We start from the raw sequence: 141033 nt of genomic DNA on the forward strand, positions 1-141033 counted from the left end.
ACTAGGCAAGCACTCTCTACAAGCTACATCCCTAGCCGTTTATTTACTTATTTAAAGTTTGAAATATGGTCATACTAAATTTCCCAGGGTGTATTGCCCTTGTAAGGCCTTGAATTTGTGATCCTTCTGCATCGGCTTCCTGGGGAATCACAGGCATTTATTTCCCACCAAATGGCACAAAGGCTCTTTAATAACCATGTCTGTGCCTTAAAAAGATCTCAGCAAAGCTTTATGTAGCTTGTGATGCATGATGCCACAGGGAGGCTATTGAAGTAGAATAAGGTTTTTTTTTAGACCAATTTTTTTTTTTTGTTTGTTTGTTTTGAGACAAGGTTTCTCTGTGTAGCCCTGCCTGTCCTAAAACTTCCTCTGTAGACCAGGCTAGCCTCAAACTCAGATCCACCTACCTTTGTCTCTGGAGTTCTGGGATTAAAGGTGTGTGCCACCATGCCCCAAAAGATCAATTATTAGATACTACTTCATTGATTTATTTGGTGATTTACGTAAAGCACTGCTGGTTCTGCTTACTTGCCAAGTTTGACTTCACTTGCTTCCTGGAACAGAATGACCTGGAGACATGGCTGAAACAGTGGGTCAGTGCCCTGAACAACCCGCTGATTGCCTTGTAGGCTTCTGTAAAATCTTGCTTTTCTGTCTGCCCCACTTGAACCACTTTGTGGTTTTAGAGCAGTGGTTCTCAACATGTGGGCCACAGCCCCTTTAGGGTCACATATCAGATACCCTGCATATCAGATATTTGCATTACACTTCATAACAACAGCAAAATTACAGTAATGAAGTAGCAATTAAATAATTTTAAGGTTGGGGGTCACCACAACATGAGGAACAGTATTAAAGGGTTGCAGCATTGACCCACGTTACCCACATGTTGAGAACCAATGCTCTAAAACCACAAAGTGGGGCAGAAAAGCAAGATTTTAAAAAAGCCTACATGGTGATCGACAGGTTGTTAAGGGCACTGACCCATTGTTTCAGCCATTTCTCCAGAGTTTTGGGTTGAATTATAAAATGGCCCTAAAGAAGCTGGGCATAGTGACTCATACCTGTGATCCCATCATTTGAGAGGTAGAGGCAGGGGGCTGGGGCAAAAGTTCAAGGCCAGGCTGGAAAACACCAAGTTTGAGATGGGACTGCACTGTATAAGGTGTTTCTGACTAGAGAGGAGGAACCCCAAAAGCTCCAGGCAAAAAGATCATTAAGGTTGTCTCAGTGTCCAGTGACTTACAGGCCTGCTAGGAAACCTACGTTTGTTCTGCTGCTTACAACTGATTAGGGTATTTCCAGCTCTGAGGGAGAAAGATAAGGAAAGCTGACAGTGTGGCAAACGATATTTCAGAGTAAAGATAACCTAAAAAATTATCAGGTGTTGCCGTGTTGAAAATCAATTAGGTTTGTGTGTAATGAATGTATCGAATTTACTGTGTCTTTGAAATAAGAATCTTTCCTAATTAAAGAATGAACTTCCTCATGCTCAGCATCTGTTGGTCCCTCATTGATTCCTTAGCAATAAACCTTTGGCACAGTTTGGCTTCATATTTGCATGAGACAGCCATGCCTTGTAATTTTTGACAACCTAAAAACTATTTTCAACACTTAATTTAGCTGAAAAACCCCATCAGAATTTTTTTTTGCTTGTTTTACTTATTAGCTGTTATGTTTCTTTGTTTTAATCAAACAAGATCTCTCTGTGCAGCTCAGCCTAGCCTGGAACTCACTGTATAGCCTGGGCTGGTGTTGAACACACAGCAATCATTATAGTTGAGAGCTACCACACCCAGCTTCTAGTGTGCTGTTGAACAGCCATGTAGATACCAATTTCCCTTCTCTGTCCTGGAGCTGAACAGGACTGTATGAAGTTAAGAAAGAGGCTGGTTTAAAACTAAGAAATAGCCAGGCGGTGGTGGCGCATGCCTTTAACCCCAGCACTCGGGAGGCAGAGGCAGACGGAACTCTGTGAGTTCGAGGCCAGCCTGGTCTAGATAGTGAGTTCCAGGAAAGGCGCAAAGCTACACAGAAAAACCCTGTCTTGAAAACCAAAAAAACAAAACAAAAACTAAGAAATATACCTTTCATCATATGAATTCACAGGCTTACTGGTGCACACCTGCAATTGCAGGAGTCAGGAGGGAGCACCAGGACACTCACTGGGAGTCTGAGGCCAGCCTGGGCTTACACAGGGAGCAGGACTATATAGGGAGATGCTGTCAAAAAACAAAAGACAGTAACAACAACTACAAGGACATTCTACAGAAATCCAACAGTGACAGCATGTCTCAACAAACCACAACAACCCTCCCCCCAAAAAAAATCCCACCACCAAAATAACCATGTAACCATCAGGTGTTGTTTTCATGTGTTTTTCATATTTTTTTTAAATAAGTTTTGATTTCTCAGGTTTTTTTTTTTCAGATTCTATGGAGCTAGTCATTATTTTTCTTCTTACGTGTATTAAGACGGTATATTAATGGATTTCCAAATATCCAATCACTCATTCCAGGATTAAAGTGTGTGTGTGTGTGTGTGTGTCTGTGTGTGTGTGTGTGTGTATTGTATGTGCACATGAATCCAGGTGCCCTCAGAGACCAGAGTTACTACATTCCCCTGGAGCTGGAGTTATAGGCAGTTGTAAGCTACCTGATGTGAATTCTGGGAACTCAAGAGCAATGGGTTCTTTTAAAAAAAAAATTATTTATTTTTAAAAAAATAAATTGATTTTATGTGCATTGGTGTGAAGGTGTCAGATCCCCTGGAACTGGAGTTACAGTTATGAGCTGCCATGTGGATGCTGAGAATTGAACCTGGGTCCTCTGGAAGAGTAGCCAGTGCTATTACTGCCGAGCCATCTCTCCATTCCCACCCACCCCCCCTTTTTAAAAAGACCAAGTTTTGCTGTGTAGCTTTGGCTGTCCTAGAATTCACTATGTAGATCAGGATGGCCTCGAACTCACAGAGATCTACCTACCTCTGTTTCCAGAGTCCTGGGATTAAAGGCATGTGCCACCATGCCCATTGAGCAGTAGCTTTTTAACTGCTGAGCTATCTAGCTCTGTATAATTTTTCTTTTTATATGAATCTAACTCCAGGCTCTTAAAAAAATATTGTATCTAAATATTGTAAACCTGTAGAATTAGGTTCACTGTCTTATTTTATTTATTATTTTCTTGGTACTGTTTTGAGACACAGTCTCACTGTGTAGACTTAGCTGGCCTGGAACTCACTTTGTAGACCAGGCTGGCCTTGAATTTACAGAGCTCCGTCTGAGTGCTAGGAGTGCTGGGATCAAAGACCTATGACATTATGCCTGGCTTTTTTTGTTGTTGTTTTTATGTTTGAAAGAGAGGTTCCACCTCTGTAGCCCAGGCTGGACTGAAATCCATAACATTTCTGCCTCAGCCTCCCAAGTTCTAGAATTACAGGTGTGAGCCACTGTGACAACTCATTTTATATGTGTATTTTTAGACAAGGTCTTGCTATTTAAACCCCCCCACCGCCCCCCCCCCCACCCCGTTGGTCTCAAACTCATGTGCTCAAGCCGTCCTTCCATCTCTGCCTCTCAAGCAGTTGGGATGACAGGTTATGTTGTGTTTTAAGTAAGTCAGCTGGCACTGCCATAATGATGTACCACAGATTTAGTGTCTTAATACACAAGGCTGTTATCTCAGGATTCTTGAGGAGAGAAGTCTGGCATTCAGCATCACAGGGTAGACTTTCGTGTCTCCTCACAGCTTTACATGGCTTGCTGGCAAACTGTTCCCCCTTGGCTTGCAGCTGCATGACTGTCTCTGCCGTTACTGTCACAGGGTGAGGACCTGGCAGGTTGACCACTAATGAGCATCACTCCCCCATACTCGGGCTATGGAGGGAGGGAGAGATCATTTCTCATTTGTCTCCTCTTCGGTGAACTGCATCTGCCATCCCTAGTCTCCAGACAAGGTTCTAGACTGGGAGTTAGCATTTCAACCTGGTCATTTGAAGGGACCAAATTTCAACCCTTTTTTGGACTCTTCTGAGATGCTGCAGCGAACTTTGCTGGCCTGTCTTCCTGAGACACTGTTGAGAGATAAGGCTCTAGCTGCAGCATTCTCAGAAAGCAGAGTATGGAGTCACCAGAAGCTTCAAGGCAATTTCTAAAACACTTCTACTAGACTGGGTTCTATGACTTTGTGGCTGCTTACTACATAATTCGTCTCCAGGCATCAACCTTCCCACCGCTCAAGCTCCAAATACAAGCTACAGGTCTGGTCAGAGCTCTCCCATCAGTTCCTGGACTGCAAGCCAGGACATTGTTTACTTCTACTCCCACTGTACCCTATGTATTTGCTCTATTGTCCTCTGAATATACTAGCCCCAGCAGGTAGGACTGCTCTCAAGTTTCCTCTAGAGATCACTTTAGAATTTGACACCCATGAACCACTAAGCCTATTAAGATTTTGTTCACCTAAGGCCAGAACTCCTCCTGGCCAGTCACACCTCCACCCAAGGGCTCTTTCTGTCTTGTGGCAGGACTTGAACTTCCATTTGATCTCAGCATTGCTAAGCCTTTCTCTGTGTTGCTTGGGGATTCTGTACTATTTTGTCTGTCTGTTTGCTTTTTTCAAGTCAGGGTCTCACTGTATGGCTCTGCCTGGCCTGGAACATGATGTATAAACTAGGCTGTTCTTGGACCCATAGAAACCCACTGGCCTCTGCTTCCTGAGTGCTGGGGGATTTTGTACCGGTGACTCACCCACTTCTAAGTAGCCTGCTTCTTTCCTTGCCAGCATACTTTAGAGCATTCCTTGTGCTTTTATTGAAGCCAAGGAGATTGTCCTAATTTCTTGGGTAATCCATGTCTTTCTTTTCTTTCTTTTTTTTTTTTTAAGATTTATTATGTATACAGTGTTCTGTCTGCACGTATCCCTGCAGGCCAGAAGAGGGCACCAGATCTCATTACAGATGGTTGTGAGCCACCATGTGGTTGCTGGGAATTGAACTCAGGACTTTTGGAACAGCAGCCAGTGCCCTTAACCTCTGAGCCATCTCTCCAGCCCCTAATCCATGTCTTTCATTCCTTCCTCCCATCCACAAGGTCTCACTGTGTATGTTCAAGTGTAATATTTTTTGGGAGGATAATTATTTTCAGGGAAAATATTTATTTCCCTGATTTTTAATTTTTCATTCATTTAATTATTTTTATTACATCTTTTATTTGTGTGTGTGTGTGTGTGTGTGTGTGTGTGTGTGTGTGTGTGTGTGTGTGTGTGTAGTTGTGTGGGCATGAGTATGCCTTAGCACACCTACATAGGTCAGAGAACTAGCTGTCGGAGTCAGTCTTTTTCCACCATGTATGTTCTGAGAATCCAACCCAGGCTCAGCAGCATGCACCTTTATTTACTGAGCCATTTCACTGGCCCTCATTTCTTTTTTGCTTGTTTGTTTGTTTGAGACAGGGTCTTACTATGAGTCTAGGTGACCTGGCATTCTCTATGTAGTCAGATTGGCTTTTTGTTTGTTTGTTTTGTTTTGTTTTGTTTTTTCTCGAGACAGGGTTTGTCTGTGTAGTTTTGGTGCCTGTCCTGGATCTCACTCTGTAGACCAGGCTGGCCTCAAACTCACAGAGATCCACCTGGCTCTGCCTCCCAAGTGTTGGGATTAAAGGTATGCACCACTGCCGCCCAGCACCAGATTGGCTTTGAACTCATGGTGATCTTCCTGTTTCAACCTCCTGGGTGGCATTACCTGTAATCCCCGAACCTGGAAGACAGAAGTAGGAAGATTACTTGAATTTCACGGTCATCTTTATATGCTGAATTCTAAGGCAGCTAGGGCCACATCAAAACTGTATTGACACCCCCCCCCCCAAAAAAAAAACCCTACAAACAGAAAACCTGTGGCGTTTAGCTCTGTCTAATCAGCTTTTATTTTTTCTGTTGACTCAGCTCCAGACAGTACTGACTGAGAGGATCAGGCTAGGAAAGAGGATACAGCTCCTCAGTTCTGGCCCTCACAGCAGCAAGTATGTTCTGGAGAGGGAAAGAGAAGTAAGAAGTAAGAGGAAGCTTAGATTTGGCTTAAAATGGTTAATCTCAGGCTGGAGAAATGGCTCTGTGGTTACGAGCACTGCTGCTCTTCTAGAGGACCAGGGTTCAATTCCCAGCATGTATATCATCACCATCTGTAACCCCAGTTCCCAGAGATCCCACACCCTTTCCAGGTGAATGTGGTACACAGACATACATGCAAGCAAAACACTCATACACGTAAAATAATAACAGTTTTTAAAAAGTGGTTACTTTTGCCAGCCTGTACAATACTCACTCCTTGATGCTGTTCAGCTAGGGTCCAAAAAGAAAGAGGAGGTACTCTCTGGGGCCTGGAAAGGGATTTGAGTCCTCATGAGTCAGTGGAGTGCAATTCACACTGTGACACCTTGGAGTTTAGAATTTCTGCACTGATGGGGAGGCCACTTAAGAAAACTCAAGTCTCACTGGGCTTCAGGGCTGGATTTTAAAGAAGGACATGCCTGCTTCCCACTCCCCCAACTTGTAAAAGGCAGAGTTAACCTCACTCACATTGTTGCTCATCCCTCTCCACCTCATAACTTCCAAGTGTAGGTGGGGCCCTTGTCTGAGAGTGAAAACATAAAAGATGCTAAAATTCTGGATTCTCAGGAATCCAGACAAATATGGAAATTGTTTATATCAATATTTTGTTGGGTTTTTTGTTTGTTGTGAGACAGAGTTTTTGTATGTAGCCCTGGCTATCCTGGAACTCACTATGTAGACCAAACTGGCCTGGAACTCAAAGGGATCCACCTGCCTCTGCCTCCTGGGTGCTGGGATTAAAGGCATGCCCAATATGTCTAGGCGAAACATGGAAATTTTCTAAGAGAGGGGGGAAAAGAAAGAAAGAAAGAAGGAAAGAAAGAAAGAAAGAAAGAAAGAAAGAAAGAAAGAAAGAAAGAAAGAAAGAAAGAAAGAAAGAAAGAAAAGAAAAGAAAAGAAAAAAAAAAGAAAAGCGAAGCAAACTCCAGCCAGCCGCCACCTGCTTGGTTTTGGGTTTTTTTTCTGTATCTGTCTGAACTCAGGTGGCCTGGTGATGTGAAGGGAAGGCTCTATCAACTGAGCTGTATCATCCCCCGACTCCCTAGCTTAATAAGTGACGTTTCCAGGGTTGGGATTGGGGTAAAAAGAGGAAGAATCCTGCAAATTCAGAGACGTTTGAAAGTCTGATGTTGTGTTCCTTAAGGTCCCCCTCCGCCGCCCTCATTCGTGTTGGTTTTTAGGACTATTGAACTAAAGTACTTATTTTGAGGTTGTTTTGTGAACCCATCTTTAAAATTTTTATTATCTTTTTTTTTCTATGAGACAAGGTCTCAATATGTCCCTCAGGCTGTCCTGCAACTCACTGTATAGACCAGAGTGTCCTCGAACTCAGAGATCCGCCTGCCTATGCCTCCCAAGTGCTGGGAATAAAGGCGTGTGCCACTACGTCCGGCTGAACTCATACATTTTTAACCAGGGGCGAGTGCCTCTCTCTTGCATTTCGTTCTGGTCCAGCACACTCTCCCCCTTCCTCACCCCGATCCTCCATACGGTTCCACCCCCACCCCCACCGCTCTCCTTAAGACTACTGCAGGCAAGACCACTTTTGCTCTCCGGGCCTCTACGCGGTGCAGCTCCCTCTGCGGCACCTCCTACATTGCTCAGTCCTCCAAGGTGTGGAGACTTCACTGTCCGCCAACCGCACCACAGCGGCCCAAGAACTGAGCGACTAGGTACCATCCTGCACCCAATGGTCTCAGCCTTGGTCTGTAGTCAGCGACCTGAGCACGGCGCGTGCGCACTCCGCCCGTCGCCGGCGAGAGAAAGGGCTCGGACGCTCCCGGGTTCGCAAACGAAGGGCTCTAGAGCGCGAAAAATCTTCCGCGTGCAGCTCGCGGGCGCAGGCGCTTGCTACTGCAGCTTAGACAAGGCATTGCTCTGGGGCCACCGGCTGGTCGCCGCCCAGGGGTGGTCCCTGCGCGGCGGAAGGCGCGGCCCGGGCGCCCGCCCGATGGGGCGGGAGGGGCGGGTCGCTGCTGCGTCCCCGCCCTGCGCTCGGGCCGGGCCAGGAGGGTCCCGGGGCGTGCGGCCGGACCGGCGGGTGAGGTTCTCCAGGCAGACGCAGCGCCATGCGCAGGCCCCCTGCCAGGGCGCTGCTGCTGATTACGCGCCGGGGCCCTGCCGTGCGTGCTTGGGCCCCGGCCGTCTCCTCTAGGACATGGCTGGCTTCTGAGTGGAACCCGCTGGTGCGCGCATGGACGTCCCTAATCCATGAGCCGACCCCGGGCCTCCGCTTTCCCGCGCCCCTCTCCCGACTGCCCGGTGGCGTGGGGCGGTGGGCCACGTCCTCAGGGGCCCGCAGGTGCTGGATACTGGCAGGACCCCGCGGCTCACATCCCCTGTTCGCCAGGTTCCAGGGAGTCCCGGCAGCCGCCGCCAATGTGCGAGACCTTGGGAACGACTCGCGGCAGCGGCCCGCGGCGACCCGGGGCTCAGAAGTGTGGAAGCTCCTGGGGCTGGTGCGCCCTGAGCGCGGGAGGCTGTCAGGTAGGAACCCTGGGGGACCAGTGGGCTGCGGTGGGCCCCGGCCTGACCTCAGCCTCGACAAGGGCGTTCAGATCTGCAGACACCTGTTGGAAGGCTATGGGTGCCTTTTCTTAACTGGCGGGCGCTCACCGTGTGAGGTCAGTAGAGCCTGTTACCAGAATTATTTAGATCGGTCCCCACCAGCTTGTTGGCAGTGTCTGCTTTGGGGCATTGTCTAAATAAACTGGAGTTTACTCCTTTAAGAAAAAAGTTTTTGCCAAAACCATGTCTACTTTGTATTATACATTTATAATGTTTTTTAAAAACATCACTAGGGCTACACAGTATCAAGCAACCAGCAATATTTCACATGAAGCTGAGCACTGTGAACCTCATGCTAGCTGTCACCTCCCTAATTGGTCAGTACCAGGCATTGGCCACAGCATAAAGAAACTAGACAGTAACTCAACTGTCTAGAAAGAATTGATGGATGACTTTTAAAAAGAAATCAGAATTGGCTGAGTCTAAATGAAAATATTCTGTAACTCCCCATTTTTAGCAGTCACTGGAGGAGTGTTTGAAGCAAAGACCTACTGAGATCTAGAGAGTCCTGAGGGTTTTCTAGATCTACATTCCTTCTGTGACTATGAATTATGCCCTCCTTCTGTGGGATTGCCTTGGGAACAGACACATGGAGTCCTGCTCCTGCTGGGATTCCCTGCTTAGTGGGCAGGAAAGTATTTGAATTAGAGATGAAATGGAGATAGGCAAGGGGGTTTTGCAAGAGCAAGGACCTTGTCCTACAACTCTTTAAACAGGCAGGACCCCAAGTTGCTTACTGAGTCCCTTGCTGTACAAATTGTTCTCTTTGGGAGAGACGGCTTGGAGAAGGGTGCTTATGGAGCAAGGGCACATGGATCTGCCATCTACAGAAGTTAGGAGGGTGTGGTGTCCTTAGGTATAAGAAGACACATTTTACTATGGTTGTTGTGGGTTTTAATGGAAAAAGTCCCTTTCTTCTTGGCTATTTTGTAAGCCTTTTTACCCCTGTGTTTTATTTATTTTTAATAAATAAATAATGTTTTATTTATTATTTTTATTTTATGTGCATTGGTGTTTTGCCTGCATGTATGTCTCTGTGAGAATGTTGGATCCCCTGGAACTGGAGTTGCAGACAGTTGTGAGCTGCCATGTGGGTGCTAGGAATTCAACCCAGGTCCTCTCAAAGAGCAGTTGGTACTTTTAATCATTGAACCATCTCTCCAGCCCCCTCCTCTGTGTTTTATTGAGACAGGTTTAATGTAGTCCAGGCTGACCTCAAACTCACTATGTAGCTGAGGATGACCTTGAACTCCTGATCTTCTTGTCCATCTTCTGAGTGTGGAATTACAGGTGTGAGCCACCAAACCCAGGTTTAAAATATATTCTTGAGTGGGGGGGGGGGGGTACAGAGCAGAGTGTGCATGGAGGAGCTTGGAGACCTGGGCAGCTGGATGTGCCCAGACTACTAGGGACTGAGGTAAGAACCTAGGTTTCTGCTTCTGAAACTTCAGATTTCAAAGTTTAGGGGAGTCAGGTTCTGCTAGTGCCACCTAGCCCTTCCCTATCTGCCCTTGTCTGTCATCTCTGTGACTTGTGACCTGACAGCATGCTGTGAAGTCCTTCTTAAATAAGTCGGAAACTGTACCAACTTCCATCATCAGAGCAGTCAGTCTGCCTTACTGAAACATCAAATGTATGATTTGGGAATTAACCTTACTGCAGTTGGCATGGTAGTGGGCTTGTTTTTGAGTCAGGGGCTTGCTCTGTAGTCCAGGCAGGCCTCTAACTTGAGATCTCTTGCCTCAACTTCCCAAGTGCTAGGAATTCTTAAGGCTTCTAAGTAGACAGTAAACCTATTCTGTCTTCAGGACTTCGGAAGAAGAAATCTTTATGTAGCCTGTGTTCTCTTCAGAAGTCATTATAGGTCAAGCCAGTCTGGTTGTTGGTGCTGGTGAAAGTAAAAGGAAGTCATGGTCACCGTTAATTTGTAATAGATCATGCTAAGCAAGAGTTGGCACATCTCTGAAATGCTGGGGGAACAGAGCTGTTGTGTAGGTTTGTGTCTTTCTGTCTGTCTGTCTATCTGTCTGGTCTTTGAGACAGATATCACTTTGTAGCCAAAACTGACCACAAATACACAGCAATCTTCCTGCCTCAACCTCCCCAATGCTAAAATTGTAAGTATGAGCTATCATGCCTGTCATTATTTCATTAAAGAGCCCCAAAAGTATGGGGGGAGGGGACTTAATGGTTAAGAGCACTGACTGATCTTCCAGAGGACCCAGGTTCAACTCCCAGCATCCTCATGGCCGCTAACAACTATTGTCTGTAGTTCCAGGATCTGACACCCTCATACATACATGCAGGCAAAACACCAATGCAAATAAAATGAAAATAAATAAATTAATTTTAAAAAGCCCTAAAAAGCAGGTAATAAGAGAAGAAATTCTGATGTTAGATTCTACCCACCCCCCCCACCCCACCCCCACCCCCACCCCCACCCCTTTCTCTCTCTTTCTCTTCCCCCTGTTTTTTGAGATGTTTTGCTCTGTAGCCCTGGCTGTCTTGGAACTTGCTCTGTAGACCAGGCTGGCCTTGAACTCAGAGATCTGCCTGCCTCCGCCTCCCGAGTGCTGGAATTAAATGTGTGCACTACCACTGCCTGGCTTCTGATGTTAGTTTTCTCATTTTAGAGAAAATTAACATCCCCTAAACTGTAGGGTGTGTTTCAGTAATAACCCTTCCTTCCCTACTCTTCAGCAGTTTGTTCCCCAGAAGATTCTGATGTTGGAAAACAGGACCTCCTGTTTGAAATGTCTGCAGATGCTTGCCCAGAGCAGAAGTAGCATGATGACTCTTCCTCCAGGCAGCCCACTCCTACAGGATTTTGGCTGTCTTGGTATCACTATGTTTGCAGTGCTACCCAGAGCCATTTTGCGTTGATAAGTCTTTTTCTTATCACTTTGGCCACAAGGACCCTCAGAAGGTGCTGAGCCCTGAATCATCTGGCTGTGCACAAAGTAGACAAGAGGTACTTGTTCAGGCTTCCTGTGTGCTTAGCAGATAGGAGGCCAGGGCTCAGATGTCCTAGTGAGCAGTGGACCCCAAGATGAGAAGATGCTTAGAGTGCCGGATCTTCTGGCTCACAGAGCGAGCTCCTAGCTAGACTATAGTTAGACTGTTGGATGGTACATTCTACTCTTTTCCCTTCGTGTTTCAGATAGTGCAGGTATGCAGGGTTAAGGCCTGCTCCTCTCTTGAATTACTGGTAAGGGCTGGGTTTCCCTGTATAACAACCCTGCCCTGGCTGTCTTGAAACTCACTTGGTAGCCCAGGCTGGCCTTGAACTCACAGAGATCCACCTGCCTCTGCCTCTCAAGTGCTGGGATGAAAGGTGTGTGTGACCACTGCGCGGCTTGATAATGACTGTTGTTGAAAGCTGGTGCCTGCCTGGAACTATGGCTGAGTTTGTGGCTGACTTCTGTAGATATGCCTGTGGAGTGACCATCGTGAAATACAGAGAAGAAAGGATGGAGACTGCCTACAGCTGCTGTTTCCTGAAGCCTAGACAGAGCAGTGGTCCAGCAGGACAGGGCTAAGGGACAAGAGGAACAGCCTGAGATGTGGGGGCTACTCCAGGGATCCGAGTATCTCCTGAACCCCTGTTTTTTGCTCAGCTTCATTCTAGGTTTTCAGCCCTCATATCTTCACTTCCATCCCTCAGCTTAGAGGAAGAAACTGCCCTCCACCCTGTTCCCTGTCACACCCACATCATGCCTGAAAATGTCTCCCTGACCCCTGCCAGATCCCAGCATGTCTGCAAACAGCTATCACTCTCCTGAGGAAGCTGCCTTTTTGCCTTTTTCCTTCCAGTCCCTGGTCTTTGAGACAGAACAGCTGAATTATCTCTGGTCCGAACCACAGCAGAGGTCATTTCTGAACTGACAGCAGGATTGATGAAGGATGTAGCTGTATGCTTGTTGACTAGCTGCTGGGCCCCATGCCAGATGCTTTCTGTGTGTGTAATCTCAAGGCAGCCCAGTGAGAGGGTGTCGTTGTTTTGCTGTTTATAGTAGGAAAAATTGAGGCAAAGGGGATTTGAATGACTTGGGTTGGGTTACACATGTTGGTGGCAGAGCCAGGTTTTTGGTGCTGTTAGGCTCCTCTTTAGAACCAGCTTTCCTGACCCTCCTGAGCCTCTGACCTCCCACACCTATGTTGCAGACCTGAGACCATCTGCATTTACTGTCTCTGAGCCCTCTGAACACCAGGACTCAGTAGAATGAGGATAAGGTCACATGTTTGAGAGTGTCAGTCAGGAAACAGCAGTAGAAGCCACTGGGGCCCATCAGGCCAGATGAGAGCAATAGAAGTCGCACCATGGTGGAGAGGGAAGGTGGAGAATTCCAAGTCACAGAGTGAGGACCGGGATTTAGGGTGGAACATGATATTCCACAGCCCCATATCCCTAGAATCAAGATGACCAAAATCCATTTTATTTACATTCAGATTCTTAGTTAGGATTTTATTGCTGTGAAGAGACTCCATGACCACAGCAACTCTTTTTTTTTTTTCTCGAGACAGGGTTTCTCTGTGTAGCTTTGTGCCTTTCCTAGAACTCACTTGGTAGCCCAGGCTGGCCTCGAACTCACAGAGATCCGCCTGCCTCTGCCTCCCGAGTGCTGGGATTAAAGGCGTGCGCCACCACCGCCTGGCTACCACAGCAACTCTTATAAAGGAAAACATTTAATTGGGGCTGGCTTACAGTGCAGAGGTTTAGTCCAGTATCATGGCGGGAAGCATGGCAGCATGCAGACATGGTGCTGGAGAGGCAGCTGAGAATTCTACATCTGATCTGCAGACATCAGGAAGAGAATGTGAGCCGCTGGCCTGGCTTGAGCATCTGAGACCTCAAAGTCTGTTCCCAGAGACACATTTCCTCCAACAAAGCCACATGTACTCTCACAAGGTCACACCTCTTAATAGTGCCACTCCCTGTGAGCCTATGGGGGCCATTTTCTTTCAAACCACTACAGATTGTAATACAAAGGGGTACACAATAGTGAAATAAACCTGGGGTTGAGATATAATATCGCAGTTGGCAGAGTGCTTGGCCAAGCACACACAAAGCCCTGGGTTTGATCCCAGCACTGCATAAAACCTGGCATGTTGGCACACACCTCTAATCCCAGCATTCTAGAGCAGGAGGCAAAAGAACTATCATCCTTGGCTGCATAGTTAGTTTGAAGATATCCTGGTCTACATGAGGCCTGTATTAAAAATAAATAAGTAAATTTGGGACTGGAGAGAAGACTGAATGGTTGAGAGTGTGTGTCACCCTTCCAGATGACCAAGGTTTATTTCCCAGCACCCATATAGGGCAGCTCACAACCACTTAAAACTCCAGCTCCTGGGGATCTGACAGCTCTGACCTCTGTAGGCACCCATACACACATGTATACACAGAATTAAAAATAAATAAATTGGGCCTAGAGAGATGGCTCAGCACTGGTTGCTCTTACAGAGAACTAGGGTTTGATTCCTAGCATTCATATGTGGCTCTCAACCATACATAACCCCAGTTCCAAGGGATCTAACATACATGCATACAGGTAAAACCTTCATACATATAAAGTAAAATAAATAAATCTTAAAAATGTTTTTAAATAATAGAATAAATTGGAGCTGGAGGGATGGCTCAGTGGTTAAGAACATTGGCAGCTCTTCCAGAGGTCCTGAGTTTAATTTCCAGCAACCACATGGTGGCTCACAGCTATCTATAATGGGATCTGATGCCCTCTTCTGGCGTGCAGGTGTACAAGCAGATAGATCCCCATGTACATAAAATTAAATTTAAAATTATTTAAAAAAATAATCGAATAAATTAATAAGTAGATGGAATATACTGGGATGATTTTGGATTTAGCCAAATAGCCCCACCCCCCCCCTTTTTTTTCAGACTCTATATCACTGTGTAACCCTGGCTGGCCTGGAACTGGCTAGGGAGACCATGCTAGCCTTGAACTTGCAGACGTGCTTCAGCAAATCAGGTTTCCTCCTCATCCTTGTATGGATGCCTCTACTGTGTAGGAACTCAGTTGGAACCAAAGATATCTAATCCACAAAGTGCAGATTCTTCGTGTCATTTAGAAAGCTAGAGAAGCCTGGCATTCAGGAGTCAGAGGCAGGAAGATCACTGCAAGTTTGAGGCCAGCCTACTCTGTATAATGTGTTCAAGAATCCCTGTAATCCTAGGACTCAGGAGGCAGAGGCAGTAGGATCACTGCAAGTTCAAGCCTAAACTGGCTTATATGTAGTTCCAGGCTAGCAAGACCTTGTCTCAAAATGACAAAGAAAAAAAAATGTAATTAAAAAAAAAAAGGAAGGAAGGGGGAAAGGAAAGAAAAGAAAAACTAGAGGAGGAGAGTCTTTGTTTGGGAAGGGTTTTGCCCTGATCTTCAGTCATCAGGATGGCATCTCCCAGTTTATTAATTAGGGTTGAGCTGTGTGGAACAGAGTCAGCCACTCTCCCTGCCCTGTCCATCCCTGGGAGCATGCTGCTTTACATCAAAAGGGAATTGCTTCTGTCCTGGTTCACATTATCCAGTTGGATTGAGATTATGAGTTGTATTGGTTTGTTTTTTATTCTTAATATTTATAGCCTGAGATAGCCTCAAACTCTATAGGTAGCTGAGGATGACCTTATACTCCTGCCTCTCCTGGGTATGGGAAGGGACTGCAGGTTTGCCAACACACTCAGCTTGTGATTGTGGGTTTTGTTGTTTTTCTATTTTCTTTGAGATTTTTGGTTTTTGCTCTTGTTTTTCGAGACAGGATTTCTCTGTGAAACAGCTCTGGCTGTCCTAGAACTTGCTCTGTAGACCAGGCTGGCCTCAACTCACAGAGATCCACCTTGTTATTTATTAAGCAGCGCAATGTTATTCATTAAACTGCGCTGTTTACCGTGCGAAAAAAGCCACGAGGTATAACAAAGCCTGCTATAAGAGTTTATTAAGGGAAAGGAACAGAAGAGGTGTGCATAGGCCTATGGAATGACCATGCAGGAAGAGAGGGGAGGGGTAAGTGGATCCTGCTTTTATAGATCACACACACACACACACACACACACACACACACACACACACACACACACGAGCATATGGGTTTATGTAGCTACGCCATGCATGCGCATAGATTACATGATCACTCAGCGCACGGATTATGTAGGACGTAAGGCCCTAGGATGACTAAGCATCTTGCCTGGCTATTGGACAGGGCATGTGTGGTCGTGTAGCTGGGAGAGTGGCTAGGAATTCTAACACGCCTCTGCCTCCCAGGTGCTGGGATTAAAGGCATGTGAAACCACTGCCCAACTTAAAAAATATTTTTTAAAAATTATTTATCTGTATTTTATGCATGTGCACATGTATGTATGTGTACCACATGCATGCCTGGTTTCTGCAGAGGTCAGAAGAGGGCGTTAGATCTTCTGGAACTGGAGTTATGGGTGGGTGTGAATCACCATGTGGGTGCTAGGAAGTGGACAAGGGTGCTCTGCAAGAGCACCAAGTGCTCCTGACTGCTGAGTCATCTCTCCAGCCCCTGATGTTTTCACTCTCGAGTAGGAGTTTTGAAAGCTGGTGTATGAACTCCCTGAGTGGCCAGGCCTGACCTTCCCTGTTGAGCTGGCAAAGGACTTTGCTCTGGTAAGATACTTTCCTGCTTCCCTTGCCAAAGGCACCCTGCCTCTTCATTCATTCAGTAGGTATTGACTGAGTTCCTGCTGTGTGCTGTAAGGTGAGGCTGGTGGGCTTACTTACAGCATCAAGCAAGGCAGACATAAACAGTGAGCCCATGATAACATTTAGAATTCCGGGAGGGAAAGTGGGAGACAAACGAAGGGCAGGAAGGCAGGAAGCAGTGTCAGATGTCTTCATTTTAAGTGAGGCTCCAGAGCTGGTGCTTTGAAAAGGCGGTGTTAGGATGAAGATAACAAGGCCTTTTGCCTGCTGAAAAGCCCACTGCCCCCACGCATACGCTGAGAGCTCTGCTTGCTCCCTGGTTGTCTCAGTTAGGGTTTTTGTTGCTGCAAAAAGAGACCATGGCCAAGGCAACTCTTATAAAGGAAAACATTTAACTGGGGCTGGCTTACAGTTTCAGAGGTTTAGTCCATTGTTGTCATGGTGGGAAGCATGGTGGCACACAGGCAGACGAGGTGCTAGAGAAGGAGCTGAGAGTTCTACATCTGGATCTGCAGGCAGCAGGAAGAAAATGCCACACTGGGCATGGCTTGAACTTCTGAGACCTCAAAGCCCACCCACTAGTGACATACCACCCCCAACAAAACCACATCTACTCCAACAAGGACCTCCTAATAGTGCCACTCTCTATGGCCAAGCATTCAAATACATGAATCTGTGGGAGCTATTCCTATTCAAACCACCACATTCCACTCCCTATGGCTTGTAGCCATAAAATAATGCAGAAATGCAATCAGTCCTATTTCAAAAGTCCAAAGTTCAAAGTCTCTTCTGAGACTCATGCAATCTCTTAACTGTGATCCCCTGTAAAATCAAAATGAAAAGCAAATCACATACTTCCAACATATAATGGCACAGGATATACATTACCTTTCAAAAAGGGAGGAAAAGGAACATAATAAAGAAATACTGGACCAAAGCAAGACTGAAAACGATTTAGGCAAACTCCAAAGTCTGTGTCTCCACGTCTGATGTCAAAATGCTCTTCAGATCTCCAACTCCTTTCAGCTTTGTTGACCGCAACCATTCTCTTGGGCTGGTCCCACTCCCTGTTAGCAACTTTCCTCAGCAGGCGTTCTGTGACCGGCACTGCTCTTAGAAGGAGCCTGGGCTGCTCTTTCTTTTTGTCTTGTCTTTTCTTTTTAAAGATGTATTTATTTATTATGTTTACCGTGTTCTGTTTGCATGTATTCCTACAAGCCAGAAGAGGGCGCCAGATCTCATTACAGATGGTTGTGAGCCACCATGTGGTTGCTGGAAATTGAACTCAGGACCTCTGGAAGAACAGTCAGTGCTCTTAACCTCTGAGCCATCTCTCCAGCCCATGGGCTACTGTTTCTTAATATTCTTCCAAAAATGTTCTGTACAGCCAGGTGGTGGTGGCGCATGCTTTCAATCCCAGCACTTGGGAGGCAGAGGCAGGTGGATCACTGAGTTTGAGGACAGCCTGGTTTACGGAGTGAGTTCCAGGACAGCCAAGGCTACACAGAGAACCCCTGTCTCAAACAAAAAGTTCTGTACTCATATAAACTCTGAGGAAAGAGAAAACAGGAAAACACCCAAAAGATGTTAGTATTATTATCTAGGACTTGTTTTTTAACCAATTACTTGTCTTTGTCTATGTGTCTGTCTGTCTTTCTCTGTGTTAACAGTACTGGGAATTGAACCTAGGGTTTCACACATGCTAGGCAAGTGCTCTAGCACTTAGCTACATCCAAAGTTCTCTTTATTTTGAGATAGTGTCTCACTAAGTTACCTAGACTGCTCTTGAACGCACTCTGTAGCTGAGGTTAGACTTGAACCTGTGATCCTCCTGGATATCAGCTCTGTGTCACCAGGCCCAGTTCCCATGGCACATCTTGCTGAACTGTAGGTACCCAAAGAGTTTCCTCGTTCCTTATACTAATGGATTAATATTTATAAATTCTTCATAGTAGGTTCAACTTACCCTATTTAGGTGGGTGTTTAAGATACTGATTCTTTTGCTGATATAATTAATGCTATAATTGCACATCCATGGATTTATTTCTCTACACTTGATGTGGAAGTTTGTAAGTAAAATTCTCAGAAGTCCATTACAATTCAAAGGGATTATTCACCTAGGATCTCACTTGTGGCTGGTGTAAACTTGCCCCTCTATCAGTCAGTGTATGTTCCCACCAATGAGAGCCTCCTTCCCACATCTTCACCAACATTGTGAGCATGTAATCTTTGCCAGTCTCATGAGTAAAAATTTGTCTGTCCTCTAGTTTTATATTCCTTATATATGAGTGTGGTTGTCTGTGATGTGTGTTCTTTCCAACTGGATTTTCTTACATGTTTGTTTGTTTGTTTGTTTTAGCCAACTATGTAGACCAGGCTGGCCTGAAACTCACTGTGTAGACCAGGCTGGCCTTGAACTCAGAGATCTGCCTCTGCCTCCCAAGTGCTGGGATTACAGGCATTCATCACCACACCTGGCTAGAACTTCTTAATAAGCCTCTGTCCCTCTTATCTGTTGTTTAGTTATATGGACAATTAATTTCCTGATTACTGTCATTTCATGTATTCCCCAGAGAAATAATACTAAGAAGGGACATACTACATTCAGAGTGGATCCCAGGAACTGTTCTCCAAAGCTTATGTAGAGAACTTTGAAATACAAAGCACAGTCAAGAACATTAAGCCAGGCACAATGGTGTATACCTATAATCTCATCACTCAAGAAGCTAAGATATGTCACAAAAAGTTCAAAGCTAACCTGGGCTACATTGTGAGTTTGAAGTTAGCCTGAACTACAGAGTTAGACCTTGTCTCAAAAAAGCATCCCCTCCCTCATACATACAGAAGATAAAGTTTCCCTGGATAGTTTGACCATCCAGCTAAGGTGTAGTTAGATGCCAAGGAGTAACAGCATGTAGCAGAAATGCACGAGAAGCAGGATCTGAAATGAGTACCAAGACCAGCAGACAGGAGGGAGACCAGTCAGATGTCCATGGTTAGCCTCAGGTTCTCCTAGCAAGGAAGGAATGCACAAGCCATAACATCCTCTTGTCTAGCTGGGCACACACACACACACACACACACACACACACACACACACACACATCCCCTCACAACCATGCTTCTTGTTCTTAACCTGAAGCCATCTGGTCCTTCCTTGAGTCAGGCCCATTGATGAAGGAGGAGAAAGCCCAGCCACTGAGGCTACTGTAGGTCTGAGACCCTTTGTGCTGGGCACCTGCCCTGTGCTGTGGTGTGAGTTCAGAGTGTTGCTCCTGTCTTCCAGCTGCTGTTGGGTTTCTCGCTGTGTCCAGTGTCATCACCATGTCTGCCCCTTTCTTCCTGGGGAAGATCATTGATGTTATTTACACCAACCCAAGCGGGGACTATGTCGACAGCCTGACTCACCTCTGTGCTGGCCTCACTTGTGTGTTCCTGTGTGGTGCCGCTGCGAACGCCATTCGTGTCTACCTCATGCAGTCTTCAGGTCAGTGTCATTGGGCGGGGGTCATCTCAGAGATGACAAAGGACCTGGGGTAATATCAGGGCTTCGAGTGCCACTGCTCCGGGCCCCAGTCTCTTCCTGATATTGCATTCCTTGGGGATAGGTCCCACATCCCATCAAGATGACATTATGATCATCCAGTATATTCTCTACTTTTGTGTGGTCAGGGTCGAGCAAGTAGTAAAAGCAAGACCTGTCTGCTCATGCTGTGTAGCTACTGGGATGGGAACCTGAGTGTCATGTCTTTAGAAAGGTCTATTTAGCAGGCAGGGAGCTGCCCCAGTGCTGGCAGCCCAGGACTGCATTCCATGACTATGAGGCTAGTAAGATGGGTTCTAGGTGACTGACCCATTCCTGGCCTCGCAAAGTGCAATTCATGTAAGGGCAGCCAGTCACCAACAGATTAGCCTCCTGGGTATGTGATGCTCCTCACACATCAAGGAACATTTTAACTTTTTTAAAAATTAAAATGTATTTTTATTGCTGTTATGGTGTATTTACATACATGTGCAGGCATGCGTGCACATATGGTGAGGTCAGAGGAAAGCGTTCTGGAGTCAGTTCTCTCCTACCTCTTATGGGTTTGAGGGTTGCAGCTAATGACTCAGGTCGTCGGGTGTGCGTGACAAGCACCTTTATCTGCCGAGTCATCTTGCCATCCCATGTTACCTTTATCGCGATCTCAACTCTCCTTGTACCCGCAGTCTGTAGTTACTAACTGGAAGTGAACATGCTGGCCTGTGTGAGTCCATGCCATGCCAGGATCCACTGAGTTGACATGCTTACTCTACAAACTGGCTTTGACAACGGGCTGGAGACACAGGTTGTTTTTATATGGCTGCCCTGTGAGTGGCAGCTGGCTGCATTCACTGTTAGCTGCTCTGTTTGCTTTGCAGGTCAGAGCATCGTGAACAGGCTGCGCACCTCACTGTTCTCCTCTATCCTAAGGCAAGAGGTTGCTTTCTTTGATAAGACCCGCACAGGAGAATTGATTAACCGCCTCTCCTCAGATACTGCACTCCTGGGGCGCTCAGTGACGGAAAACCTCTCTGATGGACTGAGGGCTGGGGCCCAGGCTTCGGTTGGTGTTGGCATGATGGTACGTCAGCCTGTTCCTCTCGGTGCTTTCTGTCAGGGCTCTCGGGGCCAGGGCTTTTGAGCGTCAGGGGCTTGAGATGTTCTTGTCATTTTGTAAGCATATAGAAGCAAGAACATTGCCCCAGACTGGGGACATGGGGGTTATCTCTCCTGGCCTGGCCTATATCTCTCTTGAGTGAGTGTCAATCTGGAGAATGGTTTTTCCTGAAGAGGTGTAAGACCAGGGTGTGAAGACAGCCAAGAAAGTCAGGCCAAAGAGCCCCTTTGGGAACCAAGTGTCAGGTTTAAGGGGTGGAGACCTCATTGTCTGTGCCCCTGCAAGGTGGCCTGTGTTCCACAGCTGTCTTGCTCATCTCTGGTGGTTCAGACTCACTCTCCAGGTATCTCAGCTCACTCTCCAGGTAGTGTTTGTGTTCCAACCAACCCTGCTGGCCTTAGTAAATTTCCCAGTTCTGCAATGTGGTGAGTGTTTTGGTGACTTTTCTAACTTGTTGATCTAGGTGGGAACAATTCTGGACAGTCATGGCCTTAGGGTGATTATGGCCGAGTTTCAAACTCATGATGTGATTTGACCAGTGCGGAGCAGAATAGTCCTCTCTGCTGAACCCTCATTCCATCCTGCCCCTCTCTCTGCTGTTGAAGATGTGGGCTGGCATATTAGAGCATGTTAGAATTGTCCAGAGGATATGCTATTTACATCTTTCCTACAGCTGTCACGGCCACAGTTCTCCTTGGTAGTATGCACACCTTGAGTTTTTGTGGTTGTTTTGATTTTGAGGCAGGGTCTCACTATGTAGACCTGGTTGGCCTGAAACTCGCTATGTAGACAATCATAGAGCCTCTAATCATAGAGATCACTTGCCTCTGCCTCCTCATGAGTGCTGGGATTTAAAGGCCTGTGGCAGCTTTGATGTTGGGTTTTGTAAGAGTTAAAGATGTCAGGAAAATCCAACCCAAACAGGAGGCATAGCTTGGAGACAGTGTCTTCCCACCTACACACTGTAGGTCTAAGGATGCCTTGCCACTTCAAGGAATACATACTCTTGACTTTCGTTCTTGACAGTTTTTTGTGTCACCCAATCTGGCCACCTTTGTTCTGAGTGTGGTACCTCCAATCTCTATCCTCGCCGTGATTTATGGACGATATCTACGGAAACTGTCCAAAGCCACACAGGACTCTTTGGCACAAGCCACACAGGTACTGACCTCCCATGTGTGCATTATCTAGGTGTGGGGCTCAGAGCAACAGGCAGAATGAATGGTGTGCAAGGTGTGTTCCTTTCCAGCACCAGCACCAGGGAAAGAAACGGAATGCCTTCCTTTTCTCCCAGTAGACCTCAGTGAAATACAGATGTGGAATGCTCTGCTCCTGGCTCTCCTCCTGGCTTGCTACTTACCCCAGAGTATGTCCAATTTGCTGTGTAGCCCAGGCTGGCCTGGAATTTGTTGTATAGCCAAGGCTGGCCTCAGATTCATGGTAATTCTCTTGCCTCAGTTTCCCAAGTGCTAGGATTACAGTTGTGAGCCCCCATACCTTGCTTATATCAACTGCTCACTGTTTTCTATCACTGCTCCTAATGGGACAGAAAAAGCTAATATGACCAGCTGTGGTGGGACATAGCTGTAAGCCCAGCATTATGGAGCCTGAGACAGGAGGATCATGAGTTTGAGACTAGCCTAGGCTCCCTCTCTCTAGACCTTTTCTTAAAACACAAAAATAAAAATAGAAACTAATATACTTTGAGAAAAATATCTAACTGGCACTATGTCCTTCATTAACTAGTAAAGCAGACTGTGTAGCACTGTTGTTTTGTTTTGTTTTGTTTTCAAAAAAAAGATTTATTTTATTTTTAGTTTTATATGTATGTATGTATGTATGTATGTATGTATGTATGTATACATAAATACAGTTACTCTCAGAAGCCAGAAGAGGGCATTAGATCCCCTGGAGCTGGAGTTATAGACCATTGTATGGTACCTGATGTGGGTGCTAAATCAAACTCAGGTCTTCTAGAATAACATTACATACTTTCAACAACGGAGCTATCTCTTCAGCCCAGCACTATCTTTTAAAACCCCAAAATACTTGTATTTTCATGTTTCAAAAAGCGTGCTTTTTTTATAATTGGAAATATGAAAATGTTAAACAACATAAACATAGATAATACTATTTATCTACAATTCCAGATAATCCAAAATTTTTTGATAATTCAGAGTTAGTGTCATTAATGTTTTGTAGTTTAGTCTTTCCACCTGTCTTTCCTTCTGCTGTCCTATTGCCTCTCTGTCTGTCTGTCTTTCTAAAGTGTGTGGGCACTGTGTGTGTATCTGTGTCCGTGCTGTGTCTATGTGTGTGTGCACATGCATACACGCACATACACTCTGAAGCCAGAAGAGGGCATTTCACTCCCTGAAGCTGGGGTTGCAGGTGCTTGTAAGCTACTCACTGAGGTTAATGTGTTCAGGCTCAGTTCCTCAGCAAGAACAGTAAGGACTCGTAACCACCTGCGACATCTCTCCCGCCCTGCAGTTCATATTTTCTGACAACAAGAGGGATTCTTGCACTCCGCTATGTGACCTTGCTTGGCCGTGCTCCACATACAGCCTTCCTTTTTAATTTTGCCGTTGATTGCCATGTGACACTCTTCCCTTCGCCGTGAGTGTGTGTGTGTGTGTGTGTGTGTGTGTGTGTGTGTGTGTGTTTATATGTTTATGTGTTTATGTGTGAGCATTTTGCCTGCATGTATGTCTGTGCACCACATGTGCCTATGGAAGTAAGAAAGCATCAGGTCTTCTAGAACTGGAGTTACGGATGGTTGTGAACCACCACGTGGGTGCTGGGAATCAAACCTAGGTCTTCTGCAAGAGCACCAAGTATTCTTAACTGTGAAGCCCTCTTTCCAGCCCCGTGCTATGTGTTTGAATCCTCTTAGCTAGCTGAGGAGCGCATTGGGAACATTAGAACCATCCGAGCTTTCGGGAAGGAGACGATGGAAGTGGAGAAGTACACCAGCCACGTGGACCAGTTGCTGCAGCTAGCACGGAAGGAGGCCTTGGCACGGGCTGGCTTCTTCGGAGCAGTAAGTAGATCGTTGTGGGCAGTGAGAGTGCAAGAGATTTTCATTCTGTGGCTCTTGGCAGTAGAAGTGATTTTTTTTTCTTTATTCTTTTTTCCTTTTTAAAGAAACATTTATAATCATTATTTTATATAGATATAGATATGTAAATACAACATTGAGTTCAGTGGTCCTTCAGCATTTTCCACTTAAATGTTTTTTTGAACATAAAAACAGATTATAATTCCAAAGTCCAGAGTTATTTGAAACTGGAAAATATTTTCTCTGTAGAAAATAGTAAAAGTGATAACATTTCCCAAGAAGCCCTTTTAAGCCAAATATTAGCTGAATTATACATATAAATATTGATTAGATTCTGGGATATGGAAGAAACCTGTCTTCATCTGTTCAGAGAGCTATGTTTTACTTCAGTTGTGTAAGTGAGATTCCTGTTCATCTTCCCCTTCACTGTTTGACTTATAGTAGAAGTGATTTTATTTCAGCCCTAAGAATGACTTGGACTTTAAGCTATTTTAAGGGAAGAAGAGGAGAACAAAAAAGTGGAATCAGAGAAAAGTAGTGACCGGTTATGGTGGTGCACGCCGGTAGGATTTGCTGAAGTAGGCGGAGGCAGGAGGATCACGAGTTCGAGGCCAGCCTGGGCTACACATTTAAAAAAAGAAAGAAAGAAAAGTAGTGTGTGTAAGATCTGGTGCTCATCCCCAGTGTGTGGCTAGGCAGCTTTGAGAACCACTGGCATTGAGTAGCTGTGCTGTGTGAACCTTAGGACTGTGCCACAACATGTTTTCACAGGCTTCTGGGTCCTTCAGTTGTAATCTCATTTGGCTACTCCTGTTGAGGATTATGTATCTTCAATACATTCTAGAAGAAAGTATAAGAAACTGATCACAAAGTATCAAGACGCCCTGAATAGAAAACCACCATATGTGCTGGGCATACTCAGGAGGCTGAGACAGGCAGATTGTTGTAAGTTTGAGGCCAGCCTGGTCTACATAGTGAGTTCTGGGTCAGCCAGGGCTGCATAGCGAGACTGTCAAACACAAACAAAAATGAGAAAAAAAAAAAGATAATTGAAACATTTCCATCTAAACTGGAAAGAACCTCTCCAAGGCTGTTTAATGGACCGAGAGGCAGCAGCTCCGAGAAGGCCTCTGTAGGGACCCAAAGCTCCCAGAGTGGAGAGCAGAGCTTAGAGCAGGACGACAGGTCCATGTGGAGGCCATCTCCTCAGAGCTGTGAACACAGCCCACTGATTCATCTTCAGTTAGGAGGCCTGGTTGTTACTCTCACCTTTTACAAGCTGAGTAGGTTGGGGGAAACAGCCTGAGGGGCAGTAGTGTCTAAGCTTTTGAGGTGGGGATGCAAGTATTTTCTTCACTGTGTATTTCAAACCTTTTTTGTGAGAAATGTTATATATTAAAAGGCTGAGTTTATACCTTTGTGTCCCAAGAGGCCTTTGGTCGTCCTGACCTTTGTTTTCTTCCCCCTGTAGGCTGGGCTCTCAGGAAACCTGATTGTGCTGTCTGTCCTGTACAAGGGTGGCCTGCTGATGGGCAGCGCCCACATGACAGTGGGCGAGCTCTCTTCCTTCCTCATGTACGCTTTCTGGGTTGGATTGAGCATCGGAGGTATATCACATGAACAGGCTTTGAGCATGCACATTGAGATCCAGGCCCACCGGGTAGCCGTTCTCAGTGTGCCATTCCCTCAAGCAAAAATGAAGTTCTGGGAGTGGGTGAGCGGGTTCCCGGGTGGGTCGGGGCTCTTGTGTCCTTCCACAGCTCAGGACCATGGGGAAGCTGTGTTTTCCAGCCCGCTGTTGTGGAATGTGTCTCCCAGTAATCAGGGGAGAGGAGAGTGGCTGGCGGGAGTGGATGGAGACCCTGAGCATCCTTAGTGAGACTTGCGCCTCACACATTTTGCTGCCCCGAGTCTTAAACTCTCCATATTCAGTCTCTCCTTCCTCAGAATTAGTAATAAATTTTTGTCCTTTTTGTCTTTTTAATTTTGTTCTTTGACAGTTTCATACATGCCATGTACCTAGCCCTCTGTATTTATTTCCCCAGCTCCCTTTTCTTCTCCTCCTATCGTCTCTACAAATCTCTCCCCCATGCCCATGAAGTTTTGCTCTGTTTTGTGTCCCACGGGGTTTAACCTGGACCGACAGTGTGACTCTGGGTTGAGAACTGGGTTTGAGCTTGGTAGGCTCACCGGTGGGTAACAGCTGGAGACAGTGACGCCCTCTTTCCCAGAGTCTGTGGGCAGCCAGAAGTTCAGCAGTGAGTGCTGGGACCCTGTCGGACCCTTGTCCATTGCAGGGCCAGACTCATTCAGGCCTCGCGTCTGACCAACCACAGCTGCTGTGAGTTCACGATTGCTGTGACGTGTCGTGCCTGGAAGATGGCACTTCAGAGCCCTTCTTCCTGTCGCCTTGCTCTCACGTGCTTTGGGCCCCTCCCTTGGCAGATGATCCTTAGTCTTAGAGGGGGTGATGTAAATGCCCTGTGTAGGCCCGAGCTCTCAACTGAGTCTCTCGCCGATTTTTAGCATCCTGGCTGAATCTCTGTATTCACTGCTGTTCACTACAAGGAGAGGGTTCTCTGAGAAAAGCTGACATTTGTACATTGGCATATGTAAATATTTAAATAAATATTTAGGTTTTTTTTTTTTAATTGAGAGTCTTACTGTATAGCACAGGCTGGCTTTGAAATCTGTCTTCCTGCCTCGGTCTCACGAGTACTTGGATTATAAATGTTGGCCACCTTACTGAGCTTTGGATTTTTTTTATTTTTTTTATTTTTTATTTATTTATTTATTTGAGACAAAGTCTCTATGTAGTCTTTGCTATCCTGGAACTTGCTATGTGGACCAGACTGGCCGGGAACTCACAGAGGCCTTAGAATTCTTTTTAAAAAGCAACACTGTTGCAGTTACAGTGATTGCCCCCCCTGCCCCCCCAGTTTCAGGATAGTCATTCTCTTCACCAGAGTGGTCCATTTGTTACACAGTTGCTGAGTCTACATTGACACATTGTTGTTATCAAAGCTAACATTGGGCTTAGTTCTTGGTGATATATATATGTATATATATATATATACATATACATATATATACACACACACATACACACACACACACACATATTGTGTGGATTGGACAAATGTGTATTGTCCTGGATTCACCATTGTAAAATCACAAAGGAGTGGCCGTTGCTGCCCTGTGTATTTCCACTTCTCCCTGTTAATTTTCTGCCCCTGGCATCCACAGATCATTTTTTACTTTCTGTACAGCTTTGAAGTTTTCAAGCGTCATGGGGTTGGAATCAGTAAAGCATGCAGCCTTTCCTGGCTGGTGTCTTTCACTTATTAATGCACATTTCAGATTCTTCTGTCTCTCCTGGCCTAATAGCCCTTGTAGAGTCTTTGTTCTAGGAATTTCAGTTCACGGGGTGGGGGGGGGGGGGTCGGTTCCCCTGAGGCACTTGCTGTGCTGTCTGAGGAGGTTGCTTTTCTTGCAGGACTATGACTTCTCACTGGTGATCAGTGTGGTCACATAAAGTTTCCCTTTTTTACTAGCAATCTGTGAAACCTGAGAAAGAGGAACTGTAGGAGGGCGAGGGTAAAAGGTGGGTGGGCGGAGCAGCTAGCCGCCTCAGCTCCTGTAGTGAAGGTAGCAGATTTCATGTTGAGAGCTGCAGCTGCCAGGACTCCCCAGGACAGGAGGAGCCTGTGGCCTTTCTTGTCAGCTAACGATAGACTCTTCTTGTCCTCAGGTCTAAGTTCCTTTTACTCCGAGCTGATGAAAGGCCTGGGTGCTGGTGGGCGACTCTGGGAGCTGCTGGAGAGACAGCCACAACTGCCTTTTAATGGTGGGTCTGAGCAAGGGGTGGGCAGGGGGGGATGGTCTTTGCTGGGGTTTTAAAAAGCAAACTTTGCCAGCCTGGGCTACCAAGTGAGTCCCAGGAAAGGCGCAAAGCTACACAGAGAAACCCTGTCTCGAAAAACCAAAAAAAAAAAAAAAAAAAAAAAAAAAAAAGCAAACTTTGGACAGTTAGACCAGTATTCTGCTGTCCTCAGAGAATGGGCCACTGCCAGGAGGTGGCCTCTGCCTCAGAGCAGGGAGAAGAAGGTCAGGATTCCCTTGGGACACTGGTGGGTACACTTCAGGGAATGTTCTAGAAATGTGGGGCTGATGACATGACATGCTTCTCATGCCCCTGCAGCCAGTCATTACCACCAAGATCAGGACAGCAGCAAGCAGGCCTGGTGTGAATAGGAACACCCAGATGGCTTTCTAGAATCTTCCTTAGTGATTCTGACATTTGCAAGAGGTTACAGGAAGAGGGAGGAGGAAGATGAAGAAAAGGCTTTATATTTCTTGACATTTGGGAATGCTGGTACTAAGTGTCAAGGACCACCTCCTCCTTCCTTGTCATCAACTTCCTTTGAGCCATGAGCCTAGACCACCTGGAGGAGATGTGGGAGGAGAGTGGCCATAAGTAGCAACACTCAGCCCTCAGGGATACCTGCATGTTGCTAGGTGTCTGCCGTACAATGAGTTGGATGTTGATATTGTCCAGTATGATAAGAGCTAGGGCATGAAGTCGTGATAAGTGAGATGTGTACTCACTCCCTATCAGGGCAATCCAGTGATAAGTGAGATGTGTCCTCCATATCAGGCCAGGGTCACACTGGGGCTAAGTAAACCTTTGACCCTTCTTAGCCTCATGGCTATCATGCAACCCCTATCATTGCGCTTTCAAAATGCTTGTTTGGGGTAGATGAAGAGCTCTGCAGAGGAGCTACTTGAGTGCAATGGCACTGAGAAAAGCCCCTGAGTGGAAACCAGACTGCCCCAAGGACGGGTCTTCACATGGCACTTAACTTGAGCAGGCTATTGTGTACAGGCCTACAATCCTCCTAAGAAGAGGTGGTGCACAGGACTGTATGCGCGTTGTCCTGTGCATGGTAAGCCCAGCACACAGGCCTGCTCCTCCAGGGTGAACTGCATTGTCCTGTGCATGGTAAGCCCAGCACACAGGCCTGCTCCTCCAGGGTGAACTGCATTGTCCTGTGCATGGTAAGCCCAGCACACAGGCCTGCTCCTCCAGGGTGAACTGCCTTGTCCTATGCATGGTAAGCCCAGCACACAGGCCTGCTCCTCCAGGGTGAACTGCGTTGGGAAAGGACATCTATTTCTGCTCACTTCCGACAGGCACGGGAGCCACGGTCTGCCATGAGCTCCATTTCTGCTTCAGCTTTCTGTATTCTCTTGTGTTTCAGAGGGGACTGTGTTAGACGAGAAAGGCTTCCAGGGTGCCCTGGAGTTCAGAAATGTGCACTTCACGTACCCTGCTCGCCCGGAAATGGCCGTGTTCCAGGATTTCAGTCTTTCCATCCCATCTGGATCTGTCACAGCGCTGGTTGGCCCTAGTGGTTCTGGAAAATCAACAGTGGTCTCACTCCTGCTGCGGCTGTATGACCCTGTTTCTGGTAGGTGACTAATGATACGGTAGGCCGAGGCATCCCTGAGCTGTTTGTGTACTCTCCTGTTGCCTGCTCCCACCCCATGCCCAGGAGAGGTCACACCTGGAGGAGACTTGTGGTGTAGTGCTCTAGATTTCACTTACAACACTTCCCTACATTCCTGCTGTTGGATGTAGGTCGTGTCTTAGAGTTTCCATTGCTGCAACAAAACACCATGACCAAAAAGCAAGTTGGGATGAAAAGGGTTTATTTGGCTTACACTTCAGCATTGCTGTTCATCCCTGAAGGAAGTCAGGACAGGAACTCAAACAGGGCAGGAACCTGGAGGCAGGAGCTGATGCAGAGACCGTGGAGGAGTGCTGCTTACTGGATTGTTCCTCATGGCTTGCTCAGCCTGCTTTCTTATAGAACCACAGGACTACCAGCTTGGGGATGGCACCACCCACAGTGAGCTAGTCCCTCCCCCATCAGTCACTAAATAAGAAAATACCTTACAGCTACATGTTCTGGAGGGCTTTTCTCAATTGAGGTTCCTTTCAGATAACTCTAGCTTATGTCAAGTTGGCGTTAGACTAGCCAACACAGTCAGCAAGACTGCCCAGCAGTACCCAGTAAATGCCTCCTAGTGCCCGCAGCCAAGGGTGCTGTGGAGTGTCCCATACCCCCCCTGGAACACTGCTCTGCCATGTACTGAGGTAGCAATCATCTTCTGATGCTTCTGCCTCCAGACTGTTCCTAGGCTGGTTTTTTGCTTGTTTGTTTGTTTTTTATTTTGGTTGAGTTTTTAAAGGCAGGGTTGGCCTTGAACTCACTATGTGGATGAGGCTAACCTAAACTTGTGGCAGTCCTCCTGCCTCTGCCTCCTGAGTGCTAGGATTCCAAGCCTGCACCACCACGCCCACTTCCTTAGTTGTTTTATAGTTAATCTGGTGACCAGGGCTCCACTTCCCTGTGGTGGTGATGCCGCTAAAAGAGTTCTGAACTGGTAGGAATTTTTCCTGTAGACCAGGCTGGCCTCGAACTCAGAGAGATCTGCTTGTGCCTGCTTCTGAGTGCTGGGATTAGAGCATGCACCACCACTACCCAGCTACCTTTTCTTTTGAAACAGGTTCTCACTAAGTTTTGCAGACTGACTTCACACTTGTGATCCTTCTGCCTCTGCTTTCTGAGTAGCTGGGATTAAAGGCCTGGATCTACTGTGGTTTTTTGTTTTGTAATCTGTCATGCACTTTATTGAATGCACGTCTTCACCTCTATGGCAAGCACTCGACTTCCTGAGCCGTCTCCCCAGCCCAGATATTTTTTAATAGACTTTTCCAGTTTGGGTTTGTGTTTTCCTCTTTTCTTTTCTTTTCTTTTCCTTTCTTTTTTCTTTTCTTTTCTTTTCTCTTCTCTTCTTTTCTTTTCTTTTCTTGACACAGGGTCTTATTGTGTAGCTCTAGCTGGCCTGGAACTCACAGAGATCTGCCTGCATCTCTCTCCCAAGTGCTGGGATCATACTACCATACCCAACTATGTTTTCAATTGGATTATACCCCCCTTTAAGAGCAAAAGTGTGTTGTTTTATATCTTTATTCGTTTTCCTGCCTAGAGTAGATGATGTGTGCGTGAGCTTTAATTTTTGGATTTAGAAAACAAGTATGACACTGTCTCATTCATTCATAGGATATATGTGTATATGCCCTGCATAATCTTAGATGAGGTGGCAAGATAGACTCCAGTTTAAATTTGCAGACACTTACAGAACTCCACCCTGAGCTAGGCCTTCATGGTCTGTTCTGATACCGACATGATCAGGAGACTGTAGAGTCAGGAGGCTGCCATCTGAACTGCTAGCCAGTGGGTGCTGTGTACTCCCCTGTCTCACACAGTTCTCTTTGGAATCAGGGCTCTCATAAGACATCAGATTCATGGAACACCAACATTACCAGGTACCCCAGCTTCCAGCAACCTACAGACTCAGGAAGGTGGACTGGTTGGGCTTGCCATCCACTAGGGAGGTCCTAGCCTCAGACCTTCCGGAAGACCTCTCATGCTCTGAAAGTCCTAACCTTGTTGGTTTTAGGTTCTGTGTAGACACTGGAGAAGTACGTTTTTTTCAGTGGTTGGGATGAAACCCAGGCCCTTGCATATGCTGAGCATATACTTCACCACTAGCCACACTCCAAGTCCCAAGTATATGTTTAGTCTTTGAAAATTGCCTGTGGTTTGGGGATGTGGATCAGTTGGTAGACTGCTTGTTTAGCGTGTGTAAGAATCTGGATTTGATCCCCAGTACAGCATTAGGGGGAGAGGGGTCAAATCACTATTTGGCACACTCCTATAATCCCAGGTAGGAAAAGGAGGATCAGAATTTCAAGATCATCCTTGGCTACATAGTGAGTTTGAAGTTAATTAGGCTAGAATAGATCCTATCTAAGAAAGAAAGGGAGGGACGGGGAGAGGGGAAATATCTGGAATTTTCCACTGGGTCCTTTTTGTGTTCACTTTGGTTATCAGCCCTGACCTGTGGTGGCCTCTTGCCCCCTCAACAGGAACAGTCAGTCTTGATGGCCACGACATTCGTCAACTAAACCCCGTCTGGCTGAGATCCAAGATTGGGACAGTCAGTCAGGTAAGAAGACAGGCTTCCCGTTCGTCTCCCTTTGTTGAAGCTGCTTTTCCCTTTCTTTTCCTTCTTTTTTCTTTTTTTTTCTTTTTTTCTCGAGACAAGGTTTCTCTGTGTAACAGTCCTGGCTCCTGGCTGTCTTGGAACTCTGTAGACCAGGCTGGCCTTGAACTCAGAGATCAGCCCGCCTCTGCCTCCCAAGTGCTGGGATTTAATTGTCCTTCCCAATTCCCATGCACGGGCCTGGGAACCAAGCATGGTTCCTTTTCTTGAAGCTGCTTGCTCAAGGCTGCGTGGAGCAGCAAAACTGTCACAGCCAGTTTCTCTTACCATTGTGTACCTGTAGTCACACTCACACCTCCGATTTCTGCACTCTGATGGGGGACCCCTTCTGTACTAGGATGGATGGATGGTGTAGCCATGGGTACTGACAAGGCCTTAGCAGTGTGTGTCAAGAGGGCAGAGGAGAGGCTGGAGGCTGGTGTGCTTCACAGGGCTCTGTTAGCATGCTGTGGTGGGGTCTGGTTGCCTGTCAGAGAGCAGTGGGTGGACATGGGCCCTTTGTCTGTACTGGAAGGTAGGCAGTTGGATTTGAGTCTTCCAGGCCTTACTAGCCCTAAGGGAAGGGCTGATATTGACAAGGTTGTCATAGGCCAGCAATTGTGGGCACCCATCTTGGGGTCTCCTTCCCACAGTGTGGTGAAGACACCAGATCAGGTTGGTCTTATTCACAGTAAACTGGTACCTTTTTTTTTTAATGCATTATTTGTTTGTTTTGTGTATATGTGTGCACACATGCCATGGTGTGCACATGGAGGTCAGATAACAGCTAGGGGATTTGGTTCTCTTCTTTCACTGAGTGAGTTCTGGGGATGAACTTACTGAACTCAGGTTGTCGGGCTCGACAAGCGTCTTTACCCCCGGAGACATTTTTCTGGCCCCTAAACTGGAACTTTTAAAATTGTCTGGGTGAGGTTGTAGAAGAGCAGGTCCTCCAGGCGGAGCCCTGTTCTGGGAGTGTGTGGCACTCCTGGCTGAGGCCTGTCCTCAACTCCTTGGTGCCCAGGGTGCCTTGCTGAAGTTGGCTGGAATTTCTGACAGATGTGCTGCTGTATTTCCAATTCCAGGAGCCGGTCCTGTTCTCCTGCTCTGTGGCAGAAAACATTGCCTATGGTGCTGACAACCCATCCTCGGTCACAGCCCAGGAGGTGGAGAGGGCGGCAGAAGTGGCCAATGCCGCAGAATTCATCCGGAGCTTCCCTCAGGGCTTCGGCACTGTGGTCGGCGAGAAGGGCATCCTCCTATCTGGTACGTGGTACTCATATTTTATTTATTGGCTTCATCCTGTCACGTGTATAACTGACTGCCTTGCTGTGTAGCAGAAGCACTCACTCCAGGAAATCTTCACATGGTGCCCAGTGCACTGTCATTTATAGATGAGGTTTTCATCCTCTCTGAAGGGAAGTGTTTCCTTCACTTGCTACCTATCGGGGACTAAGGGGGTCCAGCCCCTCGATAGTCCCCTTCCAGGGTCTGGAAAGAATCTACAACCAGCTGATAATCTTTGATGAGAAGAAATGAATCTATGTACACGAAACTCCTTAGTTCATACACTTTATTATTCTGTGATAGTTCTGTCTACACAGCTTCTATTCTGCTCTCATGTCTAGCTCCTTTCTTGCCTGATTTCTCTCTATATTTATCTACTGTCCCCTCTAGGTTCTATCTTAATTCCTTCATCTAGTTCTGTCCTTTCTAGGTTCTCATCTATCTAGTTCTTTCCCCTATCAGCTCCTCTCCCATCTCCTTCTCTCTCATCTGGCTCTTCTCATCTTGTTCTTCCCCATCTGGCTCTTCCTCATCTTTGATCTCGTTCCTCTAGTCCTCTCTTCTAGCCCTTCAATCTAGTTCTTCCCCATCTCAGTTTGTTCCTCTCAAGTTCTTACCCATCTAGTTCTTCCACTCTTCTTCTCTCTTCTCTCCTTGTGCCCTGGAAGTCCCGGTATATAAAGGGAAGGAGGGTCTGAGCTAAATTGTGTAAAGCTATTACTTAACGTCTACCTCTCCTAGGTGGTGTCTCCTTGTGGAATTTACCGTAAGTCAGGAGACTTGCATGTGGGCTGTTATCATTGTTAGTCCTCGGAAGTTGGGGCCCACCTGGGCAGTGTCTCCTTGTGGAATTTAAGTCAGGAGACTTGCAGGTGGGTGGTTATCACTGTTAGTCCTCGGAAGTTGGACGCCCACCTGGGTGGTGTTTCCTGTAGTCCTTGAAAGTGGCCAAGGGAGATAATCTGATTCCAGAGAAAGACTTTCCTGAGGCTGTTCTCCAAATACCTGGAATGTGTATGTCCAGAGGGTGATAAGTCCACACTGTTAGTCCTTCTTAGGGAAAAGTCAATTGGGAAAACTATGAAGGCACACATGATTTTCATAACAGAATACAGCTGATATATAACAAGCCAAGTAACACCAAAAACTCCTTGGGATTTGGCTTCCTCTGGAGGAATTCCCTGATCCCTCCAGGTAGTGACTTTGCCATAACCAGCAGAGTTCTTATGATATATTCCTGCGGCCTGCAGCAGCTACCCAGAACTTTCCTCAGGACTGTTGAGTAGTACCCAGTGAAAGCAAGCCTCTGTTTCCATTGAGAAGAGGTGTGCTCTGAAGCCTAAGGCTATAGGGAATTAGAGAAAAGGAGATGTGACTAGGTGGTAGATGATGACCTGCCCAAGGAAAAGAGGAATATCCCAAAGAAGCCCAGTGATGAAAGTTGTCTTAGTTACTGTTCTATTTCTGTGAAGAGATGCCATTACCAAGGCAGCTTTTATTTAAAAAAAAAAAGTATTTAATTAGGGGCTTACTTACAGTTTCAGAGGGCAGGCAATCCATTATCATCATGGTGGGGAGCATGGCAATAGGCAGGCAATCAGGCAGGCTTGGTGCTAGGGAAGTAGCTGAGAACTTTACATCCTGATCAGAAGCAGGCAGAGAGAGAGAAAGAGAGCAGGATGGACTGGTGTGAGCTTCTGAAACCTCAAAGCCTACCCCCAGCAACACTCTTCCAACAAGGACACACTTCCTCCAACAAGGCCACACCTCTTAATCCTTCTAATCCTCCTCAAACAGTGCCACTCCCTGGTGATGAAGCATTCAAATATATGAGCCAGTGAGGGTCATTTTTATTCATATCGCCACAAAAGTGTTCTTATTTTCCAGTGTGTACCAGGGGCCAATGAATTTTCTAGAAAGGACAAAGAGGGAACTCTTTAATGGACCATCTATCATCTCTGTCAAATATGATGTCCTTTCATTTTTTTTTTTTTTTTTTTTGTGTAGCGACAGAGATGGAGCCCTGGGCCTCCAGCGTTGTAGGCAAGCATTCTGCCATGGAGCTACTCTCCTAGCCTGTGCTTGTTGCCTTAAAGAACCCTTGTAAAGCACACCCTTCACTTGAAGGCTTTGTGACAAGACTGTGATCATTATGTGGCCTTCGGGCCCAAACGTGTTGAAAGACTTTATCTCTGGGGGGCAGAGTTGGCCATCCCGGGACATCTTCAAGGCCAGCAGACAACTGTACACTGTGGGTACCACATTTTTGGGGGAAAGGAAAGCTTGTTCCAACTTGCTGTAGAATGTGAAGTAGGACCTGTGGCGGAGCTAAAGGGAAGCACATTTTTAGTTAGACACAAACTTTTTTTTTTTTCAGTGCAAAGGCTAGAGGTTCTGAGCTCCCGTCCTCTAAGGTGTCTGATGGCTAGACCACGCAGTTAGATCACAGAGGATAAATGAAACAAAAAGGTGGTGATTATTTTTGCATGATTAAAAGAAAAGCTAGTAGGGAGATGATTTTGGTGTTTTGGATGGACATCACGGGAGATTCATCATAGTGTGGAGTTCATCTTTCAGAGCAAGCCCCCTGTTTCCTTGGAATGATTTCTGCATGTTCTTACATCTTAACAGGATTCTCATGCTTCAGTTTGCAGTCAAGGAAGCTACAGGTCCTTCAGTCTTTTTGGTTTTTTGAGGCACAATTTCACTGTATAGTCCAGGTTGGCTTAGAATGTTTAATCTTCCTGTCTCACCCTCCAAAGCACTAGAACTATAGGTGTATACCACTGCACCCAAATGCCTTTGCAGTTTGAAAGGAATAGACACTTAATGATAGGTTTTTAGTATATTAGTTGGTGTTGAGTGCTGCAGGCCGCAGGAATATATCATAAGAACTCCGCTGGTTATGGCAAAGTCACTACCTGGAGGAATCAGGGAATTCCTCTAGAGGAAGCCAAATCCCAAGGAGCTTTTGGTGTTACTTGGCTTGTTATATATCAGCTGTATTCTGCTATGAAAATCATGTGTGCCTTCATAGTTTTCCCAATTGACTTTTCCCTAAGAAGGGCTAACAGTGTGGACTGATCACTCTCTGGACATACACATTCCAGGTATTTGGAGAACTGCCTCAGGAAAGGCTTTCTCTGGAATCAGATATCTCTTTTGGCCACTTTCAAGGACTAGCAGTAATAACAGTCCACATGCAAGTCTCCTGATTTAAGGTTAATTCCACAAGGAGACACCGCCTAGGTCAGGTGGATGTTCAGTAATAGCTTTACACAATTTAGCTCAGACCCTCCTTTCTTACAGCCTTACTAACTTTATAGACCTCTAACTCCTTATCTAACCACTTCTAGGAATATTTGGATAACCTTCTGCGCTGACAGCTATGCTCAGCCAGAACCCCAGTTCAAGCCTCCCTGTAATTGTCATCATTAGCAGCATCTGGCCAGGTCCATCCCCAGATGGAGGAAAGTACCTTATCAGAGATACCTCTGTATTCTCTAAGAACAGACTTAACCATCCAGGCTACCTGTTTGAGAAGGCCTGGCGGATGTGCCAATTAAGCCTTACTTCCTCCTTTCCCAAACCTTACCTCTAGTTCCAGATCTCCCTTTCACTATCACCAGAGGCATCTAGCTGTACACGGGTTGCCTAGCGACTGAGCACACTTTCCCCCACCCTGCAGAAAAACGGCAGATAGCTTGGACAGATAGGAGCCACAGGAAAAAAGAAGACAGTTTTATTTTCTCCCATTGACCTAGCAACTTATAGATTCTTAACATTTTCTACCAATCACTTTTAAGATTATAGTTGAGCACATAAGAGCCCTCTTCTTAGATATTACCTGAATTTAGCCTTTAGTTAATTCATTTCCCCATTGGTCACTTCCCTTTGGGGTTGCAAATGATAATTAATGGTTATTGCCTCCCTATGTGATTCTTATCACTCCTCCGTTTGACCCTGGAAGCCTGGCTTTGCACTGCTAAGGGAATACTGCTTGTAAGTGTATATATACCAGGACTTCCAGGGCATGTGGAGGTCGGAGAAGAGAAAAGAGAATGGAAGAACTAGATTGGTAAGAACTTGAGAGGAACAAACTGAAATGGGGAAGAACTAGATTGAAGGGCTAGAAGAGAGGACTAGAGGAACAAGATGGAAGATGAGGAAGAGCCAGATGAGGAAGTACTAGATGGGGAAGAACAAGTTGAGGAAGAATGAGATGAGGAGAGAGAAGGAGATGGGAGAAAAGATGATATGGGAAGGAACAAGATGGATGAGAACCTAGAAGGGGCAGAACTAGATGAAGGAATTAAGATAGAACCTAGAGGGGACCGCAGACAAGAAATCAGGCTAAAAATGAGCTAAATATGAGAGCAGAATATAAGCTTGTAACTGACACAGAATAATAAAGTATATGGACTAAGGAGTTTCGTGTACATAGATTCATTTCTTCTCATCAAAGATTAATTATCAGCTGGTTGTAGATTCTTTCCGGACCCTGGGAGGGGACTATCGAGGGGCTGGACCCCCATAGTCCCCGATAGTTGAAGATAATATTCCAAGAGGCTATTATCTGCTGCTCCAGGATCCCATCCCAGGATGCTCCAAAGACCACTCTGGGGCACTCAGCTAACTACTTTAGAGGGCCAGGCAGGGGTTTCCTTGCATCCCACAATGGCTCCATGTGAGTATGGCACCTCAGCATCTGTTGAATATGATGAACACCTGGAATAAGTGACATGCTACCTAGCATCACCATGAATAAAGATGTTCCATCCATAGTCAACTTAAAAGGAGTACTGTTAGCACCTGAAGTAGAATGGGTTTCATTAGACAATTCACATAAGGATGTGTGAGCCTCTGGGAGTTCTGGCTGCTGGAAGATGGAGTCCTTGAGGGAAAGAGCCAAGTACGAGGCAGATTGCTTGCTTCAAGCCTGCGTCTTAACACTCCACCTGTTCCCTGGCTTTGAGGGGAATTTGGGCTTTAAAGAAAAGGGGCTTCCCTAGTTTGTAACCTCCAGCTTCATGTCCACATGAAACTGCTGTGGGACAAGGAGGCAGAATGCCACAGGAAGGGAAGGACTGGAGGCTGCGTGCCAACACAGAGCAATGGAGATGTGCACCCAGCATCACTGGTTCTCTTTGCTTCCAAGGAGTTTGAAATTCCCTCAGCGTGCTGGCCATCATGTTAGGAAGAATGTGTGAGTGAAGGCGGGAAGTGAAGACCCTCATATCAGTGTAGGTGTAAGCCTGCTCCATTGCCAGCTGTGAGACGTCTCACACTGTGCCTCAGGTTTCTTGTGGTGTGTGTAGTTGTTTTATTGTTGTTCTGTTTTTTGAGACAGGATCTCACTATGCAGCCTTGGCTGGCCCAAAACTCACTCTGTAGACCAGGCGGGCCTTGAACATTCAGATGCAGAGATCTACCTGCCTCTGCCTTCTGAGTGCTAGAATTAAAGGTTTGTGCCACCATGCCTAAACTGAGTTGTGCCTCAGTTTTTATCTGTAAAAAATGAAAGTAATTATAGGGTCTGCCTCCAAGAACGATTGTTGTAGATTAACATGCCAGATGCACTTAGAAATTGTCTTCTGTGAAGCAAATCCTTGGTATATACTAACTATGGTAATTGCTCATTTTTTCTATTTAATAAGACAGAATATATAAAGAATAAACTTCTGTTGTACTGCCCATCAGTTGTGGTTAAATGGAAGAAGTTAGCTTCAAATTGTTACTTGTCTCATTAGAAAATTTGTTAAGAATTTTTGTTAAGCTTGCCTTTACTGTTTGTTTCTGTCAGGTGGGCAGAAACAAAGGATTGCCATAGCCAGGGCCCTGCTGAAGGTAAGAAAGCTGACTATTGATGACTTCACCAGTTTCTACTTTTTTTTGAGGGGGGGATATATTTGTGTGTGTGTGTGTGTGTGTGTGTGTGTGTGTGTGTGTGTGTGTGTATGTGTGTGTGTGTATGAATGTATATCATATATGGCTGACAGTTTGGTAAAAAAGGTAAATTGGGAGTTCTACTGAGGGCTCATTGTTCAAGCATTTGTCATATTTGGGAAATTTCTCAAGAGTCCAATGTTAAAGGAGTATCAGCATGGGGGAAAAGCTTAACATATGAACATTTGTCTAGAAGAATCAATTGACTCGTGACTGATTATTAACAAAATGTCAGAACGGTGCCAATATGTATGTCTAAACTTTGCTCAGTTGTTCTGCTGAGGAAAAGATTGGAAGCCTCAGCTGGCAGGTGGTGGCGCACGCCTTTAATCCCAGCATTCAGGAGGCAGAGCCAGGCGGATCTCTGTGAGTTCGAGGCCAGCCTGGGCTACAAAGTGAGTTACAGGAAAGGCACAAAGCTACACAGAGAAACCCTGTCTCGAAAAACAAAAAAAAAAAAGAAAGAAAAAGAAAAAGATTGGAAGCCTCAGGCAGACAGACTCCAGCCTGGAGCAGGAAGAACCTCTTGGTGGGGAGCCAGACATTCTAAAGGAAGCATGTATGTCTGTGCACCACACCTGTGCCTAGTGCCTAAGGAAGCCAGTAGAAAGCATCAGATTCGCTGGGGCTGGAGTTACAGAAGCTGCCATATGGGTGCTGGGAAATGAACCCGGCTCCTTTGGAAGAACAACAGAACTTAACCACTGAGCCATATCTCCATCCCCTCCTTCTGTCTTTTAAAACTGTAATAGTTAACTTTAAATGTTTTTATTTTATTTATTTATCTTGGGGTCAGGGGTACACAAAAGGTCAGCGAACAACTTGTGAGAGTCAGTTCTCTCTAGTGATGTGGGATCTGGAAATCAAATTCAGATTGTCAGGCTCGGTGGTTAAGTGCCTTTACTTGCTGAGCCTCCTCACCAGCCCATGTCATTCCTTCATACTTCTCAGAGCTATGTTTGCTAAGAAATCATTTTCCTTCTTCCTTCTTCAGAATCCCAAAATTCTTCTCCTTGATGAAGCAACCAGGTGAGAGTATGTCTGTGACGTCAGTAATCATGTTAGAGTTGTCTAATATGTGTATCCATGTTGGAGGGTGTCTCAGTGATGTGTGTGTGTGTGTGTGTGTGTGTGTGTGTCAATAATGTGGGCAGCCATGTATGCAGCTCTGACATCTCTGCTTCCTCTTGTGTGTGACCTTGTCTGTTATAGTGCACTGGATGCTGAAAATGAGCATCTGGTACAGGAGGCCCTCGACCGGCTGATGGAAGGAAGAACAGTGTTGATCATAGCTCACCGCCTGTCCACCATTAAGAATGCCAATTTTGTTGCTGTCCTTGACCAAGGAAAAATCACTGAACATGGGACACATGAAGAGCTGCTTTTGAAGCCCAATGGGCTTTACAGAAAACTAATGAACAAGCAGAGTTTTATGTCAGTATAATGGATCAGTTTCTGGAGCTGTCAAAGTACGCAGCCTGTAATCCCAGCTGTTGGGAAGCTGGAGCAGAAGGATTGTGAAGACTTCATCATGTACATAGCAAGACCCTCTCTGAAAACAAACAAAAACAAAACAGTAGTTACTGAGAGACTTTAAAACCATTGGAGAAAAACAGATCTTAAGAGACTGTGTGAAACCTGTGGATCATACTTCAGTTATTTGAAACATGCCTATTTTCCACAAAGAATGTAAAATCCTGTTTTTAGATGTGCCCGTCCTCTCAGATCTTCTTCGTCAGTTTTAAAACTGTCACTTTCTAAACTTCTGAAACACTGAAGTTGCTGCAGGTTTGGAATGTTCGTCAGCTTAGCACAGCCCCTCACTTCCTTTGCCAGGGTCGAGCTGTCAAGTCAGGTGACAGCTTTAAAAGGGAATTCTAAACTAAAGGCCTGACTGCTTTAAGCCAGGTTGTCAGCCACTGAGGCACCTGCCTGGGGCCACTGAGGGAAAGCTTGCCTTGTCTGTCCCCCACATCTCAGGGGTCAGAGCTCTGGAACACCATAGGCTGCAATGGTCAGGGTATGCAGCACGCAGCACCAGGGCGTGTGAGGGCCTGATGTGTTTTGCCAAAGGAGGAAGTCCCAGTCTGTAGACAGAAACACTTCTATTTTTTTATTCGCTTCCTTGTTTTATGACTCCTTTTGAGAAGCAAGGTACAAATGACCAGGTATTAGCAACAAAAGTGAATGGAAATCAATTTTACATTTGTTGGAGCATGTATTTTGGAAAAAAAATACCTGTTTAAAATAATATGTAATTCTCAGATATATTAATTATAGTTTATACTTTACATTTTCACTAATAAGGCTGAATCTGAGTAATTTTCAGCCTTGAATATGGTGACTCTTTGGCCTCAGTAGCAGAAGCACGATGACAGAAGGAACATTGTCTTTTTTTTTTTTTTTGGAAAGCGTTGTAATAAGACACATACTGTCTTGCTGCTGTGGCAAATGTGGCTACCCTGCCGAGCGCAAGAGAAGGTATAACTGGAGTGCCGAGACTGAGAGGAAATGCTGCTGGGACCGGGCAGATGAAGCACCTAAAATTTGTTTATCATAGAATCAGACATGGATTCTGTGAAGGAACGATCTAAAGCCAAGAGGTTGCTGGTGCAGCATCCAGTTCATCTTGAAGATTTCAACAATCAGTCATGAAACAATTGTTCTGGTTTAAAGAGGAAAAACCAAGCATGGCGGCTCACACCCCTAACCCCGGCACCTGGGAGGCCAAACCCTGCATTACAGTAGTGAGTTTGAGACCAGCCAGGACATGAGACCTAGTTTCAAAGACATTTGAACAAGAGTTTGAAAGTCCTGCCCTATGGGATATGTGGAACCTTAACATGGCACTGCCCTATACAAGGAGATGGGTAGTCTTTTCTTAACATGGCACTGCCCTATACAAGGAGATGGGTAGTCTTTTCTCCTGTGCTTGTAGTTTTAGTCACCCACAGTGTCTCCGTTCTTACAGATTTGCCACATTTTTTTTTTGGTATCAGTGCTATTAATTGGATGTTGCCTCAAGAAAAAGTGCTTTTTTATGCTGGTGATGTAGAGCCCGAGGCATAGCTACACTGAGAGTTAAATGGATACCCCTGCTGTGCCCATTTGCCTCTGGCCATACTGGAAGAAACCTCTTCATGAGAAGCACAGACTATCACAGTTTATGATACTTGATGAGTAAGACAGGCTCTCTGGATGCGTGTAGTGGTCTCTGAGTTAGTAAACAGCACATCTGTGACAATCACCTCCATTGTCCACATGTTTATTCAACTTGAAGGGTGGTTCTCAGAAGACAAAACAGCCGCCGATAGGTTGGTGGGAAACCCCTTTGCTCCATGGATGTATTTAAAAAACTGAATTGAGTCGTCACACTTTATTTCTTAATATGTTTGTCTTTAACATTTTATATCAGATTAAAATGTATAGTGAATTTAATCTGTCTGTCTGTTACAGATTGAGCCCCACACATGCCAAGCACTTTCCCACTGAGTTATATCCATATCCTCAGCCTCGTCTATCACTTCTTTTAAAATTTTGGTTTTTTTTGTTTGTTTGTTTGTTTTGTTTTTTCGAGACAGGGTTTCTCTGTGTAGCTTTGCGCCTTTCCTGGAACTCACTTGGTAGCCCAGGCTGGCCTAACTCACACAGATCCGCCTGGCTCTGCCTCCCGAGTGCTGGGATTAAAGGCGTGCGCCACCACCGCCCGGCTCTTTTAAAATTTTGTATATATTCAGTTTCTTCATAGAATTCGCCTTGGAGATTCAAAGAATGTTTTAATCTAACATGCCAAACACAGAGTAGTGACTACAAGTTCCATGCCTTTCCTCATCAGAGACTCTTAGCGTCCTCATTTGTTTGCTATTTATTAGCATTCTGTCCAGCTGCTCCAGTTCCATTACTAAATATTCCCTGCCCTGCCACAAGAACAGTGCTGAGGTCATGAGAAGGGACTCAGCAGTTTCTGCCTTCTAGTGTAGGAGGGGAGAGGCAGGCAAAGCTGAGCTTTACAAAAATCTGGCAAAGTAATGTGGCCAGCAAGGTGCTGGGGGGCTGTTTGGTTGGCGTGTACACGTGACATTTGGTGCTGACAGTCCCATGAGGCAGACAGACACTTAGGTGCCATTCCCCCAAGGTTTGTCACTTGTCTTAGTTTCTCATTGCTCTAATAAAATACCGTGACAAAGGCAACTTAAGGGAGAGAAGTTCCCTTGCTGTTCCTGAGGGATTCAGGCCATCATGGCTGGGAAAGCATTACAGCAGGTCAGGGGAACAACCTCAGAGAAGGTTGGACTCAGAGAAGCCAGAAGAGGGCATTCACTGGACTCTGGAGTTAGTTACAGGTGATTGGTGTATGGGTGCTGGGAACTGAACTTGCTCTGCAAAGGTGGTATATATTCTTAACCACCGAGCCATCTCTCCAGCCCCCCACACATTTGGCTTTATTTGTTTGTTTGAGATACTTATTTGTTTGGTTTTTTGAGACACAGTCTCACTATGTAGCTTTGGCTATCCTAGAACTCACTATGTAGACCAGGCTGGCCTGAACTCATAGAGATCCACCTGCCGTTGCCTCCCAAGTGCTGGGATTAAAGGTGTGTGCCACTACACCCAGCAATGATTTTCTTGAAGGGTATAATTTTTCCTTCAGCTTGCTTACCTTTCTGGGCTTTTTTTTTTTCATATCCATAAATGTAGTCATACCTATATTACCTAATCCTCACTACTCCAGCATCTCCACACAGGGAATGTTCCAGCTCACAGGTGCTGGCAAGTCATTCCAGCTCCTGCAAAGATTTATACAAGGGGTGGTTAGCAAACTTGACCTTCTGATCTACTTAACAACTTTTCGTCCACAGTGGTCTCTCAAGTAATTACGTTTTTGGTTTTTCTGTTTTTTGAGACAAGGTCTCATGTAGCCCAAGGTGGCTTTGAACAATCCTGGTCCTTCAGGTACAAGAGCAAAGCTGACCCCACCAAACCTCTTCAGACACCACCATCTCTACCTCCTACTGCTTCACGCCACTCCCAGTAAAATAGAAACAAAGGGGAAATGTTTGGGGCTTTGTAAGACTCAAAGGCAGCTAAAGAACAGGATAAACCTGTTACTTTCTCTCAGCTGGGAGAAGATACAAGGTAACTGCCAGTAGTACAAATGTGACCTCCGGGGAATATGAACAACTGGCACACTGTCCCCACCTAAAATTCACTGCCCCAGTGTTTACTTAACCATTCCCCTATTTCAGCAAAGATGCTGTGAAAGTCTACCGTGTGTTTGTTACAGTGGACACAAAGGTAACAAGTCACCCTCTCAAAGATATTTAGAAATAGCTGGCTGCAGTAGGGCACCCCTTTAATCCTAGCACCTGGGAGACAGAGGCAGGTGGATCTTTGTGAGTCAATGTCTCAAAACACCGCTCCTTCCCCCGCCCCCAAGAAAGGCATTTCGAAGCAGCTACTTGGGTCAGGTGTGGTGGCACACACTCATAATCTCTGCAGGACCAGGAGTTATTCAAAGCCACCTTGGGCTACAGGAGACTTTGTCTCAGCTACCAAAAATACCCAAACCGAAATTATTTAAGAGGCCACTGTGGACACAAAGGTCATCCCTGATCTAAGGAAGGTTTCGAGAGATGGCAGCGCTAAATTTGATGCGGGTGGACGCCTGCCAGGAAGGGCAGACAATAAAGGAAAAAGAAACTTGCGCAATGGCATCGGAGACTTTAATTCGTAGATTGTGGAGCCCAAGTGGGAAGCGGTGAAAAAGGGAAAGGCCATCGGAAGTTAAGTCACAGGAGTTCAGCAAGTAACCCCTGGGTGGTTATCAGCCCTTGATCTTTACAAACTCTAGTGCAGCCTCGAGCTTACGTTAGTTCACTAGCTGAACTAACTAACGTAACTAACTAGTGTGGGGAGCAGTGGGAAAGAAGACACACACCCCTACATGTACCGCGATCCTCCAAAACAGATGCAGGAGACTAACGTAGAGCTGTGTGTATGCCTGCCCATAGGGCTTCTACAAGGCTCTGGAAGTTTGGGGGGTGGGGGAAACGAGAGTCTCTGGGGAGAGGGGCGGAACGAAACCGCCCTCTTCGTGCCTCGGGCAGTAGGCCAAACCCATCAAAGTGCAAAATGCGACTGGGAAGCAAGAGCTGGGATCCAGAGGGAAGCGCGGACATTAGGACGAAGGCCAAGCCCGCGACCGACCGATCTTGGGGTGGGAAAAGCTCTACTGAGTGCTTGAGGAAACTGCGCGCTACAGAATCGCCACCCCACACTAGCACGGTGACTTCTTCAGCTCCGCCCGCGGACGCCTCCTTCCCCAGTCCGTGCTCCCCGCGGAGGGTCAGCTCCAGCCTGAGCGCTCCTTCTCTAGCTCTATGTCCCCGGGGGCTCTGGACTCCGAACCGCTCCAGGTGACGGCCGCATTCAAGCCACACCACGAACCAAGTGCTTCGGACTCCAGATCTCTTGCCTCCCGGTACTGGATGTGACATCAACACGTCTTTCCAGTTCCGACCCCGCCTTGCAGCTCAGCACTAACCTTTGCCATCATCGCCACGCGCCTTCCCTTCCCTAGCTGTACATCATCGCCAAGCGTCCCGCCCCACTCCTTACCCTCTACGTCATCAGTAGGCACCATCCCGTCCCCTTAGTGTTCAAGCTCCTGGCGCGCGAGGCTCTCTTTTTTTTTCCTCTCACGAGTGGAGCTTTCTCTACGTTCCCCGAAGACATGTTTCCATCCGTCTCCTCTCCGCGGACCCCGGGGCCGGGGACCCGAAGGGGTCCGCTAGTCGGAATCGGGCCGGCGTCCACGCCTAGGGCGAGCAGAAGGGGTCTGTCCCTGGGGTCTGCAGTTAGCTCGCCTGTGCTGTTCTCTCCGGTAGGCCGGCGCAGCTCCGTGAGCTCTAGGTAAGTAGGGGTTCGGCGACCAGCAGGTTCAGCTCCAAAGCGGGCAGGTGAACCGGGCAGCGGGGGAAAGCTGCCGCCGAGTTGGAAAGTAGTCACTCATGTATATTATTGCCTCCCTTCGATGGTGGCCGTCCGTTTGCACTCCTTTGCTTAACTTTTCACTGAATTCATGAATTCACTCAGTCTTCGCGCTACAGAAAAGAATGAAAGCACCTTGTGAGATCAAAGCAATGCTTTTGTAAGATAGAAACATACTTCAGATATTGTAAAGATTAAAGCAAAAGTGATTTCTTTATTATAGTGACAAAAACAGGAAAGGAAAGTTTCAGGGAGATGTTTGCTTAAAGTTGTGGTTTGATGCTGTGACATTTGGCACGAGTGATTCATTTTGGTTTGATCTAATCTTTTTGTGATCTAGTGTAGAACTGCAGCCCAGAACTGTCCGGCCGGCTTTGAAATAGGTCATGCTATGTACCCAAGGCTGGCTTTTGCTCAATCCTCTGTTTCCACTTTTCAATTAAATTATAACAAGCTAGTGCTATCATAATTTTATTTAACAGTTCCATCTTTATGTCAGGATCTCAGCATCCTTACCAAAGTCATAAGAGTCAATATACAGTTGTCCATATAGATCTGACTCATGATGAAAGCCTACAAATCCTGGCAAAATGGTTTTTCAGTGCCTAACAACTGCCATTACTATGTACTGATTGGCAGTTAAAGGACTTTGGGCCACAAAATGTGGCATTGTAACTAGGTTACATAAAACACTTTCAGAGAGAGAGAGAGAGAGAGAGAGAGAGAGAGAGAGAGAGAGAGAGAGAGAGAGAGAGATTTACTCAAACTGTTGGTGTGGTGCCCAATCCACATGTCTAGTAGAATTGTTACCCTCTTCCTCATAATACAAAAATCCAGAATCAGGTAACCTTTGTTCCAGAGGAATTTATTCTATTTCTCTTTCAAAAGTGAATTTCTGGGATGGAAAGATGGCTTTGAGGTTAAGAGCACCTGCTGCTCTTCAAGAGGATCTGAGCTCACTTTCCAACCTATAACTCCAGCTCCAAGGGTTCCAATGCCTCTGGCTTCTAGATACCTGCACTTAGGTGTATGAATATACACAATCAAAAGTAAAATAAATTTTAAGTGAATTCCTTCTGCATGAAAACAAGAAATACTGAGTCTGATTGAAACTTAATGGTTAGAAATTTATAAATCAACATCACAAAGATCTGCCTGCCTCTGCCTCCTCTCCATGCCTGGCTTTGACTTTTATCTTTTGAAAAGAGTTCTTGACAGTACTGATCTTAGAAGTAGACGTGTGCTCCTAATTACTGAGCTTGTGGTCAAAAGCCAGGCATGTTGCTTATTTTTTGTCAACAAAAACTAGAATCATCTGAGAAGAGGGAAACTCAATTAAGAAAATGCCTGTGGGTTTTTTTTCTTGATGTAGAAGGGTCCAGCCCACTCTGGGTAGAGCCATCCCTAGGCCGGTGGCCCTGGAGTGGATAAGAAAGCAAACTGATCAATCTAGTAAGCAGCATTTATCCGTTTTTCCTGCTTCAGTTCCTGCCTCCAGGTTCCTGCCCTGTGTTAGTTCCTGCCCTGACTTCTCTTGGTGACGGACTGTTAACCTGGAAGTATAAGATGAAATAAACTCCTCCTCAAGTTGTTTTTGGTCATGGTCTGTAGCACAGCAATAGAAAGCAAAGTTCTGTTGAAAATGTGCTTAATCACATAGTGCACACAAGCTAGTATCCTTCACCGTTATACCTCATCAGAGATCTCTTATGTGTAGATTCATAAAGGCTGAGATAGTGGGAAATTTCAGATTACAAGTAATATTACATGGTCTCTTTGCTTTAGAGGAACACCTACACGGATATTCCCTCACCATTCTATATCAGAGTCTGTGAACTACGACGTGAGAATGTTTGGATCGTCTCTCCCTGTTAAAATCATGGAAGCTCTGACACTGGCTGAGGGTAGGTGTCCTCTTTTCTTCTTTTTTATTTATTTATTTTAATTTATTTTTATTTTATGTGCATTGGTGTTTCTGCCATGGGTGTCAGGTCCCCTGGAACTGGAATCACAGACAGCTTTGAGCTGCCATGTGGGTGCTAGGAATTGAACCCCGGTCCTCCGGAAGAGCAGTCAGTGCTCCCAACCACCAAGCCATCCCTCCAGCTCAGGTGTCATCTTTTCATTTGCCCCTGATATCAGTCAATAACCAGGTTGAATGCAATGACATTTTGGCTTTGTCTGCCAAAGAAGTAGGCAGCCTGCTGATTTTCACTATCATTGAGACATAGGTTTGTGAAGCTGAGTAAATTATTCTAATATCACATCAAGTCATTAGTGAGTCTAAGTACGATGTGTGTAAATTTCAGTCCCCTTCAGATATCCCCCAACTTTTGAGTTGATTGGATATATGAAATTTAGCTTTAAAACAATCCAAAACGCAGTAACTTGCACTGCTGGGCGAAATAATGTTTTAAGGTCAAGTTCTGCCTCCAGTTCTGCGTGCTGTGTGGTGTCCCAAGTTCATGTGACAAGCTCACGGGGTTGTATGCAGTGCCTTTAAAGACTGCTGGCGTAAAGATGGCACAGGAGTTGGGGGGCACCAGTGACACAGGACGAGGCAGCAGTGAGAGTGAGGAGGGGGTGACAGGGAAGTGCAGACCAAGAGGCCTTCACATCTCCCCAGGTCACTTTAGTACAGGCCAGCTCTGGACCTCTGCAGTTTTCTAAAACTATGTTTGCCAAACTGCGGGTTGTGACTGAAATCATTGCAAGTGTTGAAGGGAGGTCAAATATTAGAGTGCATCTCAGCACTCACTTAATTTTCATTCATTCATTCAATTTATTGATTTTTTGAGACAGGGTTTCTCTGTGTAGTTTTGGTGCCTGTCCTGGATCTCACTCTGTAGCCCAGGCTGGCCTTGATCTCACAGAGATGCACCTGGCTCTGCCTCCCGAGTGCTGGGATTAAAGGCATGTGCCACCACTGGCCAGCTTTTTTTTTAGAGTTTGTGTGTGTGTCACTCACGTGTGCTCACAAGCACGTGGAGGTTAGAGGACAATTTTGAGAAGCCGAGATCATGAAGCTTGAACAGCAGGCACTTACGGAGCCAGCCCATTTGCTTTTCAAATGTAATTCTTATCATGAATAACAGTGGATAGAAATAGTCTCTTGTAAAAGGAATGTTTCCTGTTCCCTTCAATTTAGGTAGGCATCCTGGCTGCCAGTCCCTGGGGCTTTAGGGGTGGTAGTTTTCAGGCTGCTTACCTCTGCCATGCATTATTTTCTCTACCTGGCTTCCATCCTCACCTCCCCACTTCATTTCTGTCACTCCAGAAATTCTAACTTAGGCTGTGTTTACACCTTTCAGTGTACTTCTGGGTCATGACGCAAGTCTGTGTTTAAGCAGTACACAACCTCCACTCTAGGAATTTAAGAGAGTGAGTCCCTAGACATTGGGATCTACAAACAAAAGAGTGGTGCAACCCCCCACCCCCCCAGACAGGGTTTCTCTGTGTAGCTTTTGGAGCCTGTCCTGGATCTCGCTCTGTAGACCAGGCTGGCCACAAACTCACAGAGATCCACCTGCCTCTGCCTCCTGAGTGCTGGGATTAAAGGCATGCGCCACCACCGCCCAGCAAGTGGTGCAGACTTAAAGAACTCTCCTTCGTTATAAAATGATCACATCTGATGTGAGGTCGGACCTTCAAGGCTTGAGGGCTGAGAACTCTCCCAAGCAGGGTACTCCAGTTGAGCAGAAAGCTGTGCATAGCTTGAGTGTGATTCCACATTTTAGCTTGTTTATTTCCAATGCTGTGTGTTTTGCACCGCTGCCCTGTCTATATGCAAAGAGCAAAGCTCAAATCAATTAAGATTCTCAAGACTTTGAACACATTTGTGGAAGCTTACCACCGGTGCTTAGACATAGTAGTACGTTGACTTAGTTTTCCCTTAATAAACAATGTTCTTTGCGTTTCCTTATGATGAAATGATCTACTATATTTTTAAGGAGCTCTAGTTGAAAATCATATTCTTTTGAAGGAGTGTAGGTTGTTTTGTTTTTTTTTTTCCTTTGAAAATAGTAGTTAATGGGAGGGTTATTGTTTGCTTTATCAAATTATAAGTAATCTTTGCGGAAGTTAAATTGTTTTTGATTTTTTAGGGTAGGATGGGATAGAGGTAGATCAGACTGGCCTCAAACTCATAGAGATGCACCTGTCTCTGCTTCCTGAACGCTGGAATTAAAGGCATTTGCCACCAGGCCTAGCTGAGATTGTCTTTATAACAAAAATGAAAGAGTATTAAACATAAGCCCAAATAGTTTTTGCCTTAGGATATGTTTCTAAAGGTAATTATTAAAGCTAAATAAATCTCGTTTTGGATATTGATTATTCCTAAATATTTGGAAATTGTTATGTGACTTGCTTTTTAAAATTAATTTTATGTTATTAGTATTTATGATAATTTTATGTGTGTGTGCCTAAGTATATATGTGCACCATGTGTATGCATGAGCCTGTGGGTGTCAGAAGGGTGGATCAGATCCTCTAGAACAGGAGTTCTGTGGGTATGTGTTGCCGAGTGGGTGCTGGTAACCAAACCCAGGTCCTCTGCTTGAGCAGTAAGTCCTTTGAACCACTGAGACATCTCGCCAGCCCCTGAGTTAATGTATGTGTGCTTCTGTTACCTATTTTGATGACAAATATGGTAGAAAAGATATTGATATAAGGAGACCGACAACTCTTCATAGTCTCAATGTGAGATTAATTGTATCTTATTTTTCCCTCAGCTGACGATCAGCTCTCTGTCCACATAGATGAAGGTGGGTGGGCTTGCCTGGTGTGCAAAGAGAAACTCCTCGTTTGGAAGATTACTGTGTCGCCTGTCACCAAGGTAACGGCTCTTTAGATAACAAGTGGGGAAGAGGGGTCCCAACTGTTCTTTATTTTTGCCTTTATTCTTTAAAGTTCATGAGGGATGCTGGTCAATCTGTGTAAGCATTAGGAATTCATGATATGAAGACGAATGTGAATTCATAGTTTGTTGGGGAAAAACAAAACAAAACTGCTCCTCTTTTAATAATTTACTTTTCTTGATGTCTTTAGTTTCTTCCTTCTCAAAAAATGCCCTGCAGCCAAAATAAATGAGCATGAGCTTGAGATGTTATTGTCTTCATGGGCTCTGGATCATGTGTCCTTCTCCTTCCTGCTCTCCAGACTTGGTTTTCCACACTGTGTTCTCTCGGGTCTGCAAGCTGCCCTGATGTGATCAGCCTTCTCCTTCTTGCAGTTGAGGTTTTTCTGGAGGACCAGCTCCATCCACCCACCACAGCATCCTGCACCTTGTCATGTACCACACTGTGCTGAGTGTTTTCTGCATCTTAATGAAAGTCCAACGGGGTTTCAGAGCCTTCATCATGTGTGAGGGAATACTTTCAGCCTTGGAAGCCTCATGAGAGTGGGGGTGGGGAGAGTGGTGTGTGCATGTGTGCATGCACGTGCCCATATTCCCACACACTGAGAATGTAGATTCCTGCCCTGTGAGTTATTCTGACCATCCATCTCTCTCCTGGGGTAACTCTCCTCTTTGCCTCTAAAGACCCTGGAAAGGGTTGTTGCTTAGTGGTTTAGACTACTTGTTGCTCTTCCAGAGAACCCCAGTTCAGTTCTCAGCAGCCACCTGGTGGCTCACAAATATTTATAAGTCTAGTTCCAAAGGTATCCAATGCCTTCTTCTGGCCTCTATAGGCACCAGACATACCTGTAGTGAACATACACACATGTAAGCAAAACACTCATGTATATAAAATAAATTTTAAAAAATTAAACTAAACAGCCCAATGTGGTGGTGCATGCCTTTAGTTCCAGACTCGAGAGGCAGAGACAGGTCAGGTGGATCTTTATGAGTTCAAGGCTAGCCTGGTCTACATACCGAGTTTCAGGACTCCTAGGGCTATATATATATATAGACCCTGTCTCGGGAAAAAACAAAAAAAAAGATAATCCTGGAAAATCAGCACAATATGTTCTCCCTCCAAGTTCTTATTGTCTCTTCCTGCTTCAGACTCCAAAATGATTAGCAGGTGGGGAGAAGAGGGGCCATGCCATTGGCTAACATCAACTTTGGATAGGAATGGCTTAAGGTGTAGGGGAGGAATTAAAATGTTGCCCTTCCATGTAGAATAAATATAGACCTTGCAGCCCCAATCCTCAGCCTGTCTTAAGAATCCCCAGCATTGATGAGGGGACCAGACTCAACCAACAGGTTCCTTAGGTTCCTTCCCTGCACAGAGAGCCCTTCTGCCTTCCTTATCCTTCAACCATTCTGTTTTAAAGCAAAATCTATATTATTTGCACTTAATAAAATTCGAAGCTGTGAGAATGTTCAGGGACCACAGTGCTGGACAGTTTGCCTAAGCTGCCCACATACTAAGAACTGAGCATGCTTTTTTTCCTAGGCTGGAGTCAGGTGTGCGCTTTGTAGGTTAACCTTGGGCTGTCAGCTCCTAACAGTGGGACCATCAATGAAGTCTGTAATAGTCTCTCAGCAGCCTCCTTTCAAGCACGTCTTCCAGCTACTGTCACTACCTTGTAGGTCATTGTTCCACTGGAGCTCAGGGCTCCTTCCTCCCTAAAGCTTGGTGTCTCCAGACTTGCCGTCCTCCCTCAGATTAGAAAGGATGTGTATGCTTAGAAGTAGCAGTGAGGGAGAATTCTTAATGTACTGAGTTAGCAGAGCGAGTCAATGTTCAGCTGCAAGCCTAAGAAGTAGTTTCAAGGAAACTTGGTATCATTTCTCTTTGGCCATCATAATTTTACATGTCAAATCAGTTATACCTCAGCTGGGAAAATTTTGCAGGATACCTGGTCACTTCTCCTAACACAGTGGTTCTCAGCTTGTGGGTTGCATCCCCACAGGGCTCACGTATCTGATATCCTGCTGATTAGCTATTTACATTACGATTCTTAACAGTAACAAAGTTACAGTTATAAAGTAGCAATGAAATAATTTTATGGTTGGGGGTCATCACAGCATGAGGAACTGTGTTAAAGGGTCGCAGCATTAGGAAGGTTGAAAACCACTGCTAACCAGTTGAGCCCTCGGCCTAGTATGAGCACATAGACTAGTTCATACAGAAGTCCATTTTAGCATTTGTGTATTCCTGCCTTTGTGTCTCTTAAGATTCTCTGTTGTACCTGATCAAAAAGAGCTGTGAAAAGAAAGGATATTGTAAAATAGTGTTCCAGCCATGAATTCATATGAAATATACAGAAGAAACAAAGAAGTCAGAATAAACAAACTGGGTTGAAGGTGAAGGTTTTTCTGTTTGCATTTGTCTTGCAGTTATCTGTTTGCAAAGAACTCCAGCTGCCCCCTAGTGATTACCACTGGAGCGCTGACCTGGTGGCACTCTCTTATGTTGCAACCTCAGGTGAAGTACATTCCGTTCAGGTAGGTGACTTAAAAGCTGATTGAAGGGGCTGGGAAGATGGCTCGTGGTTAAGAGCCTGTATAACTCATGCGGAGGACATGGGTTCAGTTCCCAGCTCCCTCCCTAGGTGACTCAGGACTGTATGTAACTCCAGTTCTAGGAGATGTGACAATCTTTTCTGACCTCTGCAGCTACCTGCAAGCAGGTGGTGAACACACAGACAAGCAGATGTACACACGTACATGTAATTTTTTAAATCTTTTTTTAATAAAGCTGATTGAGAGCCTGGTGTGGTGGTGCACACCTTTAATCTCCACACTGGGGAGGCAGAGACAGATCTCTGTGAGGTCAAATTTAGCCTGGTCTGTATCAACTTCCAGGCCAACAGGAGCTTTGATGAGACCTTGTCTCAAGCAATACCTTTTCTAAAATAAGAAAATGAAACAAGGTACAGACTGAGGACTTACATCCAGAATACAGAAAAGTCACAAAGCAAAGTTTGATGAGGAAACAAGCAATCCAATGTAAAAACAGACAGGTGGCCCAGAGGTCCACAGCACCTAAATGTTCCTGCAGAGGACCCCAGTTTGATTCCCAGCAGCCACGTGGTGGCTCACAGTAATCTGTAACTCCAGTTCCAGGGAATCATCATTTTGATCCTCAAGACCAAATTCAGAGTTTGGAGTTGGAGGGGGGGCGGGGTGGGCTCCTTTTAGTCCACAGTTAGGGGGCGGGGTGAGGGGGTCATATGTCTTCTGACTTCCACAGGCACCAGACATGTACATGATGCATATATGTACATGCAGGCAACACTCATACACATAAAATATATAAATGAAAGAAAGAAGAACAAAACAGGGCAAGGTCTTCATTAGACATTTACTTTACCGAGAGTCTGGGTGTGGCAGATAAGCACATGAAGAGCTGTTTAGCATCATTGCCATTGGAACAGTACAGACAACACACCCGTGACCACTGCTCTACAGCTAATAGAATGGCTATAATGAGCCTGACACTGCTGAATGAGACAGGATGTGGAGCAGCTGGAACTCCTGGGTGGGATGTAAAACTGCATATTCTTGGTTTCCAGTTTCTTATAAAGTGAGAGTACACATGCCCTGTGACCTAACAGTCCATTCCTGGCCATTTCTCTTAAAAAAATGAGAAATATATACATATTATTAAGTTTCTTAAGACATTTTTGTATATAGCCTAGCTTGCTTGTTTGTTTCAAGACAGGGTCTTACCATGTGGCTCTGGCTGTCCTGGAACTCACTGTGTGGATCAGGCTGGCCTTGAACTCATGAGATCCACATGCCTCTGCCTCCCAAGTGCTGACATTAAAGGCATGTACCTCTACCCTCTACTGTAGGGTCTATAACCTAGCTTTAATTGGCTCTCCTCCACCTCCCTGCTCCTTATCCCTGCTTCACCCCTCCTACCCTCAGATCACATGTGTTCTATTACCAGCCCCATCCCCCTTAGCACCTCTTTTATTCTCCCCCATTTTAATTTTCTGATCTCTGTACGAACTCACTGCCACATGAATAAAAATATGTAAGAAGTAAAAGCTAAGATTCACATGTGAGTGTTTCACATACAGTGTTTATCTTCCTGAGCCTGGGTATCTCATTTAATGGAATATTTTCCAGCTCTGTCCATCTACCTGCAAATTTCATAATTTCATTTGAGAAATGAAAACACAAAAAGTCACTTGTGTTATAGCAGTTTTATTTGCAATGTTGAAGCTGAAAACAACCAGTGGGTCCTTTAGCAAACAACTCGTGCAGTGACCCAGAGAAACCTCAGGGAAGCTGTGGTAGAGAAGCAGGGTTGGAATTTAGTCTGTTCTGCTGTCTGACATTCTCAAAGTGCCAGATCTACAGTGATGGAATGGTTGCCAGGGTAAAGCAGGGAAGGCATGACCATCAGGGGTCAGCATTAGGAGGTCTGGGATGACAGAACTGTTCTGTACCCTTAGGGTGGGTGATTACACCATCTACACATGTTAAAATTCACAAAACCTGAACAGAAAGGTGAAGGCGGTGTTACTGTTGCTTAATCTTAAAAGTAAAGAATTTTGATGGGCATGATTGTACACACCTTTAATCCCAGTACTTGAAATGTAGAGGCAGTCAGATCTCTATGAGTTCAAGGGCAGCCAGTGCAACATAGTGAGACCGTCTCTAAAATAAATGAATATGTAAAATAATAATAAAAGTATTATAAAAACAAGCAAGTCTTGTTTTCACAGTGTCATAATGTCATAGGCACCTGGGTTCGAGGCCTTCTTCCATTGTTGCTGTTGACTGTGGTTTGTTTTAAGGCTGTTGCTGTCATGGTTGCTACCAAAGAGGGGTCCATCCGCTACTGGCCCAGCCTCGCCAGGGAAGACACCTACTCAGAGACCTGTGTGGATTTGGGAGGCGAGAAGATGTGTAGGTTCCTGACAGCAGTGCAGGTGTGTATGAGGAGAGCTGTAGTGTGGACTGGTAGGGAGAGCTGAAGCTGGATGTGGATTCTGAACAGCTACAGGGACCTGGGAGGCATAAAGGAAAGGCAAGGAAGAGAAGAGGGTGAGGGCTGTGGTATGAACTGGAGCAGGGAGGCCTTTCAGTGGGGCAGTAGGATGTTGGTTCACTCCCTTTAAGTATTTTACAAAAGTAGTTATTACAAACTCTTGGACAAGCCGGGTGCACACCTTTAATCCCAGCACACTGGAGGCCGAGGCAGGTAGTTCGCATAGAGAACTCATCTCTTTGAGTTCAAGGCCAGCCTGGTCTACAGAGCTAGTTCCAGGACAGCCAGGGCTACACAGAGAAAACAAACAAACTCTTAGACAAGCTAGGCCTGGTGGTGTATAACTTTAATCCCAGCACTCAGGAGGCAGAGGCAGGCAGATCTCTGTGAGTTCGAGGACAGCCTGGTCTACATATAGAAACCCTGTTTCAAAAAAACAAGCAAGCAAGCAAATAAATAAATAAATAGAAGGAAACTAACTCTTAGAGACTGGGAGAATGCTTTTTGGTGTCTACTCTGCAGTTATGGAAGAAATCTGGGGCTGGGGTTAGGATTTGGTCAGCAGAGTACTTGCCTAACATTCACAAGGCTCTTGATTCCATCCCCAGCATTGCTTAAACCAGATGTAATCGTGCATACCGATGATCCCAGCATTCAGGAGGATAGGGAATTCAGGGTCATCCTTGGCTACATAATGAGTTCAAGGCCACCTTGGAATGAATGCATGAGGCTGCCTTTAAAAAAAAAAAGAAAGAGAAAGAAAGAGAAATCTGATATTTGTTAAACCTACAAATGGTAAACCCTAATTTAAACCTCAGATTTTAAAAGGTGAACTTTTTTTTGTTGTAAGAATATTTCTGTATATTAATTAGTGAAAAGATTTTTTTTTTTTTTTTTTTTTTTTTTTTTTTTTTTTTGGTTTTTCGAGACAGGGTTTCTCTGTGTAGCTTTGCGCCTTTCCTGGAACTCACTTGGTAGCCCAGGCTGGCCTCGAACTCACAGCGATCCGCCTGGCTCTGCCTCCCGAGTGCTGGGATTAAAGGCGTGCGCCACCACCGCCCGGCTTAATTAGTGAAAAGATTTTAATGGAATAATAATATCTTTTTAAAATCCTCTCAGGTATATTTAAGGTAGGGGTAAGTTTTGTCTATCAAAAAAAAATTTTTTTTCAATTGAGACAAAATCTTGCTCTGCAGCCCAGGCTGGCATTAATGGTAATCCCCCTGCCTCAGTTTCTCAAGTGCTGGGATTTGAGGCATGCACCACCACACCAGGCTTTGTCACAGGTTTTTTGGTAGTTCTTGGTCCTAAGATTCTATGTATTCCGAGTTTATCTTGTGCTGTTTGTTCACAGGGAGGAAGTTTCATCCTGTCCTCCGTGGGGAGCCAGCTAATTCGACTGATTCCTGAAAGCTCAGGGAAGATTCACCAGCACGTCCTGCCCCAGGGCCAAGGCATGCTCTCAGGGATTGGCCGAAAGGTTTCTTCCCTTTTTGGGATTCTGTCCCCTACTAGTGACCTCATGGTATGTTTACAAAGAGCTGTTTATACTGAATTGAAAGTTTCCTGGAACAGTGTTACTGGTTTCATATGAATATAAGCTATTGGGTTTTGGGTTTGCTTTTTATTTTTGTGTGTATGAGTATTTGCCTGCATGTATTTCTATGCATCTTATGGTTGCCTGGTGCCTGCTGAGGCCAGAAGAGAGCATCAAATCCCCTGGAACTGGAGTTAAAGTTGTGAGCTGCCCTGTGGGTGTTGGGAATCGAACCTGGGTCCTCTTGAAGAACACTTAGGTGTTGTTGACCACTAAGCCACATCTCCAGCCCTCCTATGGAAGTTTTTTTTTTATGAGTTTTTAAGGCTGAATTTGGCCTGAAGTGTGTCTTCTCCCACACCTCCAGTTCCGTGTGGATGACTCACATTTACCCTCCTGACTTGTCCGGGAGGAAGAGAGTATAGACCTGGATCCGCCAGCTGCTTTGATTCTCGTGTGAAGCAGAACCCTTTCTCTCCATTGTTCCAAAAAGGTTGAGGTAGTGAGCTGCTGTCATACTCGAGCCTGCATTAAAGCTCAGCTCCTCAACATACTGCGTGTTCCTCACCTCAGGTGACTTGGTCACTTGTTCCCTTGAATGTCCTTTAAACGTAAACAGTATGTTTAAACACAAAATTTTCATCTTTTGACATGTCTGTTTCTGTTAATGGCACTGTCCCTTTTCTCAAGTGACTTGGGTTTCAAACCATGATGACAGTCACTGCACTTCCCTCTCTGTCGTACATCCAGTGGTTCCCCAGCTGCTTCTGGGTGCATTTCATCCCGTGTTCTGTCTCTGTCAAAGCCCTGGACCGCCTCATTGTTGGCCCTTCTTGCCCTGTAACAGGAGAAATGGGAGCACTGGGGGTTTAAACTAAAAACCACTGTGTACATTGAACTTAAACACATCTATTTCATACTAAAGCTTCTACTCATCATACAAATAATGCCCATGTCTAATGCGTGTCCTCCCTGCTGGGCTCCCTTCAAGTGCTAGACTCAAAAGCTATGAACATCTCCTTGACTCACCAGGTTTATAGACACACACTCAAGACTCTGCTGTGGTTTCTTTAAAGAGTTCTTACATATAGTTCCAATTTAATAAGACACTGGTTCTCTGAGGACTCTCACTTTCCCATCTTCCAATTCTGCTCTTTCCAGCTCTGCTCTTCCCAGGCCTTTCCTTTGGAGATTCAGCCTTATTTTCAAGGTCTGTTTCAGAGTTACTCCTTCCTACAGAGCCTGGGGGAAGATTTATAGTCAGAAAGCTGTAAAACACATGAAGTTGGACTCAGTCTCAGCATGACCCCCTTCTCTCTGCACAGCTGGCCAGTGTTCTGTGGGACAGAGGAAGATCGAGTTTCTACACCCTGACAAGTTCAAACATCTGTAAATGGGAACTGGATGATTCTTCAGAAAAACAGGCTCACAGTTGGGATATGCACAGAGCCCTGAAGGAAAGCATTACTGATGCTATTTGGGTGAGGAATAGTAATGGCTATTTCTGGCTTGATTTATGGTGTGTAACTGTGTTTATTCCTTCTTTGTTTTCTTTGAGACAGGGACTCACTCTGTAGCCCAGGCTGGTTGTGAACTCTTTTAAGTCCTTCTGCCTCAATCTCCCAAGTACTGGGATTATAGATAAGCATTGCCACAGCCATCCCATCTGCCTCATTGAAATATATTTCCATGTAATAAGTAGTGTGTGTGTGTGTGTGTGTGTGTGTGTGTGTGTGTGTGTGTGTGTGTGTGTGTGTGTGTACATACATATAGCTACTAAATAAGTATAACTGGGTGTTCAATCCCTATCTGTAATAGAAATCAGTGTTTAATTTGCTAATTTGTGGGGTGGCAAGACAGTTTCATGTCACTCAGGCTGGCTTCAAGCTCACTATGTAGTTATTCTCCTGCCTTCGCTACCTATGCAGTAGGGATATAATCATGTGCCACCCTACCCAGCTGACCTCATTTTTTTTTTTAAGACAGAGTTGCCAGGTGGTAGTGGCACATGCCTTTAATCCCAGCACTTGGGAGGCAGAAGCAGGCGATCTCTGAGATCGAGGCCAACCTGGTCTATAGAGCAAGTTCCAGGACAGGTTCCAAAAGCTACACAGAGAAACCCTGTCTTGAAAAAGACCAAAAAAAAAAAAAAAGACAGGGTTTCACTAGACAGCTCTGCCTGTCTTGGAACTTACTATGTAGACCAGGTTGGCCTTGATATTAGAGAGATCTGCCTGTCTACTATCACAGCTGGCTTGGTTTGCTAGTTTTTAAGTGTTCATTGCCCATGGATGCAGCACTTTTCCAGGTGCTGGGTGTTCAGTGCGTGGAAAGAAAGACACAGTAATTACTGGGAGCTTGCTTACACTTTGCTATTTCCATTTAGGGATCTGAAAGTAACTACGAAGCTATTAAAGAAGGGGTCAACATTCAGTATTTGGACTTGAAGCAAAACTGGTAAGCAGCTAACTTGTCCTAAAGAAGTTGGATAACGAGTTGACATCTTTGTGGTGACGTGTGCCCTGCTGCTGCTCTGCTGGCACTGCTCTTCTCAGTGTCTGCTAAGCCTCTGGGTGGTCTGCTGTTCCTTACATAGTGATGCTGGTTCATGTGGGAAATTGAAACATTCCTCAGCTATAAATGGTCTATTCCTGTCCCTGTTAGACCTGAAGCTTCTTGGCTTGCACAGCTGGACCAGCTTTGTCTTTATTCCATCTTAAGGCCAACACCTCCTCCTTTCTGTTGCCAAGGGAGTCCAGAACAGTAGTCTCCCTGCTCTCTATTGGAGACCTCGGGTTCTCATCAGTGTCAGTGAAGGAGCTCTTGTACCCTGTAGTCAGCGGCTAAGCTGTCATGAGGCCGTGTCCCTCCAGTGCAAGCCAGACTCAGCATGCTTATGCTTGGAGTGAGGTTCCTCTTAGCAGCAGTTCTCAGGCAGGCCTTGACAGCTCAGGAAGGCTGAGGCAGGAGGTTCCTGGCCAGCCTGAGCAATATACAAGACCCTATTGCAAACAAAGAAAATTGAAGACTTTTTTGTTGCCTTTTTTGAGACAGGGTCTCACTATATAGCCTTGGCTGACATGGAGCTCACTATGTAGACTAGGCTGGCCTCAATTTCAGAGCTGCCTGCCTCTGCCTTCCAGAGTGCTGGAATTAAAGGTGTGTGCCACCACACCTGGCATTTAAAGACTTCATGTTTCAGAGTCGTGTTTACTGTGTCCTGGTTTTGGTATAGTACAGTTGGTATACGTGTTTCTCAGAAGGGTGTTACAGTTGTCACAATGATGTGTGGTTCTCTCACTGGCACTATTGAGACCCTTAGCATGTTTCTCCGCAGTATTTGAAGATCCTGTAAAAGCTACCAAGGAGGTAGAATGATAGTGTTTCCTTAATTTCTACAAGCATTTTTATTAAAGACCATACTTGTTTTCATTTATCTGACTTTTGGAAATTTAGGGTGTGGCCCTCTGGGCTTGCCATAACCTTTTTAGGTTGAGAATGAGGAATAAAGCATGCTTAGGTGTTGCTGCTCTGCGACTCCACTCTTCTGTGACCCAAGTCCTTGAGAAACTTGGAAAGCACTCTTGTTCTCTGTCTTCTTGATGACTGTTCTCTCTGTCATGAGCTCTCATTAATTGGAATGCATGAGGTTTCTTCTGTGTGAGAACATCATGTCTCCTTTGTCATCATTGACTCTTACTGATAATTTGCTGTTTTTTCCATAGCCACAATCTGAGCTTACGTGTTCAGGTGAGCAGACTTAGGAATTTTTATTGGATTACTACTGATAAGGCTGAGCTTTCTTCATTTTAGATATAAACTTAGGGTTGTTTTGTTTTGTGACAGTCTTTCTTTTAGCATGTTAGCCTTAGGCTTGGGATCCTGCTGACTCAGTCCCCAGAGTGCTGGAATTACAGGCATGTGCGATCATGCCTGACTTGAGATTTTCCATTTCAGTTTATTAATGTGTAGATTCTCTTTTATTTTACTTTTTTAAAAAATTTTTATTTCATGTGCATTGGTGTTTTGTCTGCATGTATGTCTGTGTAAGGGTGTCAGGTCCCCTGGAACTGGATCCACAGACAGCCATGAGCTGCCATGTGGGTGCTTGGAATCGAACCTGGGTCCTCTAGAAGAGAAATCAATGTTCTCAACTGCTGAACCATCTCTCTAGCCCCAATGTGTAAATTCTTACATAAACTATTTGTCAAAGTTTTACTGATCTGTAAAATTGTGATTATGTACCTATGTTCCTATTGTTGTCACTACCTAAAATAACTTCATGGATTTTTTGAGGGGGGTTGTTTTGAGACGAGCTTACTGTGTAAGTGTGGCCTGGGAACTCACGGAGATCTGTCTGCCTCTGCTTCCCAAGTGTGGGTTTTTGTTTTTAATGATTTACATTCTCTCTCTCTCTCTCTCTCTCTCTCTCTCTCTCTCTCTCTCTCTCTCTCTCTCTCTCTCTCTCTCGTGTGTGTGTGTGTGTGTGTGTGTGTGTGTGTGTGTGTGTACATGCAGAGGCCTGAAAACAGCATCTGATCCCTTGGAGCTGGAGTTTCATGATTGGGATCCTCCTGATGTGGGTGCCAGGAACTGATCTCAGGCCCCCTGGAAGAGTAGTCCAGGCTGGCCTTGAACTCCAGGGCCTTCTGCCACCATGCCCCAAGTAATAGAATTACAGGTGTGTGCCACCATCCATGCCTGATTTTAATTCTGTGAGTCTTGCTAAGTACATATAGTCATCTTTTTTTGTTGTTTGTTTTTGTTTTGAGATAGAATTTCATTGTGTAACCTTGGCTATCCTAACTAGTTCTGTAGACCAGACTGGCTTCAAACTCACAGAGATTCACCTGCCTCTGCCTCCCAAATGCTGGGACTAAAGGCGTGTACAACCGCTGCCTGGCAGCGTATAGTCCTCTTAACCATAGTCATGACATAGAACAGAGCTGGGGGTGTTGCTCAGTGGTAGAGCAGTATCTACATACAGGCAGATTTTGAACCTCAATAAGGGGCTGGGGGAGAAGGTAGGGAAAGAGATCACCTTTCCTCCAAAATTCCTTTGTGCCCCTGAAAGTCATTCATCTGTTCTGTCTTCAAAGTTTTGTCTTTTTCAGAACTGTGTATAAATGAGTCATGCATTGTAAATACAGCTTTGATGTGGTGGATGTAAAACTGATTCAGAAATTTCTTTGTTTTCATTGCTAAATAATATTCAAGAGAATATATATATATATATAGAGAGAGAAACCAGGATTTATCTACTCATCAGTTGAAGACATTGGGTTGTTTTCAGGTTAGCTACTGTAACAAAGCCAGTGTAAACATTTACATGAAGGCAATTATGAGAATATTTTTTTTCTCCCTTGGGTAAATATGTAGGTGCAGGGCTCTAGCATGTATGGTGAATGTATTTAATTTTGTAGTAATCTGGCATACTGTTTACAAGAAGCCTGCAGGGTGTGGTGGCACATGCCTTTGGAGCTCTGTGAATTCCACAACAGCCAGGGCTATATAGTGAAACACAGTCTCAAAGAAACAACAACAAAACACACACACAAGAAGCCTGCCTTTTCCCCCCTCTTATCTAGTGATGGGCTCCTGGTTTTGGCAGCAGCGTGGCACCTGGGAGACAGTCCCTGCCTCGTCTATTACTCCCTGATAACAGTGGAAGACAATGGTAACCAAATGTCAGATACCGTCACCGTAGAAGTTACTCAGTACAACCCACCTTTCCAGGTAAGTAAAGTCCCACAGAAGCCACCACATCAGCCTCCTTTATGACCATTGGTGTCTTTTAAGGTGTCATTTGCAGGACTTGGAAATACTTTCAGATATTATTGCTTTTTTGTTTTTCTGTCTCATTCTTGAAAGATGACAATGAAGGCAGCCAGCGGCCAGTCCTCTGACTCTTCTGCTGTAGCAGCTCTTTACTGAGTAGGAAGGAAGTTTGATGGTGAGGTGCATGGAGAAGTACTTGGATGCAGATTTTGGTGTGTGTGTGTGCGTGTTGTATTTGAGATAGGGTCACTCTATGTAGCCCAGTGTGATTTGGAGTGTGTGTGTGTGTGTGTGTGTGTGTGTGTGTGTGTGTGTGTGTGTGTATGGTATTTGAGATAGGGTCTCTCTGTGTAGCCCTGTCTGACTATGTAGTCAAGATCTTTCTGTCTCTTGTCTCCCAAGTTGTTGGTATTATAGGTGTGTGCCACCCTGTCTTCCTGGGGTTTAATTTTGAGACACTTATATTCTGGAAGAATTCCATGTGCCTAGGGAATGGCTCTATTTACATATTCTACAAAGTAAGTCACCGGAAGATAGTTGCACTAGTGCTGAGTATGTAAACAGCAATTAAACACACTATCTAGTAACTGATACTTAGCCGGGGAAGCTATGGCAGCTGTGCAACATACCCCTTAACCTTATGTAGCATTTAATTCTCTTTAATCTTTATTATTTATTTGAGACAGTGTCTCACTATGTAGCTCTAGCTCACCCTGGAATTCACAGAGTGCTGCTTGCCTCTTCCTCCCAAGTGCTGGTGTTAAAGGTGTGTGTAACCATGCCTAGCCTTTATTTATTTGCTTTTTTATTTATTTATGGGAGGGGCGTATTTGCACATGCATACAGATGTTTGTAGAAGACAGAGACAGTTGATTGTGAGCCACCCAACATGGGTGCAGGGAATTAAACTTGGGTCCTCTGCCAGAGCAACAAGCTTTCTTAACCATGGAGCCATTTCTTCTGCTATTAAGTCTTTATTCTTAATATACTTGCTTATCTGAATCCCATAAGAAAACCTGTTGATGGGGTTGGGGATTTAGCTCAGTGGTAGAGTGCTTGCCTAACAAGCACAGGGCTCTGAGTTCGGTCCTCAGCTCCAAAAAAAAAAAAAAAAGAAAACCTGTTGTTCTTTTATTTCTAAGTAGAAGAAACCTTACCATGTGTTTCAATTTAGTATAATTGGAAATTATAACTCATTTAATTTTTTTCAGAAAGTGCAAAAGAACATAAAGAAAAAACATTCTGCAGTCTCACTTTAATGAAATGCTTTAAAAATTATTTTAGGGGATTAGAGAGATGACTTAGTGATCAGGAGCATTTGCTGCTCTTGCAGAGGACCCAAGTTTGGTTCCCAGGTGGCTTATATCTACCTGTCACTCCAGCTCAATGGGATCCAAAGCTTCTATCCTCTGTAGGCACCTGCATTTGTGTGCAAATACCCACTACAGGCACACATATACACATTGAAAATAATTTTTATAAAATTTTAATACTTCTTTAGTAAATAGTTGGTGATTGTTAGTATATCCTAATTTTGTGTCTAGTGAGTTCTTATTGTATTTCTTCCTCTGATTTTATATGTGAACAAATAAATTCAATTGTCTTGTATGTGAGTTTGTTTGGAGGCTTCAAGCTTGCTCTATGTAGGCTTGTATGTGATACTGGATGGTAAAGTAAAAGCCATCCGGGTGCAGTGGCACACCCATTTCTGGAGGTGCACACCTTTTTATAGGTGGAGATGAGCAGATCTCTGTGAGTTTGAGGTCACCCTAGGGAGCTCCAGGACAGCCAAGGTACAGAGCAAGACTGTGTAAGAAAAAGAAGCCAGCCGGGTGGTGGTGGTGCACGCCTTTAACCCCAGCACAGGGAGGCAGAGGCAGGTGGATCTCTGTGAGTTCGAGCCTGGGCTATAGAGTGAGTTCCAGGACGGGCTCCAAAGCTACACAGAGAAACCCTGTCTCGAAACCCCCCCCCCCAAAAAAAAAAGAAAAGAAAAAGAAGCCAGAACCATAATGTTTTCTTTTGTATCTACCAGTTTAGATAATATAACAAATTAGAGCTTTTTGTTTCTCATTTGTTACAAGCTTCTAGTTATAATCTTTTTGTTTGCTTGCTTGATTTTTTTCAAGACAAGGTTTTTCTGGGTAGCCCTGGCTGTCCTGGAACTTACTCTGTAGACCAATCTGGCCTCAAACTCAGAGGTCCACCTGCCTCTGCCTCTGCCTCCCAAGATCTGAGATTAAAGATATTTAATCCTACTACTACTAGGGGCTTACAATCTTAACTCCATGTAAGTGTTTTAGAGTTTTGCTAGTTGCAGCTTAACAAATAATTCCTATAAGACAAATGTCTTAGTTCATTTGGGCTGTTGCAGCAAAATACCTAAGGTTGGATAATTTATAAGCTATAGGAAGTCCTGGAGGTTAGAGGTCTAAGGTAAAGGTTCCAGTAGATGTGGTGGCTTATTCCTCACTCAGCACCTTCTTGTTGGTGTCCTCACATAGAGGTGAACACGCCTACTCAGCAGAGCCTTCCTAGAGACTCCACATATTAACACAGTTGGCAGTCAGCATCTAAATTCTTGAGGGACACAAATGTCCACGCCACAGCAATGACTGTACACCTCTCCTGTGAGTGAGTCATCTTCTGCAGTGTGTTACTTTCACAAGGAAAATCAGTGAATGAGAATTCTTAACATTTTTGTGGAATGATGTCATACAAACGTGGTTGCAAAAATCACACATCGTTTTGTCTTAATTCTTACTAACTATAATCCTAAATGTACCTTTCAGTCTGAAGACCTGATTACATGTCGACTGATAGTGCCAAACTTTTCAAGCCAGATGACCTATCTCTATATGGAGAATGCCATTTTCGTGTGCTCCACAGGAACTGGGAAGTTTTCTCTTCCTCAGGAGAAAATTGTCTTTGATACACAAGGTACATGGGTAGCTACTTTAGATGAAAAGATGGTTCTTTCTCCATTGAATTGTATTTTCACCTTCGTAAAAATTCAGTTAATCGCCGGGCGGTGGTGGTGCACGCCTTTAATCCCAGCACTCGGGAGGTGGAGCCAGGCGGATCTCTGTGAGTTCGAGGCCAGCCTGGGCTACCAAGTGAGTTCCAGAAGAGGCGCAAAGCTACACAGAGAAACCCTGTCTCGAAAAAAAAAAAAATTCAGTTAATCATATGCATGTGGTATCTTTGTGGACGCTCTGGTTCTCCCTGTATGTGTCTGTCCATCCCCAATATTATACAGTCTTCAGTAAGTAATTCTTAAACTCACGCACTTCGGCCAGCTCGTTAGCCGTTCTTGGCCGTTTCTCTTCTTTTACTGCACGTTTTGCCTCTGGTTTGCTACCTGCCGGGTAGAAATATTAGTACTGTTTGCAGCAGCTGTATTCACAGCTGTGATGAATACCCAAGAGTGGGTAGAATTTACACAAGCTGTTATCTTTACAGGCAAAATTAGTACACACAAAAAAAAAATTTCCTCAGAAGAGACAAGTAAGAAAGAATTAACACAGAGACGTACATGCTCGTATTGGTTTGGGAGAATGGCTCACTCTGAGTTAACACTCTGTAAGCTAGTTTGTCCAGACCCCTGGCAGGAGGAATCCTGGGGAGCTGGCCTAAAACACAGACCAGACAAGTAAATACTGACCAGGTATAGCCCTACTATGACTGTACGGAGGACAGGGCCTGGGCAAGGCCACAGAGGGAGCCTGGGTGGTGGTCCACACAGGGACAGTATTGTGGGCTGTTCCTAAGGCACAGAGCAGGCTGACTACTGCCTGGATTGGCCCAATAGAGAAAGACCATCAGGCAAGGAGCCAGAAGATACCATAGGGCGGAGATGCTGCCATCCTGAGTTTTACAGAATGAGGAATTTAGGGGCACTGAGGAGGGCTTTGCTCACTCTTCTCTTGCAGGGACAAGTTTTGTTGTTTTTGTTTTTTGGGTGGTTTTGTTTGTTATTTGGTTTTGGTTTTGGTTGTTTTTTTTTTTTTTTTTTTTAAGATTTATTTATTTATTATGTATACAGCATGTATGACTGCAAGCCAGAAGAGGGCATCAGATCTCATTACAGATGGTTGTGAGCCACCATGTGGTTGCTGGGAATTGAACTCAGGACCTCTGGAAGAGCAGTCAGTGCTCTTAACCTCTGAGCCATCTCTCCAGCCCCTGGTTTTGGTTTTTTAGATTTTTATTTATGAGGGACAGGGACACCAGTGGAGACCAGAAGAGAGTGTAGTCTCCTGGAGCTAGAGACACAGGAAGTTGTGAGCCTCTCGGTGAGGTCACTAAGACTTGCAGAAGCAGCGAGTGCTTCAATTGCAGAGTCATCTCTGCAGCCCAGCTTTTCCTGTCTTTAACATGCAAAGACGGTCTGCTTCATTGAGTAGCAACAGGGTCTTGAGATTTTTTTGGAATTTAAAAGCTGAGGCTAAAGTAGAGCATAGACTCTGGGGGCTGAGGCAGGTGATAGCGTAAGCTTCCCAACTTGAACCAGTCTGGTCAAAGAAAGTAAAATAAATTATATTAAATTCATTTATGCCATAACGTTTTTATTTTAGGTGTCATAAAGAGGAGGGACGCAGGTCATCGGGTTAGTTGGGGTAGGAGATGTGAGGAATTGTTCTGTGCATCTTTGTGTATTTTTTTCTCAGGAGATGGCATTTTGGGCGCTGGCTCCTGTGGCGGTGTTCCGATCCTTTTCTCTAGGAACAGTGGTCTGGTGTCTGTCACTCCAAGGGAAAGTGTGTCCCTATTAGCAGAGGACCTGGAAGAGTCTTTGGCCTCTTCAGTTGGTGGACGGGGCAGTGAGGTAAGGTGGTCCACAGACCACTTAGCGTTTGCTTTATCAGAGCATTTCACACCAGAAAAGGCAGGCAACGTAGAAAGGCTGGGATGGAGTCAGTTCCTTGTTCTCTTGTCCCCATCTCTAGGTCCTCTTTCTCAGGACAGCTGCTCATGGGCCTCAGTCATTCCTTCTGCTTTGTCCTCGGCATCTCTGAGCCAAATGTATGTGTGTCGCTGTTTCCAAGTCACCAGTTGTAAAACAAGGTCTTGGAACAACGTCCGCTTCCTCCTCTCCTTTACCTTCCCTAGGAATCCGATGGCAGGATGAGTGTGGGAATGGTTCGATGAGCCCAGGGAAGCACAGTGACAGTCCACCCACTGTCCAGCCCCTTTGGAAAGGTGCTTTTTGGGGTAGTTTTTCCTGTGGTCCCCTTGGGAAGTGACGCGGCTTATCTTGCAGTTTGTCTTACTGCCCAGACCCTGAGGACCTATCCCCACCTGTGCTAGGCAGACCTGTATGCCACCTCACCTGGGCTCTGGGGATCAAACCCGGGTCGCTAAACCTGAACAGCAAGTATCTTTATTCACTGAGACATCTCAGTGACTGCAGCAGATGAATTCTGAGAGGCTTAATGAGATTAAACATAAATAAATAAGAAATTAACTTTCACCAGGTGTGGTAGTGCACACCTTTAGTCCCAGCACTTGGGAGGCAGAGTTTCAGGCCAGCCTGGTCTACAAAGTGAGTTCCAGGATGGCCAGGGCTGTATGCAGAGAAACCCTGTCTCAAAAAACAAACAAAAAACAACTTTCTATTATCTTGAAACTTGGGGTAACTTTATCTGTAAGATAAACAGAAAAAAAAAATATTTCAGTCACAGAAGGCTAAAAATAAATTGTTTAGGGATTTTTTTTTCGTTTAAATAGTATATGAAATATAATTTTTTTCAGACAAGAAACTGTTTTTTTTTTTTTTGTTTTTTCTTTTTTTTGAGACAGGGTTTCTCCATGTAGCTTTGGAGCCTGTCCTGGATCTCACTCTGTAACTAGGCTGGCCTCGAACTGAGATCCGCCTGGCTCTGCCTCCCAAGTGCTGGGATTAAAGGCGTACACCACCACCGCCCGGCGAAACATTATTTTGATGCTAACACAACCAATTGTATTTATCTTCCAACAAACTCCAAAGCTGATAACATAAAAATGTTTTCAAAGAATATTTTCATATTTGCTAAAATGTAAGTGTCTTTTTCCACTGAAATGCATGACAAATGCACATATTTGAGTTTGTTTACCATAAGACACTGGCCTGTCTAATGTCTGTAATCGTCATAGACTTTTTTCTTTTTTTTCTTTTGAGACAGAGTTTTGCTGTGTAGCTCAGGCTGGTCTTGAATTCATGATCCTCTTGCCTCAGTCTCCCAAGCACTGGAATAACAGACATGTGCTGCCACATGTAGACTTTGTGTAGACATTTTCATAATTAAAAATTGAAGTGAAAGAAGCCGGTTGGAATCCCAGCTCTTGAGAGTCAGAGGCAGGTGGATCTCTGTGAGTTAGAGGTCAGTCTGATCTACATAGAGTTCCAGGCCAGCCAAGGCTACCTAGTGAGACCCTGTCTCAAAAAAAGGGAGAAACGGGGGCTGGAGAGAAGGCTAAACAATCAAGAGCATTTGTTGCTCTTGAGGAGGACCTGGGTTCAATTCCCAGCCCCTACATAGTGGCTCACAACCATCTGTTACTCCAGTTCCAGGAGATCTGTGTCCTCTTCTGGCCTGTGGATACATCAGGCAAAACACACATGTGTACACATATACATGCAAACACTCACACATAAAATAAAAGCAAAAAATTTAAACAAAAAAATTTGCTTTGGCAGTTTCTGTAGAATGTAATGTGTTGGAACTGCTGTTTGTGATCACATGGTTATATAGTAGTACTGCTGCCTATTCCTGAATTTGTTTCGTACTGTTCCGTTTCTTCTTAGTTTGCTTTAGTCCTGCTTCACTGTGTCATTCCCCCTTTGCTTAATGCATATTGTGAAAGTATAGGGACAGTTGAGACAGTTTCACTGGCCATGATGAAAAAGCCCTGGGTTACCTGCCTTTTCTGTAGGGCTTTGATTGATCATTGGCAAACAGATCTGGGGGTGTGGTGTTCTATCACAGGACCTTCCTTCAACATGAACAAACATTTCTGTGCCTTCACCTGCAAGCAACAGCTTGGTTTTTGTTTTGTTTTATAGAGTATGGTTTTTGAGACCACAACAAAAAATGAAACTGTAGCCCATGAAGATAAGACAAAACTACTTAAAGCTGCATTCCTACAGTACTGCAGGTATAGCACATTTTTGTTGCTTTGTTAAGGGGTGTGTGTGTGTGTGTGTGTGTTCATAGAATCCAGAAAAGGACATCAGATCCCCTAGAGCTGGAGGTACAGGCAGTTGTGAGGCACCTGGTGTGGGTGATGGGAACCAAATCCAGGTCCTCTGCAAGAGCAGCAGGTGCTCCTAAACAGCTTCTCCCGCCCCCACTGTAGTTTTAATGTTCTTGCGATATAACGAGGCTGGTCCTCCTATCTTGCCTCTCTAGTGCTGGGATTATAGGCATGCCCATTATGCTCAGCTGGCACAGCACAGTTTGTAAATCACAGTTTACCTTATGTATGGGACACATTTTACTGATGCTTACTGTGCCCTGGTGGGTAGTGAGAGCTAGTGTAGTAGTGTGCCATTTCGAGGAACTCTTTCTGAGTGCTAGGGTTTTACACGGGATTATCTGAATACGGCAGCTGTCAGAGGCCCCACCCCACATAGGTTGGGAGCATCAGATCTAATCCAGCCTCCATAGGAAGCAATGACCCTTAAAATTGGCAGCCCTAAAGACGGCAGATAAAATCTCTCATAAAACATCACAGCAAATGAGTTGCATATGGAGTTATATGGGTGTTATGATAGAAGTAGACCCTACCCATTAGTTGAGATTTAGTTATCACAAAACCTAGTGGTTCTTCAGCCAAGCGCAGATTCTGCAGTTTGGCTGTTGGAGGTCGGGTCAGCTGGCAGTTGACCAAGTCCCAGCTGGGCTCTCGATGTGGCCAGATTCCAGTTTTGTGCCTGGGCTCCTCACATTTCTAGGACCTTTGCTGTCTAGTTCTTTGCTTCCTGTGGCTTCTGATCTCTGCATTGACGTTTGAGACAGGTGACCATTTGGGGGTATCTGATGACTTGCAAGCTATTGAGCAGTACCCCCGGCCTCTTCCCACTAGAAGCCAATGGCCCTTCCCCCTACTTGTTAAAACCACATTGTCTCCAAACGTTGTCACATGCCTCTGAGTCAAACATAATAGATAAAACTTTCAAGCATTGTCTGTTTTTTTTAACTTCATATTGTTTGGTTTTTATTTTACTCTACTCAAAAAATGTAAATACAAATGTTTTGTTCATGAGAGTTAAGGAAACAGCTTCTGTAATTATTGGTCAGGTCTTGTACAAGTATTCCTACAACCTGTAGTAAGACTGTTTCCAGCTTCAGCCTGGCTGTTCAAACTGCAAGATCATTTCAGCCATTTTTGTCTTGACCATGTATCTTTACCTTTAGCAGATGAGTCATCTGTCCAAAGAGCCTCTGGAACTTAACTGCACACCATCCTGTCCACTCCACTCTCTCACTGGCTATCTGGGCTTGTTTGGGGAATGCAGGATTTCTAATACTAGAGTATGCTTGGGGCACAACACCCTTAGAACCGTGAGGTCTAGGTATTACGGACATGAATCTACAGCAGGGGTATCATGGGCACAGATAGGTTCACATTTCAGTTTGTGATCAGCATGTTTGACGCCTATTACATACTTTCCTTCATCAACAGAGTTGTTTCTCGTTTGAATAGACACTTGGGAAAATCATGACCAAGCCTTGCCTAGTCTGCCTCTTCCCAGAGCTGTGAGGCTTTGGGCAAGATAGTTCCTGATTCTGGCACTGTTTCTTCCCTTGTGTGTGGTTGAGAAGAGTGAAGATCAGTAGTTTGCCTAGCACGTCTTGGTTTTGAAGAAATGATTTTTTTAGCATTTGCTGCCTCTACTGCCAAGTTCTCAGGTCCTGACCTGACATTTCACTCAGTGGTGCAGGGTGGCTGCTCATTCGCTGAAGTATAATATTAGATTCTAAGCTTGTCAGTCTAAGACTGCCTTGCTAATGATCTGCTGCACTCCCTGTCCTGTCCAGGTGGGGGCACCACTAAACAGGTATGCTTTACGACTTTGTTTATTGTATGGTTGGTTCAGTGTGACTAGAAAGATTGGCACTTCATCTTGCACATATGTCTCTTCAGTGACAATTCTGTTAAGTGTACATGATAATGGAGCCAGCAACTGAGGTCTTTATTTTGATTTCTTGTGGCTACCAAAACAAATTACCACCAACCCTGTGGCTTTGGAACTCATATCCAGCATTAGAGGGTCAGTAGGGCTGTGTATCCTCTGGAGGTTCTAGGGAACGCTTTCATGCCTCTCCTTCCTGTTCGCACTAACGGCCATGGGCTTGTTGATGTTTTTACCTTTTTTGCATCTGCACTGCCGCACAGCCTCTTCCCAGTATTTGTGCAGTCCTTACAGCACAGTCTACGGGCTGTGGGTTTGATCTGTTTCGTTCCTTCTGAATGTAGGGCTACGTTTACCTTCCTGTTGGCCTCGTTGGTGTCTGGTTATTTTCTCATGTCTGCCCAGTTTAGAAGAGTCCTCTGTTTAGGGCTCACTGTCCTTCAGGCTGTTGCTCTGGAACTTTTCCCCCAGACTCCCTTTCCTAGAAGACCTGTTTTTCATGTCCAGTGTGGCTTCCTTGCTGACCAGCAGAGCATGCTCTGTGGGTGGCTGATACCCACTTCATTCTCCTTGGCCCCTTTGGCCTCTTCCTGCAGAGAGCTTTCCATCCCTCTGATAGGTTTGGTGTCCTTCCTTGTGCTTGGTGCTGTGTTAGTTACTTTTCTCATTGCTGTGCCCAAATATCTGATGAGAAACAGTTTTTGCATCCTAGGGGAGGAGGCATGGCAGCAGGACGGTAGCTGGTCACTTTGCATCTGCAGTCAGGAAGCACTACAGTGAATGGGCTTACACAGTTCCATTCCAGTTCTGCCGTTTATTCACCCTGGCAGTCGGATGAGCCTTTACCTCAAACTAGAGCAATCCAGAGATGTGTCTTAAGGTGATTCTAGAGCCTGTCCAGTTAGCAGTGTGACCCATCACCGCTGCTGTCCTGAGTCCTTGCCTGTGCGTGTGCCGTTGCTTTTCCGTGGTCTGACTCCTGGCACTGTGACTTTTTAAAGCCTAGGGCTGGTTTCATTCTTAGTCATTGTCCAGTGCCTGGTCCGTCAGAAATACTCAGAGTATTGCTGAAGCCATAGCCACACAGAAACTTTTTTCTGTGTAAGGAGGTAAGTCTTGTTAACAGTCCTTTGGGCTAAAGCTATCCATGTGATTTTATAACCTCACAGTTAACTTTTCTGTGCTGAGTTTGGGAATATTTACCTCCGTTGTACCTTTGTGTTCCCATTTTACTGCAGGAAAGATTTGGGCCGTGCTCAGATGATGGCTGATGAGTTGTTTTCCTCTCACACTGACTTGGATTCGGACTCGGAGTTAGACAAGGCTGTGACTCAGATCAGTATGGACCTGGTGGATGACTACCCGGCCTCTGACCCACGGTGGGCAGAGTCAGTCCCCCAGGGTGAGTCGACTGGTCCATTACAGTGGAGGAATTAATACAGAGCAGATGGGAATACTTGTTTCTGCGTTCAATGATCACTCACTCAGCATATTTTTTTACTTTCTCAAGCAGTTGAAGGTAACTTTCCCAATGGCACATTTTGAAAAGGGCCCTAGAACAGATGGCCCTGTTTGTTAGTTAGAGAGAGTAGAGTCTGAGAGGACATTGAAACAAGTCCTCGTGATTCTCAGCATTTTATTTCTAAAAGAACCCGCTGGGCAGTGGTGGCACACGCCTTTAATCCCAGCACTTGGGAGGCAGAGCCAGGCAGATCTCTGTGAGTTTGAAGCCAGCCTGGTCTACAGAAAGAATTTGGTGTTTGTGTTAGTCAGGGTTCTCCAGAGGAACAGAACTAGTAGAATGAATGAATGTGTGTGTGTGTGTGTGTGTGTGTGTGTGTGTGTGTGTGTGTGTGTGTGTGTGTGTGTGTACTACCCACTTGGGCTACTCTGCATTCCCAGTTACCAGAAAGTGTCTCAGATACAAGTCTCTGCACAAAGGTCCGCTTCAGGTAGGTCAGCTGAGCCTTACCAGGGACTTAGGGAGTTCCCTTGCTGTCTTCTTGGAGCCAAACCATACAGTGGCGAAACCAGGGTATCCTTTTGTTTTAAGGAAGTTCAGTACCAACCCTACTAGGGTTTCCTCCGAATTTAAAAACTCTTTTGAGGCAAGGTCTCATTTGGTAGTCTAGGATGTCCTGGTACTTACTCTGTAGCCCAGGTTATCCTTGAACTCAGCAGTCTCCTGCCTCAGCTTACCAAGAGGTGAGATTACAAATGTGAGTCACCACTGAGTTATCTATCCAGTTCTAAAACTCTTGGAGTGCTCTAACTAAGTTTTTTTTATCTATCCAGTTCTAAAACTCTTGGAGTGCTCTAACTCAGTTTTTTAAGGATTGGTGCTCCTCTCCCTCTCATCCTCTTAACCTGTTACTTTCTAGCAGCTACTGTTCTAAAGCTGGTTTTGTGCTTATTCCTTGCTGCTGTGTTCTGACAGAGGCCCCTGGGCTGAGCAACACATCACTGATCATTCTGCACCAGCTAGAGGACAAGATGAAAGCCCACTGCCTCTTGGTGGACTTCCTTCACCAAGTAAGCATCAGCACTGGGTAAGGGGTAGGCCTGGCATTCTAGCCCGGTGAGATACCCCTGCCCTCTGGGTATGTCCTTGGAGGGACCTGATTGTATACTGATGCAGCAGTAAACAGTTCCAGGGCCCTGGCACACATGTGGATGTCAAAGGACAACTTTCGAGAGTCCCTTCTTTCTGGAGATCCAACCCTGGTGTCAGTTTTGGTGGCTCGTGCCTTTACCCCCTGAGCTGTCTCAGCAGCCTAAATCCAGCAATTTGTACAAACAGTCTCATACAGATGTTCTTTATGCTTTTGTGTAAAAACTAGAATTTTGTGTTTTTGTACATTTGGTTCTATATTGTTAGGAGGACCTTGGCATTAACCAGATGGAAGGGCTCAAGAAGCTATCTTCTTAAGGTGTGTGGGGGGGGCGGGGGGAGGGGGCCAAAGTCACACTGCAAAGCTGTGTGCTGAGAGCTAGTGACAGATGTGGATACACTGCTTATCAGAAGCCACAGGCAACCAGGGTGTGGGCACACAGCAAGGTGGAGGCCTTAATGATGTCTCAGCTGCCAACAGCTGTAGCTTTATGTGCAGACCTGATTCTGTGGTGCCTTTTGTGTTTGCATTTTTTTTTTCTGTGGCTTGAAGGGGGGTTTTGTTTTGTTTTTTAAAACAGGGTTTTGCTATATAAATCTGTCTGGCCTAGAATTCACTGTGTAGATCAGGCTAGCCTCAAACAGAGATCCAAAAGAGTAAGCCATCATGCCCAGCTCATCTCCACAGCTTTGTCACTGAGCAGGTAGCATTTGCCTTCATAGACAAGACACGTATACAACCAAGTACTCGAAAGAAGTACTTCTGTATTTGCAGCCACTCTTTCCTGAATGGAGTAGGAAGTGATGCTAGCATTGTGGCTGTGGTCCTGGTGTGTGGCTGGATGATCTTAGTGCACAGCTGCAGCCGCACTCTAAGTGCTCCCCTGAGCACTCCCTGGTGACCTGTGAGAGAAGAGGAGAATGAATTCAAATCATGGAACTGTAACTTTTACTGTGAGAATAAGCCGGGCCAGGCGGTGGTGGCCCACGCACGCCTTTAATCCCAGCACTCGGGAGGCAGAGGCAGATGGACCTGTATGAGTTCTACAGAGATATTTCCAGGAAAACCAAGGCTACACAAAGAAACCCTGTCTCAAAAAACAAAACAAAGCAAAAATCCAAGTTTCCATTTCCCAAAGGTCTGTGATCTAGGATAGGTCACTGGTACAAATCAGAAAAGCCATTTGATCATTATGATATCTAAACAGTGCTTTGAAAACTCTAACAGCCATGGATAGAAACGGTGAGGTGACTCTGACAAGAACCTCTGCGTTTCCCTGCGTGGGTGCTGTATGAGTATACCTTGTACACATTGGGAACAATGGCAGCCAGAGGTGGCCTATGGCAGGGAAGCTCCTAGGAGGATGTGGCCACATTTTCTGTGAGTGCTTTCTATGAATAAGTGCTTGTTTATTTGTTTGTTTGTTCTGGTGAGGTTGGCTTGTTTAGACGTCTGAGCTCTTACCCAATCAGAGGGACGCCCATGACTACCCGGCTGCTGCTCTGTGAACATGCAGAAAAGCTGTCAGCTGCCATCACACTCAAAAACCACCACTCTCGGCTGCCTGACCTGGTGAATGCAGCTATCCTGCTCGCCCTGAACAAGAGGGAGTGTGAGGTCCCATCCAGCCTGACTCCTGCCGATGTCTTCTTTCGAGAGGTCAGATACACCCTCCTTCTTGTCTTCCTGTGTCTTTGTCACACTGTGCCATGTGTGGACATCCCTGGCAGGGCAGAGTGTTGAAGGACCTCGCTGAAATGTTGACTTGGGCTCCCTGCTTTATGAATCCTATTACTGAGTGTCTCTTGTTTACTGTTTGCCCTGTAAGAGGGGCATATGGTTGACTGAGAAAGGGATTCCCCACTTCCCTTATCTCTCCAGCTCCCTTGTGACTAGCACAGGAAGCTGTTCTTGTTCAGTAGGCTCCCAGACCTCTAGCTTGCTACTGGGGTGAAGAGTTGGAGCACTGAGCAGGTAGAAGGTTAGAGTAGCTGCTCTCCAGCATGTTGGCATTTTCCCTTTGTCAAAGACCAGTTTCTTTAAAAAAAGAAAAAAATTGTTTGTTTTTACTCATTTGTGTGTGTGTGTGTGTGTGTGTGTGTGTGTGTGTGTGTGTGTGTGTGTGTGCGCGCGCGCGCACGCGTGGCATGTGTATGGGCATGCAAGTGTGCACATGCAACACATAATGGCATATATGTGGAGGTCAGAGGACAACTTAAGGAGTTCTCTCCTTCCACCATGCGGGTCCCAGGGATCAAACTTGTCATATGGCATGGCAGGAGGCACCTTTACCTGCTGAGTCATCTCACTGGCCCAAGGCCAAGCTTCTGTGCAGCTGACTCCCTATGTCTCAGTGACCATCCCCTCCCCTCACCCCTCCTCTGGAGCACTACTTTTCTCCTGTCCACTTGCAAGTAGCAACATCATATTCCTAAAGGGTGCTATTTTTTAAGAAGAGATGGTTGCTCAGCTCAGCCATAGAGAGAGAGTTCTGCTTTGGTAGCCCTTATAGAAAGTAAAAGGGCGGGGCGTGGTGGCGCACGCCTTTAATCCCAGCACTCGGGAGGCAGAGGCAGGCGGATCTCTGTGAGTTCGAGGCCAGCCTGGTCTCCAAAGCGAGTTCCAGGAAAGGCACAAAGCTACACAGAGAAACCCTGTCTTGAAAAAAAAAAAGAAAGAAAGTAAAAGGACAATAGGCTTGCTTCTGGAGGTGCAGCCCCCACCTTGCCATTGACTCACTGTGGGAAGAGGCCCGGGACCATCCAAGGCTTCATAAAAGTAGTATTAACTAGCCAGGTGGTGGTGGTACACGCCTTTAATCCCAGCACTCAGGAAGCAGAGGTAGGCAGATCTCTGAGTTTGGGGCCAGCCTGGTCTACAGAAGCGAGTTTCAGGACAGCCAGGATTGTTACACAGAGAAACCTTGTCCTGGGGGCGTCGGGGGAAGTAGTACCAACTACTCAGAAATAGGCTGTGTTGGCACAGCATGGGAGCTGTGTTTGCTACCACTGAAGACTGAGGGTAAGAGCATGTAGCATTTTGTTTGCTTTTATGTTAGATAGTCATCCTTGATGTATGCTGAAAACTTGTTTCAGATCCCCCGCCCTATAGACCCCCTAAATCTAAAAGTCCTGTAAATAAAATGGTGTAAGATACAAGCTACACACATCTTCTAGTGTACTATAAATCATCTCTAGGTTCCTTTTATTACCTAAAGTGACAATAACTGTTTGTAAAAAGTTGAAGACTTTTTTGGTCTTACATCTGCTTTCATCATAAAGTCAATATATTAATGTCTGGTGAGTGATGGAAAGATACAGCTTACCAGGTGGGATCCATTATCCCTAAGAGTCTGATGACTGTGACTCTGTCTGCCCTCAGGTGTCCCAGGTGGACACAATCTGCGAGTGCCTGCTGGAGCATGAGGAACAAGTCCTGCGTGATGTTGCGTTGGACTCTCAGGAGTGGGCAGAGGTGGCGATCCATGTCAATACAGTCCTCAAGGTAACACACCACGACAGTGATGTCAACAAACCACAGTCCAATATAGGGAGGGACAAGAAAGTGGTTATCTTTTTTTTTTTTTTTTTTTTTGGTTTTTCGAGACAGGGTTTCTCTGTGTAGCTTTGCACCTTTCCTGGAACTCACTTGGTAGTCCAGGCTGGCCTCGAACTCACAGAGATCCGCCTGGCTCTGCCTCCCAAGTGCTGGGATTAAAGGCGTGTGCCACCACCGCCCGGCTGAAAGTGGTTATCTTATGCCTGCTCATCTAGTGAGGTTACAGCTGTTTGTCAAGGTCAAAAAGCTGGAACAGCTTATATTTTTATGAACAGATAAAATTTCTGAGTATTTCCTTTGTGCATACTAATGAGTTTCTGTAATGTTTTTTGTTTGGTAAAGTCTTTCTTTGAGGAGACTTTTCTCTCTTATGTTATTGCAGATATTGGTGTTAATGTAGCTGTCAAAATCCATTCATTTCTCTAGCATTGAACTCATGTTTCAGCCTCAGCCTCAGCCTTCTAGTTGCCTGGGACAAACACATACCACTACATCTGCCTTTTATTCTTTAATTACTCAAAATTTGTTTCTTAAATTATTACCTAAGGGATTTCATTCAATTTTACCTATTAGACTTTATAGTGCTTTTTTTTTTCCCCTGCTTTGGTTATTATAGTTTTCCAAAACGAAGTTAAATTATGGAGTAAAACAAATTTTTGAAGGCAGAACCCTCAAGTGCTGAATGTTTTTCTTACTGGTAGGCTAATATTGCAGGTTTTCCTTAGACACAGCATCCCACAGAAAGAAATTAACTGAATTATGGCATTAACAACAGCCTATTGCTTCCCATGTGTGATGATGCATTTCATTTTCCCAGGACATGCTACAGGCTGCCACTCATTATCGCCTAAACAGAAGCTCCATGTACAGTCGGGAAGAACCACTAGGGGAGGAACCAGAGTATGTGCCATGGACAGGTACCATGCTGGAGTGTTGACAGCTGTTCGGAGCATGTTCCTATTGGTCTGGCATGTTAGATGCTGTGTTAGTCCCTAGGACAGGTTTATGCGTAAGATGAAGGAACAGTCAAGTGACATCTCTAGACTCACTGGGTCCCTTGGGCGTATTTATTGATCCCACCCTGTTATTTCTTTATCTGAGTGGATTTATGATGCATCTGTTAGGTTTTAGTACCAAGTCCTTCATAGAAACAGATGCTGGCTTTGGAGGACTAGGCTTTATGTTATGTTCATATCACAGAGTAAGTGGAATAGCATTAAGGCATTGAGTAGGAAGAAGAATCACATGGGCCTGTGATAAGGAAATCTCCACTGAGAAGAAAGATGGGGTTCAACCAGGGCATGAACAGGCATCACCTGAACATTGCTCTGTTTTCCCAGAGCAGTGAGGTAACCTGATTTTTTAGGCAGTTGGTTGGTCTTTTCCCTTTCCATCATGGAACCCTTTCTTAGGAAGTTACTTTGTGGACTTTACAGCTACAAGTGGTCCATCCGGTATCCGCACAGCAATCATGCGCCAGCATGGGATCATCCTGCAGATGGTGTACCCTCAAGCTGATAGCAACCTCCGGAGCATTGTAATGGAGCAGCTTGTGGCACTGATTGACTGCTTTCTGGACAGTTACGTTTCCCAACTGAAGTCTCTAGAGAAATCCAGTGACCAAGAAAGATACAGCAATCTGGAAGTGGAATACCTGCAGAAGAGATTGGAACTCCTCTCTCCCCTTCGTGAGTGTCTGGATTAGAAATGGCTGTGGGCTGCAAGACAGATGGAGGTTGGAGAACTCACCCAGTGGAGTCCATGCAGAGTTTATCTACCTGTGAACAGAGACAAAGCCAGGCACGCTTGGATAGCTTTCTGTATTCATGACACCAGCTTTTTAAAATTACTTGTTCTGGTACAAATACCATAGGAGGTTTTAATTGACTGGAAAAAAAAATCAGTAAGTTAAGCTGTGGAGATGCCCTTAGTCATTGAGTTCAGCATGCTGAGCTTGGTGGCATTCCCCAGCACTTGAGAGGCCGAGTCAAAACAAACAAACTCAGCCCCTCAGGCCTTCACATGAGTAACTGGTTTTAGAACAGAGCCTGGCAGTAGCTGGTGAAGGGCACAGGTGGCCCAATGTGGCTACTGAGCAGAAAGCAATTGTCTTTCATGTCCAGAGTCAGGAAAGTTTGTTCTAGTGAGTGATGGAAGTCTCACCTGGGGAGGTAATGATGGATCCAGGGCTGTGTTTCCCTCTTCGGAAAGTTCAGATGGGTCAGTAATGGACATAGTTTATGTCATGTCATTTGTTCTTTCTCCTGAAGTCACACTAGGCCAGTATCCATGGGCAGCTTCTCTGGCAGAGAAGTACTGTGACTTTGATATCCTGGTACAGATGTGTGAACAGACAGACAACCAGGCCCGACTCCAGCGCTACATGACCCAGTTCGCTGACCAGGTAACCACACTGGTGTGTGTGTTAGGGGGCTTGTAAACATACCACACTGTCTGAGGCTTTCCCTTTCCAGAATGCTGTTTTGGTTTTGAGGTGAAGAATGATTTAGACGGAAATATGGCAGATTTGCACGTTACATTGTCTTTGGAGCAGACACTTCCTTATGTAAATAGATTATATTCATTAGTTTCCTGTTGCTATGATAAAACATCATTGCCAAGACAATGGATAGAAGAGTTTGTTTGAGTTCAAGGTTTCAGAGTGTTATAGTCTGTGATGGTAGAGCAAATGTGTGGCCATAGAAAGCTGGGGTCTCACATCTTGAACCACAAGCAAAGAGAATAGAAATGTATGAGTCTTTAAATTCTCAAAGCCCACCCCCAGTGACATATTTCCTTCAGCAAGGCCATACCTCCTAGACCTACCCAAACAGTGCACTGACTGTGGACCAACCGTCCAAATGTCCAAACGTACGGGACATCTCATTCAAACTACCACATGGAGAGGTTTCCTGGCCTTTGAGAAATGTTAAACTTTTACTTTTGGGGGTTTGTTTTGTTTTTAAGACATAATCTCACTCTGTGGACCAGGCTGGCCTGGAACTCAAGATTCCAGCTCAACCTCCCAAGTGCTAGAGTTACAGGCACCAGCTAGCAGGTCTGGCTAACTTTGAGTTCTATTCTCTCCCTATCGTGTAAGACCTTTTAGGAGCAGGAACATGAGTGAGACTGGAAGCAGGTGTCCTCACAAGCAAGCGAGAGCTTGCCTGTAGAGAGCCCAGGGCGCTCTGCTGTCAGCAGCTGTGAGGCCAGCTTCCTGTTCTTAGACCAAGTACCTGTTTCGATGCTGCAGGGTGATCTAGACTGTTCCTTGTTTAGCCAGTTTACCCCATGAGTTAACCTTGGAGTGAAGTAGTAGTTCACCTGCAGCAAAGGAATTTTGTTAAAATCCGGAACACCACTACAGACTCCTCTGCTGAGCACATGGTCTCAAGCACGCCATGTTGCTGAATAGTCTACAGTTGTATTTGTGTTGACGTTGTCATTACCGAGTCTGTGTGACAGGGCCTGTGTGATAGGCATAGTGCAATATGTGTTGTATAGCAGTGCCAAATGCTTTTGAAGGTCATGGCTGCTTAAAAATTCTTTGTATGGATTCTTGTCTGTTGACATTTTCTATAGTTTTCCACTTTTTTCTTTTTCTTTCTTTCTTTTTTTTTTTTTTTTTTTTTTTTCTGAGACAGGGTTTCTTTGTATAGCCTTGGCTGTCCTGGAACTTCCTCTATAGACCAGGCTGGCCTCGAACTCAGAGATCTGCCTGCTTTTATCTCCGAAGTGTTGAGATTAAAGTCAAGTGCCACCACCGCTTGGTTTTGTCCTTTTTCTTCAATGTGTTTAGTAATTCCTTTGGAGTCCTGTTGTGACATCACAGTCTGGTCATTCTCCGATTGGCTTCAGCTGCCTGCTTTTTACATTGCCATTGAGGCTTTTCTGCTTTGTACATCATGTAATATTTTAGTTGAGTTTTAGATGTGTTTGAAAAGACTAGAAAGAGATGCTCTTTTTGTCCTGGGCAAGTCTCCTCATTACTGCAGAGTTCCTAAACTAGGAGACCAAAGGACTGTTTACTGCTGCTTTCCAGTCATTCTTCCCAGCATCCCAACACTTGGTGCATGCCATATGGGGACCACCAGACCACATGACTTTGGGCTTCTCTGGATTGCATTTTGGCAACTGGCTCATCTGGTTATCTGTATAGGACTCCACCTTAAGGTGACATTCTAGGGTGTCACCTCTTGGTGCTGTTGATAGAACTCCATGTGATGACTGAGATATTTGTGTTATCCAAAAAGGGAACCACTGGTTGTAAGTGGCTGTCGGTGGCTTGAAGTATGTATGACCAGTGTGCCTGAGGAAAACAGGTTTTGTTTTGTTTTGTTTTCCAAGACAGGATCTCTTTCCTGTCTGACCTGGAATTCCTTTTGTAGACTAAGCCTGCCATTCCCTCTGAAGTGCTGGAGTAAAACCACTATGCCCAGCTGAAAACAGGTTTTAATGTAATTAAGTTCCAAAAGCGACATTTGGCAGTCGGCTCTCATGAAGGCCAATGTGGGCCAGTCTACCATTATTAACACTGTGCCAGTGGGATTTTTTCCTTTTTTTCTTCCTTTCCTTCTTGCTTAATTTCTTTTATGTTTATGAGTGTTTTGCCTGCATGCAAATATGTGTACAACATAAGCATACCTGGTACCTGAGGAGGTCAGAAGAGGATATCAGATCCCCCGGAACTGTAGTTATTGGTGGTTGTGAGCCACCATGTGGTTCTGAGAACCAAATCCAGGTCCTCTGCAAGAGCACCAAGTGCTCTTGACTGCTGAATCATCTTTCTAGGCCTCCTACCATTGCTTCTTAGGATCCCCGCTGAGCCAGTCAGAGATGTGTCAAGAGAGATGGCTGAATTCAGGAGAGAGAATGCATTGTCCATGTAGGATAGACACTAACTGTGTGGAACACATGTTTTGTTTTGTTTTGCTTTTTAATCAAATGTATATGGATGTTTTGCCTGCATGTATGTCTGTATACCACATGCATGCCCAGTGCTAAAGGAAGCCAGAAGAGGATGTTGGGTCACCAGGATTTGGAGTTGTGAGCCGCTGTGTGGGTGCTGGAAATTGGACTTGGTTCCTCTGTAAGAGCAGCCAGTGATTTAAATGCTGAGCCACCTCTCCAGCCCCAACACAGGTATTCTTAGAATACAGGAATTACTTGCTAAAAGATTCTATTTGGGGAACTGCAAGGTGGCTTAGTGCCAAGCCTGCTGACCTGAGTTAGAGCTCCAGAACCTCCATGGTAGAGAGAACAGACATTCCTCAAGTTGTCCTCTGACCTCCACATGTACACCATGGCACATACAAGGACACACACATACACAAATAAACAAATGTAAAATAAAAATGTGAAGATTTCTACTAGGAGGTCTTTGAAAGGGACTTACTTAGTGTTTTATATTTTAAAGCTGTCTTAATAACTTGATACATTCTTACTGTATTCTTTGTAGAATTTTTCAGACTTTCTCTTTCGTTGGTACCTGGAAAAAGGAAAGCGGGGCAAACTATTATCTCAGCCCATTTCTCAACATGGACAGTTGGCAAATTTTTTGCAAGCCCATGAGCATCTCAGCTGGTTACATGAAATTAATAGTCAAGAATTAGAAAAGGTAAGACGGTTTGGTTATGAGAAGCAGCTGGTTATACAGTTTAAGTATTTTAAATTAATACTTAGTAATTAAAGCATTGTTTATATCCATGCAGCCTGGACTTTTTCTTTTCTCACTGGAGACAGGGCCTCACTTTGTAGCTCCAGCTGACCTGGCGCTCACTATATAGACCAGTCACAGAGATCTGCTTGTTTCTACCTTCTGAGTGCTGGGATCAAAAACATATGCCACCATATCTGACTTAAAATTCTTTTACATCATTTTGCATGTGTGCATATGCATGAGCACTGGGTAGGGGTGGGGGTGAGGTCAGAAGACAACTTGAGGAAGTTCTTTCCCATAGATTCTAGGGATTAAACTCAGATGGTGAGGCTAGGTGCCAAGTCTGTTTATCTGATGAGCCATCTCAGACTCTTAAATATAAGTTCTTACGGCACAGATATGTTAATTAGCCTTATTTAACCTTTCTTATTGTATGTATCTATTTAAACTTCATCTTACATTCTATAAATATATAGATATAGTTAAGATGTGCCAACCCACAATTTTTTTTTAATTAAAACAAGCTATTAATGGATTGTTAACACATGTACTTCCTGTCCAAATTTACTTTCTGATGCAGTGATAAACACTGTGACCAAGAACAGCTTAGGGAAGGAAGGGTTTATTTGGCTTACACATCCCAGAATCACAGTGATCATTGAAGGAAGTTGAGACAGAAACTCAAACAGAAGCAGAGGCAGGAACTGTAGAGGAAAGTTGTTTACTGGCTTCTCTTCAGGCTCCCATTCAGCTACCTTGTTTCTATAGCCCAAGCCCATCTAGCCAGCATAGTACTGCCCACAGTAGGTCCTCCTACATCAATTAGCAGTAGAGAAAATATTCCCAACAGACATGCCCACAGGCCAGTCTGAGAGAGGTGATCACTCAGTTGAGATTCCTTCTTTCCAGGTACATGTAGGTTTGTGTCAGGTTGACAAAAATCTCACCAGCATACCTCCCATAGTCTCACATCGTTGCGATGGTATTGTCTTACTTCTAATACTTCAAATGTAGGTCACTGCACTGGTCTATTACAGTTTTTAACATTACAGACATTTTATTAATTTTACATAGAAGTCATTGGTCTTTTTTTTTTTTTAAGTTTATTTATTTATTATGTATACAGTGTTCTGTCTGCATGTATGTCTGCAGGCCAGAAGAGGGCACCAGATCTCATTATAGATGGTTGTGAGCCACCATGTGTTTGCTGGGAATTGAACTCAGGACCATCTGGAAGAGCAACCAGCAGCCAGTGCTCTTAACCTCTGAGCCATCTCTCCAGCCCCGGTCTTTTCTTATTAATGACTTGTAATGAAAATTCAAATCATGGCATCTAGGAAGGTGGTTCAGTCAGTAAAGTGCTTGCTACCCAAATGTAAGGACCTGAGTTAGGATCCCAAGCACCCATGTGAAAAGCCAGGCCTGCACTGCACACATATAATCTCATACTGGAAAGACAGAGATAGGCAGATCCCTGGAGCTCACTGGACAGACAGCCTTACCTAGTTTATGAGCTCCACGTTCAGTGAGAGATCCTGCCTCATATGAGAAATCAGAGAGCAACTGATAAAGACCTCAAACACTTCTGGCCTGCATATACACATATGTGCATATGCAAAACAGGAACACATATATGCAAAACTCAAATTATAAGTGAAAACGGTGCAAATTGAAGTTGTGCTAGTGACAGAGTGCTAAGTGAATACACAGTTGTTATGGAGTGGGTATTTTTTAATTCTCCCTTTGCAGTGCTTGCCAGTGTTCGCTTGAGAGTTCAACGTGTATTGCTTAGTGCTTTGGCACTGATCCCAGGTAGGTTCACTGCTGACCAGCATGTCTTCTTTCAGACCTCTTTGAGAAGAAATGGGTTTGGTATTTGCTGAGCTCGTCCAAGAGCCTCTTGTGATTTTCTCGTTTTGTTTATTGGAGGCTCATATGACACTGCTCGGTTTGGCAAACACAGAAACTCGTTACTTTGCAAAGAAAAAAACCCTTCTTGGCTTGAGTAAACTGGCTGCATTAGCTTCAGACCTTTCAGAGGACACGCTGCAAGAGAAAATTGAAGGTAAGGAATCAGGATGAGAAGGCACATGAGTCAGTTGCACTATGACTACCTGTAGGCATTCCATACCTGTAGGAATGCTGTTGCTTATTTTACTCCATGTCCATACTTCATCATTCAAACATGGAATCATCAATACCATTATTATTCTGCTGGGTAGGAAACAAGGATCCCTGGGGCTTGCTGGCCAACCAGTCTAGCCAAATGAGGGAGCTCCAGTTTTTTTAAGAGACCCTATCTAAAAAAAGAAGGCACAGCAATTGCAGAAGACATCCAGTGTCAGCCTCTGGCTTCTACACACATACAAAAGCTAAACCGTTGAGTTGAGGGCTTGAGGAAAAGATAACCCTGTGTTTCAGTGTCCGTACACCGACCTCTCAGATAAGACAAGCCCATGTTTCACACTTCGGAAGTGCTGTGACATGGTCATGTATGTTATCACACGTATCCGTTTGCCAGGGCTTAGCCTGCACCTGCATCTCATCGCGAGGGAATACGGCATTGTACACTTGGTTATCCTGGACTCGTCATAGTAATGTGAAGACAAAAGGGCAAACTGTTTTAGATGAAAGGAGCCATGGCACATGGTCACCAAATTAACGCCTTCGATTGGATCTTTGGTCATCCTTCAACCAAACAACTGTGATGAATATTTTGGAAACTATAAAATATAATAAAATATTAATATGATAAAATAAATATAAAAAATTGAACTTTTTTTTTCTTGAAATAGGGTTTTACTATGAAGCCCAGGTTGGCCTTGAACTTATAGCCCTCTCACATCAGTCTCCTGAATGCTATGAATGAGCATATTTAATATTAGATTATATTACCATGAGCTTCTTAACTTCTGTAGGCTTAATACTGCTTGTGATTAGATGTCTTTATTCTGTTATTGTAGCTGTAAATTTCTCTGAACCTGCCTTGCCCAGCAGTCCGGATGAATCTCCCCCACCCTCTGGTCCCACAGCCGCTTATAAAATAATTACTCAGAGGCTTATATTAATTACAAACTGTATGGCCTATGGTTTCAGCTTCTTGCTAGCTAGCTCTTTCATCTTAAAATAACGATTCCTACTAATATATGTTGCCACATGGCCATGACATTACCAGTCTGCTGACATCTTGTTGCTCCTTCGGCAGTGGCTGGCATCTCTCCTGCATCTGCCCTTCTTCCCTCTCTATCTCTGCTTGGATTTTCAGCCTGGCTGTAAGCTTTCTTGCCATAGGCCAAAACAGCTTTATTTATTAATCCAGTGGGAGCCACACATACTCACAGCATACAGAAAGACATCCCACAGCAGGTTTGTTTGTTTGTTTGTTTGTTTGTTCTCAAGACAGGGTTTCTCTGTGTTGCCCTGGCTGTCCAGGAACTTACTCTGTAGACCAGGCTGGCCTCAAACTCAAGAGATTCACCTGCCTCTGACTCCCAAATGCTAGGATTAAAGGTGTGTCCTTTTGCTTAGAAATACATACTGAAGATACTAAAGTACTTAGAATTTAAATGCCATGATGCCTGCAGCATCCCTGTGATAGCAAAGGGGTGGGTGGACAAGGAAAGCCAGGCATGGTGGTGTCCACCTGTAATCACTGCACCTTGGAGGCTAAAGCAGAAGAGCTGGACTTTTAAAGCCACTCTTGGCTACATAGTAAACTGAAGGCCTGGGGTATATGAGACCTGTCTCAAAAAAAAAAAAAAAAAATAACTGAAAGAGCTAGATGTGGTTGTGCACGCCTTTAATCCTAGCACTCAATAAGTAGAAGATGGCAGATCTGGGTCTCAAAATTAAATAAATAAAATTTGGTTCTATGAGTAATTCCTATGGGAAATTTTAAATCGTGGGGAAAGGGGGGTTGTGTTGGATTGAAGGTTCCACCTCCTGAAGTAACTACTGTGATTTTGGTTGTGTTTTGCCCGCTGGCAATTTGTGGAACACTGCTGCTGTGTGAGTAGAAATGCTGTGCTCTTCGGCCTTTGTCTATTGTGATTGCTGTGGTGGACAGACAGTAGTCCATCCTCTCTTCTCCAGCAGCCCAGTGCATGGGGCAGAGAATCTGTAACATGCAGAATCCTGGCACTTCATCCAATGGGGTATTCTTATCCATTAATACATGAGTGCACATAGGAAAAAAAAAACCCAGGTTTTGTTTTTCTTCTGATATATTGTGGTTTCTGAATGATGCTGCCATGCTCTTCCACTGAGATGCTCTAAAGTGGGCCTGCAGCTGGGCCTCCGACCTCCAGAAGTGCCCAAGTAGCTTTCTCTCTCCACAGCTGCTTTCTGCTACTGTGGTCATGTATAGACCTTGGATCAAACAGTAAATATGTTGTTAGCAGTGAAGAATAAACAAAGACATAACATCTGGAGACTCTGGGGTAGCAATGAATTGCCTTTAGAGTGGTTTGGTTTTTAATTTGCAATTGATTGATGATAGCAGAAATGAAAATCTCATCATTGTCTGTTGTTGATCACTAGCAATGGCTGAGCAAGAGCGCTTCCTACTACACCAGGAGACCCTGCCAGAGCAGCTTCTGACCGAGAGACAGCTGAGTCTTAGTGCGATGCCTGTGTTGACTGCACCACAGCTCATCAGTGTAAGTGTTGTATATGTCACGGCCTTGTCCTGTTTCCACACTCAACAAGCCTGAGCTTTCTAGGCCATACTGTGGATCCAACAGGATCTTTCTCCCTCCTCCCACCTGCCAGAGACCTTTCTCCTAGAAAAGCTATTAGGAGCAGACAGCATTAGCAGGATGCAGCTGCCCTGGCCCTCCAGGTGCTCATTCATGGGGGACTAGTAGGAATCATGGTAGTTTGCTTTCTCAGAATAGAAGTGTGGGCTATGGGGTAACCATCCCCCTAGATGTTACTCTGCAGACTCTCGTTAGCAAAGATGCACAGGCTTCAGGTACCACCTTCACCTGTTTCCTGGCAACCAAATAATCCAAGGCAAGACCAGAACATCTAGGTTGCATCAGATGAGCATCTGGTGTTGCGTGCACACTGTCTTCCTCCTCCTTTCAGGCATTTCACTGAGTGTGCTCTAGTTGTAGTTAAAGGAAAGCAAGCAGTCCAGAGTCTTGAGCGTAGGCCACTGTGGACAACTGAGCTTCTGAATGGTGCTCTCTGCTGAGAGAGCATTTACTTGAGAGATCTAAAATGTAGGCTGTAAGTACCAGTACTCTATTTGTCACTAAGGAGGAAAGTGTGGTGCCAGTCTTGCTCAGACACATCATCTAGTTAAATGCTACTCTCCAGTTTCAAAAGTGGAGACAAAGGGATTTTGCAAAGTATTAGGTTTAAGCCTGTGTGACAATGAAAACTAGGAGATAGGTTATTTATAAAAGATTTTTTATATTGTTAAAGGATTATATGCTGTTCTTAAAAATGAAATTTGTCCTATTACATATAGTTGTTAGCAGGGGAAGATAGGAAAAATTCATATTGATTAAAAGATGGCAGGATTTGGGGGAACATGTACATCTAGCATCTAACTCACCAGGGAGACTGGATCACACAGGAAGTGTTGGTTTACTTCTTTACAGTGTTGAATGTTGGAACCCAGGGCCTCAGTGCTAGGCAAGTACTCACCACTAAGCCCAGCTGTATGCTAGGTTGTAGTTTTTAAAGCCATTTGAAAGAGTAGCATTCCAAAAGCCATGCACTGAGTCCCCTTTGAGCCCAAGAACAAGAATTTGTGTCAAAGATTATACATGAAAGCCTGATGAAAAGCTTGTAGTACCTTCTTAATCTCAGAATATACATTTTCTGGTGTTTTTTAAAAAAGAACGTATGTCCCATTATAGAAATTGATTTCTGGTTTAGAATATGCATTGTTAGACAATTTGCTGTAGCCAGAATATAGCTCCCAAATGTGACATTGTTCTTGGCTACAAAAATATGCGCAGATTATATGAAAGAAATCAGTGACTTATTTTCTTTCTCAACTTTCTTGGGTAATTTTCTACCTGGGGACTTGTTGCAGCTGTACATCTGTGAGGAGAACAGAAGAGCCAATGAGTACGATTTTAAGAAAGCCTTGGACTTGTTGGAATATATTGATGAGGTAAGAAATCACTCTGTCTAGGGGGCATAGTGGCTGGCCTCCTTGGGCATTTTCTGGCCTCCTTGGGCATCCTGCACACATGCAATGCACTTAATATACATACAAGCAAAATATTCATATACATAAAAAAATTATAGATAGTGGTGGTGGTGGTTATGAATTAATGCAGAACAACAGTGTTAACTCTAGGTTAATATAATTAAATTTTAAATGTACATTTTAGTTTTAAAGCGTAGCTTTAATCGGGTTGTTCTGTTTTGCTGTGAAGGAGGAAGACGTGAGCATCGATGAGCTGAAGCTGGAGATCCTGTGCAGAGCACTGCAGAGAGATGAGTACGTCCTTGCTTGGGTGCCAGGTCCATAGGCTGGAACTGCTCCCGCCAGAACTGGAACTTGTGCACAAGATGGGCTTATGTGCTTCTGGGTGTTTCAGCATGCTTTGAGCATGGTAGTAGTTTCATTGGTAATCTTACTCTTTGTTTTGTTTTTTGAAGCCCTGGCTGTCCTGGATCTTGCTCTGTAGACCAGGCTGGCTTCAAACTCACAGAGATCCCCCTGCCTCTGCCTCCCGAGTGCTGGGATTAAAGGCGTGCACCACTACCACCTGGCTCTTTTTTTTTTTAATTATTTAGTTTATGAGTGTTTTGCTGAGTGTGTGTCTGTGCAACACGTGCATGCTTGGTACCCACAGAGGGCAGAAGGCGTTCATCCCCCCAAATTAGAATTACAGACAATTGGGAACCACGATATGGGTATAATTTTGATGAGAACTCCCTGTCCTGGTTTAAAATTTTTTAAAACCGTGTGTGTGTGTGTGTGTGTGTGTGTGTGTGTGTGTGTGTGTGTGTGTGCGCGCGCGCGCGCGCGCACACACTCACAGGCCACAACACACATGTAGAGGTCAGGGAATCACTTTCTGGAATGAGTTCTCTCCTTCCACCCACCTTGACCAGGTGTCAAACTTGGGTCGTCAGACTTGTAGGGCGAATCTGTTTGCCCGCTGAGTTCTCTTGCCAGCCTCTGTCCTGGCTTCTAATGGAGATTAGGTTGCCTGTGGCTTGTATACCGTTAGCGCCAGAAAGCAGTGCTGTGTGTTCATGTCCACTGGAAAGAAAACCACTCTTCTTCTTCACCTTGTTGGGGTGTATTCATGTCAAGAAACACAGCATTTGCTGAAAATTGTTTCTAGTACTATGCTCAGAAAGACAGACAGCATTTTAGTATGCTAACTAGATTTGTTACTTGAAGCTTTTTCTTCAGAAAGATGCCTCACACTGGGTATGGTGATACACACCTGTAATTCTAGCACCTGAGAGGTGAGGCATGAGGATCAAGAGCTTAGGGCCAGCCTGCACTACATAGCAAAATGCTGTGCCCCACCCTACCCCCGCTCCCCAAAAAAGCCTTTTTTTTTTTTTTTTTTTTTTAAGATTTATTTATTTATTTTGTATTCAGCATGTATGACCAGAAGAGGGCACCAGATCTCATTACAGATGGTTGTGAGCCACCATGTGGTTGCTGGGAGTTGAACTCAGGACCTCTGGAAGAGCAGTCAGTGCTCTTAACCTCTGAGCCATCTCTCCAGCCCCCAAAAAAGCCTTTTTAAACTTGTGTGGTGTGGTGGTTGTGATGGCATCTGCTGCCAGTGTAGTTAAGTCAAAACAGATTTCAATGTGTCCCACATTTAGAGACCATTATTTTGATAACTTGAAGCAGGGTCACAGAACTTGACACTCTATCCCACGGCCATCAGGAGAAAGCCACAGTAGCAAACAAAAACCATTTGTCTCAGCTGCCACGATGATTCAGTTTCCCTCATCATTTTCTTTTCCAGCTGGTCCAGTTCAGACGGTAAAGATGATCCAATCGAAGTGTCTAAAGACAGTGTATTTGTGAAGATCTTGCAGAAACTTATAAAAGACGGTAAGTGGTTTATTAACTGTTAGAAATTAAATGTTGCAACCAGAAGTGGTGGTGCATGCCTTTAATCCCGCACTTGGGAGGCAGAGCCAGGCAGATCTCTGTGAGTTCAAAGCCAGCCTGGTCTAGTGTGAGTTCCAGGACAGCCAGGGCTATTACACAGAGAAACCCTGTCTTGAAAAGCAAAAATAACAAAAACAAAAAGAAGAAAGAAAGAAATGAAATGTTGTTCTTGGTTTTGGATACGTACCATGGGAATTGCCAGTGTGACACAGCATAGAGGGTCAGAGGGAACAAGATCACGTACAGGATGGAGCTTGTTCTCAGTGAGGCTGCTTTTCTACTCTCCGCACTGGGGGACCAGGGTTAAGGTGCCTATGTTCTCTAGCGATGACACAGACTCTGGTTGTAACCGCGAAAGTCCCCTGTCAGGCAGCTCACAACTGCCTGTACCTCCAGTTCCTTTGTAAACAGAACCCTCTCTTGCCTCCACAGTCCCCTGCACACACATGGCACAAACACGTACCCATGAAATAAAAACAAAAGCTGCTGAGCATCTCAGCAGGTAAAGACACTTAGACCAAGCCTGAGGTCCCGAATTCAATCACCATGACCCATATGGTGAAAGGAGCAATCAGCTCCCCAAAGTTGTCATCTGACCTTCACGCATAGACACACTGAGAAAGTGTAATAGGGCTGGAGAGTTGGTTCATCAGTTAAGAACGTCTGCTCAGTTCCAGCACCCACATGGTGACTTACAACTGTCTGTAACTCCAGTCCCAGAGAATCTGAAGTCCTTGTCACTTGTGCAGACAGCAGACACACATGTGGTGTACATCCATACTTGCCAGCAAAACACTCATACACGTAAAACATTAAAATAAATAAACAAATAGATATTTTTAAAGAAAATATATTAAATTAAAAATTGGGACTGGAGAGATGGCTAAAACAGTTAAGAGCACTTGCTGTTCTTCCAGAGGAGCTGAGTTTGATTCCAAGCACCCACATAGTGGCTCACAACTATCCGTAATTCCATTTCTACGGGATAGGACACCTGGCCTCTGAGGACACAGGACACACGTGCACACACAGACATGCACGCAAAATACTCACCTATAAAATCTGTTAAAAAGTGAAATTGCAAGATATTTATATACACATCCATTTTAGACATTAAGACTAACATTCAGTTTAGAAATAAAAATAACAATATGTTTTATGCCTATGTTCTGTGAGAGAAATACCGTTTGTGGCTCACACTTTTAATCCCAGCATTTAGGAAGCAGAGGCAGGCAGATTTCTGAGTTCGAGGTAAGCCTGCTCTACAAAGTGAGTTCCAGACAGCTAGGACTGTTACACAGAGAAACCCTGTCTTAGAAAACCAAAACAACAACAACAAAATTCCATTTGCTGAAAAGGGCTCACATGTGGTACTTCTTTGGGAAAGATGAATCTATCTCAAAAAGAGACTTCTGCCTTTCATATACTGGGAGCTTAAGACATGAAGAATGTTGGAAAAGACACAAAGGACAGTACAGTTCGTATACAGAAACAGGTCTGATTCTTAAGAATTATTAGATCAAAATACTTGGTGGTAGTAAATGCCTTTAATCCCAGCACTTGGGAGGCAGAGGCAGGTGGATCTCTTGAGTTGAGGCCAGCCTGGTCTTCAGAGCAAGTTCCAGGACAGCCAGGACTACACAGAGAAACCCTGTTTTGAAAAAAAAAAAACAAACAAACACAAATCTGTTAGATCAAAACACAGGATGCCAGGTTCAGGTAGTGTGCAGACCAGCTAACCTACGTCTGGCAGATCCTTTCAGATTCAGAGATGCTATATTTGAGGAACATGCAATGACATGTATCCTAAGTCCAGTGATCCTGCAGAATGAATAAGTGTGGCATTTACATGACTCCAACATTTGCTATGCATATGCATGCAAGATATATCATTTAATCTACATAAAACATGCCTGCCCCTACCTAGCACATAGTTGCTCAGTAGACCTTTGTTTTTTGATGTTGCAGAATTATTCAACTAATCATTATAACAAATAGAAAAAGATGGTGCTGAATGCTTCAAGAATATTTTTACTGGACAAGTGACTCCTCTCAAGGATATCTTCCTTAAAACTAGAGAACCTGATAGTAATATAACAGATTATATGCTCTTATTCATGCAAAATTTTTGTCCCATTTTCTTTGTCAAATGGGGTTACATGCTCTGTTGTAATTGCTGTGGCTCAATAGTCCATTGATTGGTGCTTCCTGGCTTTCCTGACCCCACTATACTTCTAGTCTCTGACTTGGGTTGAAATGCTACAGTATGTGTGATTTCATTTCTTTGGGACAGAGTCTTGCTGTGCTGCCCAGACTGGACTTGGCCTTTCAGATTCAACGGACCCTCCTCCCTCAGCATCCTGAGTGCTGGAAGGATGCACCCAGGTTAAACTGTGACACCTTTACAGTATCGTGGCCAGCTCTGTGACAGTATTTCTGCTACATTATTCCCCAAATAGGACAACACAGAAATGACTTAGTTGAAAACTTCCACATTGAAGGAATGTCTTTTGGCTTTTTGAGACAGTTTTTCTCTGTAGCCCCGACTGTCCTGGAACTAGAACTGGCTCTGTAGACCAGGCTATTCTCAAACTCAGATCTGCCTGCCTCTGTCTCCCAAGTGCTGAGTGCTGGGATTAAAGGCGTCTTAAACGGCAGAAAATGAAAAGTGCAGACTCTACTACAGTCCCCACCTGGAGTGGCTGCTTTGACCAGTGAGGGCCTGCAGGTGGCTCTGAAGAGGCTGTTGTCAGAGGGAGGCACTGTGACTGGGAGGAGGCTCCAGTGTGGGGCCTGTTAGCTCAGTGACCACCAGCCTCTCACCCACTGGGGAGTCTCTGAAATCGTAAGTGACTGTGACTCTTGTTTGCAGGCATCCAGCTCAGCGAATACTTGCCAGAGGTGAAGGACCTACTTGAAGCAGAGCAGCTGGGAAGCCTGAAGTCCAACCCTTACTTTGAGTTTGTTCTCAAAGCAAATTATGAGTATTATGTCCAAGGACAGATGTGACCTTTGTAGAAATGGTTGTTCTAAAATTTGTATAAATATTTGCATATAAAAAAATTTGAGGCTGAAAAAACTAGGTTTTAATCAACTTGAAGTGCATATGGTTTCATCTGTGGCAGCCGGGTTTTTTCATGCTTTATTTGGGAGCTATGATATAAAGTGGAGGCATAATCCTAATTTTCTTTCCATTGTAACGTACTTTCTTCTCATTTTCCACGTGAAGTCACCATTGTTTGTGTTACTGCCCTTTCTCCAGCCTCCCTTGGTCCAGTGAGACATGCAGTTCTCTCTGGCACTGCCCCCTTGGTCCAGTGAGACATGCAGTTCTCTCTGGCACTGCCCCCTTGGTCCAGAGAGACATGCAGTTCTCTCTGGCACTGCCCCCTTGGTCCAGAGAGACATGCAGTTCTCTCTGGCACTGCCCCCTTGGTCCAGTGAGGCATGCAGTTCTCTCTGTCACTGCCCCCTTGGTCCAGTGAGACATGCAGTTCTCTTTGGCACTGCCCCCTTGGTCCAGTGAGACATGTAGTTCTCTTTGGCACTGCCCCCTTGGTCCAGTGAGGCATGCAGTTCTCTCTGTCACTGCCCCCTTGGTCCAGTGAGACATGCAGTTCTCTCTGGCACTGCCCCCTTGGTCCAGTGAGGCATGCAGTTCTCTCTGGCACTGCCCCCTTGGTCCAGTGAGACATGCAGTTCTCTCTGGCACTGCCCCCTTGGTCCAGTGAGACATGCAGTTCTCTCTGGCACTGCCCCCTTGGTCCAGAGAGACATGCAGTTCTCTCTGGCACTGCCCCCTTGGTCCAGTGAGACATGCAGTTCTCTCTGGCACTGCCCCCTTGGTCCAGTGAGACATGCAGTTCTCTCTGGCACTGCCCCCTTGGTCCAGTGAGACATGCAGTTCTCTCTGGCACTGCCCCCTTGGTCCAGTGAGACATGCAGTTCTCTCTGGCACTGCCCCCTTGGTCCAGTGAGACATGCAGTTCTCTCTGGCACTGCCCCCTTGTGCACGTTATGCCTGTTTTGAGGATTGTAAGATTGAGTCAAGTTTGGTGACATGCACCTATAATTTCAACACTAGAGCCTGAGACAGGAAGATACTGAGTTCAAAGCCACTCTGGCCAACAAAGCAAGATCTTGTCTTAAAAAACAAAACATTGCTCCCTTACCTCTAATTGGTCATCCAATACCAGCCCTTAAATAATATACATACAAGTAATATTTTATGGACTGAGCAGGTTGTATTTATATAGTTAGGTCAACAATTAAAAGAGGCCATGAATTTGAGAGCAGTGGAGCAGGGAATAATATGAGGTGTTGGAGGGGACAGGGGAAGGGGAAAACAATTTAATTATATTTTAATTTCAAAAAATTAAGGAAAACCATGTTTTTCAAGATTGCCCTAATCAGTCTCTGGAGTCACTGTGACTCTGGGTGTGGTACACTGAGAAATCTCTGGGATGCTGATGTCTCTAGGACAGAGCCAGAAGGAAGTACCTACTTAGCAAAATGAATGTCAGGTTTTACTGAGTTACTATATGACTGAGAAACCAAAACAGTGGGTCTTAACTCATGAGAGTTGACAGCTGGTAACTCATTGGAAATGTTCCTCACTTTTTGCATTGATTAAAACAAACAAACAGGGGCTGGAGAGATGGCTCAGGGGTTAAGAGCACTGGCTGCTCTTCCAGAGGTCCTGAGTTCAATTCCCAGCAACCACATGGTGGCTCACAGCCATCAGTAATGATATCTGGTGCCCTCATCTAACCTGCGGGGATACATGCAGGCAGAACACTGTATATGTAATAAATAAATCTACAAACAAACAAACAAAACATTTTAGAGGTCTCATTATGTAGCTCTGGATGATCTGGAATTCACAATTCACTATTGTAGACCAGGCTGGCCTCAGAATCACACAGATCACCTGCCTCCTAAGTCCTGGGATTAAAGTTCACCACACCCATCAGTAATGGATGAATCTTAATGAAAGTGTTTTAGTGAGTAAGATGTTTGTGTGGCTTTCTGAGCTATTAGTAAGTTGTCACTGCTACCAAATATGGTACTTGCATTGACTGTAATCTCAGTATTGACTCAGTGAGCCTGAGTCAATGGTTTCATGATGGTTCCTAGTTTCACCATAGTTGGTCCTTTCACAAACACTGTAATGCTGAGGCCAGTCTGCCATAGATGTTGTTCTATAAACCCCAGTAAGAGGCCCAGGCAGCCTGTATGGGGCACAGAGGCAGAGATTTGGTTGTTTCATTCTCTTGACTGGATGCTGTGGGAAGGGCCAGAAATCTTCAAGACAGATTCATGGCTTCTTAGACTGTCATGGTCCCATATTCTTGAGTATTTCCAGGCTAACTACAGTTCCACTACAGCCTCCCTCACCCACTCCCATTCTGTCCTCAGAATGACTATATATTCATGTATAAAAAGTCCACATGTGACATAGTGGCACATATCTTTAATCCTAGCTCTTGGGAAACAGAGGTAGGTGGATCTGAATTTGAGACCAGCCACTGATCTATATAGTGTATATAGAGAGCTCCAAGCCAGCCACTGCTATATAGTGAGATTCCATCTCAAAAATGACAAGAACCGCCGGGCGGTGGTGGCACACGCCTTTAATCCCAGCACTCGGGAGGCAGAGCCAGGCGGATCTCTGTGAGTTCGAGGCCAGCCTGGACTACCAAGTGAGTTCCAGGAAAGGTGCAAAGCTACACAGAGAAACCCTGCCTCGAAAAAAAAAAAAAAAGACAAGAACCTACACATCAATGCAATATGTACTGAAAAGTGTATGTGTGTGTGTGTGTGTGTGTGTGTGTGTACCATACATATATATTGTATGTGTATATATGGTATATGTCATACAATATGGGTATGTGTATATATCTTTTACAGCATATACATATATATGTATGTATTATATAATATAAACATATATAAACAAACTTCTTTTTAAGATAAGGTCTCAGTATGCAGCTCTGGCTGGCCTCAAACTCTCAATCCTCCTGCCTCAGCCTCCCAAGTCCTAGGACTACAAGTGTACACCACTGTCCCTGGCTAGAACATTTTTTTTAAGGCATGTGGAGAAAACATACACAAGCAACTGTTTAACCAGGAAGCCTTGAGTTTCTGTTTTGAAATGGGCCTTGGACGGTATTGGACGACCTTTTGTTTTATATGCGGTATGGTGAGTACTTTGCACACCTTGACTCCGTTCTCACTCAAAGCCTTTCCGGAAGTTTTTCCTTGCCTGCTAGGATGGCAGGTCCATGTACAGATGTACCATGGCCTTAATTAAAACAAGGGGTGTTTTGCTCCATGGGAGTCCATTTCTGGGGCCAGCGTTCGGTTCAGCAGGCAAGCTTAGCAAGCCTGGCAGCCTGAATTCAATCCCCAGAGTCTACATGATGATGGAAGGAGAGCACCAACTCCACAGAGCTGTCCTCTGACCTCCACGTGTGCGCCTGCCTCCCTGGGGCTCTGTGGTTCCAGAGCTGCTACAGGGTTAGAAGGGTAGAGCTGACCTGTGCTGCTGCCCATTGCAGTGTTAGCCTGTTAACTCCCCTGTTTGCCTCTGAGTAGGAGGTGAGAAGTGAAGGGACAAAGTAGAAAGAAAAGAAATGTGAACATACCAGCTCTGCCCACAAGCATTTGGGAGGCCAGCAGGAAGATGGTGAGTTCGAGTCTAGCCAGGATTCCAGAGAAAGAGACCTTGTCAGGAAAGGAAAAGAGAGTGTAGCTTAGGTTAGAGAGTGCATCTGCCCTGCTCACCTGCGTGCTGCTGTGCCGGGGGTGGTGCAGGAGGTCTCCTGGAGTTCGAAGACACGAAGACACGGGTTCAAGGTCAACTTTGGATGTGCTGAATGTCATGCTGAGCTGAGAAAACTTTGTAATGAGCAGGCTTGCTGCAGTCTGGGGCAGTCCTTCCAGCCCAGCCCTGTGATGTCCAGGGAGGGCACCAGCACATTTCTCCCTGCACTCACAGCCCCAATAAATGAGTCCCCAAAGCTGCATGTAGCATGCGTTTGCTGCTTGTTAGTTCTGTTGTCCCAGCGCAGGGAAAAGACAAAGCCACGGAGCTAATAATGGCCCTGTTAGGCTGTGCAGCCCACAGGTTAGGAAGAGCTGTATGGGAGTCTGGAGGAGCCTCAGCAGAGGATCTGCACCTGTCCCAGCTGCCGAGTTCCACTCCAAATGTGAACAACTATTTTGGGAACGCTTAAGCCATCAGAGAAGTGAATGGCTCCATGGTGGCTTGGCTCTGATGCACCCCTCAAAGTATGTCGTCTGGTTGACCACAGAACACTGTCTTGGGCTTTCTTGTCATCCCTACCCAAATTGAGAAAGGCGCCAAGAGACAAACGACCTCTGTTCACCCCTACTCCACCTTCCATAAGTAGCTCCTAGAAACCCAAAGGATCCCCATCTATCAGTGGTATAAATAGGCCTGGCAGGTGGTGGCTCCAAGGTGGATGGGAAGCAGCCGGGCTGACAGGCATCATCCTCTAAATATAAAGATGAATCTGCCCGGGAGAAACCACTCCTGGGCTCCAGTGTAAGGTCTTGGTGCTCCTCAGAAGGGACTTCCATCACCACCTCTCTGCCTCAGCCCCCTCCAGGCTCCGGTAGTTCCACTGTGACTCTTTCAGACCCAGGGGAGGGACACAGTGCCACCAAAGGGGAAGGGATATCATCTGCTCAACCCAGCCAACTAAATGAGAGTCAGTTCTGGAATTAGGGACACAGACACACACACACACACACACACACACACACACACACACAGACTGACCCCTCTATTCTTCCCAAGAGTGCATTGCAGAATGTAGGGGACAGCTCTAATGCCCTGGTCACACACACACACACACACACACACACACACACACACACACACACACACACACGCACACACACACGCACACACACACACACACAGACTGACCCCTCTATTCTTTCCAAGAGTGCACTGCAGAATGTAGGGGACAGCTCTAATGCCCTGGTCTCACACACACACACACACACACACACACACACACACACACACACACACACACAGACTGACCCCTCTATTCTTTCCAAGAGTGCACTGCAGAACGGAGGGGACAGCTCTAATGCCCTGGTCTCACATGCCATGTGTCAGGGCCACAAAGCCCCCAGGGCTCCTCTCACCACCGCCTCCTCCTCTCTCCAACAGTTGTCTGCCCTGTGACAGCTGCATGTCCTACACTGACTGACAGCCTGCACGGAGTGGGGGGTGGGGTGGGGTGGGGTCAGATCTCTGGATTTGGGGGGGGGCGGGTTTTGAAGTGGGAAAGAAAATGAAGTTCAAATGCGGCTTATTTTCCATCCCTACCTGGGGCCTGTGACCCCTCCCAGCTCACCTGATCACAGGGCTTGGGCTTAAGCACCAGGGCTTGGTAGCCTGAGTTAACCCATAAATGGGGTGTAATGTGTCACGTCAGGAATCAGGTACCTTCTCAGCGGCTCATGTGCCCAGGGTGGGCAGAGCTGGGGAGACCTTTGAAACAGGTAGAGTTTGGGAAATGCAGAGCAGTCATCTGCAAAAACAGTGACCTTTGGCCCAGCCCATCCCTGCAGTGAGCATTGGAGCCAGTTGGGAGGGGCAGACAGCTGAGGATACTCTCCATATATGGCCCGGTCCGGTCCTAGCTACCTGGGCCAGGGCCAGTCCTCTCCTTCTTTGGTCAGTGCAGAAGACCCGGGCGGGGACCCAGGCTGAGAACCAGCCGAAGGAAGGGACTCTAGTGCCCGACACCCAAATATGGCTTGGGAAGGGCAGCAACATTCCTTCGGGGCGGTGTAGGGAGAGCTCCCAGGGACTATATAAAAACCTGAGCTAGGGGACAGGCAGTCACAGGACGTGAAGCCTCACATCCCACCCTCGGCATCCAGGGCCAGAGTCAGAGCAGCAGGTAGGGTGGAGGTGGGGAGGGTGCCCTGGAGGACCCAGCCGATCAAGCTGTTTAGCCTTGGGCCTGTGTCTAGCATCACACTCTGCCCTAGAGGCAGACGGTTTAAAGAGGAAACTTGGCTCTGGAAATTTCTCCAAACTCATCTCCAGACCATTTGAGCTGCTGACTTGGCATTTAGGATATGCCTGAAGCTCTGATATCTACCCATCACCACCCCCACATCCCGCCTTCCCCCTCCCTGAGGACTAAATCCAGGGCCTCCTGCAAGTGAGCAAGCCGGTGCTCTGCTACTGAGCCACGTGCCAGCCTTGGCTGCTTGAGATTTCTCTCCCTGAAATATCTTTTTTCCTTCCCTCCTTTCATCCCTCCTTCCTTCTTACTCTTTCTCTGCTGGGACCAAATCTGGATTCGTAGAGCTACACCCCAGGCCCTGGGAGACTGATTTGAAGATGTGTTTGGAGACATTCAGCATTGTCTTAGCCTTGGCGCAACTCCCTCTGAGTCTAAGACTTTTCTAAAGCCAGCAAGGCCTAGCTAATCTCCGGACTAGGAGACAGGTGGAAGTGTCCTTTCTGACTTTGGAATATTGTGGGTATTCAAACAGGAAGCTTCTCCATAGTTGGGACAGTATTGCCCTCTCTGGGCAGCGTCCTCCACCCTCTCACAGGACAGGCAGGTTAGCAGTGGGCCTTAATGTCTCCTTCACAGATGACATCGGGAAGTAGAGAGGATAGCATTAGTTAGTGCCAGCTGTGGGGTGAAGGTAGAGGGCCTCATGTCTCCAGATGTCCCCTGCATACCTAGTTGGAAGACTTAGTGTGGTCCACAGACGGTGCTTCCCTTAGCAAAAGCACAGCCTTGGACTGGGACAGCATCCTCTGGCCCTCTGCAAGGGGCTGGGGGAAAGGAGTCTCTGGATCACCCTAGCCCCCACCACACACACACCGATGCTCACACACACTATGGCCTTGTCCTTGCAGAAACTAGACACCATGTGCGACGAAGACGAGACCACCGCCCTCGTGTGCGACAATGGCTCTGGCCTGGTGAAAGCCGGCTTTGCCGGGGATGACGCCCCCAGGGCTGTGTTCCCATCTATTGTGGGCCGCCCCCGACACCAGGTCAGTCTGCTGCCAGGGAAGGGTAGCTTCACTGAGTACAGCCCGTTTTTCCCTCCATCTGTAGTAACAAGTGTCTGATGTCTCCACCTACAGGGTGTCATGGTGGGTATGGGTCAGAAGGACTCCTACGTGGGCGATGAGGCCCAGAGCAAGCGAGGTATCCTGACCCTGAAGTACCCCATCGAGCATGGCATCATCACCAACTGGGACGACATGGAGAAGATCTGGCACCACACCTTCTACAATGAGCTTCGTGTGGCCCCTGAGGAGCACCCGACCCTGCTCACCGAGGCTCCCTTGAACCCCAAAGCTAACCGCGAGAAGATGACCCAAATCATGTTTGAGACCTTCAACGTGCCTGCCATGTATGTGGCCATTCAGGCGGTGCTGTCCCTTTATGCCTCTGGCCGTACCACCGGTAAGTGCCCACATATGGCCCACTCTAGGCCAGGTAGTGTTGTCCCAACATAATGTCGTCCCAGCCCACCTCCTGGTTCTGTGCCCTGCACCATACCCATCCAATCCCTGATGTCCACTTTCCGATCCCAGTGCTGTCCCTGCTCTCCCTGCTGGTCCCCTCCGCTTATGCACGCCCCTCCCCCTCGCAGGCATCGTGCTGGATTCTGGGGACGGTGTCACCCACAACGTGCCCATCTATGAGGGCTATGCCTTGCCACACGCCATCATGCGTCTGGACCTGGCCGGGCGTGATCTCACTGATTACCTGATGAAGATCCTCACCGAGCGTGGCTATTCCTTCGTGACCACAGGTGCGTGCTTCCAACGCCCGCTTAGGGCGGGCCACGGAGGGCGAGCATGCGCCCCAGGCCTTGCCCTGAAACTTCCCTACTGCTTCTGCCCCTGCAGCTGAACGTGAGATCGTGCGCGACATCAAAGAGAAGCTGTGCTATGTGGCCCTGGACTTCGAGAATGAGATGGCCACCGCTGCCTCCTCCTCCTCCCTGGAGAAGAGCTACGAGCTGCCGGACGGGCAGGTCATCACCATCGGCAATGAGCGCTTCCGTTGCCCGGAGACGCTTTTCCAGCCCTCCTTCATCGGTGAGCCATCCGCTAGGCTGGTATAGGCTAGTGTACCGGGATCTGTCTCCCTTCCCCCCGCCCCCGTCCTCACGCCTCAGAATACCGGGTCTCGACCCACCGGTGCCCTTAGTCCCTTGACTCTGTGGTCGCTCACACTGCCTCTTCCTGGGCACCAGGCATGGAATCTGCGGGGATCCATGAGACCACCTACAACAGCATCATGAAGTGCGACATTGACATCAGGAAGGACCTGTACGCCAACAACGTCATGTCAGGGGGCACCACCATGTACCCTGGTATCGCTGACCGCATGCAGAAGGAAATCACAGCTCTGGCTCCCAGCACCATGAAGATCAAGGTGGATGACGTGACTGGTGTGGGCGGAGACGGAGGGGCGGGGGGACACGCAGGCACCTGACACTCTTGTCTTGCAGATCATCGCCCCCCCTGAGCGTAAGTACTCAGTGTGGATCGGTGGCTCCATCTTGGCCTCGCTGTCCACCTTCCAGCAGATGTGGATCACCAAGCAGGAGTACGACGAGGCCGGCCCCTCCATTGTGCACCGCAAATGCTTCTAGGCGCACCCTCATCTGCGTTCACTCTCTCTCCTCAGGACGATGGTCGTGCTGTGGTTGCAGGGTGGCCCCATCCATCCTCCGCCATGGCTCCATTGCCACCACGGCAGCCAGCACCTGTTTTAGTCCTGTACAGAGATTGACTCGTTTTACCTCATTTTGTTATTTTTCAAACAAAGCCCTGTGGAAGGAAATGGAAAACTTGAAGCATTAAAGCCAGCCATTTTGTTTTGCTGCAACAAAGCGTGTGTTGTCTTTATTTACCCGGGATAAGGGGTAGGCAGGAGAAAGACCCACCCCGCCTGTCACTTTTCACGGAGCTCCAAGTGAGTGCTGCTCCTTAGGAAACAAAGTTAGGAAGTTAGATCTTCTCACCCAAACCCTCTGGTTTCCCCTTCTGAATCGTAGCCACTCCCCCTACAGGGAGTTGGAGAGGCTTGCCGGGTCCCTGACGGCTGCTGGGTGAGGCAACTTCTTCCCCTTCACAAAAGCTGCGGCCATCGCCAGCTGAGTCAGCGGGCGCTGACCGTGGTGCTGGCCGGAGTTCCTCTCAAATCTGCCTCAATCCAGGGCTGGAAATCGGATCCTCAAATCTAACCAAAAACTTGCATTCTGCGTGTAATGAAAACTCTTAACAGTCACCGACTCTTCCAAACTGGGAAGTCCTTTGCTCTCTTCCCATCAAATGCTGGTGGCTCAGAGAAGCGCTCTTCTTGTAGGGCTGTGGAGAAGCTACCAGGGAGGGAGAGCAAGGAAGGATTTGGAGTTTGCAGAAAGGAGGCGTCTATGAAAGGCAGCTAGCAAAGTCCAAGGCTGGCAGCCAGGCTCATAGGAGAAAACATAAGCACAAGAATTGGTTACCACTCACCATTTTTAAAAATCCAACCCAGTGCCTTGAACATCCTACGAGAGCACTGTATCACGGAGCTACATCCCAGCCGCCACCAAATGTGAAACAAACCATGACAGTTTGAAATCCTACAGGAGATAAACAATACCTGCTTTTTGTCTATGTCTTAGACAGGTTCTCATTTGCAGTGGAGACTGGCCTTGAAATCTCAGTCATCCTCCTGCCTCAGTCTCTCTATTGCTGGCATTGCACCAGTATCACCAGACCCAACTTACTGTTAAAAGTAGCTTTCTATTCCTAGGCAATATTTCCAAGAGCAGTGGTCCAAATAAAATGGATGCCAACTCAAGGAAGGAAACAAACTCACTTAGAAGCATGTTTACAGATAGGGTTGCTTATGTGGCTGGGGGCTTATTCTTTCCTATTGACAAGCTCCAGGAGTTTCCAAGCTCCCCCCCCCAGGATACTGATCAGAACTGGCTTCTAAATAACGATTCAGACTTTATTACAATGAGCACATGGTACTAGACTTACTGAAAAGCACCTGTTTGTTCTACCCAGCATGAAGGAAAGTTTAAAATGGTCCATTTTCTAACCTTACAGAGGAGCTCAGCATTTATTGATAACACTAAATATAAATAAGGATGTCTGACCTGCTGGTACACAATAGTGTCTTTAATGTTGGATATAGCTGAACAAACCCCATCCACAGCCAGAATAATTTGCACAGCAAATGGCCCAGGAAAGCATCAGTATTCTCTAAGCTAGCTGCCATCTTGAGGATGTTTGAGCCAGAGGCTTAATTATGACCACAACAGGTAATGATCCATTTCTCCTGCAGTGATAATCAATCAGTAAACAACTTGAGATACTTTGAAGCTGACAGAAATTTGAAGACATTCTGGAATTGAATGGTTTCCTTGAGCACCAATCAGCAACTAAGACCCACTCTCCCAGCGAAAAGGAGACAAAAATCATGAACTGTATAATTTCATTCAAGATGTATTGAGCCTAAAATTACATTCCTCTCCCTGATATTTCACTGAAAAGAAGTAAGCATCATACATTTTGTTAGTGTTCTGAGTCTTTTTATGCTCTGGGAGAAAGTTGTTGATGTTGTGGGGTATTTACCAGAGAAGACTGCTCAGATATGGGTTTAAGCCAATAGAAAGTCTTTATTAGCTGGACGGCGACTATGGTGGGTGTTTGGAATTCCAGTGTAGAACCAAACCTTTCTCAGGGTGAGCTTTTAAACACAAAAACCATGTCCTGGGTTGAAATACTTCAGCTAACAAGAACAGTTAGCCAGAAGTAGAACTACAGAAGTAAAAAAGCAAGGTTAGCACATTTAGAGACTTTCCCAGAACTATATGGACTTTGATGGACTAGGCCTTTGTTTTAGTTTCAGCGGTTGGTGCTGTCTATGTGCTGAGTTTAACAGCCTGAATGGTATGTCCATCATGGAGTCAGTTGTGCTAAGGCCTGGGGGCTACTAAGGTCTAGGGCCCTATTACAGTTGATAACTGACAAATTGTGTTAAAAATGAGGCCTGAAAATTCAGTGTAGTGTTTTGTGTGGAAAGGACGATAAGACAAAAACCTAGAACACACAAACATTTGTGCAAGATTGGGGAACCAACGATTTTCACCGTTATCTAGTGCCTACTGAAGTAAGATTTTTTGTTGAAAAGCTGTTCAGAGAATCAGTACACATGGCAGTTCATAAGTATTGTTTAGGGAATAGAGGTGAGAGAGAATTTGTTTTTGTTCCCAGCACAGAAACACGCACACACTGGATATGGCAGCACATGCCAGTAATCCCAAGAGTGGAGAGTTAAAAGCAGCATCAGTTCAAAGTCATCCTAGGCCATGCAGTAAGTTTGAGGTCAGCCTGATCTACATGAGACCCTGTATCAACACAAAACAACATAGCATGGCACAAACTATGTCACAGCAGGCAGGCACACGCACACACACACAAAGAAAAGAAGTAAGGCGTAAGTTGTGAGTGTCAATGTGCAGTCAGATGACTTTTCATCCTCCCTGGGGCTCTGGCTTAACAGTGGGAAGTAACAGCACCATTATTAAGAAACCCGTGGGTAGCAGGCCAGGTGAGCTGTGGCCCAAGCACCGCTTTAGAGACTGCAAAGGAGCACAGAACAAGAACAGACAGAAAACATAGCCCACAGGTCTTAGAAAAGTGTCTGTGTCCCTTCCTTGCTTCTGAAGCATTGCTCAACTCCTGCTTGGAGCCTGGGGAATTTTGCCCCAAACTCTGCTGTTAATGTGGTTTATTCGTTGTTGTTTCCAGTGGGTTTCTTTTAGCCAAAGACAGAGGATGACCTTGAACTTCTGATCCTCTGGAACTACAGGGGTGCTCTGGCATGGCCGGTTTATGGAGTGCTGGGGGTAGAACCAGGACTTCACATATGTTATGCAAGCTGAGCCCGGCCCTAGCCCTGCTGCTGTGTTTCAAGCTGCTCTGTTTTCTGGACTAAACATGAGTCCGCCAAGTCCCCAGGAGGTCGAGCAGCAGCTGGGAGGCCAGGGGGCCTGGAGGCCCTGCAATCTAAAGCTAACACATAACATGTCCATGAATCATCTGAACCATGAAAAAGAACAAAATGAAGGGCAAATTGACAAGGGAATTAGGTCAGAATGATAAATCACCACAAAGCTTCCACGGTAGCATGAGGGCTGGGGTTTGTTTTTCCTGCTTTTCTTCTTCTTCTTCTTCTTCTTCTTCTTCTTCTTCTTCTTCTTCTTCTTCTTCTTCTTCTTCTTCTTCATTCTTCCATGTTACTTCCAACTTATTTTTCCAGCAAATATATGTCATGTTAATACCAAAATGTTGAAGTGAAATCAAAACCAAATAATTAAGCAAAGGGAAAGGCCACACTGTCCCAGCTGCAGGGGTTCTAGTTCGGGTGGCCAGGAGGGTGTATTAGTCAGGGTTCCCTAAAGGGACAGAACCAATGGGATGGATACATATAAAGATTGTCTTGTGTTTCTTATAAGGTTTATCTGGGGACTTACAAAGCCTCATAGCTTAACAGTGTATACACAAGTAATACTAACGTATTACATTATCTTCTGTATATAGCTTGGATTTAGCTTTCTTTCCTAGGATGGTACTATACAGCAGGATTCTCTAAGCAAACAACTGCCATCCTCATAAGACCAACTGTGGATTCTTATAAAAAGATCATGACAGCTGGGCTTGTTGATTGTAAGCGCTCTGTAGTAGAAGGAGTGGCTAAGGAGTGTCAATGGACCCTCATCTGAGTATCCAGCCTTTCCTCCCAGCCAGTTGGTGTAACTCTGCCCTAATCAGATGTGGTCTCATGGTTTTGGGGGAGGAGCTAAAGTATATAGGTTGGGGAAAGACTAGGGAGAAGGGGACCATGTATGCAGCTATGGGGAAGCCCTCGTACATACTGGGTGAGAACTTTCCAGTGTGGCTGCTTTTGAGCCCCATTATCCTGTCAGTGATCCTTCACTATACTCTGTAAGTAAGTTCAGTAAATTCATTGGTTCCCCCAGGGGGACCTTTGATAAAACCAAAGTTTGGTTTGTCATTGGGGCCTTATGAAGAGGAGACAAACATTGCTTAGTTCCCTCTCCCCAGAGGGCAAGTTTTCATAACAGATTATTAATTTATTTCTTAATGTTATTATGTTGTTGCTGAGTATTCACCAGAGATGACGGCTTGGACATGGGCTTAAGCCAACAGAGAGTGGAGTTCAGGATCCCAGTGGAGCCCAGGCCTTTCTCAGAGTGATCTTTTAAGCACAAAAACCATGTCCTGAGTTGATATACTTCAGTTAACAAGAACAGTTAGCCAGAAGCAGAAATACAGAAGTCAAAAAGCAAGGTTAGCACATTTAAAGACTTTTCTAGAACTATGTGTTAGGCCTTCATTTTGGTTTTGATGGGTGGTACTGTCTACGTGCTGTGTTTTACAGCCTGAATGGTACTTCCATCATGGAGTTAGTTGTGCTAAGGTCTTGGGGCCTACTAAGGGCTGGGGCTCCATTACAGTGTCTCATGGTATTAAGACAGGAAAACAATAAGTAAGAGAATGGTAAAAAGATGCAAAAATGGAAACTACATTCAGGAGGCATAGGCATGCAGATCTCTGAGTTCGAGGCCAGCCTAGTCTACATAGTGAGTTCCAGGATGGCCAGAACTACATAGTGAGACCCTGTCTCATAAAACAAACAAACAAACAAAAATAAAAATGTGAAATTGTTTTAGTAAAGAAGAGTTTATATGTGAAACTAAGATGGCTGGATGTTTCCAGAATGAGAAGGAAAACTAGAAAGTTTATGCAAGTTAATTAGATCTGAGTAAATTATTTAAGGTATGCAAAAATTGAGACTTAGAGATGATGAATATGGTATTAAAGTTTATAAGGTCATAATTTAATACAATTTTTTTTCCTGAGACAGGGTTTCTCTGTGTAGCCCTGGCTGTCCTGAACTTGCTCTGTACACCAGGTTGGCCTCAAACTCAGAGATCCTCCTGCCTCTGCCTCCCGAATGCTGGTTTTAAAGGCATGTGCCGAAGTTTAATGTATTGGTGTTAAAGCTCTGCTTAAAATGATGGAGCTATTGATCTGTCCTTGGTAACCATTTTAAAAAACTGGTTTAAAGAACAAAAAAGTATGTCTAATCAAAGTTTATCTAGAAGTATTAGGGTCTTTTGATTGTTTGTTTCTTTTCTTCTTTTTTTTTTTTTCGAGACAGGGTTTCTCTGTGTAGCTTTGGAGCCTGTCCTGGATCTCACTTTGTAGACCAGGCTGGACTCGAACTCACAAAGATTCGCTTGCCTCTGCCTCCTGAGTGCTGGGATTAAAGGTGTACGCCACCACCGCCCAGCTGATTATTTGTTTCTTGGGACAGGGTCTCACTATATATTTTTGGATGACCTAGAACTATGTAGACCAGGCTGGCCTTGAACTTATGTAGACCCATCTGCTTCCGCCTCCAGAGTACTGGAATTAAAGGCCTGTGCCTGAAGTATTTGGTTTTTGAGATAGGTTTATCTAAATAGTATACAACAGTTAAAAGTACTAGACCATAGTAACTGACTTTCTGGGTGTCTGTTTGGAGGCCTATAGTAATGTGGCCAGAGAGATTAAAGGAGAACACTGTCCCCTTGATCCCAAGGTCAACTAGTTCAGGGGACTGTGGGTAAATCTTGAAATGTTCTGTAACTAAGGGAAGTCACCTGTTCTTTTATTCAGAGAGGCCATGAAGACCATATCTTGCTGTGGGATGTTCTGTGTGGCAAATGTGTTGTTCCGATTGGTTGGTAAATAAAACACTGATTGGCCAGTAGTCAGGCAGGAGGAATTGTGGGCGGGACAAGGAGGAGAATAAAGCTGGGAAGTGGAAGGCTGAGTCGGAGGCACTGCCAGCCGCCACCAGGACAAGGGAGATGTAAGGTACCGGTAAGCCACGAGCCACGTGGCAAGGTATAGATTTATAGAAATGGATTAATTTAAGCTGTAAGAACAGTTATCAAGAAGCCTGCCATGGCCATACAGTTTGTAAGCAATATAAGTCTCTGTGTTTACTTGGTCAGGTCTGAGAGGCTGTGGGACTGGCAGGTGAGAGAGATTTGCCCTGACTGTGGGCCAGGCAGGAAAACTCTAGCTACAATATCTGGTGAATTCTAATCTGTGTCCAGTCTACAAAGAAGAGGGTCAACACAGGAAAATTTTCTCAACTCTTCCAGTCGAAGCTGCAATCAAGCAAGGCCTTTTGACATATCCTCACACAGAAAACAGGTAAAAGAAAGGTTAACAGAGCCAGAGGTTCCTCTCAAGTCCAAGTGATCCTCAGAACTAGATCTTCAACTGGCTTTGACGGTACAAAAAATGAGAAAAAAAAAAAGACTAATTCTGGACACCCACATGGTCTTTAAAACCCACTACGAAAGCATAGTCAAAATCTAAAATGACGCCTTTAATCCCAGCACTCGGGAGGCAGAGCCAGGCGGATCTCTGTGAGTTCGAGGCCAGCCTGGACTACCAAGTGAGTTCCAGGAAAGGCGCAAAGCTACACAGAGAAACCCTGTCTCGAAAAACCAAAAAAAAAAAAAAAAAAATCTAAAATGATCGGTGTGTTCAACAGTCCAAGGGAATCACACTCCCCAAATATTAGGCTAAAATCTGTATAAGATATTACTTAGGCTAAAATCTATATAAGATGTTATTTATACAACTATTTCTCATTTCACTAATGATTCTCTTCTTGATTTAAAAAAATAAATGATACAGGCTAGGAAGTTGGCTCAGCAGGTAAAAATACTTGCTTTCAAGTGTGACTAGCCAAGTTTAATCCCTGGGACTCATAAAAATTGTCCTCTGATCTCCACATATGTGCTATGCACATATACCCACACACACACACACACACACACACACACACACACACACAATAATTAAATAACTAGCTAAATAAAATGTTAAAAGAAGAAGAAAAAAGAAGAATGAAAGAAAGAAATAAGAAAAGAAGGAAAGAAGAAAGGAAGGAAAGAAGAAAGGAAGGAAAGAAGGAAGGAAGAGAGAAAGAAAATTCCTAGATATGAGACTTTAGATCTTGTTGGCTCATTGTAGCGAATACTTACCATCAAGAAAGATAGGTCCACTATTGCTCGTTTATTTGTTTGTTTGTGTTGTTGTTTTGCCCTCAGCAGGGTTTCTCTGTGTACCCCTGGCTGTCCAGGATCTCACTCTGTAGACCAGGCTGGCCTCAAACTCACAGATATCCGCCTGCCTCTGCCTCCCGAGTGCTGGGATTAAAGACATGCCACCATTCCCAGCTATTGTTTTAGCCCAGACATTAAATGATAGCTTTCCTAAGCACAGGAAAAGCTGTTTTGGTGTGATGGAAAAGCCCCACAAAAGGATAGTAGTATCAGGACATATTATCATGAATGTAATAAATCAATATAATTAATGTAATTAATGAATATCATAAATATAGTTATTGAATGAATACTGTGAATGTAATCAATGAATATCACAAATATAATTAATATCATGAGTGTAATTAATGAATATCATGAGTATAATTAATATCTTGAATGCAATTCATGCCACTGAATTGTGAACTTAAAAATGGTTATTACAATTGTAAATATTATGTTCATTTAAAAAATAAGGTAGAATGTAATCACCATACATTATGTGCGTGTATGAAATTGAAGACAGCAATGTTCTAAAATAAAAGAATAAATAAAAATTAAAATTAAAAAAAAGATAGCTAAATATCTCTTCTCTCCCTATCTAAAAGCCTTATGAGAGGACCGTCACACGGGCTTTAAACACTCCTACAGCTATCAAAAGGCCTGAAAGCAGATCCTGGGTTCATCACTCTGGAGAATAGCTTAGCAACTAGAGGAGGGGCCCAAAACCTGGAGGCTCTTGTGAGTCCATCAAGAGATTAATGGACTTTGATTTGTACATTTTAAAATATCACGTTCTGCGGTCTCCTGGTTCCCTGCCTAGGACTTGTAATGCTAATAACTCTTGCCTTTACTTCCTCCTCACATCCCTTTCCAGGCAACAGGCAAGGACTTCTTTCCCTGCCTACACCTGGCTGGGTATTACACAAATGATTCTAAGGTTACCTCTGTGCCCGGTAAGGGGGTAGAGGGTAGAGGGTAGAGGTGGGGGGAAGAATGTTAGAGTTGCAATGAAGGCCTGTTAAGAGAAAGGTCCTCTTAGACAAGAGACTAGAATCTCTGGCCTGTTGCAGACCTAACATTGCAATGGGGTGAGGTCAGTCTTCTGGCCAGGGAATCATCCCTAGGAAGGCAGGCTCCCATTAAACCATGCCAATGACTAAATGGAATAATTGATTCCTTGTAGTAGGGGCCTAACTCAGAAGCTCACTGAGTTAGGCACTTCACCCCCTCCTCATAGCAGTTTCTCACTCCAAGAGATGACAGGAAAAAAGTCCAACTCCTTCTTAATGAGTTTGAGGAAAAATGTTTAAAAATAAGATGGGATTTATTAGAAATAACATTAAAATTAGTATTTTCAGTCAAACTTGTGTTTATGACAAGGGAGTCAAATCTTTTATCTCCTCCACCTTGTAAGACTTTTATGTAAATGTTTTAACCAACACAAGCCACTGTAGACAAAGTGACAGGACGGAACATCTCCAGAAGAAATGCTTACGAGGTGCCTGGACTCCTTCCTGAAATCTGAATTTCCTAATCTTCATTCCAGCTTCCAGTACTCAGCACAGAGCAGGTGGGGCAATTAGGGCTTGGGGCTCCTCAAGGCCCAGGCAGGGCTAGCTGAGCTCCCAAGAGTTCCCGGACAGACTCAGGAGTCAACCGTGGGGAGTGGGCTGTGTCCTGCTCCCCACCATGCTGGCCCTGCCCTACAAAGGAGGAGTTTGGGAGTGGGACCACAGTCCCTCAGAAATCACACAAGCCTGGGTGCGGTGATAATCCCAACACCTGGGAAGGAGAAGGCAGGCAGATCTTTGGGAGGCCAGCCTGCTCTCCGTAGAACATTCCAGGCTATCCAGAGCTTCATAGTGAGTGAGACCTTGTCTCCAAATAAAAAATAAAAATAAAGAAGAAAAAGAAGGAGAAGGAGAAGAAAGAGAAAGACATTACATATGGTCACTTATGCCGGGCAGCTGAGGCGTGAGAACCACCACCTTTATCTTCAGTTCTGGCTGAGGCTGTCTCTGCCTAAAGATCAGCCAGGCCTGGTGGGATAATGGGTTGTTTCACTTTTCCTATTGACATTATGTTCACCGCACATGGCACAGGGTTATATAAGGACACTTTCACTTATAATGTGCGTTGAGCATTTCCTCCACCCACCCTCCCCTTTCCTCCCCTTTCTCTCCCCTCCCTTCTCCCGTTAGTCCCCCCCCCCCCCCCCCCATGCTCTGCTAGACAGTTTCACTTCCCTTTTGGAGGATATACCAAAGAACTCCAAGTCAAGTCACAGCGACACCTGCACGTGGATGTTTACTGCCGGATTGTTCACAGCAGCCAAGCTAGGGAACCAACCTAGGTGTCCATCAGCAGGAAAAGATGAGGAAAACAGGGTGTTTATACACAACTGAGGTTTTAGCATAAAGAAGAATGAAGTTGTGCTGTTTACAAGGAAATGCATGCAGCTGGAGATAGTAAATGCTGTGTGCAGGAGAATCAACAGAAAATCGGTGCCTCCTCCCCCAGCGAGTTGACTGCCTAGAAGGGAGGTACATGCTCTCATCAGCCATCAGGACCACTCAGGCTGTAAAGGAGAAGGGTTAGACTCAGCCACAGTGCTGGGGAAGGGGTTCAGGGGACCAGGAGGAGTTGATGGGTATTGGGAGGAGAGGCTCTTGCAAGGCCATGGCTGGGCTTGAAGGGAGGCTGCGGCTGGGGAGGGTGTAGGGTTTAGGAGGGTGCTGAGGGTGGCTGCCCCACTGTGTAAACTTCATTGCTGGGCACATACTGTTTCTACATCGTAAGGACAATGGGAGACATCTGGAGAGATGAGTACTGGCTGCTCTTGCAGAGGACCAGGGTTTGATCCCAGCACCCAATCATCTGGCAAAACACTCACATACATTAAACAAACAAATACAATGGTAAACCATTGACCTCTTTTAAGCACAAGCTGGGTGGGAGGGCTTGGGGGGAGGGGTGCAGTCTGGGCCCTGGGGTAACATAGGACTTGGCCTTCAGCCCTTTCACTTCCCCTCAGTGCACCGGAGCCCTAGGGCTAACAGGGAGATTCAGGAGAAACTGGAGTTGGAATGTTCTGTGTAGAAAATTCAAGACTACTGAAGGGCGAGGGCCCCTGCTGCCTCGGCCCCCTCCTATTTTGTGCACCAATGGTCCTGCCTGACCCTTAGTCTGCTCTGGAGGCCCTGCTCTGTAAGCAGGGGTGGGAGCAGGGAGGGAGAGGGAAGGAGAGGGAAGGGAGGGGTAGGGTACTAGTTGGGAGGGGAGCTTGCCAAGGGGCAGGGGAGGGAAGGAGGAGATTCTCAGCAGCTGTCTACAGTGCCATCCACCAGCCTGCCTGCCTTAGTGAGTCACTGAGCAGCGCCCACTGCCTGCCTCTATTTTTATACCAGCGCCTGCTCATATCTTGCATGAAATAAGCCCTCCAGTTGGTGGAGGGAATCTGATGGCAGAGGGCAAGGACTGAAAGAGTCATTTGAAAATCCACACAGGAATTGCAGAGCAATTACTCTCTGGAACTAGGAGCTCCTTGCCTTTTCCAGAGTCAGTGATTTAGGCCTCTGTCCTGCAGGGCCAAGAAGCTACAGGCCCTTGGCACCCCCAGAGGCTCTGGAGACAGAATCCACAAGAACAGCAGCAGCAGCAGGCTGGGGTACCAAAGGCAGCTGCTCCAGGCAGGGCTCAGAGAACAGTGGGCACAGGCACCATGTGGGAGGACTCTTAGGTACAAGAAGCAAACAGGAAAACCACAGACAGAAGCCCCGGGGCTGCCATTTTGAAAAGGATGGTAATTTGGACACATTAGTCCACATCTTTAAGCTTCCATTCTCCCCATTTTCTCTGGAAAGGGGACACTAAAGCGAGCTTTGTAAACCTTCTCAGAAGAGGGACCCAAGTGAGGGAGGAGCAACAGGCGCCTTCCTGGCATGCTTTGGGGAGGTGGACAATTAAAGTGAAAGTGTGTTCCACATCCCCAGGATAGACACTGGCTGCCAGTTTTGGGGCCTAATGGAGAAGAATCAAAAACCTATCGGTCTGTCTTAGGAAGAACCAACCCCACATTCAGAAAAAGAGCCTAGGCAGGCCCTCTGTGCACACTGAAGCCCACTACAAGTCCCTGTCCCGGCATAGTTCCCTGTTCTGGAGTCCTGGCAGCAGCTGACCTCTCCTCAGTACTGCCTGACCCCAGCAGGAAGCAGAGGGCACCGACAAGCCTGCTCTGGGTTTGTTGCTCACTTTAGGCAAGTGAGCAGAGCCTAAAAGGCACACTGGAGAGCAGCTTCGATAGGCACTTCTCCGGGGTCCAGATGGCCAGGGTTCTGGTCCCCAGTGGGAAGTAACCCTGCCTCAAGCTTCTAGACACACTCTTCAGACACCATTCCCTGACTTGGACCTTGTAACTCTCCGAAACTTCAGGAAAGTGGAGACCAAACTTCCTTTCATAACTGGTTCCCTCACACCGGGGCCAATTGGGGAAGCATCTCTGCTTATTTTGACCTGGGGTAAGGGGGTTATCCCTCTGGGAGCTGCCTGCTGAGGTGAAGAGTTTTGAGGAGTCCTACTTAGTGGATATGAAGAGCAAGGCTGAAGGGTCCATGATCATGGATACCATAGTAACAAGAGACAGTCTGCCTGCAGCTTCCTCCTGAGTCATGAGATCTTGGCATGGTGGAGCCCCAGGTGGTTCCCTCCCCATGAGAGATTTGGGGTCCCACTTAGACCTTGGGCAGGGTCTTCTGAGTACCTATGACCCCCTTTGTTTATGGTGTCATGCCCTAAGTGACATCCCTTCCCCATGTGCAGTGGTTGGGTTCCGACTGGAAGAGAGCATAGATAAGTGTCATGGCGGTGCCCCTGTGCTCTCAGCTCTGCTGGGTGGCTGGGCAGGGCTGCCGTGACAGCTGGGTGCATGCCGGCCATTCCCGCCAGCAGGCTCATGCTCTCAATATAGGCCCTGCTGGCCCTGGGCAGCCGTGCTGCCTGAGGGCAAAGCCAGGGGACAGGCCAGGGCAGGCATCAACTTTCTTCCTGTCCTTGCATGGCTGGGGACTGCGGCCTGCCTTCTGATTTGTGTGTATTATTAGGTCTCAGGAACTCCACACCTTGGAGAGCCCAGAGACATGGGGGGTGGGGTAGGGTAGGGTGGGGAGTTCATTCTGGGCAGGGCCCTGTCTCTGAACCTGAGATTGGCCAGGGTCCTCAAGTCAGGAAGCCAGACCCAGGGCCTCCAGAGAGGATATCTGACTTTTCTTGATGTTTCCAGACTCCCACTTGGGTCTACCTTGCTTAGCTGTCTGTTCCCAACTCCTGCTGACTCTTTCTGTTCTGTAAATTAACCTGGTGGGAGCCTGACCAGGGCCTGCTTACTTTCTCCACATAGTTATGTGCGAGTATGTTTACCAGGGTAGTTAATGTAACTCAACAAGAGGGGCTAATTCTGAAATGGGAGGTAATGCTCCCAGAGAAGCAATGGGGCAGGGCCCACCTTGCCCTATGCCAAGGGCTTGTCAGCTGAGTTTGGGCTGGGAGGAATGTGTGTCCTATTCCACTTGACTATTTAGAAGAATGGGGAGGGGTGATAGAATGTGACAGGCGTCTTCCCAAGTGCACCTGTCTCCCTTCACTCATTACATCCAACAAGAGGAGCCTACTGCTGTCTGGGGCTCCAGAGACAGGAACAGGGTACCTTAAAGCTGGTGCTGAGTGGGAGTCTGCAGTCCCACTGCCTCCAAGGGGTGTCTGGCTGGGTTTGTGGTTCTTGGCCCAGCGGGAATACCGCAGGAAGCAGTTGGGGGGTTGTTGCAAAGCCACGGGGAGTTTGGTGCTGTTGGTTCTTTGGTCTGTCAATCCCAGGGAGCCTGGCAAAGATTTGTAGCTCTTGTGAGGCCACAGTACCCTGCATAGTGAGCTGCCCCGGAGCCTACAGCTGTTAGGCAGCCTCTCTGGTGTCCTCTCTATTGTGATGTGATTGCTGCCTGTCCTCCAGAGCTGGGACTGAATGGCTCATCTACACTATGCCGCAAGCGCTGTCATCTCCAAGGTGGCTTCCATCTGGCCTCAAATTCTGTCCACAGTGATCATCCAGCCCTCCCACCATCTGCTCCCTAAAGCTGTCTTCCCTTGCTGGGCTTGGCAGATGTAAAAACACCAGGAGGTGCCTTCTGCGGCTGGGGTCGTGCCCACGTACTTGACAGCAGGGAGACTCTAGTCTCCGGCCATGGACACGTACTGCAAGAGAATCACTATGGAAACCATTTCCACAATCCATGCACTGGACAGGAGACAGTCATAAAAGAGGGTGAGCTCTTGGTGTCAAAGTTGCCAGGGTCCGGATTGGGGGTTGGGGAGAATGGCACAGAGGACCTTTTATACAAGCCTGGGTCCTATACTGACCTGATGCTCCAGTTCTTCCCACCTCCGGAGCTGAGTGCTACTCAACCAAAGTCTCCCACTCCAGGAACCCATGCAGGACATCCTGTAGTCACTGTGCTTGCTGACGCTCCTCTGGACTGTGGCAGTGTCCTAAGCTTCCTTGTTTTCCTCTTTGGTTTTTCGAGATAGGGGTTCTCTGTGTAGCTTTGGAGCCTGTCCTGGAACTCGCTCTGTAGCCCAGGCTGGCCTCGAACTCACAGAGATCTGCCTGCCTCTGCCTCCCGAGTGCTGGAATTAAAAGTGTGCACCACCACCACCCGGCCCTTTGTTTTTCAATAATTTTGACAACGTTGAAGTCCTTGATCAAATAGTTTCATTTTGGTTTGGTTTGATTTATTTTTGAGACAGAGTCTCATGTTGTCCAGGCTAGCTTCCAACTCAATATGTAGCCGAGGATATCCTTGAACCATTCCTCCTACCATTGCCTCCCAGGGCTGGCATTACAGGTGTGAAATACTCTGTTTAGCTCCTGGTCAGATATTTTGCAGACTGTTCTTCAGTTCCCTGACATTATCTTCTGATTGGAGCTTCTAGAACAAACATGGAGTGACATAGAGACTTCTCGTTGAATAACATGTGCATGCCTGGGAAGTCACCCTTAGCACGTGGTGTGGGGGCATGTGGTCTGCTGGGTCTCTCCTGCTAAATTACTTTTTAACTTGCAATTTCCATGGAGCCTGGGCTTTTTGGAAATAGGCTCCACCTGCTGGAGGGGGGATGCAGTCACATGTATTATTCAGAACCTTGGACCAGGAACTGCTCTCTCTTATCCAGGCATAGTTTATATCGTGTGGACTTACACATATTTATTTGTTGTTGGAAGGTGTCCCCTTTCTGGCCTGACCCCCCTTTTTGGTGTGGACAAAATCTACAAAGCAACAGGGACCTATGGGGAAAGGGGCATGTTTCCTACACCCCTAGCTTGTGGATTACTGTGGGGCTCCCACCACTTGCCTGTCAAAGTCAAGTGTGGGATTCTTGGCCCCTTGGGAAGAAAGCTGACTAGCTCTTCTCTCTCTGGAGTCCTTGTGAGTTCTCCTTTGAAGGAAGAACCTCTCTGCCTCGGCATTTGGAGCATCTTCATTTCCTGAATATCCGATGACTACAGCATCCTGTCGATAGATGGATTCTAGGCAGCCCAATGACTTGCTTTCACACGTGGGCTTTTCCTTTCTGAATAACTGTCTCCAGGGAAGCAGCTTCTCTGGAGCTGGGCTACAGTCCAGCTCTCGTGTGCACGTGTCTGTGAGCATGTGCACGCCGTGTGGTCTAAATCTCTCCAGAAATAGACAGCTAAGCCTTTAGCAGAATTGAAGAAGCCAAACCTCTACACACGCGCGCGCGCGCACACACACACACACACACACACACACACACACACACACACACAAACCCACACACAAACCCACACACAATAAAAAAAAAAAACCCAAGCACATAGCCTTAGCATTTTTGTGCACTGTGATTTGTTCATGACTGAGCCAGAAAGAGTCATTGACACAGACCCTCTGCCCTCCAGAGCAGGAGGGCCCTGAAGCCTGCAGACATGACCAGGAACTGGTGGCTGCTATGCTAAACCCTACAGGCCAAGCTGAGCTCCCCAGAGCCTGGGATGGTGCCTTTGGAATGGACCAGGACCACTGTAGACCTGCTATGCAGAAGTCTGTTTACAAACAACAGTATTATATTTTTCCTTTCCTTTCCTTTTCTTCCTTCTGTATACAGAGTCTTACATACCCCAAATTGGCCTTGAACTCACTATATAGGCCAGGACTTTTGTTGTTGTTGTTGTTGTTGAGATAGGGTCTCATTATGCTGCAGATCTGGAGCTTGCTGTGTAGACCAGTTAGCTTCCAACTCACTGAGATTCTCCTGCTTCTGCATCTTGTATGCTGGGATTATAGGCCTAAAACACCAGGCACAGCTTTTGACCTTTAACCTTTGATCCTCTCATCTCCATTCCTGAATATTGTGGTTACTGACATGTGTTATCACACACCATTTTATTCAGCTCTGGGAATCCATGCATGTTAAGGCAAGGAAGCACTCTACCAACTGAGTTCAGGAACAGTCATTTCTTTTCTGAGAGCTTAACGGGAGACCAGGGCTAGGCCCCTTCTTAGCATAGCATTTGGGAACAGGGCCACCTCAGCTGGCCTTAGGCTCTGCTTCTTACTAGCTGACTGGCCATACCGACATCTCATGATCTTTCTAAAGCTCAGTTTTCCCTTTGTAAGAGAGGACTACAGTATTCCTGAGGACCACAGGACAAGAGGCTCCAGAGGTGCTGAGATAGACATGAGCCCTCTCGGCTGCCTGGAGCAAGGTTTGCATCTGGCACATCTTGGCTATTACCCCAAGTTCCAGTCAGTATCTTGTTTATGGTAACCTGTATCTGCCTTCCACACACCTACTGATGGTCAACTGATTATCCATTTAAAAAAAAGGCAATTCAGGGAAAAGAAGAACAGTGTTTTCCACAAATGGGTTGAGGGTAGCTGGATCTCCACATGCAAAAGAGTAAAACTGGACTCTTCTATGGTCCTGGGCATGGAACCCAGGACTTCATGCTTGATAAGTAAGCTTTCAGCCACTGGACTATATTCCCAGCTCTTATTTATTTAATTCCTGGCTGTCTTTGAACTTACTCTGTAGCCCAGACAGGCTTTGTTTGCTATTTAATACAAAAAAATTACGTGTATGGTGTTTTGCCTATATGTATATGTGTGCATCACATTCATGCAGTACCCTTGGAAGCCAGAAGGTATTCTTGAGGTCCTGAATTCCATCCTTATGGGGTCGAGTGAGGGGAACCACATTTTGGTCACACCATGAAGATTTGACCCAGAGGAGCCCTGATGCCCACAGAGAGCCTTCCATATCATGGCTGAGGCTTCAGGCTGCCCCACTGCTGAGCCCTAATGAAGAGCACAGTAGATTATAGACTTGAGGGGAGATTTTTGCCGGAGGACAGAGGCAAAGTGTTTCATCTCGGAGAGGCCCCTTCACCACTGTTGCCTCATGCTCTCAGTCCCACACCCATCCTCCCAGGTCAGATCGACAGAGGTTCAGGAGGACAATCTCCTGTGTCCGAGTGTAAAAGGCATGAGTTCATGCAATATCCCCCCCCTGGGGGGGGTGGGGAGGCCCCAGAGCCCTCCCATAGCTGTGGCAGTATAAGAAGCTCACAGCAGCTGGGCGGTGGTGGCACACACCTTTAATCCCAGCACTCGGGAGGCAGAGGCAGGCAGATCTCTGAGTTTGAGGCCAGCCTGGTCTACAGGGTGAGTTCCAGGACAGCTAGGGCTGCATAGAGAAACCCTGTCTCATAAAACCAAATGAATAAAATAAAATAATAAAACTCACAGCAGTCCCTGGAGCCCAAGGCCCACATTCTGTGTTGGTCTGTATGGCTGCTCTCTTGTTTATAGTCTCTAAGAAGACACTGCCAACTCCCAGGCCATTGGGGCTCTGAGTGGAAAACACGTACCCATGCTTTTCTCCTCCTCCCCCTCCCTCTCCTCCTCCTCCCCCTCCCCCCCCTCCTCCCCTTCCCCTCCTCCTCCTTCCCCTCCTCCCCCTTCTCCTCCTCCCCCTCCTTCTCTTCCTCTCCCTCTCCCCTCTACTTCCCCAGTTCGTGTACTTGGCTCTGAAAGAATTGACAAGGGAAGGTTGGGCTTTTACTAGAAGGTGTGTTGACTGGTCCTCCACCGGGTTTCTCGGGACTAGGTCTTTACCGGGAAATGACACTTATGCTGATTCCTGTAGAATCAACCTCCTGCCCGTGTCATTCTCCAAATAGGCCCACTGTGTTCCTGGCATTTCCCCAAACATAGATAAATTCCCAGATGTGGAACCACAAGTGACTTCTGGGACCAGAAAAAAAATAGTGACAGAAGCCAGATGGGCTGCCAACGGCTGGCTGCAGAAAAATATAAGAGTTAAAAAAATAAGGGATTGATGGGCATGTGAGGGGCAAGAATCCAACTTCATTATTGACATTTTTCACATTAGAAATCTGGTATCATCATCATCATCATTATGATCATCATTTGTTATTATTTTGGTTTTTGAGACAGGGTCTCTCTGTTCCATAAGCACTGGCTGCCCTGGCACTCACTATGTAGATCAGGCTGGCCTCAAACTCACAGAGATCCACTTGCCTCTCGAGTGCTGGGATTAAAAGCCCAGCCCTCTTCCTTAGTTTTTGGCCCAGGGTCTTGCTATGTATATGGCTGGCCTGGGACCTGCTATCTAGCCCAGACTGGCTTCAAAGTCATGGCAATTCTCCTGCCTCAGCCATCTGAGTGCTGGAACTACAAGTGCATGCCACAGGCCCCCTTTGAAGAATATATTTCCCTTAATTTCCTTGAGATAGATAAATACAGGGTTTTTGTTGTTGATGATAAAGGATAATATTGAGTAAAAAAATAAAGATTATTCAGAAATCTGATTTTGATATGCTTTTAACCTTTAATATAACTTCACATTGTGTAGCCCAGGCTTGTCTAACTATCTTGAGTACTGGGATCACTACCTGCACTACCATGCTTAGTACTTACTGTGTTTAGAGCCAGATTTTTTTTAATTTATTTCCAGTGCAAATAGGTGCAAGTACTAAAAATAGTGGAAGGATTTTTTTGGGGGACCTCTTCTTGCCTTGCAGATAGCATCCTCTTTTGCACACAGTGTCCTCCTTAAGCATGTGTCCATTCCAATTTCATCTTTATAAGAACACAGGACATAACAAATTAGGCCTCTTCCCAATGACTTCATTTTATTACACTTAAGACCCTCTTTCTAAATAAGATTACTTTCTGAAATCCAGGGCTAGGACTGACTTTGAGGAACACAGTGCAGCTTATAACTCCCTCCTCTGACTCTCCCTCCTGATCAGCAGGGCATCAGAGCCAGCTGGCTTGAAGGAGGGTGCTATGGTTTGGATGTGAAATGCACCCCTCCAGCAGGTTCATGTGTGGAACACTTGTTCCCGGCTGGGGGTGCTGTTTTAGCAGTTGTGGAATCCTTAGGAGGTGAGGCTTGACTAGAGGAAGTGGGTCACCGGCCAGCCTTGAGGTTCTCAGTTCCACTTTCTGTCTCATCTCTGCTTCTTGATCTGCTCAGATATAAGCAAGCAGCTTCCTGCTGCCACAACCCTGAACTCCTGCCACAGGCCTGCCTGCCCTTGATCCACAGGCCAAAACAAACCTTTCTTCCATTCCGTGGCTTCTTGCTAGATATTTGGTCACAACAATGAAAAAAAAATTAGTGAAGAGTGGGTATTCACATTGGCCTCATTCACAGGCATACGCAGACTCTGTCTCGAACATTCCTCATGGGCCAGGAATCCAAAACCAACACAGTCTGTGTTGGAAGGGATGAGTGGATGTGAGCAACTGCTTGTTCAAGGATGCAGGCAAAGGCAGAGTTGTAGGAGAAGTGGGCCGGGAATGAGGGTCAGCCTGGACAGAGAGGCCCCCAGCTCCCGCCTGAAAAGGCTTAGTCTTCATTCAGAGTGGAAGGGAGAGAGACCAAGGAATCTTGTCAGATTGTGTCAGTCCACATTTCTGTTTGTAAGTGTGTGCATACATGAATGTATGTGCACATTTGCACCCATGTGCATGTGCCTGCTCGTGTGTTTACACAGTCCTGTTGCTTTGGGTGTTAATGAGATTCAACACCTTCATCAGTCTCTGTTTCTAAAATTCCTTCCCTGGAAAAGACATAAGCAATGCTTACCCCTCCTCCTAAGGTCCCAATGACAAACCAAGACATGATTTCACAAGCTCACTCTGGGGAAGCAATGAGCTTATTGGGCTTATTTACAGCGCACAGGTAAAGGGTTGCACACAATGGTGTGGGTCTTCTTTCCCCAAAAGCTGCATGTGGAAAGCCTTTACCTAATGGGAGTGAGGGCTTCCCCACAGTCCACATAGGTAGAGTCACCTTCTCCTAGTCTTCCCTTCCCCTTGGGTCATATTGCAATTTTGCATGGAACAGGTGGGTAGTAGTGAGTGGCAGGATTCACCTGTGAGAGTCCTGTGACTCTCCCCACCCTCCCACGAGGAGATGTAAACAGTCAACAGCCCAGCTGGGATAATCCTTTTGCAAGCAGGCCCAGCTGAACTCCCCAAGATGGTGGTTGCTTCAGAGGATATCATGCACAATGTTTTCAGAAAGGCAGGTGCTTGCCCATAAAAGTGTCGGCTTTAGAAATGGCCTCTGGTGTGGGTTTTAAGACCCTGGCTTAGAAGCTGGGCCCAGCCTCCACTGTAGTGAGAGTCATGTAGGGAGTAATGGTACTCCCAAATGTTCTCCTGCTTCAAGATCAGCAGGTGTCATGACCCATGTATCTTAAAAGGTATTCAGGGAAGGACAAGGGACCAGAGTTAGGGGTGAGATGGATCAGCAGGTAAAGGTACTGGCCACCATGCCTGACAACCTGAGTCTGATCCCTGGAATCCACGTGATAGGAGAGAACTGGCTTCCACAACTTGTTCTCTGACCTCCACATATGTAGGACAGATGTGCACACTCACACAACAACAGTAAATAAATTTACCACAATTGACCTCAACATCACGGCCTCTTACCTTCAATGTGAAATCTCATCATTGTGTCCTTATACCTCCATGGTAGTTTGAATGTAATTGGCCCCCATAAGCTCACAGGGAGTGATACTGTTGGAATAGTTATGGCCTTGTTGGAGGAACTATGTCACTGTTGGGGCTGGCTTTGAGGTCTCATACATGCTCAAGCCATGCCCAGTGTCTCAGTTCATTTCCTGTTGCCTGTGGATCAAAGATGTAGAATTATCAGCTCCTTCTCCAGCACCATGTCTGCCTGCTGCCATGTCTCATCATGATGATAAAGGATTGACCCTCTGAATGGTAAGCCTCCCAATTAAATGTTTTCCTTTATAAGAGTTGCCATGAGCTGGGTGGTGGTGGCACATGCCTATAATTTCAGCACTCAGAAGGGAGAGGCAGGTAAATCTCTGAGTTTGAGGCCAGCCTGGCCTACAGAGCAAGTTCCAGGACAGCCAAGGCTATGCAGAGAAGCCCTGTCTCAAAACAAAACAAAGCAAAACAAAATAAAAACTCCAAAAAACCCCAAAAAAGTTGTTGTGATCATGGTGTCTCTTCACAGCAATAGAAACCCTAACTAAGATGATCCCCATGAATTTTCTGATCTGAACAAAAGACCCTGTGCTTTCAGGAGTAGTGTTGATTGTGATGACTCAAAGGGCTTGAAATGAGACTATCACGAGGAGAAGAAATGAATAACAATGCTTCAGATGATTCATCTCAGGGATGTTCAGCTTAGCCCTGCCGTCTGTGTGCAGGAAGATCATTTTTGAGAGTCAGGGAGAACAGTTTGCGCCTTTATATAACAACAAAAATAGCATTTGTTCTGTCTAGTTTGGACCTTCTAGAAGCAAAATCTTGAGCATTTCCTGAGAGCCTGGCTCTCTAGTGAGAACAGTCCCATCCTCAACCTACGGGGCTGGTGTCTGATGGGCAACCCAGCACTCTGGATGATAATTATGGGAGGATCCAGATTTTCCTCCCAGGAAAGGTGGATGCCTTCTCCAGTGTCACGTTGCATGCCGCTATCCCTGCAATGGGAAGCTAGGGCACGAGAATCGTTAAGTTCCAGCTCAGCCTGGATGACATAGCCAGAACCTATTTAAAATGCAGAAACAGAGCCAGGTATGATGATGCCGATTTGCTAATCCCATCACTTGAGAAGCCAAGGAAGGATGGCAAATTTGAGGCCTAACTGGGTTACATATGGAGTTATTAAGTACCAGGCCAGTCACAGCTACATGGCAAGACCTTATCTCAAAATAAAAAAATTAAATAAACAAAACCAGAGTTCTCTGAGTTCACCAGAGGCTGTCTGAGCAGGAAGTTCTGATACCGACTGCAGAGCCAGATAGGGCTTAAGTGTAGCTTGGTGCTGGGATTCAGCACTGGTCTCTGTCCCATGTTAACACAGGGTGTCTTCACAAGGGTTCTGAAGCTTGAGACAGGGGCTGCAATGGATAGTGAGTGTGTGATTCCCTGTTCTGGGGTATGTGACAATGTGAGGGAAATGGAGAGGTGGCCAGTGTTTACAGAGGTGGCTTCCTGTGCTCTGACTAGACACCAGACCTGCCTGGGCTCTGTTTTGGGTGGAGATATGGGGCAGGCACAGAGAAGGGGTCTTTTCAAAGCCCCTGCTGTGAGTGGTGACTGTTGTTGTTTGTTCTTTGGCTCTTTTTGGGGGGCCTGCCACCCAGGCCCCAAATAAATCATACGCCGAGGCTTATTCTTACTTATGAATGCCCAGCCTTATTCCCATCTACCTTTTGCCTCTGGCCTTTTTCCATTCTCTTACTTCTGTAAATCTTACTCTTACTTCGTGGCTTGCTGTGTAGCTGGGTGGCTGGCCCCTGATGCCCTCCCCTTCTCTGGCTCCTTCTAGATCTTAGATCTCTCCTCCCAATTTTCTCCTTCTATATATACTCTCTGCCTGCCAGCCCCGCCTACCCTTTCTCCTGCCTTGCTATTGGCTGTTCAGTTCTTTATTAAACCATCAGGCACAGTAACACAGCTTCACAGAGTTAAACAAATGCAACATAAACAAAAGTAACACATCTTAAAATAATATTCTTCGACAGGTGATCGTGGTGTAAAAGCTGTGGGAGCAGAGGATAGAGTGAGCCAACGCCAACCTGCAGAGCACAGCCAGCTCACCACACAGACTTCTGGCCTGGGTGCTCACACTGCCTCTAGCAGAACACTCTGGAATTCTGTCCGTGATGATGGGTATCTGAGCCCCTGGCCAGAGAGCAGTGGCAGACACTTCTTCAGAACCCGCTGTCCTAGCTGGGTGTGGGGGTGTAAGTCTAGAATTCCAGCACTCGGGACATAAAGGCAAGAGCATCAGGAGTTTGAGGCCTGGACTACAAGAGACCTGGCCTCAAAAATAAAACAAAACCAACCAGCCAAACGAACAAGCAAAGGAGCCCTGAGTACATTTCTTTCCTCCTTCTTTTTCTTTTTAATTTATCAACTTTTAAAATTTATCTGTGTGGGGCTGGAGAGATGGCTCAGAGGTTAAGAGCACTGACTGCTCTTCCAGAGGTCCTGAGTTCAATTCCCAGCACCCACATGGTAGCTCACAACCATCTGTAGTGAGATCTGGTGCCCTCTTCTGTGTACATATAAATAAATCTTTAAAAAAAATTATCTGTGTGCATGTTTGCATGCCAGAAGAGGGCACCAGACCCCATTATAGATGGTCACGAGCTGCCATGTGGTTGCCAGGAATTGAATTCAGGACCTCTAGAAGAACAGCCAGTGCTCTTAACTGCTGAGCCATCTCTCCAGTCCTATTGCCTTCTTCTTAAGAGAGAACAAGTGAAGCCTGGCAGTGGTGGCACACGACTTTGATCCCAGCACTTGGGAGGCAGAGGCAGGCGAATCTCTGTGAGTTCAAGGCCAGCCTGGGCTACAGAGAGAGTTCTAGGACAGGCTCCAAAGCTACACAGAGAAACCCTGTCTCAAAACAAACAAACAAACAAAACAAAACAAAGAGTGAACGAATGTTCTCTTTGGGCTAAACTGTCCCCTGTGGCCCAAGACTGGATTGTTAGCATTAGCATTCTGGCATTCTTTCCCTCAGGCCTGAGGTACTGCTCAGCACTGTCCACCTCCACAAAACTCCTCAAGCAGAGACAAGACTTACCTCACCCTCTCTGAGCCCTCCAATGGGCAGATAGGAGGAAGGCTCAGCCTGTCTGTCTTTCCTCACAGACTCCAGGTCCAACTGTGCCTTCCTCCCAGTGGGCGTCTAGTTCATTGGCACAAGACTGTAGTGAGAGGGAGATAGTATTGAAGACGCCAGGGTAGTGTGTGTCCTTTGCATTAAAATCAGTGCCTGAAGCCCATCCTGCTAGGCTTACCCCCAACATCATACAGTGAAGCAGAGGTCAGCATCCAAAATGCCGTGAATCTGAGATGGGTAAGGTGCATATGCCTCAGACCCTAGCACATGACAGGCAGGGTCTGAGTACCTCTTCCCTGAATCAGGCTGGGTGCCACCCAGGGTCCATTCTCCTGGACAATCATGGAAAAAACCCAATCCTGTTACTCAGAAGTTGGGCTTTGACCTCCACAGTGACCTGGTAAGGTGCAACTTTTCAGCTAGGTATCTTTTTTTTTTGTTTGTTTTTCGAGACAGGATTTCTCTGTGTAGTTTTGGTGCCTTTCCTGGATCTCGCTCTGTAGACCAGGCTGGCCACAAACTCACAAAGATCCGCCTGCCTCTGCCTCCCGAGTGCTGGGATTAAAGGCGTGCGCTACCACCGCCAGGCTCAGCTAGGTATCTTGAGGAGACTGGATTGCTGAGGGCCTGCTGTGGAAGCCGTGGGACATTTCTCTGCTTCTCAGTAAATTGGTTCATTAAGCTATTTGGAAAGTAAGTCTTGAGTCCCTTCCCCACCCCCACTCCCACCCCCTATCCCCGGCCAGTGCCCCAGCCTCTAAGGTTTCTGGCCTTGTGCTGTCTGGTTCTGGCTGCCACAAATCCAATCTAAATCCCAAAGGAAATTAACCTGAAAATCCTGGATTCTATAACAGGCTTGACTTGATGCTTTTGAAATCATAAAAATGTTCTTTTCCCTCACCTCAGCAGTGCCCTTTACTCTCAGGAACACCTTGAACCTAGAGCAGAGCTGGAGGGCTATTTATAGCCCTGACACACTGCACAGGCTTTGATGAGTGCCTGCACAAGGCTGGATGTCTGGGCATGTGGACCTGGCCACGGTATCATTTACCTCCTAATCCACAGTGGCTGTTACCCAGGAGATGCCTTGCAGAAGGCTTAGTGCCTGAGGACCCCAGCTGGTGGGTTTGGAAATGTCTGGGCCTGTGGCATGTGCAGGGCATGGAGAAGAAGCAGTTTGAATTTCTATGTCAGTTGGTACCACCAAGGAAGTTTCCCTGCTCATAATGGACAGCACACTTAGGCGGGGTGAGACATTGTCAGTGGGCCGTAGCTTCTGACCAGGGGACCGAGAGTGGGCCTTCTGAGCATGCAGAAGAATTGAGCATGGAGTGTAATTGCTCAGGGTGTAATTGGGAACATTTTAGGGGGAGGTAATTTATGTATGTATGTATGTATGTATGTATTTAGAGACATGGTCTCACTATATCCCTCTAGCTGGTCTCGAACTTCGAGAGATCCTGCCTCTGCATGCCAAGCGCTTGGATTAAAACTGTGTGCCACCACACTGGGCTCAAGTGGGTTGGGCAATGGTGATTTTTAGTGAAGAATTGTAGAAGTACCAGAGAGAAGCCGTGTTTGGTGGCTCAAGCCTGGAACCTCTGAATTACAGAGGCAGAACAAGAAGGATCTCTGTAAGCCTGAGGTCAGCCTGACCTATGTATCATTTCAACCTATCAAGAGCTACATAGTGAGCAAGATCCTGTCTCGGAATGAATGAATAAGTAAGTAAGTAAATAAATAAATACCAGAGTGATAGGACTCATGCAGAAAAGCTTTTAATTTTTCAAAAGAAAGATGTCTCTCTTCTTGGTGTTTGGCTAAATCAAGAGAAAAGGAGGGCACAGCTGATCCTAAGAGGTGGTTGGAGACTATATGGTCAGTGATCATCAGTAGCAAGAGTCAAGGCTACCGGGACACTGTGTGTCTTAGTGTTCTATTGCTGTGAAGAGACAGCATGACCAAGGCAACTCTTTTTTTTTTCTTTGTGTAGCCTTGGCTATCCTAGAACTAGCTCTATAGAGCAGGCTGACCTTAAACTCACAGAGATCTGCCTGCCTCTGCCTCCCAAGTGCTGGGATTACAGGTGTGCGCCACCACCAGGCTAACCAAGGCAACTCTCATAAAAGAAAGCATTTAATTAGGGGCTTGTTTACAGTTAATCCATGATCATCATGTCAGGAAGCAGACAGGTATGGTGCTAGGGCAATAGTTTAAAGCTTTATATCCTGATCTGTAGGCAGAGAGAGAGAGAGGAGAGAGAGAGAGAGAGAGAGAGAGAGAGAGAGAGAGAGAGACTGGGCCTGATGTGGGCTTTTGAAACCTCCAACAAGGCCACACCTCTCAATCCTTCACAGTTTTCATTAACTGGGGACCAAGCATTCAAACATATGAACCTATGGAGGCTCTTCTCTTTCAAACCACCACACTGTGCTCATCCCCAAATAATACATCAAATTAAAGATATGCCATTCTCTGTGAGACAGTGCTCAGCTCTTACCTCACAGGGACCTGGCAGAGAGCATTAAAGAAGTCTGTAAACTCGGTGGCGCATGCCTTTAATCCCAGCACTTGGGAGGCAGAGGCTGGCGGATCTCTTGAGTCTGAGGCCAGCCTGGGCTACAGAGTGAGTTCCAGGACAGTCAGGCCTACAGAGAAACCCTGTCTGGAAAAACCAAAGTAAATAAACAAAAATTCATAAGCCAGGGTTGGCGATATGACTCAGCAGTAAAGGTGCTTGCTGCCAAACCTCATGATGTAAATTTGAACCCAGAACCCATGTAAAGATGGGAGAGGAGGACTGAGTCCACCAGCTGTCCTCTGATTTTCACACATACGTGCCCCCACCACAAACAATAATAGTAAATAAAGTTAAAAAAAGAGAGAGCCATGAGGCACGCTACATAAAACCTGTGTATAATATAATATGGGTTGTATGCTAGCAAACTTTGTCAAAGATCAGTTAGTTGAACAATTGCACTTTAAAAACGATGTTGCTAACATTGTAGAGATTGACACAATGTGTTCTTGCTCCTCAATGTTTGGAAGTAGAAAACTTGCCAAATCTGTGGGTAGCACAAGGCTTATAGGGAAATTTCTAGACAATGACCAAACCCATCTCCTGAATTTAACAGCCTGCAACTGTGGGTTCAGGCCCATCTCTAACCTCCATACTCTTGTTGTGGTGTGTGTGTATGCATTCATACATACATATCACACACACACACACACACACACACACACACACACACACACACACACGTAAAATAAAATGTCTGCCAAACTAATTTCCAGGTTTGCATTAAGGTTCTTTATTTATTTTCACAGGGTCTCCTAGAGCCCAAGCTATCTGTAAGTGTCCTATACAGCCAAGGGTGATCTGATCCTCCTGCCTCTGCTTCCAGGGTGCTAGGATCACAGGCTGTGCCATCATGCCAGGTTTATGTAGAGCTGGTGGTGAGATCAAATCAGATTGTGTATGTTAGGCAAGCACTCTACCAACTGACCAGATCCTCAGTCCTGCACTGAGATTTGGCAATGGAGGGACATTGTGGTGGTTTAATAGAAAATGACCCCAAAGGGAGTGGCACTATTAGGAGGTGAGGCTTTGTTGGAGGAAATGTGTCATTGTGGGGGCAGGCTTTGAGGTCTTTTTCTCTAGCTTCCCTCAGTGTAACAGTCAGTGGATTTCCTGTTGCCTCTGAGTCAAGATGTAGCACTCTCAGCTCCAGTACCACATCTGCCTGCATGCTGACATGCTCCCCTTCATGATCATAATGGACTGAACCTCTGAAAATGTAAGCCACCTCTGGGTTGGAGAAATGGCTCAGTGATTAAGAGCATTGGCTGCTCTTCCAGAGGTCCCTGAGTTCAATTCCCAGCAACCACATGGTGGCTCACAAGCATCTATTATGGGATCTGATTCCCTCTTCCGGTGTGCATAAAGACAGGTCACTCATATATATAAAATAAATAGATATTTTGCCAGGCAGTGGCAGGCGGGTCTCTGTGAGTTTGAGGCCAGCCTGGTCTACAGAGCGAGTTCCAGGACAGGCTCCAAAGATACACAGAGAAACCCTGTCTCGAAAAAAAAAAAATGTAAGCCACCTCAAACGTTTTTATTTATAGGAGTTGCCGTGGTCATGGTGTCTCTTTACAGTGATAGAAACCCTAATTAAGACAGACATCTTGGTAATTTCTGTGAAAGAGCATTAGAGAGCCAAAGAGACCACAGTGTGTCGAGTTGGTTAAAGTTGCCTCCAGCCCTGTCCTGTTTTCCTGGGACACCAAGTAGATCACCATCGGTCACAGTAGAAGAAAGTTAGTTTCCTCTCTGCTCTCCCTGTGCCCCTTGTATCTGAAGATCCAGGAACAGTGCCCAGCCCAAGGACACTGTGGGCCAGAAGAACAGGAAGGGGCCCCGAAGTACCTCACCCCCTAAGCGTGTTAAACTTCAATGTTTAATGCATATGGATGCTTTTAGGTCTTTTTATTTATTTGAAAAAACAACAAATACTGATGTCGCATCCGTTCAATCTCAGCACTCTAGAGGGAGAGATGGACAGAAGATCTCTGTGAATTCCAAGGTATGCTGGTCTAGTTCCAAGTCAGCAAGGGTGCACATAGTAAGACCTTGTCTCAAACAACAACAAACAGAACAAAACAACAGCAACAACTGCACAGAATATAAGGAAGTACCCCTGAGACCCTGTGGGGGGTAGTTTTCTGCTGTGGAGAGGGTAAGGCTGAGCTTAGGGCTGGCTTGGCTCTGAAACGGTCCCCTTTTCACCAGAGAGAGGGACTTCATTTAATGGTCCCGTAGCCTACCTCTAACGTTCAAAGAAAATGGCTTGCTAATAGATACATCTGTCCTCCAGTCAGAGGACAGCAAAAGGCTTTCCCCGTCCTGAAGAGTGCAGGGTGTTTTCCGTGGCTCCAGAATAAGAAGACACAATGGGCTCACCAGGTAAGTGACAGCTGGTAAACTAAGCAACTGCTGCTCCACCTCGGCTCCGGCTCTGTCAGGTACCAAGCACTCTGCTGGGGGCGGCGTCACTTGTCCACGTGGGTCAGCATGACCCACCAGAGAGATCATCACAGCCCACCACAGCTCCAGCCTTCCTAATCTGTCAGAAAGCTCTCTATTCTAAGGCAAATGCTGCCTCTCCCTCCCCTCCCCTCCCCCTCCCCACGTCTGAACCTCTTTTATGGATGTGTGCTTCCATTTTAAGGTGACAAATGAGCTCTACAGATAGAGGAAAGATCTAATGGATTGTCTCCTACCAAGTTTCCGAAGCAGATCCAGGGCAGCGAGCACACAGCAATGATCATAAAAGAATGTTTATTAGCCTAGCTATAGTGACTCATGCTTGTAACTCAGAACTTGGGAGGCAGTGGAAGGGACAGGAGGATTACCAGAAGTTTCAGACTAGACTGGCCGACACAGTGAGATCTTGTCTCATGAAGAAGAAGAGGGGGAGGCAGGGGAGGTGCTGGGGAGATGTCTCAGACATTAAGAGTGAATACTGCTTTTGCAAAGGATTGGAGGTACAGTTCCCAGTGCTTACATCAAGCTAATCACAACTGATTGTAACTCCAGGGAATCCAACACCCTCTTCCATGGGCAACTGCACTTACATGTGTATGCCCCCACAACAACATACACACACATACACACACATTTAAATACAATTTTTAAAAAAAATTTAAAAGCATGTTTTTTGTTTTTTTTGTTTTTGTTTTTTGTTGTTGTTTGTTTTTCGAGACAGGGTTTCTTTGTGTTGTTTTGGTGCCTGTTCTGGATCTCGCTCTACAGACCAGGCTGGCCTTGAACTCACAGAGATCCTCCTGGCTCTGCCCCCTGAGTGCTAGCAATTATTCTTTAGGAGTGGTTGTAGAGTAAAGATAGACCTCCCCTTGGGCAAGGTTAAAATCCTTATCTAAAATCTAAAACATTTTCTTTTAGATAAGTTTGCCAAGACAAACTTTTATTTGAATATAATGTACATATATATGTTTATATACATATATATATATAAATGTAACAGGGCCTCAGACCTTAGGACAGCTGAATCCATGATGGAAGTACCATTCAGGCTGTGAAGCTCAGCACGTAGACAATAGTAACACCTGCCAAAACTAAAACAAAGGCCTAATACATCAAAGTCCATAGTTCTGGGAAAGTCTCAAAACATACTAACCTTGCCTTTCGGCTTCTGTAGTTCCACTTCTGGCTAACTGTTCTTGTTAACTGGAGTATGTCAACCCAGAACATGTTTTTTGTACTTTAAAGTTCACCCTGAGAAAGACTCAGTGCTGCACTGGGATCCCGGACACCTGGTATAGTTGCCAGCCAACTAATAAAGACTTTCTATTGGCTTAAACCCATGTCCCAGCAGTCTTCTCTGATGAATACCCCACAACATAATCACACATGTACAGACACACATATATGGAGAGGAGAGGTGAGGATATATAGATATAGATAGACAGATAGATAGACAGACAGATAATCTGTCTTAGGAAGCCTCAAACTGGATATGTGAGGATGACCCTGAATTTCCTAATCTTTCTGCCTCTGCCTCCCAAGGGCTAGTATTACAGAAGTATGCCACCATACCTGGGTTCATGTGGTGTTGGGGATCAACCAGGGCTTTGTGCATGTTAGGCAAGCAATCTATCTCAACTGAGAGCTACATTCCCAGCCCCGAGGTAGACTTTTTTTTTTTCCTTTTTTCTTCCTCTTTCTTTTTTCTTCTTTTTTTGAGATAGGGTTTCTCTGTAGCCCTGGCTATCTTGGAACTTGCTCTGTAGACCAGGCTGGCCTCAAACTCAGAGGTCTGGCTGCCTCTGCCTCCCAAGTGCTGGGATTAAAGGCGTGCACCACCACTGCCTGGAAGCATCCATCTTTTAAATTAATTAATGCATTTTTATTTTATGTGTCTGGATGTTTTGCCTGTATATATGTCTGTGTGTCACATGCATGCCTGATGCCCCAGAAGCCAGAAGAGACATTCAATCCTTTGGAACTGGAGATACAGAAAGTTGTTGGCTGACATGTGGGTACTGGGAATCAAACCTGGGTCCTTTGGAAGAGGATTCAGTCAGTGCTCTTAGCCACTGAGTCAACTCACCAGCCCCTATTTTTATTTTTTACTGGTGGAAGGTGATGGGATGGCTCCTAAGCTCTTGGGCACACTAGGCTGGTGCTCTGTCACTGAGCTACACTCCCAGCCACTTCTTTCTCTGAGGAATATTTTTGTTTGACCCAATAAAAGCCCAGTTTTCTGTTAGACTATTCATTTGTTAAAATAAATATAGGTCAAAGATTTATTTAACTCCTGAGTGCATGGGCCAGCATTTGGAAAGAGATGTACTCTTAGATTCTTGTGGAAAATTTGTACTGATGAAATCTTCAGTTGAAAAACCATGATGAGGGCTGGAGACATGGCTCAGCAGTGAAGAGCATTTGGCTTTCTTCCAGAGGTCCTGAGTTCACTTCCCAGCACCCAGACAACACCAGCTCAATGCCCTCTTCTGGTTTGTAGGCAGACATGCAGGCAAAGCACTTGTGTACATTAAACAAACAAACAAACAAATAGAAAGAAGGAAAAAAAGAAAAGAAAAAGAAACACCACGATGAAGTTCAATGTCATCTTCAGCTACACAGTGAGTGTGGTGATATTTTATTTGTGCTTTAATAAATAAAGCTTACCTGGAGATCAGAGGAAATAGCAAGCCATTTTAAGCAAACAAAGAAGTCGGGCAATGTAGTACACGCCCTTAATCCTATCAGTTGGCAGGCAGGATCTCTGTATGTTCAAGGCCACACTGGAAACAGAGCCAGGTGTGGTGGCACCTGCCTCAAATACCAAAACTAGTTAACCATGGAGGTCTGGAGGTCTGTACAGACAGACAGGAAGTGACAGAGCTAGGTAGGAAGAGGAAGTGATGTAGCTGAACAGAGAGAGCAAATCAGATGGCAGAACAGCAAGGCATATAGACGTGGGTAGACAGGAAGTAACTCGCTTTTGGAAGCTGCAGAGTTGGTGAGGTAAGGTTGGCTGGTGGCTTTCCCTATTTTCCCTGATCTCTCTTAGGCTTTCATCCCTATATTTGGCTCCGTGTTTTTTATTTAATAAGACCATTTAGAAATTCATCTACAAGTGAGTTTGAGGACCTGTCTTTAAAAACACACACACACACACACACACACACACACACACACACACACACACACACACATACACACACGCTCACGAAACAAAAACAGTTGTGATTGATTCTTGGGGTGGAAGTGGGAGGGACACATTTTTCTTGAGTGTCCCAGTATTCAAAGCAGACAGAGTTTGCTTCCTCTGAGAGGTAGAAAGGAAGTCAGTTTACTAATCAGGATGAAGATAAATGTCTTCTAAGGTCTTCACAAAGGGAACCATGGGCCAAGAGTGATGGTTGCTTGTGGACTACTTTTGGGGAGCGCAGGCTCCAAACTAAGTACAATTCAGCAAAGCAGCTCCATGAGGGGCTGGAACATTTGGAAGACCCACAGCACCAGAGCAGTGTTTATTAGCAATCTTTGAAAATTATTCTCTGGCTCCAGGTAGATCGAGAGGCTCAACCTTCCAGGGGGCAGAGGAGCTGGGGTGAAGATATGCTGAGCTGTGGGCAGTGGGATGGTCACTCCCTCATGGAAAGTGGTAAGCCTCATGGAAAGATGAGAAATCAGATCTGCACAATGACAGGTAGATGGAGTAACTTCCTCAGACATGCAAGGAAGCAATCTGTTTTCTCCAATGGAGTGTCACAGGGTATGTCAACCACATTTTAGGGTGGGCCCTGTGCCCAGAAGTAGTTCCCAACAAAAAACCAACTCAGTGGCATTTTTTGTGGACTTTTTGTTTCATTTGCTTTGACTTTTTTGTCTTATTATTCTTATATTCATATCTTCAATATGTTGCATGAAAAACAATTTTAATAAAAATAATTTAAAAGATATGAAAGGAAGCAGGAGCCCCAAGCTAAGCATTACTACCAGCATCATTAGCATCAATATTAGTACCAGTGTTATCAGCTAATTTAACATCAGCATCAGCACCAGTATCCTCAGCATCAGTACCAGCATCATCACTTTCATTATCATATCATCATCATCATCATCAGCAGCAGCAGCAGCAGCCTACATTATAGAAGAAAGCAGTAAAATTCGATCTGGGCACATTCTCAAAGCAGGTGTTTCCAATGCAGCCAAATGAGGCTGCACATAGAATTTTGTGTTCTGACAAATTGCCATGGTAATCACACTGTTCTTCTTCATTTGACAGCTTATTATCTAGCAGTCGAAGTAATTGGGGAAATTTTTGTTTCTGTGTTACATGGATCTAACAGTGGGAATATCAGGGAAGGGGACGGAGGGAGGCAGAGGCATCATGCTTCAAGGCTTGGAAGAGGAAGAGGCAAAGAGAGAGGTAGAGACAGAGAGGAAGAGGGAAAGAGAGAGGGAGGGGCTGAGTGGAGGGGAGGGCAGGCACAAGGGAGGGAGGAGGCAGAGCAGAAGAGAAGAAAGGAAGAGAGAAAGTGGAAGACAGAGTCTGGCTGATGCTAACAGGAAAAGATTGGAGGATGCAGAAAGGAGGAGGCTTAGGGTCCCCGAGGGCATCAGCCCCAATTGAGAGGCAGCTGGGCAGAGTCTAATCAGGGCCTGTGGTTGGCAGGTTCCACAGAGAACATCTGTGTCTTTCCTCAGTAAGATAAGGTTGCAGGCAGTTTCCCTTTGAGCCTCAGAAGCCCCTACAGGGAGCAGCTGCACTTGAGTGTCGAGACAGCATGCAGACACTGTCCTCTGTTGCACATCCAGGGGGCCCAGGTCATCTACTGGAGGGGGAAAATTCCTAGTCTGACTCAAGCTACATGCTTCCATTTCAAAGCACATCGTTGACTTTCCCTGGAGAAATAAGGATCTGGCCATCAGGACAACTGAGAGCAGCAGACACTTTTATGAACTTCACTTTCCGTATGATGCTCCCACTGTGCCTGCGGTAGATGGTCAAGAAGGGGCCAGTAAATCATCACTGAGTTGTCATTGAGGACTTGATTCATTTATTATTTTATGTGTATGAGTGTTTTGTCTGCATGTATATATGTGCACTACATGCATGCCTGGTGCTTGAGGTCAGGAGAGGGTATTGGATCCCTGGGGACTGGAGTTACAGACAGCTGTGGGCTGCTGGGTGCTGGGAATCTAACCATGGGGCCTCTGCAAGAGCAACAAGTAAGCGTTTTTAATTGCTGAGCTAACTGCAGCCCCAAGGACTTGTTTTAAGGATCTTTGCTATACCATTCAGCTGCCTAGGTCAATCTGAGAACTCTGCCAGCTCCTCCAAAGGACCTTGGGTTCGGGGACTAGGAGACCCTGAGAGTGTAATAGCTCAGTTAGGCTCAACCTGGTTGCAAACCCTTTCTAAGATCTGCAGGACCAAGAAGGCTTGATGCTTGTTGACTATGCCCCAACTTGGCTCATCAGCCCCAACCAAGGTGATAATGGAGGGAAGGGGGGTTGATGATGGGACATTGTCTTTAGATAGGATTGCCCTGCCAGTGTGTGAAGGGAGTCCATTTACACAGAGTGGAGAGCAGAGCCCTTGACAAAGAAGTAGAGAGCCCAAGGCAGGAGGAAACGGATCCCAGTGACATTGACTAAAATCCTGTGTTGACCTCTGTCTGAACCAGAAAGCATTTGTTTGGATTTGAGGTCCCCCAAAGGCCTGTGTGCTGAAGGCTTGGGCTGCCATATGGCAGTGTTGAGAGGCAGAGTTCTGGGAGCCGAGTGAATCCCATGCACTCTGGGTTTATTCACAGATGGATTCATATATAGTTTTAGGAGTTAATGAGAGGTGATGGAAACATGGAGATGGAGTGTGGTTGGAGGAGGTAATGGAAACAGGGAGATGGAGTGTGGTTGGAGGAGGCTGGTCACTGGAGCTGTGACCTTAAAGAGGTTCCTTGCTAGTGGTCTACCATGAAGTGAACATTTTTGTAATGGTCTGTCTTGCCACACACCAGAAACAATGGAGCCAATCATCCATGGACTGAAACTTCTGAACCTGTGGGCCCAAAGAAATGCTTCTTCCTTTGTGTTGATTCTCTCTCTCCCTCTCTCTCTCCCCCTTCCTCCCTCCCTCTCCCTCTCTTTCAGTGATAGAGTGGCTAAGTGGTTAAGAGTACTGGCTGCTCCAGGTTCTCTCTCTTGTTGCTCCAATTTCAGGGGATCCACTGTCCACGTCTGAACTCTGCAGGCAGCAGACAGTCATGTGTGCATACATACAGGCAATGCCTATGCACATTAAACTTTTCAACATTTTTTGTTAGACAGAGTCTCTCTACATACCCGTGGCTGTCTTGACGCTTACTATGTAGAACAAGTTAGCCTCAAATTCACAGAGATCTATGTGCTGGGATTTAAAGATATGTGACACCACACCTGGCTGTAAATTTTGTTTTAGTTAAAAATGTTTGAATGAGCCGGGGCGCTGGTGGCACATGCCTTTAATCCCAGGACTCGGGAGGCAGAGGCAGGCGGATCTCTGCGAGTTCGAGGCCAACCTGGTCTACAGAGCGAGTTCCAGGAAAGGTGCAAAGCTACACAGGGAGACCCTGTCTCGAAAACCAAAAAAAAAAAAAAAAAAGTGTTTGAATGAGGACTAGAGATGCAGCTTGGATACTAAGGTGCTTGCCTAGCATGTATGAGGCCATTGGATTGATTCTTAGCAACACACAAACCAGGTGTGTGTGCATGCATGCCTATAATTCTATCACTGAGGAGACAGGATTGCCTACCAGTCTGAGGCCAGCCTTGTCTACACAAGTGAGTCCCCAGCCAGACCAGGAACTGTTTCAAAAAATCAAACCAATCAGAGAAATGAAAACCATACTTTTTGTTGTTAATGCTTTGAGATAGGGTATTTACTGGGTAGCTCAAGCTGGGTTCAAATGCGTGACCCTCTGCCTCCCAAGTGCTGACAGCAACACATCTTAAGGATGGAAAACAGACACCAGATTAGGATCCATTATTCTGATTTTTGTTTACATAAAATTTGCAGAGTGTAACACTCCCCAGCAGGGTACAGTCCTTTTCAGTGTGGCAGTCTGATAGAGGTGGAATGGGGCTTTTTCTCCCTTGAGTCTTCACATGGGGGTTTGTTTGGACATTAGAATGTAGGAGAACATGTGTCTGATTTTTAGAGCCCAGTCTAGCCCACTAGACATGACAAATGTAGCCAAATGTCTCTGGACCAGCCCAGCCCCCTCCACAGGACGCTGGGCTCACCTCTGTGTCGCCATCCAAAGAAGTCATATCGGTTGCTTTAAATCACTTTGTTGCCATTATTATACTTTCCTTTTCAGTGATGGAACTCAGGCCTTGCACACGCTAGGCAAGTGCTCTACCATGATACAGCATCTCCAGTCTTTTATTTTTTACTTTTTATTTTTGTAAGACAGGGCCTCAGGCCTCAGTATCTAACTCAGACCGGCTTGAAGCTCACTTTCTTCCTGCCTCTGCCTTCCCAGAGAGCTGGGTTATAGGCAGGCATCACAGGTGACCCAATCCACTAAATTTTGCAATCAGGAAGTAAAAGCTGAGACACCCTAACCCTGATTTCTCATGTCACAGCACATCATTTCTTCCACACTCTTAAAAATCATTTAGCTGGTTTTTGAGCCAAGGTCTCACGCAGCCTCAGATCAAGTGCTGGGGTGACCGGTGTGCCACCATGCCTAGTGATGAAATATTTATAAGCTTCCTTTGGTTGCTGACCCCGGAGATCAACCCAGTCAGCTTAAAATAAAAGGGGAATACAATGAGAAGGTTCCTGGGGCTTGTTGAGGGGTAGGGAGAGAAGTCTGGCCTCTGCTCTTAGCAGCA

At 45.8% G+C, this 141033-nt stretch overlaps 3 protein-coding genes and 1 long non-coding RNA gene across 6 annotated transcripts; all 4 read left to right on the top strand.

The window, feature by feature from the left end:
* Nucleotides 1-7985: 7985 nt before the first annotated feature.
* Nucleotides 7986-42841, top strand: Abcb10 (ATP binding cassette subfamily B member 10). Of its 2 annotated transcripts, XM_052728071.1 has the most exons (13): nucleotides 7990-8591; nucleotides 19641-19841; nucleotides 20756-20958; nucleotides 22021-22155; nucleotides 23891-24037; nucleotides 25527-25662; nucleotides 27807-27902; nucleotides 29317-29526; nucleotides 32055-32134; nucleotides 33256-33436; nucleotides 39261-39304; nucleotides 40398-40432; nucleotides 40616-42841. In XM_052728071.1, exons 1-13 carry the CDS (start codon nucleotides 8174-8176, stop codon nucleotides 40845-40847), a joined length of 2118 nt encoding a protein of 705 aa, XP_052584031.1. In that variant the 5' UTR covers nucleotides 7990-8173; the 3' UTR covers nucleotides 40848-42841. The 2 variants fall into 2 exon arrangements, with proteins under 2 accessions (XP_052584032.1, XP_052584031.1); XM_052728072.1 differs by lacking the exon at nucleotides 19641-19841 and having other exon boundaries at nucleotides 7986-8591.
* A 3180-nt stretch (nucleotides 42842-46021) lies between these two features.
* Nucleotides 46022-95754, top strand: Nup133 (nucleoporin 133). Its single transcript, XM_052727499.1, has 26 exons — nucleotides 46022-46315; nucleotides 48179-48297; nucleotides 51123-51226; nucleotides 53678-53785; nucleotides 56092-56226; nucleotides 57640-57810; nucleotides 59148-59303; nucleotides 60209-60279; nucleotides 63411-63558; nucleotides 66393-66540; nucleotides 68271-68428; nucleotides 70646-70737; nucleotides 73957-74120; nucleotides 75156-75250; nucleotides 76765-76989; nucleotides 78712-78834; nucleotides 79706-79805; nucleotides 80325-80576; nucleotides 81159-81292; nucleotides 84347-84505; nucleotides 86477-86612; nucleotides 89087-89205; nucleotides 90597-90677; nucleotides 90946-91010; nucleotides 92512-92600; nucleotides 95533-95754. Exons 1-26 carry the CDS (start codon nucleotides 46137-46139, stop codon nucleotides 95667-95669), a joined length of 3468 nt encoding a protein of 1155 aa, XP_052583459.1. The 5' UTR covers nucleotides 46022-46136; the 3' UTR covers nucleotides 95670-95754.
* Nucleotides 95755-99544: 3790 nt separating this feature from the next.
* Nucleotides 99545-104588, top strand: Acta1 (actin alpha 1, skeletal muscle). 2 transcript variants are annotated; one of them, XM_052727503.1, is made up of 7 exons: nucleotides 99545-102165; nucleotides 102589-102729; nucleotides 102823-103147; nucleotides 103338-103499; nucleotides 103597-103788; nucleotides 103947-104128; nucleotides 104205-104588. In XM_052727503.1, the coding sequence occupies exons 2-7, from the start codon at nucleotides 102601-102603 to the stop codon at nucleotides 104346-104348; spliced, it is 1134 nt and encodes a 377-aa protein (XP_052583463.1). In that variant the 5' UTR covers nucleotides 99545-102165; nucleotides 102589-102600; the 3' UTR covers nucleotides 104349-104588. The 2 variants fall into 2 exon arrangements, with proteins under 2 accessions (XP_052583463.1, XP_052583462.1); XM_052727502.1 differs by having other exon boundaries at nucleotides 99545-102729.
* Nucleotides 104589-135416: 30828 nt separating this feature from the next.
* On the top strand, nucleotides 135417-138192 carry LOC128103431 (uncharacterized). Its single transcript, XR_008215690.1, has 2 exons — nucleotides 135417-136167; nucleotides 136714-138192. It is a non-coding gene; the product is annotated as an uncharacterized LOC128103431 (long non-coding RNA).
* The last annotated feature ends 2841 nt before the right edge of the window (nucleotides 138193-141033 follow it).

Source organism: Peromyscus californicus, unplaced genomic scaffold (genome assembly GCF_007827085.1).
Source record: "Peromyscus californicus insignis strain IS unplaced genomic scaffold, ASM782708v3 Scaffold_8__1_contigs__length_139910024, whole genome shotgun sequence".
In the NCBI taxonomy this organism is placed as follows: domain Eukaryota; kingdom Metazoa; phylum Chordata; class Mammalia; order Rodentia; family Cricetidae; genus Peromyscus; species Peromyscus californicus.

Bases quoted from the DNA above. Each gene is read 5' to 3' on its own strand.
- Abcb10 (XM_052728071.1), top strand. From the start codon at position 8,174: ATGCGCAGGCCCCCTGCCAGGGCGCTGCTGCTGATTACGCGCCGGGGC. The intron at 22,156-23,890 runs GTACTGACCTCC...GAATCCTCTTAG, and splicing joins CTTTGGCACAAGCCACACAG to CTAGCTGAGGAGCGCATTGG. The intron at 27,903-29,316 runs GTGGGTCTGAGC...CTTGTGTTTCAG, and splicing joins GCCACAACTGCCTTTTAATG to AGGGGACTGTGTTAGACGAG.
- Nup133 (XM_052727499.1), top strand. From the start codon at position 46,137: ATGTTTCCATCCGTCTCCTCTCCGCGGACCCCGGGGCCGGGGACCCGA. The intron at 78,835-79,705 runs GTAACACACCAC...TCATTTTCCCAG, and splicing joins ATGTCAATACAGTCCTCAAG to GACATGCTACAGGCTGCCAC. The intron at 80,577-81,158 runs GTGAGTGTCTGG...TTTCTCCTGAAG, and splicing joins GGAACTCCTCTCTCCCCTTC to TCACACTAGGCCAGTATCCA.
- Acta1 (XM_052727502.1), top strand. From the start codon at position 102,556: ATGCTCACACACACTATGGCCTTGTCCTTGCAGAAACTAGACACCATG. The intron at 103,500-103,596 runs GTGCGTGCTTCC...CTGCCCCTGCAG, and splicing joins CTATTCCTTCGTGACCACAG to CTGAACGTGAGATCGTGCGC. The intron at 103,789-103,946 runs GTGAGCCATCCG...CCTGGGCACCAG, and splicing joins TTTCCAGCCCTCCTTCATCG to GCATGGAATCTGCGGGGATC.